The 121,896-nt window shown below is 37.8% G+C and overlaps 17 protein-coding genes and 1 long non-coding RNA gene across 29 annotated transcripts; 13 read left to right on the top strand and 5 right to left on the bottom strand.

The window, feature by feature from the left end:
* Positions 1 to 586: 586 nt before the first annotated feature.
* On the bottom strand, positions 587 to 5,542 carry LOC132159742 (eIF5-mimic protein 2-A). The gene is made up of 12 exons (XM_059569338.1): positions 5,406 to 5,542; positions 4,653 to 4,725; positions 4,387 to 4,563; positions 3,481 to 3,575; positions 3,304 to 3,369; positions 3,048 to 3,183; positions 2,857 to 2,966; positions 2,146 to 2,316; positions 1,869 to 2,015; positions 1,650 to 1,788; positions 1,361 to 1,483; positions 587 to 1,287 (listed from the first exon to the last, which is right to left on the bottom strand). The coding sequence occupies exons 2-12, from the start codon at positions 4,714 to 4,716 to the stop codon at positions 1,256 to 1,258; spliced, it is 1,260 nt and encodes a 419-aa protein (XP_059425321.1). The 5' UTR covers positions 4,717 to 4,725; positions 5,406 to 5,542; the 3' UTR covers positions 587 to 1,255.
* A 1,330-nt stretch (positions 5,543 to 6,872) lies between these two features.
* LOC132159115 (hatching enzyme 1.2-like) lies at positions 6,873 to 7,268 on the top strand. Its single transcript, XM_059568691.1, has 2 exons — positions 6,873 to 6,983; positions 7,081 to 7,268. The coding sequence occupies exons 1-2, from the start codon at positions 6,883 to 6,885 to the stop codon at positions 7,220 to 7,222; spliced, it is 243 nt and encodes an 80-aa protein (XP_059424674.1). The 5' UTR covers positions 6,873 to 6,882; the 3' UTR covers positions 7,223 to 7,268.
* Positions 7,269 to 7,590: 322 nt separating this feature from the next.
* On the top strand, positions 7,591 to 9,506 carry LOC132160194 (hatching enzyme 1.2-like). The gene is made up of 3 exons (XM_059569942.1): positions 7,591 to 7,645; positions 8,753 to 8,870; positions 8,969 to 9,506. Exons 1-3 carry the CDS (start codon positions 7,591 to 7,593, stop codon positions 9,357 to 9,359), a joined length of 564 nt encoding a protein of 187 aa, XP_059425925.1. The 3' UTR covers positions 9,360 to 9,506.
* A 12,270-nt stretch (positions 9,507 to 21,776) lies between these two features.
* LOC132159741 (hatching enzyme 1.2-like) lies at positions 21,777 to 23,150 on the top strand. 2 transcript variants are annotated; one of them, XM_059569336.1, is made up of 5 exons: positions 21,777 to 21,909; positions 21,990 to 22,068; positions 22,191 to 22,331; positions 22,415 to 22,532; positions 22,631 to 23,150. In XM_059569336.1, the coding sequence occupies exons 1-5, from the start codon at positions 21,841 to 21,843 to the stop codon at positions 23,019 to 23,021; spliced, it is 798 nt and encodes a 265-aa protein (XP_059425319.1). In that variant the 5' UTR covers positions 21,777 to 21,840; the 3' UTR covers positions 23,022 to 23,150. The 2 variants fall into 2 exon arrangements, with proteins under 2 accessions (XP_059425319.1, XP_059425320.1); XM_059569337.1 differs by having other exon boundaries at positions 22,191 to 22,335; positions 22,419 to 22,532.
* Positions 23,151 to 25,202: 2,052 nt separating this feature from the next.
* LOC132159739 (hatching enzyme 1.2-like) lies at positions 25,203 to 26,582 on the top strand. Of its 2 annotated transcripts, none has more exons than XM_059569333.1 (5): positions 25,203 to 25,323; positions 25,404 to 25,482; positions 25,605 to 25,745; positions 25,829 to 25,946; positions 26,045 to 26,582. In XM_059569333.1, exons 1-5 carry the CDS (start codon positions 25,255 to 25,257, stop codon positions 26,433 to 26,435), a joined length of 798 nt encoding a protein of 265 aa, XP_059425316.1. In that variant the 5' UTR covers positions 25,203 to 25,254; the 3' UTR covers positions 26,436 to 26,582. The 2 variants fall into 2 exon arrangements, with proteins under 2 accessions (XP_059425316.1, XP_059425317.1); XM_059569334.1 differs by having other exon boundaries at positions 25,605 to 25,749; positions 25,833 to 25,946.
* A 2,025-nt stretch (positions 26,583 to 28,607) lies between these two features.
* Positions 28,608 to 30,000, top strand: LOC132159738 (hatching enzyme 1.2-like). Of its 2 annotated transcripts, none has more exons than XM_059569331.1 (5): positions 28,608 to 28,740; positions 28,821 to 28,899; positions 29,023 to 29,163; positions 29,247 to 29,364; positions 29,463 to 30,000. In XM_059569331.1, exons 1-5 carry the CDS (start codon positions 28,672 to 28,674, stop codon positions 29,851 to 29,853), a joined length of 798 nt encoding a protein of 265 aa, XP_059425314.1. In that variant the 5' UTR covers positions 28,608 to 28,671; the 3' UTR covers positions 29,854 to 30,000. The 2 variants fall into 2 exon arrangements, with proteins under 2 accessions (XP_059425314.1, XP_059425315.1); XM_059569332.1 differs by having other exon boundaries at positions 29,023 to 29,167; positions 29,251 to 29,364.
* A 2,024-nt stretch (positions 30,001 to 32,024) lies between these two features.
* LOC132159737 (hatching enzyme 1.2-like) lies at positions 32,025 to 33,416 on the top strand. 2 transcript variants are annotated; one of them, XM_059569329.1, is made up of 5 exons: positions 32,025 to 32,157; positions 32,238 to 32,316; positions 32,439 to 32,579; positions 32,663 to 32,780; positions 32,879 to 33,416. In XM_059569329.1, exons 1-5 carry the CDS (start codon positions 32,089 to 32,091, stop codon positions 33,267 to 33,269), a joined length of 798 nt encoding a protein of 265 aa, XP_059425312.1. In that variant the 5' UTR covers positions 32,025 to 32,088; the 3' UTR covers positions 33,270 to 33,416. The 2 variants fall into 2 exon arrangements, with proteins under 2 accessions (XP_059425312.1, XP_059425313.1); XM_059569330.1 differs by having other exon boundaries at positions 32,439 to 32,583; positions 32,667 to 32,780.
* Positions 33,417 to 35,440: 2,024 nt separating this feature from the next.
* Positions 35,441 to 36,832, top strand: LOC132159736 (hatching enzyme 1.2-like). Of its 2 annotated transcripts, none has more exons than XM_059569327.1 (5): positions 35,441 to 35,573; positions 35,654 to 35,732; positions 35,855 to 35,995; positions 36,079 to 36,196; positions 36,295 to 36,832. In XM_059569327.1, exons 1-5 carry the CDS (start codon positions 35,505 to 35,507, stop codon positions 36,683 to 36,685), a joined length of 798 nt encoding a protein of 265 aa, XP_059425310.1. In that variant the 5' UTR covers positions 35,441 to 35,504; the 3' UTR covers positions 36,686 to 36,832. The 2 variants fall into 2 exon arrangements, with proteins under 2 accessions (XP_059425310.1, XP_059425311.1); XM_059569328.1 differs by having other exon boundaries at positions 35,855 to 35,999; positions 36,083 to 36,196.
* A 2,025-nt stretch (positions 36,833 to 38,857) lies between these two features.
* Positions 38,858 to 40,249, top strand: LOC132159734 (hatching enzyme 1.2-like). 2 transcript variants are annotated; one of them, XM_059569325.1, is made up of 5 exons: positions 38,858 to 38,990; positions 39,071 to 39,149; positions 39,272 to 39,412; positions 39,496 to 39,613; positions 39,712 to 40,249. In XM_059569325.1, the coding sequence occupies exons 1-5, from the start codon at positions 38,922 to 38,924 to the stop codon at positions 40,100 to 40,102; spliced, it is 798 nt and encodes a 265-aa protein (XP_059425308.1). In that variant the 5' UTR covers positions 38,858 to 38,921; the 3' UTR covers positions 40,103 to 40,249. The 2 variants fall into 2 exon arrangements, with proteins under 2 accessions (XP_059425308.1, XP_059425309.1); XM_059569326.1 differs by having other exon boundaries at positions 39,272 to 39,416; positions 39,500 to 39,613.
* Positions 40,250 to 42,274: 2,025 nt separating this feature from the next.
* On the top strand, positions 42,275 to 43,666 carry LOC132159733 (hatching enzyme 1.2-like). 2 transcript variants are annotated; one of them, XM_059569323.1, is made up of 5 exons: positions 42,275 to 42,407; positions 42,488 to 42,566; positions 42,689 to 42,829; positions 42,913 to 43,030; positions 43,129 to 43,666. In XM_059569323.1, the coding sequence occupies exons 1-5, from the start codon at positions 42,339 to 42,341 to the stop codon at positions 43,517 to 43,519; spliced, it is 798 nt and encodes a 265-aa protein (XP_059425306.1). In that variant the 5' UTR covers positions 42,275 to 42,338; the 3' UTR covers positions 43,520 to 43,666. The 2 variants fall into 2 exon arrangements, with proteins under 2 accessions (XP_059425306.1, XP_059425307.1); XM_059569324.1 differs by having other exon boundaries at positions 42,689 to 42,833; positions 42,917 to 43,030.
* A 2,017-nt stretch (positions 43,667 to 45,683) lies between these two features.
* Positions 45,684 to 47,075, top strand: LOC132159732 (hatching enzyme 1.2-like). Of its 2 annotated transcripts, none has more exons than XM_059569321.1 (5): positions 45,684 to 45,816; positions 45,897 to 45,975; positions 46,098 to 46,238; positions 46,322 to 46,439; positions 46,538 to 47,075. In XM_059569321.1, the coding sequence occupies exons 1-5, from the start codon at positions 45,748 to 45,750 to the stop codon at positions 46,926 to 46,928; spliced, it is 798 nt and encodes a 265-aa protein (XP_059425304.1). In that variant the 5' UTR covers positions 45,684 to 45,747; the 3' UTR covers positions 46,929 to 47,075. The 2 variants fall into 2 exon arrangements, with proteins under 2 accessions (XP_059425304.1, XP_059425305.1); XM_059569322.1 differs by having other exon boundaries at positions 46,098 to 46,242; positions 46,326 to 46,439.
* A 2,031-nt stretch (positions 47,076 to 49,106) lies between these two features.
* Positions 49,107 to 50,486, top strand: LOC132159731 (hatching enzyme 1.2-like). 2 transcript variants are annotated; one of them, XM_059569319.1, is made up of 5 exons: positions 49,107 to 49,227; positions 49,308 to 49,386; positions 49,509 to 49,649; positions 49,733 to 49,850; positions 49,949 to 50,486. In XM_059569319.1, exons 1-5 carry the CDS (start codon positions 49,159 to 49,161, stop codon positions 50,337 to 50,339), a joined length of 798 nt encoding a protein of 265 aa, XP_059425302.1. In that variant the 5' UTR covers positions 49,107 to 49,158; the 3' UTR covers positions 50,340 to 50,486. The 2 variants fall into 2 exon arrangements, with proteins under 2 accessions (XP_059425302.1, XP_059425303.1); XM_059569320.1 differs by having other exon boundaries at positions 49,509 to 49,653; positions 49,737 to 49,850.
* Positions 50,487 to 60,862: 10,376 nt separating this feature from the next.
* On the top strand, positions 60,863 to 62,250 carry LOC132159728 (hatching enzyme 1.2-like). Of its 2 annotated transcripts, none has more exons than XM_059569317.1 (5): positions 60,863 to 60,995; positions 61,072 to 61,150; positions 61,273 to 61,413; positions 61,497 to 61,614; positions 61,713 to 62,250. In XM_059569317.1, the coding sequence occupies exons 1-5, from the start codon at positions 60,927 to 60,929 to the stop codon at positions 62,101 to 62,103; spliced, it is 798 nt and encodes a 265-aa protein (XP_059425300.1). In that variant the 5' UTR covers positions 60,863 to 60,926; the 3' UTR covers positions 62,104 to 62,250. The 2 variants fall into 2 exon arrangements, with proteins under 2 accessions (XP_059425300.1, XP_059425301.1); XM_059569318.1 differs by having other exon boundaries at positions 61,273 to 61,417; positions 61,501 to 61,614.
* Positions 62,251 to 65,207: 2,957 nt separating this feature from the next.
* aox5 (aldehyde oxidase 5) lies at positions 65,208 to 81,827 on the top strand. The gene is made up of 35 exons (XM_059569313.1): positions 65,208 to 65,350; positions 66,106 to 66,163; positions 66,436 to 66,532; positions 66,723 to 66,831; positions 67,556 to 67,682; positions 67,774 to 67,835; positions 67,926 to 68,006; positions 68,149 to 68,229; positions 68,315 to 68,456; positions 68,534 to 68,626; positions 68,716 to 68,867; positions 69,065 to 69,158; positions 69,283 to 69,392; positions 69,626 to 69,810; positions 70,051 to 70,213; positions 70,304 to 70,393; positions 70,477 to 70,646; positions 76,397 to 76,523; positions 76,715 to 76,837; positions 76,965 to 77,061; positions 77,165 to 77,289; positions 77,364 to 77,497; positions 77,689 to 77,776; positions 77,861 to 77,947; positions 78,778 to 78,969; positions 79,155 to 79,385; positions 79,514 to 79,609; positions 79,712 to 79,840; positions 79,917 to 79,991; positions 80,091 to 80,143; positions 80,264 to 80,378; positions 80,592 to 80,657; positions 80,766 to 80,954; positions 81,305 to 81,472; positions 81,668 to 81,827. Exons 1-35 carry the CDS (start codon positions 65,237 to 65,239, stop codon positions 81,716 to 81,718), a joined length of 4,074 nt encoding a protein of 1,357 aa, XP_059425296.1. The 5' UTR covers positions 65,208 to 65,236; the 3' UTR covers positions 81,719 to 81,827.
* he1.3 (hatching enzyme 1, tandem duplicate 3) lies at positions 72,549 to 74,316 on the bottom strand. Its single transcript, XM_059569316.1, has 5 exons — positions 73,800 to 74,316; positions 73,634 to 73,709; positions 73,369 to 73,515; positions 73,172 to 73,289; positions 72,549 to 73,060 (listed from the first exon to the last, which is right to left on the bottom strand). Exons 1-5 carry the CDS (start codon positions 73,866 to 73,868, stop codon positions 72,664 to 72,666), a joined length of 807 nt encoding a protein of 268 aa, XP_059425299.1. The 5' UTR covers positions 73,869 to 74,316; the 3' UTR covers positions 72,549 to 72,663.
* Positions 74,750 to 76,162, bottom strand: LOC132159726 (hatching enzyme 1.2-like). Of its 2 annotated transcripts, XM_059569315.1 has the most exons (5): positions 76,018 to 76,162; positions 75,858 to 75,936; positions 75,595 to 75,735; positions 75,394 to 75,511; positions 74,750 to 75,306 (listed from the first exon to the last, which is right to left on the bottom strand). In XM_059569315.1, the coding sequence occupies exons 1-5, from the start codon at positions 76,084 to 76,086 to the stop codon at positions 74,916 to 74,918; spliced, it is 798 nt and encodes a 265-aa protein (XP_059425298.1). In that variant the 5' UTR covers positions 76,087 to 76,162; the 3' UTR covers positions 74,750 to 74,915. The 2 variants fall into 2 exon arrangements, with proteins under 2 accessions (XP_059425298.1, XP_059425297.1); XM_059569314.1 differs by having other exon boundaries at positions 75,858 to 76,101.
* On the bottom strand, positions 79,478 to 81,293 carry LOC132159729 (uncharacterized). The gene is made up of 2 exons (XR_009437900.1): positions 81,047 to 81,293; positions 79,478 to 80,941 (listed from the first exon to the last, which is right to left on the bottom strand). It is a non-coding gene; the product is annotated as an uncharacterized LOC132159729 (long non-coding RNA).
* A 36,850-nt stretch (positions 81,828 to 118,677) lies between the features above and the next one.
* On the bottom strand, positions 118,678 to 120,857 carry LOC132159723 (ADP-ribosylation factor-like protein 4C). Its single transcript, XM_059569312.1, has one exon. It carries the CDS (start codon positions 120,277 to 120,279, stop codon positions 119,701 to 119,703), a length of 579 nt encoding a protein of 192 aa, XP_059425295.1. The 5' UTR covers positions 120,280 to 120,857; the 3' UTR covers positions 118,678 to 119,700.
* Positions 120,858 to 121,896: the final 1,039 nt, after the last annotated feature.

The following is a 121,896-nucleotide window of genomic DNA, read 5'->3' as shown; positions in this document are numbered from 1 at the left end:
TCTGCTATGTGAATGTTAAAGGTAGAATTTGTGTGTAAGTGTCAACATGTACCAACAGTTGTCCATATCCAAAATGTTTACCTGCATGTCTTGCACAAATCAAAATTTCAGCTTACAGGCATGTCTGACTTTGGAAGTACCACAATGTACAGGAAATATTGCAATATGACAAGGCTTTTAGTAAGTTGTAAATATTTGCACGTTTTAATATAAAAAATTTAAAAGGTCAAAATACATTATATCATCAATATCTTTAAAGCATTTTGATCACAAGCCTGTCATATTCTAATACTTGAATTGTCCGCTCTTCTAAAAGTGGTCTTTTGCACATGCCAAACATCAGACAAATGAATTAAGCTATTTAATCAAGTATTTTTTGTACAAGAAAAATGTCTGTACTCATTACTTTCAAACCATTAAATCATTTTTGAAAAATGTTCTACAAGTATTTCGGCTTTGGATTTGAGGTGCCCCCTACTGGAAGTTACAGAATGCATGCACATTTTAAAATGGTGGACAAATCTGATTTTGCAATTGTATAAAAATATAAAACACACATTAGATAAAACAAGAACCGCACAAAGCATATACTTCTAGGTCTTTATTTCTTTAAAAAAAAAAAGTCAATTAGTTATTCAGATTAAAGAAATCGGTGACATAAGATGGAGATACATCATAGAAGAGGTTGGGAGTCATTTAAGGGTCTTTACTGGGTGTTCAGCAAATTAGTTTTTAGCACTGTACGGTTTCATAGGCAGGGAACATAACGCTGACAGATGTTATGGGAGAAGGACTTAACCCTTTGGCAATAACATCACAATGAGACAAGGTGACCGTTTTTCCCCTCTGTAGACACTGATCATGACAGTGCATGGAGGCATCAATACCATATAGAAAAGAGCTTCTTAAAAGCAAACAAGGCAGCCTGATCTAACTCAATGGAATGTCACTTCATAAAGGAATCATAATTTAAGATGTCCAAACTGTCAACACTTAAAAGTTCCTTGAGTGAGTAAATAATTACAATGGTTGACCACAACATTTGTGCTATTTTAAGTGTAAACCTTAATATTAGAAAAATCTGTTAAAATTAACCATTTGTTATAAAGCCCTTAAATGACATCTAAATGTTATGGTTTGAAAACAGGGAGGTAGAATAAAAAATAAAAAAAAGCCAAAAAAAAAAAAAAAAAGGGCAAAAGAAAGTTAGAAAGACAAGCACTTCTGTATCAAAATATTATGCTGACATGGTGTTTTAGTCTCCCTCCTCTTCCTCAGATTCAGACTCTGAAAGAAAAAAGAAAAAAATTTCAGACACTTTATCTGAAAGTTTCGAAGAAAAAGAAACAAACATGCTTACCCTCCTCGGCGTTCTTCAGCCACTCTACAAACTTCTTCATCTGCTCAAGGAAGACGCTCTTTCCTTTGGCCATGTGGGCTTCTGTGTACCACTTCAAAATGACCTCCTCGCTCAGAACATCAGCTACAGGCAAGACAAAAATACATCTTTAAATCACTTCAAAGCACTTTAACCAGACGTAACCTCTGTATAGCATTGCACAGGCCAATTAACATTTTTGCACAAAAACTACCACAATGAACCAACCTTAGGCGCATAGTTTAGAAAAGATCAGCTGTTGAAGACACACCTTTGTAAAGGAGCACCACAATCTTCTGGAAGGCCTTCATGAAGTGGATGTTGTCATAGCAGTACTCCTGAATCTTCAGCAGGAGGGTGAGCTCAGACAGGCCCTGGGAGGTGAAGGCCTTCAGCAGTGGGCTGTATTGCTGCAAAGAGAGTTAGAAGAATTACTACCACTAACTTAAGTACTGCAGATCAATAAACCTTTCAGAAGCACCATAGAGACCTTCAAGAGTTTGATGGCTTGCTCTGTGACGAGCTCCTCCTTTTTATTCCACTCGACGGAGCTCATGACACTGGTCCACACAATGCCGATCATCGTCTGCTCCGAGATGCTCGTTTTCTTCATCTCTTCACGAACATAGGCAATGATCTGGAAAAAAGACAAATCGGTCAAATACAGGCACAATAAACCTCCAAAGCCAAAATACAGATAGAAATCATTTTAGTTTTAAATGTGCCCAATTTTAAATCGTCCCATCCAGAAAAAGGCAGAAACTGACGTCTTTGAGGGTCTCGCCGCGGGACATCTGCTCTTGCAGTTCTTTCTGAAGTTCTTTGCGTGCTCCAATGGACTGCTGGTTGCGAGCGAAGTCCGAGAGCTCTTTCAGCCCAGCGTCGGTGAAATATTTTGAGAAGTGTTCGCAGCTCCGCTTGTTGGCAGGGAACAGCTCCTGTTTTGGGCAAAAGAGGAACAGGTTACATCAACATGAGCAAGAAAAAAAAAAAAACTAATTATGAGAGTAGTTCAACAGTTGAGGCTGCAAACAGAATAGTAAAAATTACACATTAATTTTAGTTTATTCTTGTGTAATGTGCTTTTGCCAGTTTTAACTTCATTTTTAAGATTAGCTTTAGTAATTTTAGTACTTCAACTTACCCTATTTTTCACACGCCCTCCCCAATAAGGTTTTATTTCAGCTTTACGGTTAACATTAGGTAAAATTTACATGGAACTCTTAACTTAATTTATATATTTTATCACCAAATGATAGTTATTAATACATTGTTTACATATTTAATAATGAGGTTTCATTGTTTTAATTACATTACTTTTTTCTCTCTTCATTTAAATACAACTCAAGTATTAGTCATGCCCTAACATTTTACCATTTATATACACATTTGTACATAACTTGTATTACTCTATATTTTGGATGCTTTGGGGAATTTAAGTGCTTCAACTCAAACTGAGGCTGCAGTACAAGATTTACCATCAGCCTGTTGTCCATGCCAACTTTACGCAAGCTAGCAGCAACGGAGTTGATGTCTTTTTCGCTGATCCAAGATTTGAACAGTTTCACAGCGAAGGCGGCAGACACCCCTGTAAAAAAACCCAGACAACAAATCAGTTACAACTTCTTCATGCTGCTAGTCTTCAGTCATTAAACAGATCTGTCATTACCTTCCTTGACCAAGTTCTCATTAAAGAGGCTGCTCAGGATGGAAGCTGATATATTGCCATTGGCCAGCAGGATCCCGGTAAGCATGGCCAATTTATTCCTCTCGGACTCGGTGAACCCTTTTAAAAACAGCAGCAGCTGTTAAAAAAAAAAAAAAAAAAAAAAGTGATGACACCATGGGACTTTCCAAATGCACTACGACAGACTTTGTTTGACTAACATATACGCTGTAATCCTTAGTTCAACAATTTTGCTTACCTTCTTGATCTCCTCTTCAAACCCTTTCTCCAGGTACTTGTAACGCCTGATCAGCTTGTTAAAAACCTAAGACACAAGGTGAACATGTCGAGACTTGTAAATAGTTAGCCAGTGAGTACAAATGGAACCAGTCACGGTGATATTAATCCAGAACAAGCTCCAAAACGAGACTAATACCTGAGCGTAAGCCTGCATGGTCTCCAAATCTTCACTTGCCGTGAAGAGGCAGTACTCCGTACGGGTCAGGTCATCAGATAGAGTCCCCCCTGGTGCTATATGAAAAGAAAAAATTAATTGTGATTTTTATACAAACATATACACACACATTATATGCGTGTAATATATATATATCTATATATTATTTGAGGTGTACTTCTATTTATATTAAATATTTTCTAATAGTGTGTGAATATACTTTATTTTACTAGGTTTTTTTATATGAATGCATATGTATGTGTGTGTGTGTGTATATATATATATATATATATATATAATATACACACACATAAGTAATCTATAAATTGTAGATTTTTATAAGTATATTTATAGCATAAGTATAAATTTTGCACTACTAACTGATCTCTGCTTCATTACAGTTTGCACATTTTGTCGCAAATGTTGATCTGCCTTCAAAACAGCTGGTAAAAGAGTCATGTGATAACGTGCGTCATCACTACGCCACACTCTTTACTACATTAGTCCTGGCTTTTGTTCACACAGCGCTCATTCCGGGACTGAACCCGGCAATGTTACTAGATCCCCAACCCAGGACCAATCCCGAATCAATCCCGGGATGTTTTTGGGTTCACACAGAAGGCAATCGATCCGGCAATGTTCCGGGACCAACATGCAAGTGTGAAAGGGGCATAAGATGTGAAAAAATAGTAAAAAAAAAAAAAAAACCAATACAATTAAGTTCTAGACGCACATTTTATGTATAAATATTAGCAAACACACATAATTTTTGAAATACTTAAGCATTAAGCAAAATAAAATTAAAGAAACTAATACAATTGTAGATATATACACATTTATATAATTTAGAATAAAACAATTAATACCAATCCACTGACAGGTGCTTACCCAGCATCCCTCCAGCCACCAGGATGTCGAAGAGTGTCTCAGCATACCGGCGGTAGTCGAGCTTGGCGCCAGAGGCATCGAGGAACTTTGCGACCGCTTCCAAATCTGTGCCAGTTTGGTTCAAGCCTTGAACAATACTTTCTTGAAACTGAGTAGGGTCAAATCTCTCCTTTTCATCTGCGGGGAAACAAGGGGAAAGTTTCAAATGGGAGGCACCGCTTTCAAACATTGCTATGATAAAAAGTTCCTTAGTCTACTAAACATACCTCTTTTCCTAGTTTTAAAACGCTGGCCGGTAAGCGTTGGCTTTTGCTGCTTTTGATTATTCATAAAAGACACCTGTGAAAACAATGAAAAATGTTAGTGAATATGATCCATATCATTGAGGAGCACAAAGAAACCACATTTCGATGTGGCAGGACATTTCCAAACACAAAGCCATCTATAGGTTTCAGAAAAACAAAACAAAAAATTTAGACATCTTAAAAACTTCATAAATGACCTAAATATGTAATGAACTGTTTCAACTGCGGATCAATTTGAACATGGCAATTAAAAAGTCAGATTGCATCACGAGCAAATTTATCATGACACGAATCTATGCTTAAATATGGATATACATTGCTGTATAAAAGCCTATAAACTGAATTCAAACATAATTTTAGAGGTCTGGACTGCAACTCACGAACTGGTCTCGCGCTAAAGCTATCCGGCTAAAATGAGGCCTAATGTCAACCGGTCCAAATCGGTTTAAAAAGAAAGAAAGAAAAAATAATAAAATCACAATTTAATAGTATTTCAGGTTCAAACGGCAAAGAGTATATAAATAAAAAAGGACAAAAAATTGTATTGTTTTTATTAAATTTCCATCAGGTTGCGAGCTCCGCCATCGTGATTTAAACAGCTGATCACAAACGTGAGCCTAAGAACGGCCATCCTTTAAAAACACGGTTTTACAACAACTCCAGACACAGCGGTTTACCCTTATTATACGTATATAAAATATATGGAGGGCTTACCGAAATTAATGCAGATAAAAAACGGCTTTTTGAACCCAAGAACAAAGCAAGACAATAGCAGATCCGAACCCAACACGCGAAACCCTCCCGGATGGCAAGAGGCTGCTGCGCTTGCGCGGAAGAAGAACATGACGAAAAACAAATGGATCTGTCCATTATAGGGAAGTCAGGGAGTTAGGGGGGTGGCATGTTGATAAAATAGCGTAAATTATACCGTTTAAACTTAATTTAAATTACTTTTATATATTAAATATATTATAAAATATGCGTAGAGTATATCATTTGCTCGTGTTATTACTTGTTTGGAAGTGTACAAAAAACAGATCCCCCTCTCTGCTGACAGTGATTCGTAAGAGCGATTCTGGTCATACCATTGCAATGAGAGGTGTGCTTTCTTTATCGCCAAAGGGCAAGCCATAAAAGCAAGTTCAGTACTGTGGTGGGGTCAATTCGCAAACAAACATTTTTTTTTTTTTTTTTTTGAGTTTTCTCGTAATTTATATTTTGGAGTATATTTTCTTTGCTTAACATGATACAGGCAGGATTTCACACTGAAACACTTTGTTCCGTATTTCATGTCCGTTTTTTAAGTTAGCTATGTATAAGTGGGACCTGTTTTTTTTTTTTTTTGCAAAATAAACACCTTTATGATGTAATACTACCAGCTCACTAATAAAAAACCCACAAACAATATAAAATTAAGTTAAAAAAGTTGTTGTTAAAGCAGTAGAGAGCATTTCTGGTTTTGGGAAACAGATCTCCTTCAATCAAGATTTCAGAAGATCCTGTATTTAAAGAGAAACATACTGTTGAAATAACTGAACATATTTAAACATCTTGATCACATTTATTTATTGCATATTGTTTTACATATTTATTTTTATATTTTTATGTCACTTGTCACCCTGTCTGTGCACTGGAAGTTTCTTTCACTAAGACAAATCCCCTGTGTGCGTTTAAGCACAGTTGGCAATACATTCTGAAGTTTACATGGATTTTAAGTTCATCGAAACAATGTAGTACAGGGATGTTTTTGTATATGGAAGTGTCACCATATACAGTCTTCCCAGAATTATCATTAAAAATTGTACTTATGCAATCATAGTTGGCTCTAGCAATTTCATAGTAAGACCTTTGTTGCATGGAATACCTTTTAAAGACACCCTCACTCATACTATACCACAAGAATAAATAAATAAATGAACACATGCAACTGTCAACTTGAACAATAATATTTTTTTACAATACCAACTCTTTCTCCACCAGACTTTTGTGAAACTATAGTATTATTTAGACATATCTCCGATCTAGAGCAGTCAAGTACAACGGACAGTAATTGAAAGTCTACCCGAAGAAACAGATCTTTCAAATCACTATATTGTCAGAGTATTTAGTTTAGATCAACAAAAATCTGAACTGATCATTTAAAGAACAACAAGATTCAAAAATGAGAAATTATGACAGTTATGACAGATCAATGAATGTGTACACTATGTTCACCTTTCACTCCAAAACCTGCATCCGCTTTGTGGCCAGATCAACTCAGGCCGACTACATCAGTATTGAGAACAAAGATGGGTGAGAACAATCATACAATATCAGCAGGACTCTGTTTTACAACACAACTTTAAATCAGGTTGATATTGTATAACGTCTCTTGTTTCTCTCCTGTCAGGTGCTACTCATCTCTTGGCAGAACTGGTGGCCAGCAGGTGGTCTCCTTCAACACGGCATTGTTCAGCATGAGCTCAATCATGTCCTGGGCTTCTACCACGAGCAAACCAGGAGCAGTTGTGACCAGTACGTCAAGATCATAAATGCTAAATTTTCTCATGACAGCCAGATTCATATTAAAGAGGACAAGATTTTGATTACAGTCTGTTTCTCACATAAACAATAAAAATTGATTCAGAAGACTTTGAGTAACACACATTTCCCGCCTGAAGTCATTCCTATCTTTTAACGATCTTGAGATAGTAACCCATGCCTTTATTACATCACGGCTGGATTATTGCAATTCCCTCTACTTTGGCCTCCCACGTCTGCAGTTAGTACAAAACGCAGCAGCGCGTCTTTTAACTGGCACTAGGAGGCGCGAGCACCCCATTTTGGCATCTTTGCATTGGCTCCCAGTTCCTTTTTAGTATTCAGTTTAAAGTTTTATTGATTGTTTTTAAGGCACTTAATGGGCTCGCCCCAACCTATATCACCGACCTTGTACAACCATACTCAGTTCAAAGGTCACTGAGATCCTCAAATAAAGGGCTCCTGCTTGTGCCGCGCTCACGGCTTAAAAAGAGGGGTGATAGAGCCTTTGCAGTTGGTGCCCCACGTTTGTGGAACCAGCTCCCCCAGGATATTAGATCTGGCCCCTCCATTGCTGCATTCAAATCCAGGTTAAAAACTCATTTTTATCCCTAACCTGGTACTTCTGTTTGTTTTTTGTATTTCTGTGTTGTGTGACCTGATATTGAAGGCTTATTTTTATTAATGTTTTATATAATTATGATTATTGAATCTATGTGTTTATATTTTTATTGTCTTTTTAGCTATTCATTGTACAGCACTTTGGTCAGTTTTGTGCTGTGTGTAAATGTGCTTTATAAATTAAAATTACTTACTTACTTGCCTGAATCACATATTGATTACTTAAATTAGCTTTTTGAGCTGGACAATGATAATCACTATCCACTCTTTTCTCATGTTTCACAGATTTTGGAAAGACCTGACGATGAGAAATGACAGCGTTTCGAGCCAACTGTTACTTTATGCAATTATAAAAAATATATAGATAGATAGATAGTATCACTTAATATTAATTCATATATAGGCAACTTGAAGCCATATTTGCATGCATACATTTTAGCTCTTAATCTTTGCAACTCAAAAGTATAGAGAAGATAACAGAATAATGCAGGCCTACTATGCAAAAGTTAGTCATCTTTTTCTCATCGTTCATTATTTTACAAATAATTTTATAAATTATTATTTATAACAATTATTTATAGGCTTTTAATTCGATAAAAGCCTTATTTTAGGTTTCTGTTATAGTTTTACTGGTAGATACCAGATAGATATAGTAAACAGTAAACACAAGTACATTATGTGTACATTTTCATTATTAAACATTGTGTTGGAGAGAAGTCGTCTTCCATCACTGTTTTTATTATGTTCTTATTGCTCTTATGCATTTTATAATATTTACATAGGGCTTGCTGGTTGATGGCAGGGTCTTAAAGGAAGGATAAATTAGAAGGGGAACACTAATTTTAGCTAAATTTATGGAAATGTTTGTGAAAATTTATGTTAAATTTTTTTTAAAAATCTGTTGTCCTATTTGTTTGCAGCCAGTTATGACTTATCATTGATTGCGAAAGCCATGTCCACCTTTCACTCCAAAACCTGCATCCGCTTTGTGGCCAGATCAACTCAGGCCGACTACATCAGTATTGAGAACAAAGATGGGTGAGGACAATCATAAAGCATTAACAAGAAACATTTATCAGTCCTTATTTATATAAATAAATAAATAATTATCCTCTTTACTTCTTCTATCCTCTCAGGTGCTACTCTTCTCTTGGCAGAACTGGTGGTCAGCAGGTGGTCTCCTTCAACAGGCAAGGCTGTGTGTATAACGGCATCGTTCAGCATGAGCTTAATCATGCTCTGGGCTTTTACCACGAGCAAACCAGGAGCGATCGTGACCAGTACGTCAAGATCAACTGGCAGAACATCTCTCCTGATATGGCCTACAACTTCCAGAAACAAAACAGCAACAACCAAAACACTCCATACGACTACACTTCCATCATGCACTATGAAAGAACAGCCTTCTCCATCCAGCCTGGGCTGGAAACCATCACACCCATTCCTGATAGAACAGTGCAAATTGAACAGAGGCAGGGAATGTCCAACATCGACATCCTGAGGATCAACAAGCTGTATGGATGTTGAAGATATCACATTTCATACAACCAATGCACAATATCAGGATAGTTAATATATAGATGAAAATTGGTGTAAGGTTATGTTTTTGTCTTTTGATAGTGTTGAATTATTAAAATGTGTGTTGGGAAAAATGAAGCTAAACTGCAAGACAAACTCATATTTTCTTTATAATTCAATGTCAAGTTTGAGAAAATGCTTGACTATTATATATTATAAAAGGAGGGCCAATTACTGCTTAATACCTGGAATATAAGAGCACTCAACTCTCCGTTTTATTTTCGCAGTTGATATTCCCTATTCCCAGTCAGGGAATCTGTCCCTTAAAAACTTCATCACGATATTAATAAAATTGCTGACATACAGTTTAAAATTAACCTTCTGTGAATTGCGTAAATGACATTCCTTTCATGATGCATGATATATCGTTTATAATGTGCGATGAATATCACAGTAAACGTTTGTGGTTGTTTGATTGTCCTACTACTTAAAAGTGTTAATATTTTCATAGTGGAAAATTAAACACTATCAGGGCTTTTAAAATCATATATGCTATTTGTCACTCATAAGCTGTTGCATCAACGCTACTCGCGTCTCAATCACCAAATTATTAAATTAAATTATATTTAAAAATAAGATATTTTTGCTAATGGAGAGGTACAGTTAGGTCCAAATATATATTTTGACACAGGAACAATTTTTATTTTCTTAGCTGTTGACTGAAACCTATTCAAGTTACAGTTACAGTTTTATAATGAATACTGGGTTAAAGTCGGTGCCCTTCTCTGAACATTTTACTTACACAATGCTCCAGCAAAGCCAACAGTATTGTGAATGACCCCACCCATCCTTCCCCAACAGTCTCTTCCATCTCCTATCATCAGGAAGACTTTGATACAGCATCAGAGCCTGCTCCGCCAGACTCCTCAACAGTTTCTTCCCCCAGGCTTTAAGAGACCTGAACTTAAATCACCCCACAATCCTCTTAAACCTCATACAAACCCCTCCCTCCCCATTATAAGCATGACCATATTACTGTGCACCTTCTGGTGTCGTCTTCTTTTGTTTCAGATCACTATCATAACCTCTATCACTAACATAACCTCATAACCAAGCTACAGTATAGACGTCCGACAGGCACATTTACACAATAACCACTGTTTGCTTTTGAAGACATTACTAAGTGTCATAATTGTCTATGTTTTTCTAAACTGATGGTTCCATTAGGTTACTGTTAAAGCACTTGTATGTTCAATTAAATTTGGAGCAAGAACCCCCATAAGGAACCATACCGCCAAAGATAAATTGTGTTCAATAAACTCAAGTAACTTGCCAAAGTGTTCCTGTCTGAACTATTGTTCTAGTTGCTTTACCTAGTGTGGCAGGGGGGGTGTGGTTTAGCGAAGTCTGCAGCGGGAGAGAGAATCAGGAGACAAGCGGTAAGTGAGTGGTTTGGGGAGAAATTATCATCACCTGTTTTTTGGAGTCGGCGGAGGCGTGTGGCTGGCCCCGCGAGCAGTGGCCGGTGCGCCTCATTCCCCTGCTCTCCGGCGAAGCCCAGGTGGCCGCGCAACAACTTCCGGTGGCGAACCTCCTGGTCTTCAACGACCTAAAGAGGGCCATCATCCAGCGGGTCGGCCAGTTGCCCGAGCAACATCGTCAGCGCTTCCGGTCCCTGGACTTGGGCGAAGCCGGTCGGCCCTTTGCGATGGCCCAACAGCTCCGGGACTCCTGCCGCAAGTGGCTACTGGCCGAGGGGGCTGACGTGGAGCATTTCATTGACCTGGTGGTGCTGGAGCAGTTCGTCGCTCGGCTGCCCAAGAAGACGGCCAAATGGGGGAGCAGTGCCACCGCCCCACGTCGCTGGACTCGGCCATCCATCTGGCGGAGGACCACCTGGTGGCGTGCCCAGGGGTCGGCGAACCCCTGCCCTCTAACTCTTTCTCTCCTTCTCTCTCTTCCCCCTCTCTCTCTCACCCTGTCCCTCTCCCTAGGTCCTGTCCAGCCGGCCCTCGTCGTGTCTGGCCCCGGAGGGGACAGTGCTTCCGTTTCTCCACTCTCTCCGCGCCAATTCTCCAATCCACTCCCTGCCACTGGGGCGGCGGGTAGGTCAGGGCTGGCCTGTTGGCGTTGCAGGGACCCGGAGCATTTCGTGGACAGGTGTCCAGTGATGGAAGTGGGGACGATGATCCAGGTCCCGGACATCCCACAGGTCACCCCCGGTCAGGCTGGCGAGTACCAAATAGCTGTGAGTATCAAGGGGGGTACATATCCGGCCTTGGTGGATTCAGGATGCAACCAAACCTCAATCCATCAAAGCCTGATTCAACCGGGGGCATTGGATACAAGCCGCGTGGTTAAGGTGCGGTGCGTACATGGGGATGTGGTGGAGTATCCGGTCGTCCCAATTATTATTCAATTCCGTGGACAAAAGCATAGTGTAGAGGTGGCGGTTAGTCCCCACCTCCGGCATCCGATAATTTTGGGAACGAATTGGCCCGTGTTTATGGTTTTATTGGGGTCGTTATGTGCGGATGCCTCTTGGGGAAGTAAGGCACAGATGGAGACCGCGCAAGTACAGGTGGGAGAAACTGAGCCGGGACCGCTGGGGTCTGCTTCAGGGGAACCGAACGAAATCGGGAGACTGATTCTCTCCGAGCGTGATTACTTTCCTCTGGAGCAGTCTCAGGATGAGACATTAAAGCATGCATTTCACCAGGTCCGCTCCATCGATGGCCAGCCTCTCCAACCTGCCCTCCCGCTCACCTATCCGTATTTTGCCATTTTAAAAGACCGGTTGTATCGAGTGACCCAAGACGCTCGGACAAAAGTGAATACAACCCAATTGTTAATTCTGAAGAGCCGCAGGGAAATGCTTTTCCAAGCGGCTCATTCTAACCCTATGGCGGGCCATTTGGGACAGGCAGCAACACTAAATCGCCTCATGACCCGTTTCTTTTTACCGGGCATTCATGACAATCTTGTCCGGAATGTCAGTTGGTGAACCCACCGGCCGCCCCAAAAGTGCCTTTGCGCCCTCTTCCCTTAATGCAGGTCCCCTTCGAGAGAATTGGTATGGACCTCATCGGGCCATTAGAGCGATCGGCACGAGGACATCGCTTTGCAATGGTCATAGTTGATTATGTAACACGATATCCTGAAGTGGTGGCCCTCCGCAACATTTCCGCTAAAAGTGTTGTGGATGCCCTGTTTCATCTTGTGTCCCGAGTGGGGGTTCCAAAAGAAATCCTCTCCGATCAGGGCGCGGCGTTTATGTCACGTACGCTACGCGAACTGTACGGATTGTTGGGCATTAAATCGATTCGATCTAGCCTCTATCACCAACAAACCGACGGCCTGGTCTAACGATTTAATCGCACTCTTAAATCCATGATCCGTAAGTTCGTTCAGGAAGACGCCAAAAATTGGGATAGGTGGCTAGAGCCTTTGTTATTTGCTGTGCGAGAGGTCCCACAAGCCTCCACGGGGCTTTCCCCCTTCGAGCTTCTCTATGGATGCCAGCCCTGGGGGGTGCTCGACGTTCTGAGAGAAACTTGGGAGGAGGGACCGTCTCTGGGCAAAAACGAAATTCAGTATGTGCTGGACTTGAGAACAAAACTCCACACATTGGGGCGGCTATCAATGGAGAATTTGTTACAAGCCCAGGACCGCCAGAGCCAGCTGTATAACAGGGGAACTAGGTTACGCAAATTTGCACCGGGAGAGAAAGTACTTGTATTACTCCCCACGTCGAGCTCTAAATTAATGGCTAAGTGGCAGGGGCCATTTGAGGTCGCACGACATGTCGGAGATCTCGATTATGAGGTAATGCGGACCGATAGGAACGGGATCCGTCAGATCTACCACCTCAACCTTATTAAAAAATGGAATGAGGCAGAATCAGTGATGTTGGCAATGGTGATTGGGGGGGGGGGATGATCTCGGACCAGAGGCGAATATTAAACCACAATCCCTCGCCCTGGCTCCAGGTGGAGATCACCTCTCGCCGTCCCAACTCACTGATTTAACAAAATTACAGGCAGAGTTTGCCGACGTCTTCTCGCCCCTACCGGGCCGTACTAACCTGATTCAGCACCATATCGAGACCGAGCCGGGCGTGGTAGTTCGCAGCCGGCCGTATTGCTTACCGGAGCACAAGAAAAAAGTAGTTCAGGCTGAATTAGGCGCTATGCTTGACATGGGGGTAATAGAAGAATCCAACAGTAACTGGGCGAGCCCGATAGTTTTAGTTCCGAAAACGGACAGCTCAGTCCGGTTCTGTGTGGATTATCGCAAGGTGAATGCTGTGTCGCAATTCGACACATATCCAATGCCGCGGGTTGATGAGTTGCTTTATTCGGCTAGGCACGGCTCGTTTTTATTCGACATTGGACTTAACAAAGGGCTATTGGCAGATCCCCTTGTCTCCATTATCCAGAGAAAAGACAGCTTTCACAACGCCGTTTGGATTACACCAATTTGTTACCATTCCGTTTGGCTTGTTCGGGGCACCTGCTACCTTTCAGAGCCTCATGGATAAGATTCTGCGGCCCCAAGCTGCATATGCGGCTGCATACCTGGATGATATCATTATATATAGTAATGATTGGCAGCGGCATATGCAGCATCTGAGGGCTGTCCTGAGGTCGCTCACGGCCAACCCAAAGAAGTGTGCGATTGGGCGTGTGGAAGTAAGGTATCTGGGCTTCCACTGGGGGCATGGACAGGTGCGTGCCCAAATTGATAAGACAGCCGCTACTGCCCCATCCCAAGACCAAAAAGGAGGTAAGGCAGTTCTTGGGGCTGGTGGGATATTATAGACGGTTTATTCCTAATTATTCGGACCTCACCAGCCCTTTGACTGACCTTACTAAAAAGGAGGTGCCAGATACGGTCCAGTGGACAGAGCCGTGTCAGCAGGCCTTTACCAAGGTCAAGGCTGCTCTGTGTGGCGGGCCGTTGTTACACTCTCCTGATTTTTCTCTCCCTTTTCTGTTGCAGAGAGACGCGTCGGACAGGGGGCTGGGGGCAGTCCTGTCCCAGGAGATAGAGGGGGAGGAACGGCCGGTGCTGTACATTAGCCAGAAGCTCTTGAAGAGAGAGGCTAAGTACAGCACCATAGAGAAAGAGTGCCTTGCCATCAGATGGGCCGTCCTCACCCTCCGCTATTATCTCCTGGGACGGAAGTTCACCCTCTGTTCGGACCATGCTCCGCTGCAGTGGCTCCACCGCATGAAGGATACCAACGCGCGGATCACTCGTTGGTATCTAGCTCTGCAGCCTTTTAAGTTCAAGGTGGTCCACAGGCCGGTTGTTCAGATGGCGGTGGCCGACTTCCTCTCCAGAAACGGGGATGGCTCCCCGGCCTGAGTCGGGCGGTGGGGGTATATATCTATCAAACTTACAGGAGACGAGCTGTAAGTGAGTGGTTTGGGCAGAAATTATCATCACCTGTTTCTTGTTCCAGTAATTGGCGTGGAGAGAGTATAAAACGCCAGGAGAGTCGGAAGCAAGCTAGAGAGAGACGGACTGCTGACGCGAACTGGAAACCGAAACTAGAAAGAGTAAACCGAAAGGGTTGTGCCAACGTGTCAGAATAGAAGTCACCATTTGGTGTTTGTGAAGTTTAATTTTATATTTGTTAAATAAATACGTCAGCAGTCCAGCCGACCCCTTTGTCCTCTTCCTTTCCTCCAACGAACTTGCTACACCTTGCTATTCCATGTTTCTGTTTTGTCTCTAGTATTGTTCTGCGTTTATCACTAACCCAATGATAGCTGCTTTACTGAGCCTAGTTTCTAGTTCTAGTTTAGTCTAGCCATTTCTTGTTGCCTTGTTTGTTGTTTCCTTATTACTGCCTGAGTATCTTGGATTAACCCTTGTCTCTGGGCTCAGATTTTTTTGTACCTCGTCTGGACTATTGCTCATGTTTCTGGATTACCCCTCTTGTTAAGTCCTCTGAATTCTGCTCGCCGACCGATGACCTACGCCAGCCCTTGAAATATTCTCTGTCTTGTTTTATACATATCTGTTTGCTAAAGCTCGACCCTGCCTGTGTATGACCATGTCTATGAATAAAACTTTGCATATGGATCTATCGGGCGCCGTTTGTAAAGCTGCTCATGCTGAAAATAACAGCAACATTTTGTCACATTTAGCTTCAAACAATGTAAAAAAAAACGGTATGAATTTTTTGACGGTCACTTTTTAGCACATTTACAACAATATTTGTCAACTTAGAGATATTTTAAATAGTTAAATATAAATATTAAATGTTAAACCTAAATGTTAAATGTTAAATCTAAATCTAAATATAAAATCTAAATGTTAAATATAAATATAAATGTTAAATATAAATGTTAAATATAAATGTTAAATATAAATCTAAATGTTAAATATAAATGTTAAATATAAATGTTAAATCTAAATCTAAATGTTAAATCTAAATGTTAAATCTAAATTTAAATCTAAATGTTGAATCTAAATGTTAAATCTAAATCTAAATGTTGAATCTAAATGTTTCGGTTGAAACTAAATATTTAGCTAATATGCAAATTCAAAATGCCGGAAGTGCCAAAATAAAAGCTCGATGAGGTCAGTGTGTGTTTATAGCATTGTGTTCAATAAGGAACAAATAAAAATCATCTCATCCGAGGAAATTGACTCTTGGACATGGATTATCTTGATAATGACTACCGTATTTTCCGGACTATAAATCGCACTTTTTTCATAGTTTGGCTGGTTCTGCGACTTATAAACATTAATTTGACATGAACCAAGAGAAAACATGACCGTCTACAGCCACGAGAGGGCGCTCTATGCTGCTCAATGCTCCTTTAGTTTTTATATTTTTAACTCCACTAAAGTTATTTTTTTATATATAGAATTAGAAAACCCCAAATCGTTATCTCTATAATAATTTTTTCAATTATTTTATGTGATTTTTTTTTCTTGTATAGGATCTCATATGATGAACACGCTACATTTGTATTTACTGTTTTATGGCGTTATGATTGTTATTGTTAAATACGACCGTCTTACCCTGATCTTTTATGTTAGAAGTTTGGCAATAATAATAAAAAGAGGTACAGGTGCACTACCACTTCACTGCATCACTAACTCCACAGTCCAGTACAGTTTCTCTCAGCGACTCGTCGAACAGCTGCTCAAAGATCTCACCTTTGGAGAAGACTGATGATTTTATACTCTAAACATGTAAGTATTACTACTCAAAAATGAAGATTGCCCCATAATGAACTGCATCCTTTGCCCACACCAACACTTACATGCAATAATAATGATAAATGCCAATCAATAATTATATACATTTTTTTCCTTAAAATTACATTTTAGTAAAAGAAGCAAAATGTATTTTCTGTCGTGACATAGCTATACATGAATATACACTAATGCAGTTGATGTGAATGCATCAGTTTGCGGTCAAGCAATTAATACACGAATAGATAAAATATTTATATTTTATTTACTGACAACAAGAAACATGTTTAAATGATTAAAAGAATGTATAAATGTTAGCATCACAATAAATGCATACATGTACAAGTCAACAACACATGAAACAAAGCTTCATTCAAACTTACTGTTCTAACAATCATGTATTTACAGATGCTGAACCCCACATCTTACTATCATCTCAACACAGCTGTTCTGATTCTGCTGCTGCACTGTGCTTCACAGTCTCACTCTTCTCAACGGGGATGTCGTTGAGCAACAGGATGAGGAAGACCATGATGTCGGCTCTCTCAACCACACAACCTTGAAGCGAGAGCAGAAGAACATGTGCAGGACAATCTGACTGCTGCTGTGTCTGCTCCAAACAATCGTGTGCCTGCTCTCCACGAGAACCACTACCTTTAAAACATTTACACAGAGTTTACAAGTACATGCATTAATTTATTATTTTTGTAGTGGGCTAAACCACTGAACTGTTTCAAAACCATCAGTATGTCTGTGAGCACGGCTCTTTTCTCCAGGTGGATCAGAGGATTGTAGGCCCCTGTAATAAGAGCACTGTCAATGACTTCAGATAAAAGCTCCATCACAATTTGTGATGATGCTTTTTGAAGCTTCTGAAAGTCAGCCTTCATTGTATAAACAGAAACCAGCAGAACAAACTTTACCAAAATCAAATCCTCTGTGTCTTTTGGTCTTTCTCTAGATGCTCTCGCTGCTCTGGGGCCACCGATGAGGAAGAGACCACAGCAGCATCTGGTCCTGATGAGAGCTGGAGTGATGGAGCATCTCATCCATATCTCTGGACCATTTCCAGATGCTGCAGTGGACTTCTCCATCCTCAGTGCACACACCAGTCTGCAGACATTTTCATAACCTACACAAATACACACACACACACACACACACACACACACACACACAATACAAAAAGTCATTATTCTTTTGTTTCAGGTATTTCCTTTTTCCCCCTTTCCTTGCAGCAAATGCACAGAAATCAACAATAAGAAAAGTGCTGTTATAACTCTTTGAAATTAAACTAATTAAAATGTTTCATTTATTTTTGTAGTGTACTTACACAAATCCTTTGATGGCAGCATTTCTTCATCAGTCACTCTACAGCAGATAAACATAATCTGTTCCTGTAACATCCAGACAAGAGTCAGTCTCTTCTGTGATTTATCTGTGATATACTGCATCTGCATGTTGAGTTAGTAAATGATGTAACTCGCTTTTTATCCAACACAAATGTTCCTAAAATTATCAATATTGCAAATGGACAAATAAAATAGATAACCTGTGTTTAGTTACTGTATGTAGATTTGTTTGATTACATGACTTACACTCATCTAAAGCAGTGTTGACAACAATGAGTGAACTCAGATGCCTGTTTCATGTCTGTTAAATGTGCTCACCTGCAATACTTATCAAAGACTATCTGTCAGATGATAGACATTTATTAATAGTCTTCAAGATGTAACGTTATATATGGTTTATGTAAATCCACTTTTGACTTTATTCGTTATAAAACGTGTTTATACAGCACAATCACAAATATGCTGTATTATGTAAGTGACAAACAGGGTTTAGATTAAGCCAGGATCAGACCATGGCTCAATTAGTTTTGCCTGTGAAACCGGAGGATAGCGTCTTTACACCTTTTGCTTATATGTTGCTGACTTTACACCTTAGATGTAATAGATTATTAACTCCAAAATCAATACCACTGTATGAAAATAACTTGTACTCTTAAATTTAAATAATTATTTCGTGAAAAAATATAATCTCACCATTGTAACTCACAGCAAGCCGTCATATTCGTCTTCTTCCCAGTTTAACGGCGGTTGGCATCCAGCTTATTGGCCAATACCGCCCTCTTCTGTTCCACAGTGTGGATCAGATGTTTTCCTACTAAACGTACACATCACTCACATTGTTCCCTAACATTAAAATCTACATACACTAGCGTACTCTTCAAATACAGTTTCTCCAAACGTGTTTATTGTTTAAGGTAGTCATTATCAAAATAATCCATGTCCAAGAGTCAATTTCCTCGGATGAGATGATTTTTATTGGTTCCTTATTGAACACAATGCTATAAACACACACTGACCTCATTGAGCTTTTATTTTGGCACTTCCGGCATTTTGAATTTGCATATTAGCTAAATATTTAGTTTCAACCGAAACATTTAGATTCAACATTTAGATTTAGATTTAACATTTAGATTCAACATTTAGATTTAAATTTAGATTTAACATTTAGATTTAGATTTAGATTTAAGATTTAGATTTAACATTTAGATTTAACATTTATATTTAACATTTATATTTATATTTAACATTTAGATTTTATATTTAGATTTAACATTTAGGTTTAACATTTAATATTTATATTTAACTATTTAAAATATCTCTAAGTTGACAAATATTGTTGTAAATGTGCTAAAAAGTGACCGTCAAAACATTTAGATTTAGCATTTAGATTTAACATTTAGATTTAACATTTATATTTAACATTTAGATTTAACATTTAGGTTTAAATTTATATTTAACATTTAGATTTAACATTTAGATTTTATATTTACATTTAAATTTAGATTTAACATTTAGCATTTAGATTTAACATTTAACATTTAGGTGTAACATTTAATATTTAACTATTTAAAATGTCTCTAAGTTGACAAATATTGTTGTAAATGTGCTAAAAAGTGACTGTGAAAAATTCATACCAGTTTTTTAAACATTGTTTGAAGCTAAAGGTGACAAAATGTTGCTGTTATTTTCAGCATGAGCAGCTTTACAAACGGCGCCCGATATGGATCTGTACGTCTCACGTTTCGTTCACCCGGTTACAGAAAAAGTCTACAGATGTCTACGGAGGAAAACATAGTGGATGATCGGAAGATCCTCTCCACGGTAAAGAAAAAACATTTCACAACATCCAACCAAGAAAAGAACCATCTCCAGGGGGTAGACGTGTCACTGTCAAAGTATACAATCAAGAGAAGACTTCACGAGAGCAAACACAGAGGGTACACCACGAAGTGCAAACAAGGCCAGTATAGCTGCACTAGTCTAATGAAATGAGCCACACTTCATACAGATGTCCTTTTTGCTGTTTATTTGTCTCTCTGTTTCTGTCTCTGTCTCTTTTCAGCAGACACCGTGAAAACTACAAGAAATAAAGCATATAATGGTCAAAATATGCATTTAGTCAAGTCTTTTCTACTCTCTCATGTAAATGTCTGCTGATACGAAAATGAAGACATGCGACAATCCGAATCCAATTACATCGCTCTTTACACATAACATTGTTTACATAAACTGATATAAAACAACATTATATAGAAAATAAAACAGATTTAAAGATTATTTACCGTGTGCGCCCTCTTAGACCATGCAGATAAAGGTTACTCATTCCAGGCTCTGAATACCATTATCATTTCTCTGCATCCATGTTTCTTCAACTCATAATGCAGCGGTCCCGCGTTCAACTCAACCTGGTCATATGACCTGTTATGCTTCAATATTAACTCTTTCTTAAAGAACCCATGACATTAAACATTTTAAGGGAGCACATTCTCTACTTTTAAACAATAAATGAACTCAAATTGATGAGAATTTTTAAACAAACATAAATAATGCACATATCTTTGAAAAGCATGTCTTTTGGCAGTTACAGCCAGATTAAAACTTATCAATGTAGCTAATATCATAATAGGCACATTAAAAGCATTTTTTGTTGTTGCATAATAAAAATATTATATTATCTGGACTACAATGCAAATATAACATCTGCAGTACAAAGCAAAATACACAACTTCTGTCAAATAAAATTTTAAAATCAATTCAATTCAAGTTTATGTGTATAGTGATTTTTACGTTACAAATTGCTGCAAAGAAACTTTACAGAAAAATAGTTTCTACATTATTTAGTAGTAGCTTACCATTGGTGACTCAGTTTATGTACATATGGTAGAAATGTACAGAAAAATAAATTAAAGACGTAATCAAACAGACGATGAACATTAGTAATAGCAATTATTGTATGATGCAATCAAACATTTAGCAAAATTTGGTAGTTCTGTATGTTGTTTCAGGCTTGGCATCATCTGAGGTCCTCTGAGGGGTTGGCATCATCTTTTCTCAGGTGCTCTGGATCCAGACTAAAGCTTGTGTAAATCCTAGCTAGAAATACAGAGATCATTAGCATAGCTGCTGTTCCAACAAAGTAAAATTCATTTGTTTAACCCAAGCTGAAGAATAATGATGTGTATTTGATAAGATATAACTGCAGTCCAATATTATGCGATGCATTATTTCTAATGCCAAAATCTTTTACTGTTTTGAAAATGTTTAACTGCTACTCCTCTTTGACTGCTAGCTGCATATTGGAATGAGCACTATGCAGTAGCCTTGTCGCAAGTAGTTAAGATACACGCTATTAGCTGTTGTCTTTCTAAGTAGCAAGGTGGTTTCATTGCTACATTTGAAATTCTTGTTGTTTTTAAGAAAGACATTTTACCAATTAATAAGCAGAGTAGCACTGTGAAATAATATTATTAAGTCATTTTTCCTCAAAATACTTTACAATTATACAGTAGTTGTGTCTGTTTTTATCTGTTGGTTATTTAGAAACAGAAGCATTCATCTAAACTAAGGTAATTATTATTATTTTTTTAAGTTATGTAACCACCACTAGTAAACTGTAAGTATATTACCAATGAATCCTCTCCCTGTACACCACTGTTTTTGGCACTTAGTAAAGTCCATTTCAGTGGATTACTTAAACTAACCAGGGTATTTGAACTTATTTTGAAAGGTTTTGGACCAACAGGTGAGGTTTGAGTTTCCTCCCTGAAGGTACACATTTTAGACTCTTGATGCTAAGACCCTACCCATAATCCTCCAGTAGACCTACCTACTCGGGTGAATATAAAGTCTTGACAGAATCACTCACAGACACCAAAGCTCAGCACAAGAGCATCCTGAACATCTCTACACACTGAGACGACATGGACACAAGAGCCTCCCTCTCCATTCTGCTGCTGCTGTTTGGCGTCTCACAGGCGTCTTCTCTCATGGTAAGATCAGGCCTACACTTTCCCTTAAATTATGAATGTTCCTAAAAAAGTAATTTTATCATCTCTGTTTCTGTCTCCAGGAGGAAAGGTTTGAAGGAGTGTTTGTGTCAGAACCTGAACCTCTGGACATCACTACAAGGATTTTGGAGTCCAACAATGGTCAGGCACCTTGTAGATTTCTTATAAATTCATCAATGTGTTTCAGAAAATAGTGGTAAACTGCAGTCGAGATGTATAGATATGTTTTATTATTTCATAAATATGTTTCTCTTTAAATGCAGGATCTTCTGAAGTCTTGATTGAAGGAGATCTTGTGTTTCCCAAAACCAGAAATGCTCTCTACTGCTTTAACAACAACTGTTTCTGGAAGAAAAACTCTAAGAACATAGTGGAGGTCCCTTACATAGTGAGCAGTGAATTCTGTGAGTGAATCTCCTTCATTCATTGAACTTATCTACGATTCATGTAGATCTCATTTTAAGTCTGTTGTCCTTTTTGTTTGCAGCCAGTTATGAGAGATCAGTGATTGCGAATGCCATGTCCACCTTTCACTCCAAAACCTGCATCCGCTTTGTGGCCAGATCAACTCAGGCCGACTACATCAGTATTGAGAACAAAGATGGGTGAGAACAATCATACAGCATTAACAAGAAACATTTATCAGTCCTTATTTATATAAATGAATAAATAATTATCCTCTTTACTTCTTCTATCCTCTCAGGTGCTACTCTTCTCTTGGCAGAACTGGTGGTCAGCAGGTGGTCTCCTTCAACAGGCAAGGCTGTGTGTACAACGGCATCGTTCAGCATGAGCTTAATCATGCCCTGGGCTTTTACCACGAGCAAACCAGGAGCGATCGTGACCAGTACGTCAAGATCAACTGGCAGAACATCTCTCCTGATATGGCCTACAACTTCCAGAAACAAAACACCAACAACCAAAACACTCCATACGACTACACTTCCATCATGCACTATGAAAGAACAGCCTTCTCCATCCAGCCTGGGCTGGAAACCATCACACCCATTCCTGATAGAACAGTGCAAATTGGACAGAGGCAGGGAATGTCCAACATCGACATCCTGAGGATCAACAAGCTGTATGGATGTTGAATATATCACATTTCATACAACCAATGCACATTATCAGGATAGTTAATATGTAGATGAAAATTGGTGTAAGGTTATGTTTTTGTCTTTTGATGGTGTTGAATTACTAAAATGTGTGTTGGGAAAAATAAAAATAAAACCGCAAGACAAACTCATATTTCCTTTATAATTCAATGTCAAGTTTTAGAAAATGCTTGATTGCAGCATTAAAGTGCTGTATTTTTTTAGGAGAAATTAATGTTTTAGCATAAATTCTGTCAGGAAATGCAACGTCATTCATTATAAAAGGAGGCCCAATCACTGCTTGATTCCTGGAGTATATTAGCACTCAACTCTCCATTTAATTTTCACAGTTAATGATGCTGATGTTACGAATGAATATCACAGTAAAGGTTTGTGTTTCTTTTTTATTTTCCTACCATGTGAAAGTGTTAATATTTTCACAGTGGAAAATCTGAAACACTATCAGGGCTTTTAATATCATATCTGCAATCAGTCACTCATAAGCTTTTGCGTCAGCACTCCTTGCATGTCACCAAATTTTCACCAAATCACCAAATTTTATTTTTAGTTCTTTTTACTAATAGAGGCCTACAGTTAGGTCCAAATACATGTTTGAAAGCAGGCACAATTTATATCTTTTTTAGCTGTTGACCAAAACATATTCAAGTTACAGTTACGAGGAAGTCGTGTCCTTGCAATCCAAACATTGCGGGTTCAAGTCTCGGGCCAGCAGGAATTGTAGGTGAATGTAGTTAATGTAGAGCACTCTCTCCCCCTCTTTTGGCAGTTACAGCCAGATTAAATTGTGTCCAAAAAAAAAAAACACCTGGAGTGCTTTGGCAGTGTGAATAAACTCAATCGTGCAATGGCAGAACAGTTTCGAGCAATTTTTTTTTCAGAGGTTAAGGACAATTTATCAATGTAGCTAAAATCATAATAGGCACATTAAAAGCATTTTTTTGTTGTTTGCATAATAAAAATATTATATTATCTGGACTACAATGCAAATATAACATCTGCAGTACAAAGCAAAATACACAACTTCTGTCAAATAAAATTTTAAAATCAATTCAATTCAAGTTTATGTGTATAGTGATTTTTACGTCACAAATTGCTGCAAAGAAACTTTACAGAAAAATAGTTTCTACATTATTTAGTAGTAGCTTACCATTGGTGACTCGGTTTATGTACATACTGTAGAAATGGACAGAAAAATAAATTAAAGACGTAATCAAACAGACGATGAACATTAGTAATAGCAATTATTGTATGATGCAATCAAACATTTAGCAAAATTTGGTAGTTCTGTATGTTGTTTCAGACTTGGCATCATCTGAGGTCCTCTGAGGGGTTGGCATCATCTTTTCTCAGGTGCTCTGGATCCAGACTAAAGCTTGTGTAAATCCTAGCTAGAAATACAGAGATCATTAGCATAGCTGCTGTTCCAACAAAGTAAAAATCATTTGTTTAACCCAAGCTGAAGAATAATGATGTGTATTTGATAAGATATAACTGCAGTCCAATATTATGCGATGCATTATTTCTAATGCCAAAATCTTTTACTGTTTTGAAAATGTTTAACTGCTACTCCTCTTTGACTGCTAGCTGCATATTGGAATGAGCACTATGCAGTAGCCTTGTCGCAAGTAGTTAAGATACACGCTATTAGCTGTTGTCTTTCTAAGTAGCAAGGTGGTTTCATTGCTACATTTGAAATTCTTGTTGTTTTTAAGAAAGACATTTTACCAATTAATAAGCAGAGTAGCACTGTGAAATAATATTAAGTCATTTTTCCTCAAAATACTTTACAATTATACAGTAGTTGTGTCTGTTTTTATCTGTTGGTTATTTAGAAACAGAAGCATTCATCTAAACTAAGGTAATTATTATTATTTTTTTAAGTTATGTAACCACCACTAGTAAACTGTAAGTATATTACCAATGAATCCTCTCCCTGTACACCACTGTTTTTGGCACTTAGTAAAGTCCATTTCAGTGGATTACTTAAACTAACCAGGGTATTTGAACTTATTTTGAAAGGTTTTGGACCAACAGGTGAGGTTTGAGTTTCCTCCCTGAAGGTACACATTTTAGACTCTTGATGCTAAGACCCTACCCATAATCCTCCAGTAGACCTACCTACTCGGGTGAATATAAAGTCTTGACAGAATCACTCACAGACACCAAAGCTCAGCACAAGAGCATCCTGAACATCTCTACACACTGAGACGACATGGACACAAGAGCCTCCCTCTCCATTCTGCTGCTGCTGTTTGGCGTCTCACAGGCGTCTTCTCTCATGGTAAGATCAGGCCTACACTTTCCCTTAAATTATGAATGTTCCTAAAAAAGTAATTTTATCATCTCTGTTTCTGTCTCCAGGAGGAAAGGTTTGAAGGAGTGTTTGTGTCAGAACCTGAACCTCTGGACATCACTACAAGGATTTTGGAGTCCAACAATGGTCAGGCACCTTGTAGATTTCTTATAAATTCATCAATGTGTTTCAGAAAATAGTGGTAAACTGCAGTCGAGATGTATAGATATGTTTTATTATTTCATAAATATGTTTCTCTTTAAATGCAGGATCTTCTGAAGTCTTGATTGAAGGAGATCTTGTGTTTCCCAAAACCAGAAATGCTCTCTACTGCTTTAGCAACAACTGTTTCTGGAAGAAAAACTCTAAGAACATAGTGGAGGTCCCTTACATAGTGAGCAGTGAATTCTGTGAGTGAATCTCCTTCATTCATTGAACATATCTACGATTCATGTAGATCTCATTTTAAGTCTGTTGTCCTTTTTGTTTGCAGCCAGTTATGAGAGATCAGTGATTGCGAACGCCATGTCCACCTTTCACTCCAAAACCTGCATCCGCTTTGTGGCCAGATCAACTCAGGCCGACTACATCAGTATTGAGAACAAAGATGGGTGAGAACAATCATACAGCATTAACAAGAAACATTTATCAGTCCTTATTTATATTAATAAATAAATAATTATCCTCTTTACTTTTTCTATCCTCTCAGGTGCTACTCTTCTCTTGGCAGAACTGGTGGTCAGCAGGTGGTCTCCTTCAACAGGCAAGGCTGTGTGTACAACGGCATCGTTCAGCATGAGCTTAATCATGCCCTGGGCTTTTACCACGAGCAAACCAGGAGCGATCGTGACCAGTACGTCAAGATCAACTGGCAGAACATCTCTCCTGATATGGCCTACAACTTCCAGAAACAAAACACCAACAACCAAAACACTCCATACGACTACACTTCCATCATGCACTATGAAAGAACAGCCTTCTCCATCCAGCCTGGGCTGGAAACCATCACACCCATTCCTGATAGAACAGTGCAAATTGGACAGAGGCAGGGAATGTCCAACATCGACATCCTGAGGATCAACAAGCTGTATGGATGTTGAATATATCACATTTCATACAACCAATGCACAATATCAGGATAGTTAGTATGTAGATGAAAATTGGTGTAAGGTTATGTTTTTGTCTTTTGATGGTGTTGAATTACTAAAATGTGTGTTGGGAAAAATAAAGCTAAACTGCAAGACAAACTCATATTTTCTTTATAATTCAATGTCAAGTTTTAGAAAATGCTTGATTGCAGCATTAAAGTGCTGTATTTTTTTAGGAGAAATTAATGTTTTAGCATAAGTTCTGTCAGGAAATGCAACGTCATTCATTATAAAAGGAGGCCCAATCACTGCTTGATTCCTGGAGTATATTAGCACTCAACTCTCCATTTAATTTTCACAGTTAATGATGCTGATGTTACGAATGAATATCACAGTAAAGGTTTGTGTTTCTTTTTTATTTTCCTACCATGTGAAAGTGTTAATATTTTCACAGTGGAAAATCTGAAACACTATCAGGGCTTTTAATATCATATCTGCTATCAGTCACTCATAAGCTTTTGCGTCAGCACTCCTTGCATGTCACCAAATTTTCACCAAATCACCAAATTTTATTTTTAGTTCTTTTTACTAATAGAGGCCTACAGTTAGGTCCAAATACATGTTTGAAAGCAGGCACAATTTATATCTTTTTTAGCTGTTGACCAAAACATATTCAAGTTACAGTTACGAGGAAGTCGTGGCCTTGCAATCCAAACATTGCGGGTTCAAGTCTCGGGCCAGCAGGAATTGTAGGTGAATGTAGTTAATGTAGAGAACTCTCTCCCCCTCTTTTGGCAGTTACAGCCAGATTAAATTGTGTCCAAAAAAAAAAAAAACACCTGGAGTGCTTTGGCAGTGTGAATAAACTCAATCGTGCAATGGCAGAACAGTTTCGAGCAATTTTTTTTTCAGAGGTTAAGGACAATTTATCAATGTAGCTAAAATCATAATAGGCACATTAAAAGCATTTTTTTGTTGTTGCATAATAAAAATATTATATTATCTGGACTGCAATGCAAATATAACATCTGCAGTACAAAGCAAAATACACAACTTCTGTCAAATAAAATGTTAAAATCAATTCAATTCAAGTTTATGTGTATAGTGATTTTTACGTTACAAATTGCTGCAAAGAAACTTTACAGAAAAATAGTTTCTACATTATTTAGTAGTAGCTTACCATTGGTGACTCAGTTTATGTACATATGGTAGAAATGTACAGAAAAATAAATTAAAGACGTAATGAAACAGACGATGAACATTAGTAATAGCAATTATTGTATGATGCAATCAAACATTTAGCAAAATTTGGTAGTTCTGTATGTTGTTTCAGGCTTGGCATCATCTGAGGTCCTCTGAGGGGTTGGCATCATCTTTTCTCAGGTGCTCTGGATCCAGACTAAAGCTTGTGTAAATCCTAGCTAGAAATACAGAGATCATTAGCATAGCTGCTGTTCCAACAAAGTAAAATTCATTTGTTTAACCCAAGCTGAAGAATAATGATGTGTATTTGATAAGATATAACTGCAGTCCAATATTATGCGATGCATTATTTCTAATGCCAAAATCTTTTACTGTTTTGAAAATGTTTAACTGCTACTCCTCTTTGACTGCTAGCTGCATATTGGAATGAGACCTATGCAGTAGCCTTGTCGCAAGTAGTTAAGATACACGCTATTAGCTGTTGTCTTTCTAAGTAGCAAGGTGGTTTCATTGCTACATTTGAAATTCTTGTTGTTTTTAAGAAAGACATTTTACCAATTAATAAGCAGAGTAGCACTGTGAAATAATATTATTAAGTCATTTTTCCTCAAAATACTTTACAATTATACAGTAGTTGTGTCTGTTTTTATCTGTTGGTTATTTAGAAACAGAAGCATTCATCTAAACTAAGGTAATTATTATTATTTTTTTAAGTTATGTAACCACCACTAGTAAACTGTAAGTATATTACCAATGAATCCTCTCCCTGTACACCACTGTTTTTGGCACTTAGTAAAGTCCATTTCAGTGGATTACTTAAACTAACCAGGGTATTTGAACTTATTTTGAAAGGTTTTGGACCAACAGGTGAGGTCTGAGTTTGCTCCCTGAAGGTACACATTTTAGACTCTTGATGCTAAGACCCTACCCATAATCCTCCAGTAGACCTACCTACTCGGGTGAATATAAAGTCTTGACAGAATCACTCACAGACACCAAAGCTCAGCACAAGAGCATCCTGAACATCTCTACACACTGAGACGACATGGACACAAGAGCCTCCCTCTCCATTCTGCTGCTGCTGTTTGGCGTCTCACAGGCGTCTTCTCTCATGGTAAGATCAGGCCTACACTTTCCCTTAAATTATGAATGTTCCTAAAAAAGTAATTTTATCATCTCTGTTTCTGCCTCCAGGAGGAAAGGTTTGAAGGAGTGTTTGTGTCAGAACCTGAACCTCTGGACATCACTACAAGGATTTTGGAGTCCAACAATGGTCAGGCACCTTGTAGATTTCTTATAAATTCATCAATGTGTTTCAGAAAATAGTGGTAAACTGCAGTTCGAGATGTATAGATATGTTTTATTATTTCATAAATATGTTTCTCTTTAAATGCAGGATCTTCTGAAGTCTTGATTGAAGGAGATCTTGTGTTTCCCAAAACCAGAAATGCTCTCTACTGCTTTAACAACAACTGTTTCTGGAAGAAAAACTCTAAGAACATAGTGGAGGTCCCTTACATAGTGAGCAGTGAATTCTGTGAGTGAATCTCCTTCATTCATTGAACATATCTACGATTCATGTAGATCTCATTTTAAGTCTGTTGTCCTTTTTGTTTGCAGCCAGTTATGAGAGATCAGTGATTGCGAACGCCATGTCCACCTTTCACTCCAAAACCTGCATCCGCTTTGTGGCCAGATCAACTCAGGCCGACTACATCAGTATTGAGAACAAAGATGGGTGAGAACAATCATACAGCATTAACAAGAAACATTTATCAGTCCTTATTTATATAAATAAATAAATAATTATCCTCTTTACTTCTTCTATCCTCTCAGGTGCTACTCTTCTCTTGGCAGAACTGGTGGTCAGCAGGTGGTCTCCTTCAACAGGCAAGGCTGTGTGTACAACGGCATCGTTCAGCATGAGCTTAATCATGCCCTGGGCTTTTACCACGAGCAAACCAGGAGCGATCGTGACCAGTACGTCAAGATCAACTGGCAGAACATCTCTCCTGATATGGCCTACAACTTCCAGAAACAAAACACCAACAACCAAAACACTCCATACGACTACACTTCCATCATGCACTATGAAAGAACAGCCTTCTCCATCCAGCCTGGGCTGGAAACCATCACACCCATTCCTGATAGAACAGTGCAAATTGGACAGAGGCAGGGAATGTCCAACATCGACATCCTGAGGATCAACAAGCTGTATGGATGTTGAATATATCACATTTCATACAACCAATGCACATTATCAGGATAGTTAATATGTAGATGAAAATTGGTGTAAGGTTATGTTTTTGTCTTTTGATGGTGTTGAATTACTAAAATGTGTGTTGGGAAAAATAAAGCTAAACTGCAAGACAAACTCATATTTTCTTTATAATTCAATGTCAAGTTTTAGAAAATGCTTGATTGCAGCATTAAAGTGCTGTATTTTTTTAGGAGAAATTAATGTTTTAGCATAAGTTCTGTCAGGAAATGCAACGTCATTCATTATAAAAGGAGGCCCAATCACTGCTTGATTCCTGGAGTATATTAGCACTCAACTCTCCATTTAATTTTCACAGTTAATGATGCTGATGTTACGAATGAATATCACAGTAAAGGTTTGTGTTTCTTTTTTATTTTCCTACCATGTGAAAGTGTTAATATTTTCACAGTGGAAAATCTGAAACACTATCAGGGCTTTTAATATCATATCTGCAATCAGTCACTCATAAGCTTTTGCGTCAGCACTCCTTGCATGTCACCAAATTTTCACCAAATCACCAAATTTTATTTTTAGTTCTTTTTACTAATAGAGGCCTACAGTTAGGTCCAAATACATGTTTGAAAGCAGGCACAATTTATATCTTTTTTAGCTGTTGACCAAAACATATTCAAGTTACAGTTACGAGGAAGTCGTGTCCTTGCAATCCAAACATTGCGGGTTCAAGTCTCGGGCCAGCAGGAATTGTAGGTGAATGTAGTTAATGTAGAGCACTCTCTCCCCCTCTTTTGGCAGTTATAGCCAGATTAAATTGTGTCCAAAAAAAAAAAACACCTGGAGTGCTTTGGCAGTGTGAATAAACTCAATCGTGCAATGGCAGAACAGTTTCGAGCAATTTTTTTTTCAGAGGTTAAGGACAATTTATCAATGTAGCTAAAATCATAATAGGCACATTAAAAGCATTTTTTTGTTGTTTGCATAATAAAAATATTATATTATCTGGACTACAATGCAAATATAACATCTGCAGTACAAAGCAAAATACACAACTTCTGTCAAATAAAATTTTAAAATCAATTCAATTCAAGTTTATGTGTATAGTGATTTTTACGTCACAAATTGCTGCAAAGAAACTTTACAGAAAAATAGTTTCTACATTATTTAGTAGTAGCTTACCATTGGTGACTCGGTTTATGTACATACTGTAGAAATGGACAGAAAAATAAATTAAAGACGTAATCAAACAGACGATGAACATTAGTAATAGCAATTATTGTATGATGCAATCAAACATTTAACAAAATTTGGTAGTTCTGTATGTTGTTTCAGGCTTGGCATCATCTGAGGTCCTCTGAGGGGTTGGCATCATCTTTTCTCAGGTGCTCTGGATCCAGACTAAAGCTTGTGTAAATCCTAGCTAGAAATACAGAGATCATTAGCATAGCTGCTGTTCCAACAAAGTAAAATTCATTTGTTTAACCCAAGCTGAAGAATAATGATGTGTATTTGATAAGATATAACTGCAGTCCAATATTATGCGATGCATTATTTCTAATGCCAAAATCTTTTACTGTTTTGAAAATGTTTAACTGCTACTCCTCTTTGACTGCTAGCTGCATATTGGAATGAGCACTATGCAGTAGCCTTGTCGCAAGTAGTTAAGATACACGCTATTAGCTGTTGTCTTTCTAAGTAGCAAGGTGGTTTCATTGCTACATTTGAAATTCTTGTTGTTTTTAAGAAAGACATTTTACCAATTAATAAGCAGAGTAGCACTGTGAAATAATATTATTAAGTCATTTTTCCTCAAAATACTTTACAATTATACAGTAGTTGTGTCTGTTTTTATCTGTTGGTTATTTAGAAACAGAAGCATTCATCTAAACTAAGGTAATTATTATTATTTTTTTAAGTTATGTAACCACCACTAGTAAACTGTAAGTATATTACCAATGAATCCTCTCCCTGTACACCACTGTTTTTGGCACTTAGTAAAGTCCATTTCAGTGGATTACTTAAACTAACCAGGGTATTTGAACTTATTTTGAAAGGTTTTGGACCAACAGGTGAGGTTTGAGTTTCCTCCCTGAAGGTACACATTTTAGACTCTTGATGCTAAGACCCTACCCATAATCCTCCAGTAGACCTACCTACTCGGGTGAATATAAAGTCTTGACAGAATCACTCACAGACACCAAAGCTCAGCACAAGAGCATCCTGAACATCTCTACACACTGAGACGACATGGACACAAGAGCCTCCCTCTCCATTCTGCTGCTGCTGTTTGGCGTCTCACAGGCGTCTTCTCTCATGGTAAGATCAGGCCTACACTTTCCCTTAAATTATGAATGTTCCTAAAAAAGTAATTTTATCATCTCTGTTTCTGTCTCCAGGAGGAAAGGTTTGAAGGAGTGTTTGTGTCAGAACCTGAACCTCTGGACATCACTACAAGGATTTTGGAGTCCAACAATGGTCAGGCACCTTGTAGATTTCTTATAAATTCATCAATGTGTTTCAGAAAATAGTGGTAAACTGCAGTCGAGATGTATAGATATGTTTTATTATTTCATAAATATGTTTCTCTTTAAATGCAGGATCTTCTGAAGTCTTGATTGAAGGAGATCTTGTGTTTCCCAAAACCAGAAATGCTCTCTACTGCTTTAACAACAACTGTTTCTGGAAGAAAAACTCTAAGAACATAGTGGAGGTCCCTTACATAGTGAGCAGTGAATTCTGTGAGTGAATCTCCTTCATTCATTGAACATATCTACGATTCATGTAGATCTCATTTTAAGTCTGTTGTCCTTTTTGTTTGCAGCCAGTTATGAGAGATCAGTGATTGCGAACGCCATGTCCACCTTTCACTCCAAAACCTGCATCCGCTTTGTGGCCAGATCAACTCAGGCCGACTACATCAGTATTGAGAACAAAGATGGGTGAGAACAATCATACAGCATTAACAAGAAACATTTATCAGTCCTTATTTATATAAATAAATAAATAATTATCCTCTTTACTTCTTCTATCCTCTCAGGTGCTACTCTTCTCTTGGCAGAACTGGTGGTCAGCAGGTGGTCTCCTTCAACAGGCAAGGCTGTGTGTACAACGGCATCGTTCAGCATGAGCTTAATCATGCCCTGGGCTTTTACCACGAGCAAACCAGGAGCGATCGTGACCAGTACGTCAAGATCAACTGGCAGAACATCTCTCCTGATATGGCCTACAACTTCCAGAAACAAAACACCAACAACCAAAACACTCCATACGACTACACTTCCATCATGCACTATGAAAGAACAGCCTTCTCCATCCAGCCTGGGCTGGAAACCATCACACCCATTCCTGATAGAACAGTGCAAATTGGACAGAGGCAGGGAATGTCCAACATCGACATCCTGAGGATCAACAAGCTGTATGGATGTTGAATATATCACATTTCATACAACCAATGCACATTATCAGGATAGTTAATATGTAGATGAAAATTGGTGTAAGGTTATGTTTTTGTCTTTTGATGGTGTTGAATTACTAAAATGTGTGTTGGGAAAAATAAAGCTAAACTGCAAGACAAACTCATATTTTCTTTATAATTCAATGTCAAGTTTTAGAAAATGCTTGATTGCAGCATTAAAGTGCTGTATTTTTTTAGGAGAAATTAATGTTTTAGCATAAGTTCTGTCAGGAAATGCAACGTCATTCATTATAAAAGGAGGCCCAATCACTGCTTGATTCCTGGAGTATATTAGCACTCAACTCTCCATTTAATTTTCACAGTTAATGATGCTGATGTTACGAATGAATATCACAGTAAAGGTTTGTGTTTCTTTTTTATTTTCCTACCATGTGAAAGTGTTAATATTTTCACAGTGGAAAATCTGAAACACTATCAGGGCTTTTAATATCATATCTGCAATCAGTCACTCATAAGCTTTTGCGTCAGCACTCCTTGCATGTCACCAAATTTTCACCAAATCACCAAATTTTATTTTTAGTTCTTTTTACTAATAGAGGCCTACAGTTAGGTCCAAATACATGTTTGAAAGCAGGCACAATTTATATCTTTTTTAGCTGTTGACCAAAACATATTCAAGTTACAGTTACGAGGAAGTCGTGTCCTTGCAATCCAAACATTGCGGGTTCAAGTCTCGGGCCAGCAGGAATTGTAGGTGAATGTAGTTAATGTAGAGCACTCTCTCCCCCTCTTTTGGCAGTTACAGCCAGATTAAATTGTGTCCAAAAAAAAAAAACACCTGGAGTGCTTTGGCAGTGTGAATAAACTCAATCGTGCAATGGCAGAACAGTTTCGAGCAATTTTTTTTTCAGAGGTTAAGGACAATTTATCAATGTAGCTAAAATCATAATAGGCACATTAAAAGCATTTTTTTGTTGTTTGCATAATAAAAATATTATATTATCTGGACTACAATGCAAATATAACATCTGCAGTACAAAGCAAAATACACAACTTCTGTCAAATAAAATTTTAAAATCAATTCAATTCAAGTTTATGTGTATAGTGATTTTTACGTCACAAATTGCTGCAAAGAAACTTTACAGAAAAATAGTTTCTACATTATTTAGTAGTAGCTTACCATTGGTGACTCGGTTTATGTACATACTGTAGAAATGGACAGAAAAATAAATTAAAGACGTAATCAAACAGACGATGAACATTAGTAATAGCAATTATTGTATGATGCAATCAAACATTTAACAAAATTTGGTAGTTCTGTATGTTGTTTCAGGCTTGGCATCATCTGAGGTCCTCTGAGGGGTTGGCATCATCTTTTCTCAGGTGCTCTGGATCCAGACTAAAGCTTGTGTAAATCCTAGCTAGAAATACAGAGATCATTAGCATAGCTGCTGTTCCAACAAAGTAAAATTCATTTGTTTAACCCAAGCTGAAGAATAATGATGTGTATTTGATAAGATATAACTGCAGTCCAATATTATGCGATGCATTATTTCTAATGCCAAAATCTTTTACTGTTTTGAAAATGTTTAACTGCTACTCCTCTTTGACTGCTAGCTGCATATTGGAATGAGCACTATGCAGTAGCCTTGTCGCAAGTAGTTAAGATACACGCTATTAGCTGTTGTCTTTCTAAGTAGCAAGGTGGTTTCATTGCTACATTTGAAATTCTTGTTGTTTTTAAGAAAGACATTTTACCAATTAATAAGCAGAGTAGCACTGTGAAATAATATTATTAAGTCATTTTTCCTCAAAATACTTTACAATTATACAGTAGTTGTGTCTGTTTTTATCTGTTGGTTATTTAGAAACAGAAGCATTCATCTAAACTAAGGTAATTATTATTATTTTTTTAAGTTATGTAACCACCACTAGTAAACTGTAAGTATATTACCAATGAATCCTCTCCCTGTACACCACTGTTTTTGGCACTTAGTAAAGTCCATTTCAGTGGATTACTTAAACTAACCAGGGTATTTGAACTTATTTTGAAAGGTTTTGGACCAACAGGTGAGGTTTGAGTTTCCTCCCTGAAGGTACACATTTTAGACTCTTGATGCTAAGACCCTACCCATAATCCTCCAGTAGACCTACCTACTCGGGTGAATATAAAGTCTTGACAGAATCACTCACAGACACCAAAGCTCAGCACAAGAGCATCCTGAACATCTCTACACACTGAGACGACATGGACACAAGAGCCTCCCTCTCCATTCTGCTGCTGCTGTTTGGCGTCTCACAGGCGTCTTCTCTCATGGTAAGATCAGGCCTACACTTTCCCTTAAATTATGAATGTTCCTAAAAAAGTAATTTTATCATCTCTGTTTCTGTCTCCAGGAGGAAAGGTTTGAAGGAGTGTTTGTGTCAGAACCTGAACCTCTGGACATCACTACAAGGATTTTGGAGTCCAACAATGGTCAGGCACCTTGTAGATTTCTTATAAATTCATCAATGTGTTTCAGAAAATAGTGGTAAACTGCAGTCGAGATGTATAGATATGTTTTATTATTTCATAAATATGTTTCTCTTTAAATGCAGGATCTTCTGAAGTCTTGATTGAAGGAGATCTTGTGTTTCCCAAAACCAGAAATGCTCTCTACTGCTTTAACAACAACTGTTTCTGGAAGAAAAACTCTAAGAACATAGTGGAGGTCCCTTACATAGTGAGCAGTGAATTCTGTGAGTGAATCTCCTTCATTCATTGAACATATCTACGATTCATGTAGATCTCATTTTAAGTCTGTTGTCCTTTTTGTTTGCAGCCAGTTATGAGAGATCAGTGATTGCGAACGCCATGTCCACCTTTCACTCCAAAACCTGCATCCGCTTTGTGGCCAGATCAACTCAGGCCGACTACATCAGTATTGAGAACAAAGATGGGTGAGAACAATCATACAGCATTAACAAGAAACATTTATCAGTCCTTATTTATATTAATAAATAAATAATTATCCTCTTTACTTTTTCTATCCTCTCAGGTGCTACTCTTCTCTTGGCAGAACTGGTGGTCAGCAGGTGGTCTCCTTCAACAGGCAAGGCTGTGTGTACAACGGCATCGTTCAGCATGAGCTTAATCATGCCCTGGGCTTTTACCACGAGCAAACCAGGAGCGATCGTGACCAGTACGTCAAGATCAACTGGCAGAACATCTCTCCTGATATGGCCTACAACTTCCAGAAACAAAACACCAACAACCAAAACACTCCATACGACTACACTTCCATCATGCACTATGAAAGAACAGCCTTCTCCATCCAGCCTGGGCTGGAAACCATCACACCCATTCCTGATAGAACAGTGCAAATTGGACAGAGGCAGGGAATGTCCAACATCGACATCCTGAGGATCAACAAGCTGTATGGATGTTGAATATATCACATTTCATACAACCAATGCACAATATCAGGATAGTTAGTATGTAGATGAAAATTGGTGTAAGGTTATGTTTTTGTCTTTTGATGGTGTTGAATTACTAAAATGTGTGTTGGGAAAAATAAAGCTAAACTGCAAGACAAACTCATATTTTCTTTATAATTCAATGTCAAGTTTTAGAAAATGCTTGATTGCAGCATTAAAGTGCTGTATTTTTTTAGGAGAAATTAATGTTTTAGCATAAGTTCTGTCAGGAAATGCAACGTCATTCATTATAAAAGGAGGCCCAATCACTGCTTGATTCCTGGAGTATATTAGCACTCAACTCTCCATTTAATTTTCACAGTTAATGATGCTGATGTTACGAATGAATATCACAGTAAAGGTTTGTGTTTCTTTTTTATTTTCCTACCATGTGAAAGTGTTAATATTTTCACAGTGGAAAATCTGAAACACTATCAGGGCTTTTAATATCATATCTGCAATCAGTCACTCATAAGCTTTTGCGTCAGCACTCCTTGCATGTCACCAAATTTTCACCAAATCACCAAATTTTATTTTTAGTTCTTTTTACTAATAGAGGCCTACAGTTAGGTCCAAATACATGTTTGAAAGCAGGCACAATTTATATCTTTTTTAGCTGTTGACCAAAACATATTCAAGTTACAGTTACGAGGAAGTCGTGGCCTTGCAATCCAAACATTGCGGGTTGAAGTCTCGGGCCAGCAGGAATTGTAGGTGAATGTAGTTAATGTAGAGCACTCTCTCCCCCTCTTTTGGCAGTTACAGCCAGATTAAATTGTGTCCAAAAAAAAAAAAAACACCTGGAGTGCTTTGGCAGTGTGAATAAACTCAATCGTGCAATGGCAGAACAGTTTCGAGCAATTTTTTTTTCAGAGGTTAAGGACAATTTATCAATGTAGCTAAAATCATAATAGGCACATTAAAAGCATTTTTTTGTTGTTGCATAATAAAAATATTATATTATCTGGACTGCAATGCAAATATAACATCTGCAGTACAAAGCAAAATACACAACTTCTGTCAAATAAAATGTTAAAATCAATTCAATTCAAGTTTATGTGTATAGTGATTTTTACGTTACAAATTGCTGCAAAGAAACTTTACAGAAAAATAGTTTCTACATTATTTAGTAGTAGCTTACCATTGGTGACTCAGTTTATGTACATATGGTAGAAATGTACAGAAAAATAAATTAAAGACGTAATGAAACAGACGATGAACATTAGTAATAGCAATTATTGTATGATGCAATCAAACATTTAGCAAAATTTGGTAGTTCTGTATGTTGTTTCAGGCTTGGCATCATCTGAGGTCCTCTGAGGGGTTGGCATCATCTTTTCTCAGGTGCTCTGGATCCAGACTAAAGCTTGTGTAAATCCTAGCTAGAAATACAGAGATCATTAGCATAGCTGCTGTTCCAACAAAGTAAAATTCATTTGTTTAACCCAAGCTGAAGAATAATGATGTGTATTTGATAAGATATAACTGCAGTCCAATATTATGCGATGCATTATTTCTAATGCCAAAATCTTTTACTGTTTTGAAAATGTTTAACTGCTACTCCTCTTTGACTGCTAGCTGCATATTGGAATGAGCACTATGCAGTAGCCTTGTCGCAAGTAGTTAAGATACACGCTATTAGCTGTTGTCTTTCTAAGTAGCAAGGTGGTTTCATTGCTACATTTGAAATTCTTGTTGTTTTTAAGAAAGACATTTTACCAATTAATAAGCAGAGTAGCACTGTGAAATAATATTATTAAGTCATTTTTCCTCAAAATACTTTACAATTATACAGTAGTTGTGTCTGTTTTTATCTGTTGGTTATTTAGAAACAGAAGCATTCATCTAAACTAAGGTAATTATTATTATTTTTTTAAGTTATGTAACCACCACTAGTAAACTGTAAGTATATTACCAATGAATCCTCTCCCTGTACACCACTGTTTTTGGCACTTAGTAAAGTCCATTTCAGTGGATTACTTAAACTAACCAGGGTATTTGAACTTATTTTGAAAGGTTTTGGACCAACAGGTGAGGTCTGAGTTTCCTCCCTGAAGGTACACATTTTAGACTCTTGATGCTAAGACCCTACCCATAATCCTCCAGTAGACCTACCTACTCGGGTGAATATAAAGTCTTGACAGAATCACTCACAGACACCAAAGCTCAGCACAAGAGCATCCTGAACATCTCTACACACTGAGACGACATGGACACAAGAGCCTCCCTCTCCATTCTGCTGCTGCTGTTTGGCGTCTCACAGGCGTCTTCTCTCATGGTAAGATCAGGCCTACACTTTCCCTTAAATTATGAATGTTCCTAAAAAAGTAATTTTATCATCTCTGTTTCTGCCTCCAGGAGGAAAGGTTTGAAGGAGTGTTTGTGTCAGAACCTGAACCTCTGGACATCACTACAAGGATTTTGGAGTCCAACAATGGTCAGGCACCTTGTAGATTTCTTATAAATTCATCAATGTGTTTCAGAAAATAGTGGTAAACTGCAGTCGAGATGTATAGATATGTTTTATTATTTCATAAATATGTTTCTCTTTAAATGCAGGATCTTCTGAAGTCTTGATTGAAGGAGATCTTGTGTTTCCCAAAACCAGAAATGCTCTCTACTGCTTTAACAACAACTGTTTCTGGAAGAAAAACTCTAAGAACATAGTGGAGGTCCCTTACATAGTGAGCAGTGAATTCTGTGAGTGAATCTCCTTCATTAATTGAACATATCTACGATTCATGTAGATCTCATTTTAAGTCTGTTGTCCTTTTTGTTTGCAGCCAGTTATGAGAGATCAGTGATTGCGAACGCCATGTCCACCTTTCACTCCAAAACCTGCATCCGCTTTGTGGCCAGATCAACTCAGGCCGACTACATCAGTATTGAGAACAAAGATGGGTGAGAACAATCATACAGCATTAACAAGAAACATTTATCAGTCCTTATTTATATAAATAAATAAATAATTATCCTCTTTACTTCTTCTATCCTCTCAGGTGCTACTCTTCTCTTGGCAGAACTGGTGGTCAGCAGGTGGTCTCCTTCAACAGGCAAGGCTGTGTGTACAACGGCATCGTTCAGCATGAGCTTAATCATGCCCTGGGCTTTTACCATGAGCAAACCAGGAGCGATCGTGACCAGTACGTCAAGATCAACTGGCAGAACATCTCTCCTGATATGGCCTACAACTTCCAGAAACAAAACACCAACAACCAAAACACTCCATACGACTACACTTCCATCATGCACTATGAAAGAACAGCCTTCTCCATCCAGCCTGGGCTGGAAACCATCACACCCATTCCTGATAGAACAGTGCAAATTGGACAGAGGCAGGGAATGTCCAACATCGACATCCTGAGGATCAACAAGCTGTATGGATGTTGAATATATCACATTTCATACAACCAATGCACATTATCAGGATAGTTAATATGTAGATGAAAATTGGTGTAAGGTTATGTTTTTGTCTTTTGATGGTGTTGAATTACTAAAATGTGTGTTGGGAAAAATAAAGCTAAACTGCAAGACAAACTCATATTTTCTTTATAATTCAATGTCAAGTTTTAGAAAATGCTTGATTGCAGCAATAAAGTGCTGTATTTTTTTAGGAGAAATTAATGTTTTAGCATAAGTTCTGTCAGGAAATGCAACGTCATTCATTATAAAAGGAGGCCCAATCACTGCTTGATTCCTGGAGTATATTAGCACTCAACTCTCCATTTAATTTTCACAGTTAATGATGCTGATGTTACGAATGAATATCACAGTAAAGGTTTGTGTTTCTTTTTTATTTTCCTACCATGTGAAAGTGTTAATATTTTCACAGTGGAAAATCTGAAACACTATCAGGGCTTTTAATATCATATCTGCTATCAGTCACTCATAAGCTTTTGCGTCAGCACTCCTTGCATGTCACCAAATTTTCACCAAATCACCAAATTTTATTTTTAATTCTTTTTACTAATAGAGGCGTACAGTTAGGTCCAAATACACGTTTGAAAGCAGGCACAATTTATATCTTTTTTAGCTGTTGACCAAAACATATTCAAGTTACAGTTACGAGGAAGTCGTGGCCTTGCAATCCAAACATTGCGGGTTGAAGTCTCGGGCCAGCAGGAATTGTAGGTGAATGTAGTTAATGTAGAGCACTCTCTCCCCCTCTTTTGGCAGTTACAGCCAGATTAAATTGTGTCCAAAAAAAAAAAAAACACCTGGAGTGCTTTGGCAGTGTGAATAAACTCAATCGTGCAATGGCAGAACAGTTTCGAGCAATTTTTTTTTCAGAGGTTAAGGACAATTTATCAATGTAGCTAAAATCATAATAGGCACATTAAAAGCATTTTTTTGTTGTTGCATAATAAAAATATTATATTATCTGGACTGCAATGCAAATATAACATCTGCAGTACAAAGCAAAATACACAACTTCTGTCAAATAAAATGTTAAAATCAATTCAATTCAAGTTTATGTGTATAGTGATTTTTACGTTACAAATTGCTGCAAAGAAACTTTACAGAAAAATAGTTTCTACATTATTTAGTAGTAGCTTACCATTGGTGACTCAGTTTATGTACATATGGTAGAAATGTACAGAAAAATAAATTAAAGACGTAATGAAACAGACGATGAACATTAGTAATAGCAATTATTGTATGATGCAATCAAACATTTAGCAAAATTTGGTAGTTCTGTATGTTGTTTCAGGCTTGGCATCATCTGAGGTCCTCTGAGGGGTTGGCATCATCTTTTCTCAGGTGCTCTGGATCCAGACTAAAGCTTGTGTAAATCCTAGCTAGAAATACAGAGATCATTAGCATAGCTGCTGTTCCAACAAAGTAAAATTCATTTGTTTAACCCAAGCTGAAGAATAATGATGTGTATTTGATAAGATATAACTGCAGTCCAATATTATGCGATGCATTATTTCTAATGCCAAAATCTTTTACTGTTTTGAAAATGTTTAACTGCTACTCCTCTTTGACTGCTAGCTGCATATTGGAATGAGCACTATGCAGTAGCCTTGTCGCAAGTAGTTAAGATACACGCTATTAGCTGTTGTCTTTCTAAGTAGCAAGGTGGTTTCATTGCTACATTTGAAATTCTTGTTGTTTTTAAGAAAGACATTTTACCAATTAATAAGCAGAGTAGCACTGTGAAATAATATTATTAAGTCATTTTTCCTCAAAATACTTTACAATTATACAGTAGTTGTGTCTGTTTTTATCTGTTGGTTATTTAGAAACAGAAGCATTCATCTAAACTAAGGTAATTATTATTATTTTTTTAAGTTATGTAACCACCACTAGTAAACTGTAAGTATATTACCAATGAATCCTCTCCCTGTACACCACTGTTTTTGGCACTTAGTAAAGTCCATTTCAGTGGATTACTTAAACTAACCAGGGTATTTGAACTTATTTTGAAAGGTTTTGGACCAACAGGTGAGGTCTGAGTTTCCTCCCTGAAGGTACACATTTTAGACTCTTGATGCTAAGACCCTACCCATAATCCTCCAGTAGACCTACCTACTCGGGTGAATATAAAGTCTTGACAGAATCACTCACAGACACCAAAGCTCAGCACAAGAGCATCCTGAACATCTCTACACACTGAGACGACATGGACACAAGAGCCTCCCTCTCCATTCTGCTGCTGCTGTTTGGCGTCTCACAGGCGTCTTCTCTCATGGTAAGATCAGGCCTACACTTTCCCTTAAATTATGAATGTTCCTAAAAAAGTAATTTTATCATCTCTGTTTCTGCCTCCAGGAGGAAAGGTTTGAAGGAGTGTTTGTGTCAGAACCTGAACCTCTGGACATCACTACAAGGATTTTGGAGTCCAACAATGGTCAGGCACCTTGTAGATTTCTTATAAATTCATCAATGTGTTTCAGAAAATAGTGGTAAACTGCAGTCGAGATGTATAGATATGTTTTATTATTTCATAAATATGTTTCTCTTTAAATGCAGGATCTTCTGAAGTCTTGATTGAAGGAGATCTTGTGTTTCCCAAAACCAGAAATGCTCTCTACTGCTTTAACAACAACTGTTTCTGGAAGAAAAACTCTAAGAACATAGTGGAGGTCCCTTACATAGTGAGCAGTGAATTCTGTGAGTGAATCTCCTTCATTAATTGAACATATCTACGATTCATGTAGATCTCATTTTAAGTCTGTTGTCCTTTTTGTTTGCAGCCAGTTATGAGAGATCAGTGATTGCGAACGCCATGTCCACCTTTCACTCCAAAACCTGCATCCGCTTTGTGGCCAGATCAACTCAGGCCGACTACATCAGTATTGAGAACAAAGATGGGTGAGAACAATCATACAGCATTAACAAGAAACATTTATCAGTCCTTATTTATATAAATAAATAAATAATTATCCTCTTTACTTCTTCTATCCTCTCAGGTGCTACTCTTCTCTTGGCAGAACTGGTGGTCAGCAGGTGGTCTCCTTCAACAGGCAAGGCTGTGTGTACAACGGCATCGTTCAGCATGAGCTTAATCATGCCCTGGGCTTTTACCATGAGCAAACCAGGAGCGATCGTGACCAGTACGTCAAGATCAACTGGCAGAACATCTCTCCTGATATGGCCTACAACTTCCAGAAACAAAACACCAACAACCAAAACACTCCATACGACTACACTTCCATCATGCACTATGAAAGAACAGCCTTCTCCATCCAGCCTGGGCTGGAAACCATCACACCCATTCCTGATAGAACAGTGCAAATTGGACAGAGGCAGGGAATGTCCAACATCGACATCCTGAGGATCAACAAGCTGTATGGATGTTGAATATATCACATTTCATACAACCAATGCACATTATCAGGATAGTTAATATGTAGATGAAAATTGGTGTAAGGTTATGTTTTTGTCTTTTGATGGTGTTGAATTACTAAAATGTGTGTTGGGAAAAATAAAGCTAAACTGCAAGACAAACTCATATTTTCTTTATAATTCAATGTCAAGTTTTAGAAAATGCTTGATTGCAGCAATAAAGTGCTGTATTTATTTAGGAGAAATTAATGTTTTAGCATAAGTTCTGTCAGGAAATGCAACGTCATTCATTATAAAAGGAGGCCCAATCACTGCTTGATTCCTGGAGTATATTAGCACTCAACTCTCCATTTAATTTTCACAGTTAATGATGCTGATGTTACGAATGAATATCACAGTAAAGGTTTGTGTTTCTTTTTTATTTTCCTACCATGTGAAAGTGTTAATATTTTCACAGTGGAAAATCTGAAACACTATCAGGGCTTTTAATATCATATCTGCTATCAGTCACTCATAAGCTTTTGCGTCAGCACTCCTTGCATGTCACCAAATTTTCACCAAATCACCAAATTTTATTTTTAATTCTTTTTACTAATAGAGGCGTACAGTTAGGTCCAAATACACGTTTGAAAGCAGGCACAATTTATATCTTTTTTAGCTGTTGACCAAAACATATTCAAGTTACAGTTACGAGGAAGTCGTGTCCTTGCAATCCAAACATTGCGGGTTCAAGTCTCGGGCCAGCAGGAATTGTAGGTGAATGTAGTTAATGTAGAGCACTCTCTCCCCCTCTTTTGGCAGTTACAGCCAGATTAAATTGTGTCAAAAAAAAACACCTGGAGTGCTTTGGCAGTGTGGATAAACTCAATCGTGCAATGGCAGAACAGTTTCGAGCAATTTTTTTTTCAGAGGTTAAGGACAATTTATCAATGTAGCTAAAATCATAATAGGCACATTAAAAGCATTTTTTTGTTGTTGCATAATAAAAATATTATATTATCTGGACTACAATGCAAATATAACATCTGCAGTACAAAGCAAAATACACAACTTCTGTCAAATAAAATTTTAAAATCAATGCAATTCAAGTTTATGTGTATAGTGATTTTTACGTTACAAATTGCTGCAAAGAAACTTTACAGAAAAATAGTTTCTACATTATTTAGTAGTAGCTTACCATTGGTGACTCAGTTTATGTTCATATGGTAGAAATGTACAGAAAAATAAATTAAAGACGTAATCAAACAGACGATGAACATTAGTAATAGCAATTATTGTATGATGCAATCAAACATTTAGCAAAATTTGGTAGTTCTGTATGTTGTTTCAGACTTGGCATCATCTGAGGTCCTCTGAGGGGTTGGCATCATCTTTTCTCAGGTGCTCTGGATCCAGACTAAAGCTTGTGTAAATCCTAGCTAGAAATACAGAGATCATTAGCATAGCTGCTGTTCCAACAAAGTAAAATTCATTTGTTTAACCCAAGCTGAAGAATAATGATGTGTATTTGATAAGATATAACTGCAGTCCAATATTATGCGATGCATTATTTCTAATGCCAAAATCTTTTACTGTTTTGAAAATGTTTAACTGCTACTCCTCTTTGACTGCTAACTGCATATTGGAATGAGACCTATGCAGTAGCCTTGTCGCAAGTAGTTAAGATACACGCTATTAGCTGTTGTCTTTCTAAGTAGCAAGGTGGTTTCATTGCTACATTTGAAATTCTTGTTGTTTTTAAGAAAGACATTTTACCAATTAATATGCAGAGTAGCACTGTGAAATAATATTATTAAGTCATTTTTCCTCAAAATACTTTACAATTATACAGTAGTTGTGTCTGTTTTTATCTGTTGGTTATTTAGAAACAGAAGCATTCATCTAAACTAAGGTAATTATTATTTTTTTTAAGTTATGTAACCACCACTAGTAAACTGTAAGTATATTACCAATGAATCCTCTCCCTGTACACCACTGTTTTTGGCACTTAGTAAAGTCCATTTCAGTGGATTACTTAAACTAACCAGGGTATTTGAACTTATTTTGAAAGGTTTTGGACCAACAGGTGAGGTCTGAGTTTCCTCCCTGAAGGTACACATTTTAGACTCTTGATGCTAAGACCCTACCCATAATCCTCCAGTAGACCTACCTACTCGGGTGAATATAAAGTCTTGACAGAATCACTCACAGACACCAAAGCTCAGCACAAGAGCATCCTGAACATCTCTACACACTGAGACGACATGGACACAAGAGCCTCCCTCTCCATTCTGCTGCTGCTGTTTGGCGTCTCACAGGCGTCTTCTCTCATGGTAAGATCAGGCCTACACTTTCCCTTAAATTATGAATGTTCCTAAAAAAGTAATTTTATCATCTCTGTTTCTGTCGCCAGGAGGAAAGGTTTGAAGGAGTGTTTGTGTCAGAACCTGAACCTCTGGACATCACTACAAGGATTTTGGAGTCCAACAATGGTCAGGCACCTTGTAGATTTCTTATAAATTCATCAATGTGTTTCAGAAAATAGTGGTAAACTGCAGTCGAGATGTATAGATATGTTTTATTATTTCATAAATATGTTTCTCTTTAAATGCAGGATCTTCTGAAGTCTTGATTGAAGGAGATCTTGTGTTTCCCAAAACCAGAAATGCTCTCTACTGCTTTAACAACAACTGTTTCTGGAAGAAAAACTCTAAGAACATAGTGGAGGTCCCTTACATAGTGAGCAGTGAATTCTGTGAGTGAATCTCCTTCATTCATTGAACATATCTACGATTCATGTAGATCTCATTTTAAGTCTGTTGTCCTTTTTGTTTGCAGCCAGTTATGAGAGATCAGTGATTGCGAACGCCATGTCCACCTTTCACTCCAAAACCTGCATCCGCTTTGTGGCCAGATCAACTCAGGCCGACTACATCAGTATTGAGAACAAAGATGGGTGAGAACAATCATACAGCATTAACAAGAAACATTTATCAGTCCTTATTTATATAAATAAATAAATAATTATCCTCTTCACTTCTTCTATCCTCTCAGGTGCTACTCTTCTCTTGGCAGAACTGGTGGTCAGCAGGTGGTCTCCTTCAACAGGCAAGGCTGTGTGTACAACGGCATCGTTCAGCATGAGCTTAATCATGCCCTGGGCTTTTACCACGAGCAAACCAGGAGCGATCGTGACCAGTACGTCAAGATCAACTGGCAGAACATCTCTCCTGATATGGCCTACAACTTCCAGAAACAAAACACCAACAACCAAAACACTCCATACGACTACACTTCCATCATGCACTATGAAAGAACAGCCTTCTCCATCCAGCCTGGGCTGGAAACCATCACACCCATTCCTGATAGAACAGTGCAAATTGGACAGAGGCAGGGAATGTCCAACATCGACATCCTGAGGATCAACAAGCTGTATGGATGTTGAATATATCACATTTCATACAACCAATGCACAATATCAGGATAGTTAGTATGTAGATGAAAATTGGTGTAAGGTTATGTTTTTGTCTTTTGATGGTGTTGAATTACTAAAATGTGTGTTGGGAAAAATAAAGCTAAACTGCAAGACAAACTCATATTTTCTTTATAATTCAATGTCAAGTTTTAGAAAATGCTTGATTGCAGCATTAAAGTGCTGTATTTTTTTAGGAGAAATTAATGTTTTAGCATAAGTTCTGTCAGGAAATGCAACGTCATTCATTATAAAAGGAGGCCCAATCACTGCTTGATTCCTGGAGTATATTAGCACTCAACTCTCCATTTAATTTTCACAGTTAATGATGCTGATGTTACGAATGAATATCACAGTAAAGGTTTGTGTTTCTTTTTTATTTTCCTACCATGTGAAAGTGTTAATATTTTCACAGTGGAAAATCTGAAACACTATCAGGGCTTTTAATATCATATCTGCAATCAGTCACTCATAAGCTTTTGCGTCAGCACTCCTTGCATGTCACCAAATTTTCACCAAATCACCAAATTTTATTTTTAATTCTTTTTACTAATAGAGGCGTACAGTTAGGTCCAAATACACGTTTGAAAGCAGGCACAATTTATATCTTTTTTAGCTGTTGACCAAAACATACTCAAGTTACAGTTACGAGGAAGTCGTGTCCTTGCAATCCAAACATTGCGGGTTCAAGTCTCGGGCCAGCAGGAATTGTAGGTGAATGTAGTTAATGTAGAGCACTCTCTCCCCCTCTTTTGGCAGTTACAGCCAGATTAAATTGTGTCAAAAAAAAAAACACCTGGAGTGCTTTGGCAGTGTGGATAAACTCAATTGTGCAATGCCAGAATAGTTTCGAGCAATTTTTTTTTCAGAGGTTAAGGACAATTTATCAATGTAGCTAAAATCATAATAGGCACATTAAAAGCATTTTTTTGTTGTTGCATAATAAAAATATTATATTATCTGGACTGCAATGCAAATATAACATCTGCAGTACAAAGCAAAATACACAACTTCTGTCAAATAAAATGTTAAAATCAATTCAATTCAAGTTTATGTGTATAGTGATTTTTACGTTACAAATTGCTGCAAAGAAACTTTACAGAAAAATAGTTTCTACATTATTTAGTAGTAGCTTACCATTGGTGACTCAGTTTATGTACATATGGTAGAAATGTACAGAAAAATAAATTAAAGACGTAATGAAACAGACGATGAACATTAGTAATAGCAATTATTGTATGATGCAATCAAACATTTAGCAAAATTTGGTAGTTCTGTATGTTGTTTCAGGCTTGGCATCATCTGAGGTCCTCTGAGGGGTTGGCATCATCTTTTCTCAGGTGCTCTGGATCCAGACTAAAGCTTGTGTAAATCCTAGCTAGAAATACAGAGATCATTAGCATAGCTGCTGTTCCAACAAAGTAAAATTCATTTGTTTAACCCAAGCTGAAGAATAATGATGTGTATTTGATAAGATATAACTGCAGTCCAATATTATGCGATGCATTATTTCTAATGCCAAAATCTTTTACTGTTTTGAAAATGTTTAACTGCTACTCCTCTTTGACTGCTAACTGCATATTGGAATGAGCACTATGCAGTAGCCTTGTCGCAAGTAGTTAAGATACACGCTATTAGCTGTTGTCTTTCTAAGTAGCAAGGTGGTTTCATTGCTACATTTGAAATTCTTGTTGTTTTTAAGAAAGACATTTTACCAATTAATATGCAGAGTAGCACTGTGAAATAATATTATTAAGTCATTTTTCCTCAAAATACTTTACAATTATACAGTAGTTGTGTCTGTTTTTATCTGTTGGTTATTTAGAAACAGAAGCATTCATCTAAACTAAGGTAATTATTATTTTTTTTAAGTTATGTAACCACCACTAGTAAACTGTAAGTATATTACCAATGAATCCTCTCCCTGTACACCACTGTTTTTGGCACTTAGTAAAGTCCATTTCAGTGGATTACTTAAACTAACCAGGGTATTTGAACTTATTTTGAAAGGTTTTGGACCAACAGGTGAGGTCTGAGTTTGCTCCCTGAAGGTACACATTTTAGACTCTTGATGCTAAGACCCTACCCATAATCCTCCAGTAGACCTACCTACTCGGGTGAATATAAAGTCTTGACAGAATCACTCACAGACACCAAAGCTCAGCACAAGAGCATCCTGAACATCTCTACACACTGAGACGACATGGACACAAGAGCCTCCCTCTCCATTCTGCTGCTGCTGTTTGGCGTCTCACAGGCGTCTTCTCTCATGGTAAGATCAGGCCTACACTTTCCCTTAAATTATGAATGTTCCTAAAAAAGTAATTTTATCATCTCTGTTTCTGTCGCCAGGAGGAAAGGTTTGAAGGAGTGTTTGTGTCAGAACCTGAACCTCTGGACATCACTACAAGGATTTTGGAGTCCAACAATGGTCAGGCACCTTGTAGATTTCTTATAAATTCATCAATGTGTTTCAGAAAATAGTGGTAAACTGCAGTCGAGATGTATAGATAGGTTTTATTATTTCATAAATATGTTTCTCTTTAAATGCAGGATCTTCTGAAGTCTTGATTGAAGGAGATCTTGTATTTCCCAAAACCAGAAATGCTCTCTACTGCTTTAACAACAACTGTTTCTGGAAGAAAAACTCTAAGAACATAGTGGAGGTCCCTTACATAGTGAGCAGTGAATTCTGTGAGTGAATCTCCTTCATTCATTGAACATATCTACGATTCATGTAGATCTCATTTTAAGTCTGTTGTCCTTTTTGTTTGCAGCCAGTTATGAGAGATCAGTGATTGCGAACGCCATGTCCACCTTTCACTCCAAAACCTGCATCCGCTTTGTGGCCAGATCAACTCAGGCCGACTACATCAGTATTGAGAACAAAGATGGGTGAGAACAATCATACAGCAGTAACAAGAAACATTTATCAGTCCTTATTTATATAAATGAATAAATAATTATCCTCTTTACTTCTTCTATCCTCTCAGGTGCTACTCTTCTCTTGGCAGAACTGGTGGTCAGCAGGTGGTCTCCTTCAACAGGCAAGGCTGTGTGTACAACGGCATCGTTCAGCATGAGCTTAATCATGCCCTGGGCTTTTACCATGAGCAAACCAGGAGCGATCGTGACCAGTACGTCAAGATCAACTGGCAGAACATCTCTCCTGATATGGCCTACAACTTCCAGAAACAAAACACCAACAACCAAAACACTCCATACGACTACACTTCCATCATGCACTATGAAAGAACAGCCTTCTCCATCCAGCCTGGGCTGGAAACCATCACACCCATTCCTGATAGAACAGTGCAAATTGGACAGAGGCAGGGAATGTCCAATATCGACATCCTGAGGATCAACAAGCTGTATGGATGTTGAATATATCACATTTCATAGAACCAATGCACAATATCAGGATAGTTAATATGTAGATGAAAATTGGTGTAAGGTTATGTTTTTGTCTTTTGATGGTGTTGAATTACTAAAATGTGTGTTGGGAAAAATAAAGCTAAACTGCAAGACAAACTCATATTTTCTTAAGTGAAGTGAAGTGACATTCGGCCAAGTATGGTGACCCATACTCAGAATTTGTGCTCTGCATTTAACCCATCCGAAGTGCACACACACACACTGTGAACACACACCCGGAGCAGTGGGCAGCCATTTTTTATGCTGCAGCACCCAGGGAGCAGTTGGGGGTTCGGTGCCTTGCTCAAGGGCACCTCAGTCGTGGTATTGAGGGTGGTGAGAGAACTGTACATGCACTCCCCCCACCCACAATTCCTGCCAGCCCGGGACTCGAACCCACAACCCTTCGATTGGGAGTCCGATTCTCTAACCACCAGGCCACGACTTCCCCTAAAGACTTCCCCACGACTTCCCCTAAAGAATTATTTTTCTTTATAATTCAATGTCAAGTTTTAGAAAATGCTTGATTGCAGCATTAAAGTGCTGTATTTTTTTAGGAGAAATTAATTTTTTTAGCATAAGTTCTGTCAGGAATGCAACGTAATTCATTATAAAAGGAGGCCCAATCACTGCTTGATTCCTGGAGTATATTAGCACTCAACTCTCCATTTAATTTTCGCAGTTAATAATGTTGATGTTACGAATGAATAGCACAGTAAAGGTTTGAGTTTTTTTTTTTCCTACCATGTGAAAGTGTTAATATTTTCACAGTGGAAAATCTGAAACACTATCAGGGCTTTTACTATCATATCTGCTATCAGTCACTCATAAGCTTTTGCGTCAGCACTCCTTGCATGTCACCAAATTTTCACCAAATCACCAAATTTTATTTTTAGTTCTTTTTACCAATAGAGGCCTACAGTCAGGTCCAAATACATATTTGAAAGCAGGCACAATTTATATATTTTTTAGCTGTTGACCAAAACATATTCAAGTTACAGTTACGAGGAAGTCGTGGCCTTGCAATCCAAACATTGCGGGTTCAAGTCTCGGGCCAGCAGGAATTGTAGGTGAATGTAGTTAATGTAGAGCACTCTCTCCCCCTCTTTTGGCAGTTACAGCCAGATTAGATTTTGTCCAAAAAAAAAAAACACCTGGAGTGCTCTGGCAGTGTGAATAAACGTACTCGGTTACTAGCGTAACCTCGGTTCTCTCTAGAAGATGGAACGAGTACTGCGCCTTAGCTAAGACGCTACGGGAAAAGTCTCTTTTCACGATACACTGAAGCAAAAAATTATCCTTAATTTTGAATTATTGTAAAGCGCATTTGCAGCAGCACACAGCCATAGGCGAGACGGCTCGCTCGCTCATTGGCTGCTCTGAGGCAACTGCATAAGCCTATCGAGCGCAGGCTGATGCAACATCAGACCGATGAGGGCGCTTCACCGCAAAACGGGTGTGGCCTAGCCCTATAAAGGGAGCTCAAAAAGGCTGACTTACCTGATTTATTTCATCGCCGAAGTGAACCAGAGTGAATCGTATGCACGGCAGAGAACGCAGTACTCGTTCCCTTTTCTAGAGAGAACCGAGGTTACGTTAGTAACCGATTACGTTCTCTTACGAGAGTTCTCTCGTACTGCGTCTTAGCTAAGACGCTACGGGAAACCAATGTAAAGCGCCGTGCGTGCAGGGATCACACACCAATAAACCTGGAAGCGACGCCCAGGATTTACAGTGCACAATCACCAGAGGGACTCATAGAGAGTCCTAGAACAGGAGGGGGGGACCCTCCGTCCCATATCTAGCAGCGTCCGTAGATGCAGCAATATGACATCACATAATCAAGGCAAGGCCTGACCAAGTGGTAATGTGGGTCTTACGCAATACTGCCCATATAACAGTCGGCGGCGCATAGCGCTTGCGATCTCAGAGTTCCAATCAGGACCCTGATTCAACTATACCGACAGCAGCTTTGCTTGCAGGGAGGGAACCTCCAGGTTATAGACCCTGATAAATGTAGACGGCGAGGCCCATCCTGCCGCCATACATATATCCTGTAAGGAGATCCCACTAGACCACGCCCACGACGAGGCGACGCCTCTTGTGGAGTGTGCTCTGACGCCCAGTGGGCACTGAAGGCCCCTGGAAGCGTAAGCTAACTCTATAGCGTCAACTATCCATCTGGATAGGCTCTGTCTCGAAACAGCCATTCCCTTGGAACGTCCACTGAACGAGACAAACAGCTGCTCAGTCTGTCTGAAGACAGCGGAGCGAGACACATAAGCTCTTAAAGCCCTAACGGGGCAAAGAAGACTCGAGTCTCCATCCTCTCCTGACACCGACAGGGCAGACAGGGAAATAACCTGAGCCCGAAACGGCGTGTTGAGAGATTTCGGCAAATAACCGTGCCTAGGTTTGAGTACGACCCTTGAGTCATTAGGCCCAAACTCCAAGCACGTCGGGCTCACCGAGAGCGCGTGCAGGTCATCCACACGCTTCACTGAAGCGAGAGCCAACAAGAACACTGTCTTGAATGACAGATATTTGAGGCTAATCGTTTGGAAAGGCTCGAAAGGGGAACCTTTCATGGCCTCCAAAACCGTCGAGAGGTCCCATACAGGGACTGACGGAGGTCTGGGAGGATTCAGCCTCCTAGCTCCTCTAAGGAAGCGGATGACCAAATCGTTCGTTCCTATTGACTGACCGAGCGTTGTCTCAGAAAACGCTGCAATAGCCGCCACGTAAACTTTGAGCGTGGAGGGGGCTCTGCCCTTATCCAACAGCTCCTGTAGGAAGGAGAGAACCTCGGTCACCTCACAACTAAGGAGTGAACGTCCCCGAGCTGTGCACCAGCTGGAGAATACTGACCACTTCGAGGCATATAGCCGTCGAGTCGACGGAGCTCTAGCCTGAGTGATAGTATTTAGCACTCCCACTTAGAGATCAGCGTTCTCTACTGCCAGAATTTCCAGACAGTTGATATGTTGGAGCTTTTCCCGCCAAATAACGGTCTGCCCTCGAACAGCGCTCCCCATCCCGAAGTGGAGGCGTCCGTCGACACCATTTTCACTTTTGAGGAAGTCCCCAGGCTTACACCTGATTGGTACCAGTCGTTCGCTGTCCAGGGTTTCAAGGCTGTAACACAGCTCTGATTGACCTTGAGACGCAACTGACCGGATATCCACGCTCTGCGCGGTACTTTCAGCCAGAACTGACTGACGCTGTTGCGATGAAGCAGCAGGAGGCGGGGTGTGTAGTGCAGACGCAGCCTGCCCAGCAGCAGAAAAGATCCGCGCGAGCAGAGATGACGTCATGCGGCTATCGCCTGTTCCACCGGCTGAAGTGAATGGTAGTTCCTGTTTATAGCATCATCCAGTGTGGAGAATGCTAGTGAGACAGACGAACGAGTTCGCGCTGAATATGGAGCGTTCCAAGCCTTTGCCACCTCTTCGTGAAGCTCAGGAAGGGCATCCCCCGTCAGCGAGCGCGAGCGCTGCATGATCTTCACCCAGGCAGGAGACACAGATGACGTGACGGTCAGTGGGGCTCTGCACGAGGCGCAAGAAGGCATCTTTAAAAAGACGCAGTTCTTTTACGAGTGTGTGTCGCAGGGCGAACACACACAGGATAAAAGGAATTGAAAAGGATATGGGCGCCGGAGAGCGCAGCAGGAACGGCAGTGGAAGGCGGCGTTGGCCAGCAGCTTCAGGAATGGCTCTTCCCGCTGAGATGATTATCAGACGACGCGTTGCCTCTTCTCGTGATCAACGATGCGTGAGCTTCGCTAAAGAGATGAAAAATCAGGTGAGTCAGCCTTTTCGAGCTCCCTTTATAGGGCTAGGCCACACCCGTTTCGGCGGGAAGTGGCATGGAGGGCTGATGTTGCATCAGCCTGCGCTCGATAGGCTTATGCAGTTGGCGCAGAGCAGCCAATGAGCATATTTCAAAATTAAGGATATTTTTTTTGCTTCAGTGTACACTGGCGGTTCTAGGGGGGGGGCAGGGGGGGCCAGTGCCCCCGTGTCACCAAGCTTGGCCCCCCCTCTGGCCCCCCTAAATTTGGAATCGTAAAATCACACCAAACAACTGTGCATTTGATCAGTCGCGGCGCCTTCAATGGGCTACAATGCAGCACGATGTATCACACTAATTCGACCTGATGTGACAGGCGGAACAAATGCGTGTCGCACTTGGTTCCAGTCGGCCGGCCCCATTGGAGCGTTTTAGACGGTTACACGCCAGAAGCTCACTGACTGTTGCGCGCCGCGGCAGGGAAAAAGGGAATACACGTCTACAGAACCGGAGTCATACAACATGAATTACCGCTGAGATTTAAGGTAAGCAAAGCTAGTATCTTTTGTGTAACTGTTATAAAGTAAAACTTCTGGTCAGGTAATGTTGTTGACTGCTTTATTCTGAGCTTACACCGTTCACAGCAACCCTTCTTTTACTCAAACACTGAGCGTATTTTCCAGATTGAAACGTATCACTCTGCCTTCTCTCTTAATTATTTTACAATAGTAATAACACACTGACAGTAACGTTTTTTATCGTCAGTAATGGTAAAGGCGTTGTAAAGATGGAAAGAGGAATTTGTTAGAATCCGAAGTGAACATTTTCTTCAAACATTCCAGAAACAAAGAGGAAAGTTCAAAGTTAGTTTGTTCAGAGAAGAAGAAGAAGACTCTCCAGTCTCCACACACTTTAGTTAACAGAACCCAGATGTAAGTGTGGTGGTTACAAAAGTAGATAAGTAACTGTAAATAAATAAGTAAATAAATAGTAGTAAATAAATATATGATATGTAAGATTTGACGGCAAGAGAATGTATTTCTTAAATGTTTTAGTGGTTATTTCATTGACGATTAATGTTCCCTGCTCCATCGTTTGATTATTTGATTGCTTTTACCTTTTGGGAGTGTTCGCCTGCTTGAGGAGGGGATGCGCGCGCGCTGCTCAAACACAGACTCTGATGATAGAAGCAGCAACACAACACCTCCGTGTCCTGTACTGATATATAAATATATCTCCCCTCATCAGGTATGAATTACATAAAAGCAATAAGAGTATGTGTTTTGACATGTAAGATGTTAAGAAATGTTAATTACATGGTTTAAAGTGTTTAAGTTTACTGTTATCACGGACATGTAAAAGTTCGCTTCTATTCACGTATGTGTGCTGCGTCACGCGTGCTAGTTATACATTTCATGCTAGTGATGGAGACCATGCGGTCTCAGAGAGAAAGCGCAATGTTAGAGTAAGTCCACAAATGAGTTGTAAAAAAAGTTGTAAGTGCCAAATGACTTTGAAAATGAGTGTCTGTACTAAGAATGTATCATAAAGAATAATTCTGGCAAATATGAACACAATTTTACGATATATTCACGTGTAAAATGCTATCTATGTTATCAGTGAATATTTCATAGTACATCTGCTTAATCAGTAGTAAAGGAAAAATACTGTATGTAATTCTGTGTATTGTGATTAGCCTACTCTTGAAGTGATGCACTGTCATTTATTGACATAAGAGTGATTGAACTTTTTTACATTCATTTTATGAAAAAAAAACCAATACAGACTCTGATGATTGAAGCAGCAACAGCTCTGTGTCCTGTATTAATATATAAATATATCTTCCCTCATCAGGCGGTGAGGGTACTACATAAGCACATAGGCTCACTATATCACAACACAAATCCAAGAAAGCCAGCACCTATCATATGTAATATTCATATTCTGGTTTGCTGATGTTGTGTATTCCTCTCATTAGCTTTTTTGTCAATAGTTCAAAATGAGGAGAAAAAGGGACATTGTGTCCTATTTCTGCCCCCAAAAGAAAGATGACAAGGCAAATGTTGAGACCGAGCCAGACAGAGATGCAGAGATGTGTGAGGAGGCTGAGAGAGCCACAGGAAGAGAGCCAGTGAACTTTGGTGAGATTAGCAGTAAGGCCACAGAGCAGGAACAAGAGCAAGATGAAGATCCTAATAGTGAAGACGAGCCTGAGGGAGACATACAAGTAGAGTTTGAGACACAGACAGAGGATCCATGTGCATCCACAAGCACTGGACCATCAGGTTTGTGATGTGGAAAAAGAAAAGCATTTGCATAAAGTGTATGAGAGAGAGAGAGAGAGAGATAAATTAATCAATTACATAATTTAATTTTATGTTTAAATCATCTGTTATATTCACATTTCTTTCCCATAATTTTCTTATTTTCTGATTTACTTGCTTTATTTGTAATTTGTACATTTCCTGATTTAACTTTTATTATTGTACAGTATTTGCAAATTTACAGTCATGCCAATAAAGCTTATTGAAATTTAGAGAGAGAGCAGCATTAGGAAATGTGCACTTTAATCAATGTCCCGAACATTTACACAATACAGAGGGGATACCCTTTTATAATCATGTGTGGATTAGTATAACAAGTTTACCTTTTATTTTGTGTGTATGTGTTGTGTGAGTGTGTGTGTGAGAGAGAGTGTGTGTCTATATAGAATATATATTTACATGTATTGGGTTTGTCTTTCTCCACAGATATCAGCAAATGTAGAGAAGACCCACCGATGCAGCCAAACCTTAAATTGTTCCCAAGAACTTTGATGGGGGACAGAAGGAGGAGCTTCAAGGCAGCCTGGTACCACATCTACCCCTGGCTTGAGTATTCAAAAAACTCAGACTCTGCGTATTGTTACGCATGCAGACATTTTAGCCCTCCTAATAGTCCTGACACAGTCTTTGACTCGCCATCCGGATTCAAAAACTGGAAGAAGGCAACCTATAAAGTGGGGGGTTTTGCAATGCATGCAAGATCTGAGAGGCACAAACAAGCTATGGTTAGCTGGCGGGATTATCAGAAAGCTGCAGCAGCTAATGTAACACTGGTAAAGGTCTTAAATAAGGAACACAACAGACAGATCAGAGAAAACAGGGAATACATAAAAACTATAGGGGAAGTGCTGCTGCTACTTACTGCAACTCAAAACATGGCCCAAAGAGGTCACAATGAGTCTGTAGACTCTGATAACAGAGGTAACTTCATGGCAATTCTAGAGACAATTGGTAACCATGATAAAGCTGTTAAAAAAAGGTTAACATCATTTCATAATGCAAAGTATACAAGCAAAATAATCCAGAATGAGGTTCTAGATTGTTTAGCGGACATGGTTCGAACTGAAATTGCAGAAGAAGTAAAAAGCATTGAAGTCTTCAGCATCATGGCTGACGAAACAAAAGATGTAAAGAAAAAGGAACAGATCTCTCTGGTGCTGAGATATTACTACAATGGAGCTATCCAGGAAAGTTTTCTCCATTTTGAGTCCACAGAGAAGCTGGATGCAGCAAGTCTTAGTGAGAAAATAATCCACATGCTAGAAAGTCATGGCCTAGAGTATAAAAAGAACCTGGTAGGTCAAGCATATGATGGGGCTTCTGTCATGAGTGGTAAGCATTCTGGAGTCCAGGCAAGAATCAAAGAGCAAGCAAAATATGCTTTTTATATCCATTGTAGTGCCCACTGTCTAAACCTCGTTTTAGTAGATACAATCAAAGCTGTCCCGGAGGCCGAGGAGTTTTTCTCTTTACTAGAGAAACTTTACATGTTCACATCTGGATCAGCTGTTCATCCTAAATGGCTAGCTATACAAAGAGAGATGTATGAAGGGGCACCAAGAGAGCTTCAGCGATTAAGTGACACACGTTGGGCATGCCGATTTATAGCTCTACGTAACATTATGGATCGACTGCCTGCCCTCAAGCGGCTCCTGCAAGAGATAGCCCAAGAACATAATGGTGAAAGATCCGTTGAGGCTCGAGGTCTGCTGGCACAGATAGATCTTGAGTTCATAGTGCATCTTGTTACTCTCCGTAAAGTGTTTGGAGAAACAAAACTTCTCTCTGATATGCTACAGGCCTCGACTCTTAATATTTCAAAAGCTGTAGATTTAGTTGAAGCTTTAGTTCAGACATTAAATGATTTCAGGCAGGAATTGTTTTTTGATGATGTTTGGGATGAGGTGTTGAACATTTCTGGACAATGTGATGCAACACAGCCACCGGCAAAACGACAAAAAATGCTAAGCTCTAAACTCGGTGAGCACTGTGTGATGACCACTGTTGGTTAGAGAGAGTCGGAACAAGGTAAAGACGGGTTTCGCACAACCTTCTTCTATCCTATCATTGATCTGATGCTCGGTGAGATTAACAGGCGTTTTTCCAGGACAAACTGTCACATAATGAACAGCATCCAGGCTCTAAACCCTAAAAATGATGCATTTCTAAAAGAGACAGCTCTGTACTCATTTGCTCGATTGTATGATTCAAGTATTGAGGATTTGGGACATGAACTGCATCAGTTTAGCAGGATCTTGGACAGGAAAATGCAGACCGGTATGCAGAGACCCTCCAGTACAGTGGAGCTGGTACAGTTCATTGAGCCATATAGAGAAGTTTTTTTTTGAGCTCTACAGACTCTGCAAAATAGCCGTTGCGATCCCGGTGAGCACTGCTTCTTGTGAGCGGAGTTTTTCTACTTTAAAGCTGGTGAAAACGTACCTCAGATCCACCATGAATGATGACAGGTTAAGCAATCTGGGTGTACTGAGCATTGAGTCAAGGAGGGCAAAGGCTTTAAATCTTGAGTCATTTGTTGATCGTTTTGCTAGAAATCACCAAAACCGCAGAATACAGTTGCTGTAATTTGAATTCCTATATAGGAAAGTAGACTGGGATACAGAGACCATCTAGACTAACCTTATAAAGGCTATAGTGGATGCACTTGTTTTATATCGTTTGTTTTCATTGTCAGTATTGTTACTGAAATAAATACTTTGTTTTATGCTGAAATAGCTATGTTGAAGGCTTGAACACGGCATTGTTGCTGAAGCCAACAAGGATGTTTTGTTTGATTTCCTTGTAAATTATCATTTAAAAAAAAAATCAATAAAGACTTTGACTGCAACTGGAATACTTTGTGTTATTGTATTATTATGTATTATTTTTTTGTATTTATATTTTTTGAACACTTTTGTCAGTGTTGATGTGTCCCTCTGATAACAACCTTGGCCCCAGCCTGGCCCCCCCCAGTAAAATTGGTCTAGAACCGCCACTGTCAGTGTATCGTGAAAAGAGAATTTTCCCGTAGCGTCTTAGCTAAGACGCAGTACTAGACAACTCTTGTAAGAGAACTCAATCGTGCAATGCCAGAACAGTTTCGAGCAATTTTTTTTTCAGAGGTTAAGGACAATTTATCAATGTAGCTAATATCATATTAGGCACATTAAAAGCATTTTTTTGTTGTTGCATAATAAAAATATTATATTATCTGGACTACAATGCAAATATAACATCTGGAGTACAACGCAAAATACACAACTTCTGTCAAATAAAATGTTAAAATCAATTCAATTCAAGTTTATGTGTATAGTGATTTCTACGTTACAAATTGCTGCAAAGAAACTTTACAGAAAAATAGTTTCTACATTATTTAGTAGTAGCTTACCATTGGTGACTCGGTTTATGTACATACTGTAGAAATGGACAGAAAAATAAATTAAAGACGTAATCAAACAGACGATGAACATTAGTAATAGCAATTATTGTATGATGCAATCAAACATTTAGCAAAATTTGGTAGTTCTGTATGTTGTTTCAGACTTGGCATCATCTGAGGTCCTCTGAGGGGTTGGCATCATCTTTTCTCAGGTGCTCTGGATCCAGACTAAAGCTTGTGTAAATCCTAGCTAGAAATACAGAGATCATTAGCATAGCTGCTGTTCCAACAAAGTAAAATTCATTTGTTTAACCCAAGCTGAAGAATAATGATGTGTATTTGATAAGATATAACTGCAGTCCAATATTATGCGATGCATTATTTCTAATGCCAAAATCTTTTACTGTTTTGAAAATGTTTAACTGCTACTCCTCTTTGACTGCTAGCTGCATATTGGAATGAGCACTATGCAGTAGCCTTGTCGCAAGTAGTTAAGATACACGCTATTAGCTGTTGTCTTTCTAAGTAGCAAGGTGGTTTCATTGCTACATTTGAAATTCTTGTTGTTTTTAAGAAAGACATTTTACCAATTAAAATGAAGAGTAGCATGGTGAAATAATATTATTAAGTCATTTTTCCTCAAAATACTTTAGTTGTGTCTGTTTTTATCTGTTGGTTATTTAGAAACAGAAGCAATCATCTAAACTAAGGTAATTATTATTTTTTTTAAGTTATGTAACCACCACTAGTTAACTGTAAGTATATTACCAATGAATCCTCTCCCTGTACACCACTGTTTTTGGCACTTAGTAAAGTCCATTTCAGTGGATTACTTAAACTAACCAGGGTATTTGAACTTATTTCGAAAAGTTTTGGACCAACAGGTGAGGTCTGAGTTTCCTCCCTGAAGGTACACATTTTAGACTCTTGATGCTAAGACCCTACCCATAATCCTCCAGTAGACCTACCTACTCGGGTGAATATAAAGTCTTGACAGAATCGCTCACAGACACCAAAACTCAGCACAAGAGCATCCTGAACATCTCTACACACTGAGACGACATGGACACAAGAGCCTCCCTCTCCATTCTGCTGCTGCTGTTTGGCGTCTCACAGGCGTCTTCTCTCATGGTAAGATCAGGCCTAGACTTTCCCTTAAATTAGGAATGTTCCTAAAAAAGTTTATCATCTCTGTTTCTGTCTCCAGGAGGAAAGGTTTGAAGGAGTGTTTGTGTCAGAACCTGAACCTCTGGACATCACTACAAGGATTTTGGAGTCCAACAATGGTCAGGCACCTTGTAGATTTCTTATAAATTCATCAATGTGTTTCAGAAAATAGTGGTAAATTGCAGTCGAGATGTATAGTTATGTTTTATTATTTCATAAATATGTTTCTCTTTAAATGCAGGATCTTCTGAAGTCTTGATTGAAGGAGATCTTGTGTTTCCCAAAACCAGAAATGCTCTCTACTGCTTTAACAACAACTGTTTCTGGAAGAAAAACTCTAAAAACATAGTGGAGGTCCCTTACATAGTGAGCAGTGAATTCTGTGAGTGAATCTCCTTCATTAATTGAACATATCTACGATTCATGTAGATCTCATTTTAAGTCTGTTGTCCTTTTTGTTTGCAGCCAGTTATGAGAGATCAGTGATTGCGAACGCCATGTCCACCTTTCACTCCAAAACCTGCATCCGCTTTGTGGCCAGATCAACTCAGGCCGACTACATCAGTATTGAGAACAAAGATGGGTGAGAACAATCATACAGCATTCACAAGAAACATTTATCAGTCCTTATTTATATAAATAAATAAATAATTATCCTCTTTACTTCTTCTATCCTCTCAGGTGCTACTCTTCTCTTGGCAGAACTGGTGGTCAGCAGGTGGTCTCCTTCAACAGGCAAGGCTGTGTGTATAACGGCATCGTTCAGCATGAGCTTAATCATGCCCTGGGCTTTTACCATGAGCAAACCAGGAGCGATCGTGACCAGTACGTCAAGATCAACTGGCAGAACATCTCTCCTGATATGGCCTACAACTTCCAGAAACAAAACACCAACAACCAAAACACTCCATACGACTACACTTCCATCATGCACTATGAAAGAACAGCCTTCTCCATCCAGCCTGGGCTGGAAACCATCACACCCATTCCTGATAGAACAGTGCAAATTGGACAGAGGCAGGGAATGTCCAACATCGACATCCTGAGGATCAACAAGCTGTATGGATGTTGAATATATCACATTTCATACAACCAATGCACATTATCAGGATAGTTAATATGTAGATGAAAATTGGTGTAAGGTTATGTTTTTGTATTTTGATGGTGTTGAATTACTAAAATGTGTGTTGGGAAAAATAAAGCTAAACTGCAAGACAAACTCATATTTTCTTTATAATTCAATGTCAAATTTTAGAAAATGCTTGATTGCAGCATTAAAGTGCTGTATTTTTTTAGGAGAAATTAATGTTTTAGCATAAGTTCTGTCAGGAATGCAACATCATTCATTATAAAAGGAGGCCCAATCACTGCTTGATTCCTGGAGTATATTAGCACTCAACTCTCCGTTTAATTTTCACAGCTGATGATGCTGATGTTTCATATTCTCAGTCAGGGAATCTGTCCCTTAAAAACTGTGATCATGACCAGTATGTCAAGATCAACTAGGAGAATATCTCTCCTGATATGGCCTACAATTTATTCTAAGATTATGAGAGCAGCACTAGACGAAATGACTGGCAACATGGGCACTATTTTCTCTAATACATTAGAAGCTGTTGCCCCATCAAATTGAAAAAGGTTAGAGAAAAACGTACTGTGCCATGGTATAACAGTAATACTCTCTCAAAAAAGAAACTCGTAGTCTTGAATGCAAATGGAGAAAAACTAACTTGGAAGTTTTTAGAATTGCATGGAAAAACAGTATGTCCAGCTATAGACAGGCTCTAAAAACTGCTAGGGCAGAGCATATCCACAAACTCATAGAAAATAACCAAAACAATCCAAGCTTTTTATTTAACACAGTGGCTAAATTAACAAATTACCAGACGCCACCTGATTCAAATATTCCATAAACGTTTAATAGAAATGACTTTATGAATTTCTTCACTGATAAAATAGATAACATAAGAAATACAATATCCAAATGTAGATTCTACAGCGTCTAACACTTCAGTTTCATCCATCGCACCCAAAGATAAACTGCAGTGCTTTACAAATATAGGACAGGAAGAGCTAAATAAACTTATCACTGTATAAACCAACAACATGTTTATTAGATCCTGTACCCACTAAATTACTGAAAGAGCTGTTACCTGTAGCCGAAGAACCGCTTCTCAATACTATTAACTCGTCGTTATCTCTAGGTCACGTCCCAAGCTGGCGGTTATTAAGCCTCTTATTAAGAAACCCAAATTAGATCCTAGTGAACTGGCAAATTATAGGCCTATTTAAAATCTTCCATTTATGTCTAAAAGAAATAGCACAGAAACTGCACTATTTATTTATTTATGCATTTAGCAGACGCTTTTATCCAAAGCGACTTACAATGCATTCAGGCTCTCAATTTGTACCTATCATGTTTTCCCGGGGAATCAACCCCCAAACTTGCTCTAACAATTGAGCTACAGGAACACAAAATTAAAATTACAAATGACCTGCTTCTCGCGTCAGATCAAGGCTGCATCTCATTGCTAGTTTTACTTGATCTTAGTACTGCGCTCGACACCATAGATCATGACATACTCATAGATCGATTAAAAAACTATACAGGTATTCAAGGCAAGGCTCTAAGATGGTCCGACCTGTCCGATCGCTACCATTTCGTTTACTTAAATGGGGTGTCATCTCATTTATCACCAGTAAAATATGGAGTGCCACAAGGATCCGTCCTAGGTCCCCTTCTACTTTCAATAAACATGTTGCCCCTTGGTAATATTATTAGAAAATACGGAATTAGCTTCCACTGTTATGCTGATGATACTCAGCTATATATCTCAACGAGACCAGATTCAACTTCTAAATTATCTAAGCTAACAGAGTGTGTTAAAAATGTAAAAGATTGGATGGCCAATAATTTTCTCCTATTAAATTCGGATAAGACAGAGATATTAATTATTGGACCAAAAAACAGTACGCAGAATCTTGTAGATTACAATCTGCAACTAGACTGATGTACAGTTACTACCTCTACAGTCAAAAATCTGGGTGTTATATTAGACAGCAACTTGTCTTTTGAAAATCATATTTCCCAAGTTACAAAAACTGCATTCTTCCATCTTAGAAACATTACCAAGCTACGAAACATGTTATCTGTTTCTGATGCAGAAAAGCTAGTTCATGCATTCATGACCTCTAGACTGGACTATTGTAACGCACTTCTGGGTGGTTGTCCTGCTTCTTTAATAAACAAGCTATAGGTAGTCCAAAATGCAGCAGCTAGAGTCCTTACCGGGTCAAGAAAATATGATTATATTACGCCAATTTTACAGTCTCTGCACTGGCTACCTATTAAGTTCCGTATCAGTTACAAATTATCATTACAAACCTATAAGGCCCTAAATGGTTTAGCTCCTGCGTACCTAACTAGCCTTATACCACGTTATCCATCACGCTCCCTATGGTCACAAAACGCTGGACTTTTGGAAGTTCCTAGGATAGCAAAGTCCACTAAAGGAGGTAGAGCTTTTTCACATTTGGCTCCCAAACTCTGGAATAGCCTTCCTGATAATGTTCGGGGTTCAGACTCACTCTCTCTTAAATCTAGATTAAAAACGCATCTCTTTCGCCAAGCATTCGAATAATGTATCTCTTAAATTGTGAGTGTAGTTACATCTGATCAAATGCGCATTCTTATTCTTTAGCTTGGGTTAAACTAATTAATTTTACTTTGTTGGACCAGCAGCTATGCTAATGATGTCTCTATTTGTTTTTTTATGTTTTGCCACAGGATTTACCACATTTGCCACATTTACAAGTGTGACTGCATCATATAATAATTGCTGTTAATAATGTTCATCGTCTGGCTGACTACGTCTTGTATTAATTTTTCTGAAAAATCCTGTCATATGTGCACAAACTGACAGTCACCACTTATAATCTACTACTAAATATTGTAGACATGTAATTTTCTGTAAAGTTGCTTTGTAAGGATTTGTATTGTAAAAAGCGCTATACAAATAAAATTGAATTGAATTGAATTGAGAGCAGGAAGTGAAATGAGTGATTGAAGGATAATTAAATATATAACATTGGAGGAAAAGGCCAATGCATGCATGTCTTCTTTACGCATTCCTGTATTTTAACCATGAAAGGCCAAGCAAAGCCTGTAACATGTGATGCGAGTCAGTCAGTTGCTCATTCAGTTGATGGTCAGTAAACCAGGAGCATCTCCAGTAACAGAGCACTGCGATCCTTCTCAACTCATCATGTCATCTGTATCTGTGAACAGTGAGCTTGTCTTCTACATTAATGGGAAGAAGGTATGTTTATATTACATATATATATATATATATTTTTTTTTTTTTTTTATGTGTGATTTGTCTTATCTGAAAATGGTAAAGTCCTGACTTTTGTCTTAATAGTTTTTTTTTTTTTGGCTCATAATATTATTAGTATATTACTATAGCTTTAATATTGATTTAATTCATAAATAAAAGTATACAATATTAAATTAGTTTTTCACTTAATTTGCTAATATCGTGAAAGAAGGAAAGCTGTTATTTAGATGTTATTATAATTACATCTACTGAGATAAATATCAAAATGTTCAAAGTGTCAGTTCATATAATCCTTTTTTTTCATCATTTACATTATTTACCTCATGTTATTCCAAACCTGTATAAGTTTCTTTCTTATGTTTTACACAAAAGAAGATATTGTGAAGAACCAAACAATTGTTGTTCCCCATTGACTTCCATGGTAGGGAAAGAAATACTAGGGACCAACAACTGTTTGAGGATGAAATGGCATGACTAAACATGCATGTCAGAATCATGGCACATGACAGTCAGCTGGATGCAGTATGATACCATGAAAATGATTTTCTACGCTTTAGACAGTCCATCATGTGTTTCTCCCTCCCACACACATAACATACATATCTGTCACACATGTGATATATAGGTTGGTCTCCAAAATCCAATCATGTCACGTGGCACACACTGAATGATGTTTGGCTTGATAGTTATTGCAAAATTTGAGCACAGTTGTCAGTTTTTGTTGTTTTTATGTAAAGATAGTGGAGAAGAATGCTGATCCAGAAGAGATGTTACTGGCTTACCTGCGAAGGAAAGGTATGGTAATTTCCATGTGACAATGCTCTCAAAAGGTGAAGTTACGTATATTTATTATACTTAAATTGAATATATTTATAATATTTACTTAAATGTGTTTAAGTTATGCAGAGAAAATTATATTTCAATGCATTTGTATTCCCAGAGAAACTTTGCATTTTGCGTTTGCGTTTTTTTTTTTTTTTTTTTTCATCACCCTACTTCCTTAAAGGCTCAGTATTTTGCACATCTTACAGGAAGAAATTTATAAAATGTGTTGTTTTTGTGTTCAGTGGGTCTGACAGGCACAAAGTATGGCTGTGGTGGAGGTGGATGTGGGGCCTGTACTGTTATGGTGTCCAGATATGACCCTATCCAGGAGACTGTGCTGTATCTTTCACTAATATAACAAAACTAACAGCATAAAATCTTGATGTGATGAAAAAACAAAGCAATGTTTGTTACCTGTGTTTTTCTGCATCAAACCATACAGATGTTGCTACACATCTCTAGATGTAACTCTCTTAAATGAAAAAGTCATCAATAAATGTGGTTTTATAATCTTTAACGCGTGCTTCAGTCACTGGTCGGTAAATGCATGTCTACAGCCCATTTGTTCTCTGCATGGTGCAGCGGTGGTGACCGTCGAAGGCATTGGAAGCACCAAGACTAAACTACATCCTGTTCAGGTACCTGATTCTCCTTCACAAACAAACTATAAATCATCTTTCAAAACAAGTATTTTCAGAGGTGGATGAAGTACACAAGTCAAGTACTTCAGTAAAAGTACAGATACCCTAATGCAATATTACTCCAGTAAAAGTATGAAGTACTCCCTTTCCATTTCACTCAAGTAAAAAAAAGTACTTTATTTTTAATTAAGCGTACTTCAATATTAAAAGTGATAGTAGCGCCAATTATTTCCTGTTCTTGGCTCATTTTGAGTAAGACTTGTGAATTCTATGAATTGTAAACTGGAGACTCGCTTTGATCGGATCATTTGAATCAGTGAGTTGTTGACTCAAGAACAGCTGCAGTGTGCTCAATAAAATTAGCAAATGATTCGTTCAGTGTGATTGCGAATCCATTTAACAGGCTTTTTGAAAAGTATCAGCTCCTTTACAAATCAAACACCGTCTTGTAGTGTGTGATGATTTCTCCAGTTCAAAATAACAAGGAACAATGTGTCTTTATGAAATGTGTTAGAGAAAAAAGTGTGATATTATGCTTAGGAATGTAGAGAAGTAAATTTAAAAATTTCCCAAAATAAAAATACTCCAGTAAAGTTCAGATACTTGAAAGTTGTACTTAAGTAATAGAGTAAAAATACTTAGTTACTGCTCACCACTGGATATGTTGAATGGGTAATCCAGAACACACCATTTACCTGTAGATACTTTTGTTGTTCATCAGGAGCGTATAGCAAAGGCTCATGGGTCTCAGTGTGGGTTTTGTACTCCTGGGATGGTGATGTCCATGTACACATTACTTAGAAATAACCCACAGCCCACCATGGAGGACATTCGAGAGACACTAGGAGGTTTTTAATAGAATTATCATTATCATTTTTAGAATTATGAATTCAAGCACAGAAAACGGGAATTTAAACATTCTGTTTTCTTTCTTCTAAGGGAACCTATGCCGTTGTACTGGATATCGACCAATAATTGATGGATTTAAAACATTCTGCAATGTAAGTACTGTTAACTCTTTGAAAAAGAAAACAATATCTACAAATCAAACAATTATGTGCTCTATAGTGACTTGATTCATATTTTTACAGACTCCGATATCTTGCCAAAATGGTGACGGAAATGGAAAATGTTGCATGGAAAACAGCAATTCTCACAACAATGAATCTATTGTAAGATAATATTTACACTTTAAAATCTTATAATTTCTTAAACATCATCACTAATTACAATAGTAATCTCATTATTGTTATAAAAAGACAGAGATTGGTGAATCTAGGTTATTAACTCTTCTACGACTGGTATTATTGGTAGATATCTGGAGAACTTTTCAGCATGGATAATGTCTTACCCCTTGACCCAACTCAGGATTTGATCTTTCCCCCAGAGTTACTGGTGAGCAAACTGTGTGTCCTTGTGTTAGCTAATAGAAATGTGAACATTTCAAACCACTATTTAATTTTTTCATTATATCCAACAGATTATTGGAAAGAAAAAAGATGGACGACTTTCCTTCCAGGGTGAAAAGGTCAGGTGGATTTCCCCAGCAGATCTGAAAGATTTAATCAAGCTGAAATCTGAATACCCCAACGCACCTCTATTGGTTGGGAACACAACCATAGGTTGGTTTCAAGAATTGCATCCATCCATTCATCCATCCATCCATCCAACCAACCAACCTGTTTCTGTTCTTATACAGGGCCAAAGATGAATCTGAAGGGAACTGTCCATCCTTTGGTGATCTATGGTGGAAGTATTCCAGAACTTCGAACTATCAAATGGAGAAACAATGGTAAATCATGGATAAATTGCCATTTCATATGCTTAGTTAGCAAATATTGAAGCTCAAAGTAAAATCAACAACAACATTCTTTTATTAAGGTGTAACTATAGGGGCAGGATGCAGTTTGTCTGTTTTGAAGGATGTTCTTCTGCAAGGAATCGAGGAACTCGGGCCAGAGAAAAGTAGGGTTTACCAGGCCCTCATTCAAACATTACAGAGTTTGGCCAGCAAACAGATACGCAACATGGCTGTGAGTAGCAAAAGAAAAAAAAAATACTTTGATGAATTAAATGGCTGAAATATTTATACACAAAAATGATATTAAGTTGGTAGCTAATGAAGTATTGCTAAATTACCATTTCATACAAGCCCAAAAGTAATTTTGATGACAAATTTGTGTTTAATTGCTTGTCTAAATTACATCTTTGTTTATGTTGGAAATTCAAGACCATTGGTGGAAATATCCTGAGTGCTAACCCCAAATATGACTTGAGCAGCATACTAGCAGCGGCAGAATGCACACTATACATTGTTTCTAATGGTAATGCCATTATATTTGTAAAAAATTTCCTATTACTGCCTTTTTGCAAAATTTCTCAGTTTACAATATATTTGACATGGAAAGTTATATTAGAATTACATTTTTCCATTGGGCTTTAATACAGATGGTGCTCGAGAGATTTGTTTAAGTGAAGAGTTTTTCACAGACTTTGGTAAAACAGCTCTACGACCAGATGAAATTCTGCTGGCTATTGACATTCCTCACTCAAGACCGGTACGTTCATCAAAATGGAGGATGCAGACTAAAGTTAATACTAGAACTAAAGCATATATAACAAAACTATTCAAGATTCAACAAACACACTTACCCTAAAAGACTATTAGTCATTGCTAATTCCATCTACTGAATTTTTTAACCACAAATTCATTTTTACAATACAAATACAATATGAATTTCAGTTTCCATTCTAAAAAAAAAAGCAAATCGCTTATCCCTTTGCTTTACAGTGGGAGTTTGTGTCAGCATTTCGCCAGGCACAACGCAGAGAGTTCGCCTTCTCCATAGTGAATTCTGGCATGAAGGTGGCATTCAGACATCACTCAAATGTAGTGGAAAACCTAGACATTTTTTATGGAGGTGTGGGACCAACTCTGGTAAAAGCCAGACTCACCTGTAAAGAGCTTATAGGAAGGTACAGCCATCTGAAGGTCTCCATAACTCACATTCAAAATCTTGTAAATGAGAGAACAGACTGTACACTATAATACTAAAGGTAACAAATACATTGCTTAGAAAAAGAAAAGCCAACAATTAACCATTAAATTAACAAAATAAAAAACAAAGAAAATCGGGTAAATACCGCTACTTGTATTATTTTGTGTTGCTAAATTGCATACATCACAGTCATTGAACACTGATTTTTGCTTTGCAGTAAATGGGATGAGAAACTTCTGGTAGAGGGAACGCAATTCTTAGAAGAAGAAATTTGTATACCCCCTACTGCCCCTGGTGGAAAGGAAGAGTATCGCAAGGCTCTAGTACTCAGCTTCTTTTTCAAGTTTTACATGCAAGTGCTGCTGGAGCTCCAACAGAAGGTATGATTATGACAATTATTAGTTTAAAAGCAGAACAATTTACTTAATACCAACTTAAATTGTTTTCTTTTTCTTATGTTGTCGCTTAAGGAGGTTGGCATGAATGATTTGCCATTAGAGTATCTCAGCGCATTAAAAACCTTCAAAAATGAGGTGCCACAAGGAAACCATTCTTTCCAGGTAGGCAGACCTGACTTAAAACAAAGCTTGCATTTTCATATTAAGTGTGATTAACAACATTCTCATTACCAATGAAATTATAGCTTGTACCAGAGACTCAATCTTCTAATGACCCGGTGGGACGTCCCAAAGTACACCAGGCTGCCCTTCAGCAGGCTACAGGAGAAGCTATATATTACGATGACATTCCATCTGTTAAAGGAGAACTTTTTGTTTCCATGGTTACCAGCACCAGGCCTCATGCAAAGATCATGTAAGTGGAAATATATTAGTTCATTATTCATGGAATAGCATATTTAAACAACAAATATGTGATCCTTTTGTTTCATTTTATTTTTTTCAACCCTATCAAACATTCCCAAAATTGAAAAACCATCACTAGACAAGGAATCCGCTTTTTCATCAACAGACCCATGCTACATGTTTAATTATTCCTCTTCTTCTTGTAAATTTTGCATCCCTACAGCTTGTTGATCCTCAGGATGTCAGTGTTGGACATTCCCTGCGTCTGTCTGATTTCCACAGTCCCATCATCGTTTTTTCATAGTGCATGATGGAAGTGTAGTCGTATGGAGTGTTTTGGTTGTTGGTGTTTTGCTGTTGTTTGATGTTCTCCCAGTTGATCTTGATGTACTGGTCACGAACACTCCTGGTTTGCTTGTGGTAGAAGCCCTTTGAAGGAACTCACCTTGCCACAATTTCTGCCAAGAGAAGAGTAGCACCTGAGAAGAGAGAAGAAACATATATAAATATAAACATTGTTTTGGACTAAGGTTGGTTAAATGTTTATGATTTATAAAATTGTACTCCCTCATCTTTGTTCTCAATACTGATATAGTCAGCCTGAGTTGATCTGGCCACAAAGCGGATGCAGGTTTTGGCGTTTGCAATCACTGGTCTGTCATAATAGGCTGCAAACAAAAATGACAACAACTTTAAAATGACATTACCATGAATCATATAGATTGCTTAATGATTTAAGGAGATTAACTCACACAACTAACTAAATACACTGCTCACTATGTAAGGGACCTCTGTTGCTTTCTGCATTTCCAACGCAGTCTAAAGTACCGGGAAGATTAGACAAATGGTCTGGTGACGTAGGTCTGCATATGTGTCTCAATACAAGGTACAAAAATTTTGGACGTGCATTCTCCGTTGTTCAGACTTTGCACATTCGACTCAGGAGTGTGATATCCGCGACGACGTAAATCCGGTAATTTTGCAAACAGCAGCGTACTTGAAAACATCAATCAGCTAGCCTTGGCTTCTGCAATTTTCCTCACTGTATACTTACAATAAAACGAAATAGGATATCAAATACCACTGCCTCCTTTTGTTTTCATTTAACCATAATAATAGCCGCAGAAATGTACTTAGTTCAGGGAAATGTATATATATACAGCCATTACAATGAAATGAAATATTATATCAATTGCTTCTTTTTATTTAAATTTTAACATATAGATAAATTGAATACAGGCCAAAGATTACCTGTTAGATTTACCCTAAACTAAATATATTTTATGTTTAACCACTAAAGAGACATCAGATCCAGCGGCGAATGTCAGAAGGACTAGCCAAGTAGAGACTGCTCTAGGCGGATACATGATCACTGAGCTCCCGCTGATCGCGTGGAGCTGATCGTCTTCGAAATCAGCGAAACACATTTTTAAATAGGGGCTGTTTTTATAAATTAACCGCAGATTTGAGTTTTAAACAACTACATTCTTGACTGAAATACTTTTACAATTAAATTTCATGACACAATAACAGTAATATTTTGAAAAAAATCTGAATAAATGGTGGTTGAAATCACAATGCTACGTGAACTCAACCAATCAGCATGTTTAGCGCCCAAGTCCCGCCCCCAAAAGTTCCGGAACTTTGAAAAAGTACTACCTTGCCAGCAGGGACTTTGTACGTTTTGTTCTAGTTAGTAAAGATGTGATTATGTTTGTCTGCTGAGGATTTTCTCAGTCAAAACCCTCTAGTTTTGTAATTTTCAGTAAATATATTGATACTTTGCAGATATCACTGCTATAATCTTACATTATTGTTGAATTACGGCATCTAAGTGACTTCAAATTTACACTATTTCGACTTTTTCTATATATAAATTTTTTTTTATAAGAAATTAAGGCTCATATTTCATCTTGAAGTTTTATTTGCTTTATCCCCCCAACATCATTTAGGAAAAACCATGAAAGACATAGACCATCACCATTTACATTAATAATCTGTGGATGGGTAAACCGTATTCAATTATCTCAAACAACACATCTATAAAGCTTGTTGATCCTAAGGATGTCAAGGTTAGACATATCCTGCCTCTGTCCGATTGCCACAGTTGCATTAGGAATGGGAGTGATGGTGTCCTTTCCAGCTTGGGTGGTGAAGGCTGTTCTTCCATAGTGCATGATGGAGCTGTAGTCATATGTGGTGTTTTGATTGTTGGTGTTCTGTATTTGGAAGTTGCTTGCCTTATCAGTTGGGACATACTCCCAGTTGATCTTAACATACTTGTCACGATCGCTCCTAGTGTGCTCATGGTAAAAGCCCAGAGCATGATTGAGCTCATGCTGAATGATGCCGTGATACACACAGCCTTGCCTGTTGAAGGAGACCACCTGTTTGCCACCAATTCTACCAAGATAAGAGTAGCACCTAAGAGAAAATAGAATCAATATATTATCACTCTGTGTTAAAAAGCTACACATTGTGAAAGAGTTTCTGCTAGGCCAGTTAAATGTTTTTGTGTAGTATAATTGTCCTCACCCATCTTTGTTCTCAATACTGATGTAATCAGTTTGATTTAATCTGGGTATGAAGCGAATGCAAGTCTTGTTGTGAAAGGTAGACATGGCATTCTTAATAATTGAGATGTCAATAGAGGCTGCAAACAAAATAAAACAAACAAAAAAAATTATACAAATTAAATGCATATGCTTAATGACTGAAAGTGATTCACTTACAGTATTCACTGCTCAGTATGTAAGGGACCTCCACTAGGTTGCTAGAGTTTTTCTTCCAAAAACAGTTGTTGTTGTTGTTGAGGCAGTAGAGAGCATTTTTGATTTTGGGAAACACCAGATCTCCTTCAAGAAGGTGTTCGGAAGATCCTGAAGTAAAAAAAAAAATTTTTTAATGAAAGAACTCAATATTTGCACATTCTAACACATTTTAGATATACTGCCCAATTTTGTGGAACCCTTCAGAGGAATCTACTAGATGCCTGACCTTTGTTGGTCTCCAGAAACTTTGAAGTGATGTCAACATTTCCAGGTATTGGTTGGAATGCAGGAGGGCCAGGCTTCTGATTATGAAAAAAGGAAAGTTGAACTGTATATTACTCTTACAATGAAAGTTTATCTCAGTGCATTGAGAGACTAGACTAGAATCTTACCCTGACAGGATTCGCCAAGGAAATGCCAACCAACAGTAGCAGAATGTAGTGGGAGGCTCTTGGTTCCATGTCGTCTGTGTGTAGAGATGTTCAGAATGCTCCTGAGCTGAAATTTGGTGACTGCATGGTTGAATCTGAACTTTATATTAACCTATGTAGGTGGGTCAACCAGGCATTGAACCTCAGTCTAACGGAAGGATTGTCTGAATTTACGTGTTAATCCAAAAACTTGCACAACCAGAGAAAGCACATATTGTTTCACTAATCCACTGAAATTAACAAATTTAATTTTTAAACTGTAAGAACAGACCCAAAACTGTGGTAAACAGGGTGTGTAGTCAAAACTCTCTCGAGACAGATTTACAATAAATGAATACATCATGTGCGTCATCTTGAGTTGAGGAGTAGATGTCATAATTCAGCTCATCATCATTTGGTATTTACTACCACCTAAATGTACCCAATATTCCTTTAGTCTTCCAGCTAACACTAACCCTAGCCCTTTCTTGGCAAATGTTTACAAGTCTCCAAGTTACTTTAGGAAAAGGTTAAGGTTACTTTCCTTTTTTATTTCCTTTTAATTTTTTTAAAGACAAATACAAGTTGATGTAGTATGCATGAGTGTGATGGGTATGTCATAATACTTTTAAAATTAAAATAAATCTGAGTGATTTAGTGAATCCAGTTGTACTTGTTATTTGCGACAAAATGAGAGAATTTGGGTGTTGACCAAGAGTAAAAGAGGATTTGCTCTGTCCTGGAGCTTAAATCTGTGTCTTCCATAAGCTTTGTTTTGTTATGACAGTTAGCACACACCTTTTCATTCTAGCATATGTCAATGCTACCCCACTATGCCGGAAGACAAAATAAAAGCTAAGCAAACATGTGTCTTCTGATAATTTATGACATCAGACATTTGATTTTAAGAAAAAAATTAATACAAAAATGACTGCATGTTAAATTTGTTATTAACTTGATTTGTCCTTACTCAGCCACACATGACAGAAGTTACACACCAACAAAAGACAAATACCATCACATCATTCGATTTTCCATTGACGGGAACGAGTACTACATTAAATTATCTGACATACCACATGCATTTAAAACTCATCCTCAGCATCCATAAAGCTTGTTGATCCTCAGGATGTCGATGTTGGACATTCCCTGCCTCTGTCCAATTTGCACTGTTCTATCAGGAATGGGTGTGATGGTTTCCAGCCCAGGCTGGATGGAGAAGGCGGTTTTTCCATAGTGCATGATGGAGCCGTAGTCGTATGGAGTGTTTTGGTTGTTGGTATTTTGTTTCTGGAAGTTGTAGGCCATATCAGGAGAGATGTTCTGCCAGTTGATCTTGACGTACTGGTCACGATCGCTCCTGGTTTGCTCATGGTAAAAGCCCAGGGCATGATTGAGCTCATGCTGAACGATGCCTTGATACACACAGCCTTGCCTGTTGAAGGAGACCACCTGCTGACCACCAGTTCTGCCAAGAGAAGAGTAGCACCTGAGAGGAGAGTAATAAGAGATGTTAGAAAATATCAATCTGATTTAAAGTTGGTAAACATAATCCAAAAGGTATGACTGTTCTCACCCATCTTTGTTCTCAATACTGATGTAGTCGGCCTGAGTTGATCTGGCCACAAAGCGGATGCAGGTTTTGGAGTGAAAGGTGGACATGGCGTTCGCAATCACTGATCTCTCATAACTCGCTGCAAACAAAAAGGACAACAGATTTAAAATTAGATCTACATGAATCGTAGATTTGTTCAATGAATGAAGGAGATTCACTCACAGAATTCACTGCTCACTATGTAAGGGACCTCCACTATGTTCTTAGAGTTTTTCTTCCAGAAACAGTTGTTGTTAAAGCAGTAGAGAGCATTTCTGGTTTTGGGAAACACAAGATCTCCTTCAATCAAGACTTCAGAAGATCCTGCATTTAAAGAGAAACATATTTATGAAATAATAAAACATATCTATACATCTCGACTGCAGTTTAACACTATTTTCTGAAACACATTGATGAATTTATAAGAAATCTACAAGGTGCCTGACCATTGTTGGACTCCAAAATCCTTGTAGTGATGTCCAGAGTTTCAGGTTCTGACACAAACACTCCTTCAAACCTTTCCTCCTGGAGGCAGAAACAGAGATGATAAAATGACTTATTTGAGGAACATTCATAATTTAAGGCAAAGTCTAGACCTGATCTTACCATGAGAGAAGACGCCTGTGAGATGCCAAAAAGCAGCAGCAGAATGGAGAGGGAGGCTCTTGTGTCCATGTCGTCTCAGTGTGTAGAGATGTTCAGGATGCTCTTGTGCTGAGCTTTGGTGTCTTTGTGCTGTCAGACCTGGACTTTATATTCACCTGAGTAGGTGGGTCTACTGGTGGATTATGGATAGGGTCTTAGTGTCCAGAGACTAATGTGTTTAACCAAAGGGAGTACACACTCCGTTAAGTCTAAAGCCTTGCAAAATAAAGGGAGGTACTCCAGCTTGTTTATCTAATTCATAGAATATATGGGCTGGACAATTTTTAATTTCTTTGACAATCCAAATCTCATTGTCTCAACTTTATTATCTTTACATAAGCTCTATAGATGCATCGGTGGCTCTAGCCATGCCTGGAGTGGTCACCTTCATCTCTGCCAAAGATGTTCCTGGTCAGAATCAAAGACTCTGGTTCAACAACCCAGAGGAGCTTTTTGCTGAAGAGGAGGTACCACAATAAATATTATCTGCTTTAAAGAAACATCGGAATACTAAATGATTTATATTTTCTAAATGATTATATTTTTCAAGCCTTACTATACTGTACATTAGTAGTTGTTACTACTTCTAAGTCAAGAATGCTTATTTTGCATTTCAGGTACATTGCAATGTTGTGTCTTGTCGGTTTGCCCTTTGCAGGTCATTTGTGTAGGGCAGATTATTGGTGCCATCGTGGCTGAAACCAGAGAACAAGCCAAACGAGCAGCCGAGCAGGTGGTCATATCATACGAGGACATCCAACCTGTTTTTTTCACTATAGAGGTATTTGTAAATCATATGCGGAAAATAATTTATAATGGAGTGCTAATCAAAAGACGAGGAGCAGCAGGTTTATCTAATTCTACTAATCACATCAAGGTTTTTTTTTTCTTTTTTTTTTTTTTTTAAGGAGGCCATAGAACACCAGTCATTTTTTGATCCCAAGAGAAAACTGGAAAGAGGAAAAGTGGAAGAAGGGTTTGAGAAAGCAGACCACATACTACAGGGTTTGTACAATTAAATCGGAATCTAATTTGAATCTCTCCATACAAAATACTTTTTTAAACTAGTATTTGAATTTTTTATACAATGCACATTATCATTTCACAGGTGAGCTGTATATGGGTGGTCAGGAACATTTCTACATGGAAACTCAGGGACTGGTTGCAATTCCTAAGCAAGAGGCAGGTGAACTGGAGCTTTATGTTGCCAGTCAGCATGCAGCTTATACTCAGGTCTGTATTGCTCCATTGACATAAACTGATGAGTTTATTTCTCAATTGTTGGACTAATTTCCTATTTTTAACAGGAAGTGGTGGGCATCACTCTCGGAATTGACTCCAATAAGATCACGTGTCATGTGAAGAGGCTAGGAGGTGGATTTGGGGGTAAAGTCATGAAGATTGCATCATTATCCGCCATCGCTGCTACAGCTGCTTACAAGTATGGCAATATGAGACTTGTATCTTTTATAGAAGGACTCTTATTTATTTGCTTGTGTATTTTCCTTTATTGCTTATCTTAAATGCTGTTTACTTGTTTCTGTGGCATGCAAAGATAGTATACTATGAAAGGTTTTTTTTACACAATGCTAAAGCTAAGTACACTGTCTGTACACTCAAATTTAACCACAGGACTGGCCGTGCTGTGCGATGTGTACTAGAACGTGAAGATGACATGCTAATCACCAGTGGCAGGTCTCCTTTCTTGGGAAAGTACAAGGTAATGTGTTACTATTGGTAACAGTATTTTGTCTGGATAAATGTGCAACAAAACAACAGCTTATGTTCTGCCTTTTTCCTACAGGTTGGATATTTGAATGATGGAACAATCCTGGCTGCTGATATCACATACTACAGTAATGGAGGATGCACTCTTGATGAATCCTCTTTTGTATGTTGGTTTTCAAGACTTAAACCAGAAAAAATGAAATGTTTTAAATTTATAAATTACCAATCCCTGGAACTTTGAGCTAGGTTACCTTAAAGGGCGCCTATTATGCCCCTTTATACAAGGTGTATTATTGGTTTTGGGTGTCCCGAGAATGTGTCAGTGAAATTTTAGCACAAAATACCCACAGATCTTTTATTATAAAATCTGGAATTTGCCTTTTTTGAGGCGATTCTAAAAACAGAGCTCCTTCTGTGTTTATGACTTTAAATGCAAATTAACTGCATATGAAAGTGAAAGTGAAAGTGAAAAGTGAAAGTGAAGTGACATTCAGCCAAGTATGGTGACCCATACTCAGAATTTGTGCTCTGCATTTAACCCATCCGAAATGCACACACACACAGCAGTGAACACACACACACACTGTGAGCACACACCCGGAGCAGTGGGCAGCCATTTATGCTGCGGCGCCCGGGGAGCAGTTGGGGGTTCGATGCCTTGCTCAAGGGCACCTAAGTCGTGGTATTGAAGGTGGAGAGAGAACTGTACATGCACTCCCCCCACCCACAATTCCTGCCAGCCCGGGACTCGAACTCACAACCTTTCGATTGGGAGTCCGACTCTCTAACCATTAGGCCACGACTTCCCACACAGTCTCCAGAAGAGGGTATCCTGCATATGTCTCTCTGCTTTGCATACCTACTATAATAAACAGCCAGTAGAAGCAACATAACAGAGCGAGAGAAGCAGTGCTCAGCCATACATATCGGAAGCCTTCACAATAGGTCAGTCTCTAAGTCACATACATTGTATCTTTTGTAATTTACTTCCAGATCATGGAGAAAGCTCTCCTTCACATGGATAATGGCTACAAGATTCCAAATCTACGAGGACGTGGACTGGTGTGCAAGACTTACTTACCATCATATACAGCCTTCCGAGGCTTTGGCGGACCTCAAGGGTTAACCATCATTGAGAGCGTGTTACATGAGGTGGCTGCCAGGTGTGGCTTACCTGCACACCAGGTGGGATTAAATACTTAAAGTTGATTAAATGGTATTCAAACAGTCTTAATGGGTTAAGATTTTAACTGGCAAACAAAAAAATTTATGTTAAAAAACCTACAACTGTAGTCCGATCATGATAAAACTGGAGTTTTCATTTGAACTCTCTAAATACACAATCTAAAATATATAAATCTATTGTACAGGTGAGAGACATTAACATGTACAAGGACGAGAAATGCTACACCCACCACAAGCAGCTCTTTTCTCCTTGTGACATGGTACGGTGCTGGAATGAGTGTCTTGAGAAATCTGACTATACCCATCGATGCCTGTCCATCAAGCAGTTTAATGCTCACAACCACTGGAAGAAGAGAGGGATCTCCATTGTCCCACAGAAATTTGGAATTGGATTCTCCAAAGGTTTCTACAACCAGGTGGGTGAAAACGTGCAAGACAGCACATAAAATGGTGCACTATCACTTTAAAGCTTTTCACTATTTATTTGTCAATACTATTACAAAGAATATCCAATATTGGACCATTTATTTGGAATTCATTACAGGGAGCAGCATTGGTAAACGTCTACAAAGATGGATCGGTTCTGATCTCACATGGAGGAACCGAGATGGGTCAAGGTATCAACACCAAAGCCATACAGGTGCGATGAGTCTCAGTGTTGAACAATGGATTCAAATACAAATATTACATGAAATATGCCACTTAGAGATTGGTAATGTCAACCTTCACATTCAAATTGCAGATTGCAAGTCGCATTCTGAAGGTTCCAATGTCTTCGATCCACATCAAGGAGACCTGCACAGGAAATGTGCCCAATGCTGCGCCATCTGCTGCATCCTTTGGCACGGATGCTGTCGGGATGGCAGTCAAGGTATAGGAACAGTAACTGATATAGTATTTATACAAATGTCTTTTTCACGACTGAGATTGTACTATTTTGCATTAAGGATGGTTGTGAGAAACTGATGAGACGTCTGGAGCCACTCATTAAGAAACATCCCCAATTCACCTGGCAACAACTGGTTAGTAAGATTGACATGCAAGTACTCAACTGTATAATACAAACTTAATTACTGATGGACAGCCAAATTAAAATCACTTAATTGTTGTTATGTTTCCAGGTTGTGGAAGCATATTGCCAGAAGATCAGTTTGTCAGCAACAGGTTTCTTTATGTATGTCTTTAACCTTGTACTAGCGTAAAGAAAAATATTGAGTTATCTGGGATTAGATACTGTTAAAGTGTCTTAATAATAAATAAATATTCAATTTTATAAACAATTTGCTTATACCAGGGGCCCCCATACCAGTGTTGACTGGGAAAAGAGTGAAGGCAACGCGTACTACTACTTTACTTTCGGGGCCTGTTGCTCAGAGGTGGAAATTGACTGCTTGACAGGAGATCACAAGGTGCTTGTCTTGTCTTTTTTTTTTTTTTTTTTATATTCATAAATATTAATATGATTTGGCTATGGAACTTAGATATCATATCAGTAAAGATTCATGAGCAGTTATTGACGTGTGTCTATGGCTTGGATTCATAAAGCTGCAATTTTTCTGATTGTGTGCAAGTTTACACTTTGAATATTACAATTTTGTGGACTGTGAAATTATATTTTACAGAACATTAGAACTGACATCGTGATGGATGTTGGCCGGAGCATAAACCCTGCTCTGGATGTTGGACAGGTATTTAAGATATGTTATTATTGTACCTCAGATAAAAACAGTTTAGTTAATTAGGGTATAAATCAGTGACCATAAACTACAGATATTGATAAATGTGTGCGTTTACAGGTGGAGGGAGGTTTTGTCCAGGGAATTGGGCTCTATACTATAGAGGAGTTGCAGTTTTCTCCTGAGGGTGTGTTGTTGACCAGGGGACCCTCTCGGTATAAAATCCCAGCTCTGTGTGACATCCCTCCTCAGCTTAACGTCCACCTGCTGAGAAACGCAGACAATCCTCACGCCATCTACTCATCAAAGGTAAGACAAAAAACCCTGAATATCAACACAAGTTCAAACAAAATCAAAGCTGTTTAAGTAAAAATAAATAGCAAATAACTAGCCATATTTACCTTTCAGTGATAACTGCAGACATAACAATTACCAAATTTGCGTCTAGGCTTCTATGATAAAAAAAAAAAAAAAAAAAACTCTTCAGGTCAGGCAGGTTAACAGCAGACTTCAATCATTTGAGCACATTAAACAATGTTTGCAACCTTTACTTCTTCAGTAATATTACATTCTGAATAAAACAGGATATTTATGCACAGTGGGATTTTATTATTTGTTGAAATATTGGTTATAAAGGGATTTTTTAATTTTTTTTATAGGGGATCGGGGAGCCTCCTGTGTTTTTCGGCTGCACTTTGTTCTTCGCCATTAAAGAAGCAATTGCAGCCGCAAGGAGAGAGAGAGGCCTGAGTGAGAGTTTTCCTTTCTCTTCTCCTGCTACTGCAGAAAAGATACGTATGGCCTGTGAAGACTGCTTTACCAAGATGGTCAGTGAACATTGTTTATACAGTAAATGCATATTCATAATTAAAAAAAATCTACATTTTTGTTTTTAATATATTATAATACACTATAATACATTTAATAGATTTCATTTGTCATTATTACTAGCTCCTATGAATAAATGTACGATTTTATAATTTACTTTTTTCTCTCTCTCTCTCTCTCTCTCTCTCAAACAGAATTCACCAGACAGGAAAGTAAAAACCAAACCTTGGGCCATCAACGTGTGAAGAAAAACATTTGTAATGCCTCATTTAAACAAGCTGTCACTTCCTTTTCATTGAGACTTTGAGCTCATAAACTGGATATCAGGCTTCCTTAATATTTTTATTATGCAGTTAATGTTAATAACTTTCTTAGTCAATAGTAGGATGTAGATTTATTTAATTCACATTTATTATAATAACTGTTAAAGCAAACCCTAAGTGTCACGTGAACCGATTTATGTGAGATTAAAATAAAAATTTTAATAATAAGCTTGAATAACAATAAATAGTTCTTGAGATATGATTGCATGCATGTTTTTTTGTTTTGTTTTTGTTTTAGTAGATCATAGTTAATAATAGTTGAATGTTAAATCAGGTGGCTTTGTGTTTAGATATAACAAAATGTCTTGTGATTTGATAGGGGCTTTAAATCAGAACAAAACATAATAACAGGATTATGATGATGTTGTCATATGTTCAGAGCCCATGGCTGAGCTGGTTCAGAGGCTGAAATACTATGTGCAACCTACCAAAAACAAAACGTTATTAATATTTCAATATCACAGTCAAATAACTTTTTTTTTTTTTTACCATATTTAAATTGACTAGGTATTAGTTTAATCTAGATTTAGACTCAAAAAGCACAAATGGGTTACTGTAACTCTCACACCATCTTTGTGTGTGGCACAAGCCAGACATGCCCGCTCTTGGGATGCAGGGCTGAAACGGGTCAGTTAAAACTGCTCTATTTGGGCTGCAGTCACAGCGTTTTTAATAGCAAAGAATACAGAACTGTCCAGAGACATTGTCAGCTGTCTGATCCCCTGAAACAAGAGGATCAGCTTTAGTTTGCAGTGATGTTACATCTAGAACAGATCTGGAAAATCACTAAAACGTTTGTATGAAATAACAAAACTTGGTTGCAGTATTATGTTTAAATGCACTTAAGTCATAAAGTGAACCACAATAATTCCACAAAATCGAAATAAATGCACACAGAAGTGAACTCAATCTCACTGCAGCCCATTTATAAATCCTTAGGAACTTTCGGGATAACTAAGTACACAACTGCATGAAATATATCACACTGTGTAAGTAGTTTTTGGACATTTTAATACAAACATCTTACATAATGTGTTTTAATAGTTTGTCCACTTTACCCAGTTCTGCCATGCTCCTTTGGGATTCTTCTTTCTGACTGGTTTCTAGTCTGTTGTAGAGTATTTGGCAGGCATCCTGTAAAAGTATGATTTCAATCGAAAAACAGATATTAAAGCTTAAAAAAGTTTTATAGTGCATTTTATGATTTCTTCAAATTTGCCTCCTGTGGATCATAGAACCTTCAAGGTCATCAAATCATGTTGTCCATATTATCCGGTGTTTCAAAATCTGGTGTTCGGCATCTTCACAGCCATTCCATTAGCGTCAGCACTAAAGGACGCAACAGACTTGCATTTATTTGGGACGCATTGTGTGCTGGTCTCAGAGATGTGGATAAGAGAAGCAGGAATATTCAGCTCTCGACTCGCCACCTTTGAGAAAACAGCTGAGATCAGCCCAAAAACTATGAAATGGTTGCAGATAAGTGCACAAAGCTGGAAACGGTACCTGTTTGACTTTAGTGTGTACACCTTGGCCCATTTTCGTTCTGCTGTGGCTCATAGCACAGCCCCATCCTTATAAAAATGCAAAGGAGCGGCAGCCTTCGGTGTAAACACACATAAATGCCAACAGATCATTTGTAGTTCATTTAAATTAATATAAAAGACACTGTGGCATGGTTTAGGAGAATGTAACCTGGTTGAGGAAGACTTCAGCAAACCCAATGATATATTTGATGGGTATAATGGCGATTCCTCTCTTTTTGAGCTAGTTCTGCATAAACGTACATTTTAAACCTGACCATAAGATGGCGCCAGACGCCAATGCGTAATTAACGCATCTGACCACAAGATGGAGGCAGAAGCAAGAACAATAACAACCACCAAACCCAGCTCTACATAAAGTTATATTTATTCAGAATAATCCATATATTAAACACAAAGAGTAATGTTTCATTGTTTCCACTTTTTAAGTTAAAGAAATCACATTTTAAACTACGAAATCATAGGCTATTCACAGCAGTTTCCCCTCAAGACTACAGACTTTTTCACTGTTAATGAGCCGAAGACACACACACACACACACACACATACAGGAACCCTGCTGTGACCCCCTGTGAAGTGTGATCAGGGAACCCCTACAGAGATTATCACACTTTAATACCCTACACAGTCAGAAATCTCTCCCAACAGGCATTTAGGATTAACTAACACACTAACACAAATGCAAAAACGCACACATGCAGTTATGCGTGAGATATGGCACTGACAAAATCATGTCAATAAACACAACTTCTCACACACACAAAGGTGTTAAATTCTAAATTATATTACTCAAGTACATGCAGTTTAAGACACGCCTATTAAATGCCTCTACTGAGTGGTCCACACCCTTATATGTTTTTTTTTGTAATGTTTATATATATATATATATATATATATATATTTTTTTTTTTTTTTTTTTTTTTTTTTTTTTTTTCACCAAGGCTGCATTTACCAGATTTTTTGGATACTTTTAAACATTTCAAAATGTATTCCTGTGATCATTACTCCAGTCTTCAATGTCACATGATCCTTCAGAAATCAATCTAATATGCTGATTTTCTTAATATTTCTGTGGAAATATATATATATATATATATATATATATATATATAATATATATTATATTGTATATATACATTTGAGGAACAGTGGCAAAGGTTAAGCTAGACTCAAGGTTACACATTGCTAATCATTGTAATGGAATGTTTACTTTCACTCAACATGACCATGAGTCTTCGATTTCTTGACAATCATGGCTAATGGTTCACTTCAGTAACTTTACTGTTACTAGCTGGGATCTTTAGCCACGGCACTACAACACCTAGCTAGCCTTGCTAAAATATGTCTCTGAATCATTGTCAGAAGTAGCAAGTACATTGTTCACAAGCATTACATTGGCTAAGTGGTTTTTTGAAGTAGAATAACTCTCACAGAATCAAGCTAAGTAGCCACATAGCATGACAAAACTGTTTTAAAGAGCCATTACACAGCATCGATTCAGTTTTAAGAGCAGCTGTTAAACAGATCTACCAAGCTGTCCGTTAGAAATATATATATTTTTTAATAAAAAAATTTAAAAAAATGTTCAAAAAAGTGCCATATTTGTGTACAAACATCTGATTAGCATCTTTAAAAGAACAGATTCAGATACATTTGTTTCATAAACCACTAAAACATCTGCTGATAGTCACAGTGGGAAACGTTTTAGCAACCTATTACAGCTAACCAAGGAACAACAAAGCTACTTTTTTAAGTAGCTATCTTACATAACTCTGCCATTTTATTTGCTGCTTATGTTAAATTTAAGGAGGTTTGTAATACATGGAGAAAGCTCTCCATTAGTATTTCCATTATTCGAATATGCCATCTTTGCTAATGGCAACAGAACCTATTTAGGCGACAAATAAACTGTAAAAGCCGTGTGATCAATCCTTCTGAAGCCACAGGGAATCACAACAACACTGAATGATTGATGGAATCGAGCACTGGTAAAATATCTACTTTTAATATAATGAAATATCTGTGGTTACATATGTAGTAGGCAAAAATATTTTGTCAGAATTCTTGACTAATTTTAAATGTCTGTCAGTGGAGAAAGATGCTAATCATGCTAAAGCTAACCAGCACATCACTGGCTGGCCTACAGGGCCACATTTATGAAACGTACTGAACAAACAGAATGAACGCATATGTCATCCATAAGTCTATTAGTTGGTATATTGTTATGATAAGTTAGATGCTTAAACAGTTTTACAAACTATTTAAGCAGTTTTTTTTTTTTAAGTCTGTGTGTGATTCATGAATAAGCCCTTCTGGATGTACTGTATAATGCAAAAAGTAAATAAATAAATCATATATTCTTTTAGTTAAGAATTTAAATTTATGCTGCAGCCATTCAAGCATATTTGTTTTCCTATTCAGACACCTATGGAGAGGTTTACGTTTCTCATTATTCCCACAATATTTTGTCACCGCCTTGATGTTTTTGTATGTGTGGAGCGCTAAACATGTTCATATACTGTTCCTCCTTTATTTCTTTTGTTTCTCTCCCTTCCATCCCCCTTTTTATGAACAGAAAGACACACATCTGCTTTCCATCACACCTTTACAGCCATGACATGGCTCTCTTGTATTCCTTTCATCTCTGTCCAGTTTTTTCACTCACTGTCTTACCTTTTGGTCTGTATTCATCATATTTTCTGTACTCTTTTTCTGGTTTTCATGAAGCCAGTCCCTTCTGTAACTGTCGCCCTGGATCTGTTAACTGAGATTAAGTGAGTGTGTTTTCTTTGTGTGTGTATGCGTGTGTGTGTGAGTGTTTACTCAGGTCTTATAATCACAGACTAAAGCAGTGGAGATGCTGACAGAAGAAAACTCATGTTTGGCTAGTCACAGTCTAGCACAAGACAGCACAGTTACATTGGATCCTGTCAAATACAGTCTTTTGATATGTGGTTTGGTCATATGGTTTTTTATATTAAATTTTTTTTTTGCATCGAATGTGCTGTACCATATACCATTCTTTGACCAAACAAGCTTGATTGTTTGAGCCAATTTAGCTTTTTCCAGCCTAGTTGGGAGGTCAAACAGTTTGCAGTTTGTTGGTGCTGCTTGTGTTGCATAAATTGCACAGTTTAACTTTACTTATACATGTTTTCACCACATTTAGAACCACATGCTTCAGTCCGTTATTATCCAAGATGCAGCTGCCTATTAGTCATGATGGAGAGAAACAAAGAGCGTCCTGTTTATAGGCTGATCAATTCGACATGCAGGCGATTTGCTTTGCCGAAACATCCAACAAGTGTTGTTTAAAATAGACTCATAAATGCACATCCATGCATACACACATTTACATTTACGCACACAGTAACCCATTTTGAATACATTTTTATTCAATAAATTATTATTTTTATAAATTAATTGTTTTTATTTTTTTTGCTGTTTATCTTGTTTATATTACACAGTTAAATTACCTAGTTCATACTACTTTTTATTAAATTTTAGTTGTTCTGGTATATCATGTTAAACAAAAATAGAAACAAGAAATGTTACATAAAATTACGTTTTTAATATTTTTATTTTACATTATTAATTGTTTTTAATGATTTTAGTAAATACAATAACCCTGATATATGTAAGCATTATTCAAATGTAAATATTATCAAATTCATCTTTTCTATGCTTGGTGACAGTAAATGCTTTTGTGTGATGCTACCTCCACATCAGTAGGTGGCAGTATGTAGTTCAAGACGTTCAGTACAACAAAATGTTTCTAAATACTTCTAACTTTATTAGCCTGCAATAATATTTATTTTCCCATTATCCTAGTAAAATACAAAATAGATTTTAACATGCAGTCTGCTAAAATTTTGCTAGTTTTTAATCATTGTTAACATCATTGCTATGGGGTTTAGCACATTGCTAAGACTGCGTTTTTTAAATAATGTTCTGGGTAGTTACTAAGCTTTTCAGCTCATCCCCATCTGATTTTTCGGCTGTTTTATCAAATACCAGGTGAAAATTGTAAGTGTAATCGCTAGGGGGGCAGGGTTCGCTAGGTCCATTAATTATTTCTAAAGAAAATGAAAATGTATAAAAGGCTCCATTACCTTGCATCTTACGTTATGGCCCCGTAGAAGCAAATTTTGTAAAAATAGGTTAACGATTGCGTCATAACCTGCGACTCTCTGTCGCACAGTAGAGAAATAACCATATGGACCGAAGGAGAAGCTCGCAGGCAATCTTTTACTGTCTATGAGGCCAGCGGAGGGACGTGGAGGCATAAAGTCAAGGGAGGAGCCCAAAAAGAGTCAATAAAAGCAACGGGACAAAATTGTTCAACAACGTTTTGAGGAATTGGAAATAATTAGGTTTGAGTCAAGTATAAAGGATTCACTACATATGAATTTGTTCATTTATCCACGAACTTTAAATAATTTATCTACTTCATTAAATAATAAAGTATGGGTAACGGGGTATCTATATTAATGGGGGATGGGGAAATTATCATGAAATTATACATGCAATGGAAGAAAAAAAAACGTCTCAATGCATTAACTTAATATGATGTACTGGCGTTAAATTTTAAAATAAATACTATTCAAAATGACAAAATAATTACCATATTTTCGGACTATAAGTCGCACTTTTTTTCATAGTTTGGCTGGTCCTGCAACTTATAGTCAGGTGCGACTTATCAAAATTAATTTGACATGAACCAATAGAAATGAACCAATAGAAAACATTACCGTCTACAGCCGCGAGAGGGCGCTCTATGCTGCTCAGTGCTCCTGTAGTATACCACGGAAAACATAGAGCGCCCTCTCGCGGCTGTAGACGGTAATGTTTTCTCTTGGTTCTTGGTTCTAAACAAATGCGACTTATAGTCCAGTGCGACTTATATATGTTTTTTTTTTCTTGTCATGACGTATTTTTGGACTGATGCGACTTATACTTGGGTGCGACTTATAGTCCGAAAAATACGGTAATCAGAATACTTACCCAAATTTGCTCCTGTTCATGCTCGCCGTCTCTGCAAGATTCAGTGGGTGATTCAGATTTCTCTTGGCACAGCTATAGACCCCTTAATCGCCTACGTCACTGTGATGTCACCGCTCTAGCTGGAGGCAAAACATAAGGCAGAACTCATAGCAGGTGCGCTAAAAGTTTGAGGTTTTGACTTTAAAATGTCTTCTCGTTGTGTTTTCGGCTGCCAGAATATAAGGAATGGAACTTTTGTTTCAAAACTAAAGTTTTACCGGATCCCGACAGACATTCCTTCACAGAAATCAAGAAGACAATTGTGTTTGAATGCAATACGGCATACAGACTGGACAGAGATAATCATAAATAATGCTCGTGTTTGCAGTGCACACTTCATATCAAGTTAAATAATCTATGCATATGAACTGGTGTGTTGGTTTTATCTAGTAAATCAGCAAGTTTCTGTTTTATAGGTGAAAAGTCGCCAACCTTCAGCGCACTAGCTAGTTTAAATGTTAAACAAACATACAGTGATAGATGTGTGTGCCATCCTTTAAATGGTCTCTTGAAATAATACACATTGCTAATCATAGTTAGCCCAGCGATAGGTTACATTAGAAAATAAGCCTTGACAAAATTCCCCAAACCACCCAAAAGTAATTCATATGGCCGTATGACATACGGGTCAGATAGCCTGCTTCCATCCGCGAGAGTTAAAAAAAAAAAAAAAGCTGTCATGGTCCCGCAGAGTCAGTGACTGTACATATTCGGACAGTTCCTAACCTTTTTCTGCATCCATGTTTAATAAATCCCTCCTAAAACTTTGCTTGTCAACATTGCGTCCGCGCCTCTTTTTTCCTCCAGCTAAGCCCCGCCCACCCGGAGACGTTGCAATGTTTACAAACTTTTAAGGGGTCTATTAGAAGACTTACAATTGTCAGACAGGTTTTTCACGTGACATCGATGTCATCAAGCTCAGTTTGAGTCTGCGCAGTACGCTCCACCCCCAGGAAGTGCGTGCTTCTAATTGACTTCACTTGTCTCCGTTGAATCCATTTCTTTTATTGTCTATGGTAATCGCTAGTAATAGCAAGCCTCTCTTCAAAAACTTGATGATCTTCATAGCCCAAATGTTTTTGACAAGTCAAAACAAAGTTTAATACATCAGTTTAAGGGTTTATTCAGATCTCTAACCTAAGTATTATTAACAACAGTGATGCTTAACTTACAAAACACCAATTAAAAGACGTTAGCATTGCTACACCTGTCTTTGTCAGAAATGTTTAGTCACATGAAGGGCACCAAACAGAGCTTGTTTACTTCAGGAAGCAAATGAGGCCTTTTGGCCATTTTTAGCAGTGCAGCAAACAGCAAGCTCGGGACCCTCCTAAGGGAGCTAACATTTGCAGTAGCCTTTAAAAGATCCCGCAGAGAGAGGTTTCTCTTTAGCTAATGAAAGAGAGGATCGCCAGTCACTTAGCTTTCATTACTTCCTGGGAGAATAATGCACTTCAATGTTACATAAATGTCCTCAGGTGCGCCTTTGAGGCATCAAACGTCACTTTTATCAGGAAAAAGGCTGAATAGTATTTCATGTCCTTTTCTAGAAGGAAGTGTTCTCATGCATGATTTTATGGCTTGTGAAGAGAAACCCACATGTGTTTTAGTGCAGTTAGGCTGATGTCTTGATATCAACTGTGGTGTTTAAAGGCCTTGTTGTGCTGGTAAATGAAATTGTGTTTGTTGGTGTCTGGATAAAGTGGTTTTAAATGGTTCCTGAAAAATTTTCACTTCTGTTTTCTGACAAATATATACAAAATTTTTTTAAGCAAGAAAAAAAAAACTTCTTCCAATGGGTTTATAATGTCAATTTATAATGACAATCAGATTGTATTTGTTTCATAAGGAAATACAGCATGTTAAATGGTAATGTCGCATGTTGCCTCAATGCTATCTTTGTTAACACATTTGAATCAAAAGTTATTTCATACTGTTGACCTTTTAACCACTAAAACACAGATGCACACTGAAAATAATTTAGCTCTCTTTCTTGCATTTATTTAGGTCAGAATGAGGAAGCAAATAGAGTATATAAGCTTGTTACGAGCTGCCCTGAAGAAGTGTTTACATTTGAAACCCCAGAGTGCAGCTCTACTTGGGAACCCAATGTATGTTCTTTCTGACAGACTCGTTAATCTATATAGCCGCTCGATACAGCTCAGAAATAGGTCAAATCTCAGACTATGGTTTTATATGAGTGTGTAATGTGTGTGTGTGCAAGTGTGTTAAAACTGGTAATGTTGTATCTGCATCTCGTTTAAACTATTATAAAGATAAGAATCATATGGCTTGAGCTGACTGTAATTTTATGGATAATATTTTGCTCTGTTGCTCAAGACACCCCATTGTGTGAGCCATGTGCTCTCTTTAAGATTCTAGACTGTGACTTATGCATGGTGTGATATAAAGAGCCTGACATGTGTTTGGAACTAGCAGCAGCTAGCTAGAACTTGGAGTAAACTGTAGTTTGTAGTTTTATAAAATCTATACATATAGTTTTCATATAAGATAAAATATCTTGAAATGTTTGAACTACAGTAACAATATATGTCAAAATAACTGCAATTTAATATTATTTTTGGCAAGGATTTGCAGCCCTATACATATACTGTATGAACTATGTTTGTTATGAAACATTAAAATTAAAAGACTTATTAAAAAGATTAAATATTTAAACTGTTAAAATGCCATGTGACCATTAACTAACATCAGAGAATCATGAACATGCAGATGTGTCATTACATTACTAATATTAATACTCAGGGGGTATTTCAAGGCAATATTTTATATATCCCATACTGGAATCTAAACATATGAAATATATAAATACATGGTAAATATGTTGTAGATATTTTGTAAACAGTGCTTAATTAAATATAATATATATATATATATATATATATATATTAGGGGTGTAACGGTTCACAAAATTCACGGTTCGGTTCGATACAATACACTGGTGTCACGGTTCGGTTCGGTACGGTTCGGTACGTTTTAGATACAGCAAAAAGAAAAAATTGGCAGATAAATTCCTTGATTTTTAAAAAATGTTTTATTTATTAAAACTAACAAAGTATGTTTTTTTTTTTTTTTTTACATTAAAAAATGATGGAGCTATTCTTTACCCATCTTCTATGGTGTTTTCTTAGCAGCATATTGTATAAAACAAAAACAGCTCCTTATTAAAAAAAAATGAAAATGTTATATTAGTTATGAACAAATACAAAGATGTAACTTTTTATATGGAACTCTATAACTCTTTATGAAATGGGCTCGTGAAGGAATATTGTAACGGGGCTCAATTACATTAAGCATGTTCTTAAAACCTAGGCGCTTGCTCACTCAGTACGCGCTGAAGGCTCGTTGCAAAATGGCTAATGCGTTTAACAGACCAGAAATAGAAGATCCTCCAATAACCAACAGGTCTGGTGTTTGGGTACACTTTGGATTCCCTGTAAGCTATAATGGTGATGATAGAATGAATGGTAAATAGTAAGGTCTCATATCCGCGGCTATAACGTAAATGTAGCCTACCAAACGCCGTGGTGATGTCTTTTGCCCTGTTTGAATCCGTTGGAAATGTCTGTCTAAATTCTGCGGGGATAGTTTTCATGCGTGTATGTTTCTCCTTTTTTCCATCTTTTCCCAGATACTGACACGCTAAGGTGATGTCGGCGTAAATGAGTTGACATGTTTCAAGTGTTTTTTTTTTTGTTTTTTTTTTATTCCCGCTGGTGTAGGCTACCCTAGATGGGACATATCGTTGTTTTTTTATCCACCACTCTCTTGCCATCACCATTATAGCTTACAGGGAATCCAAAGTGCACCCAAACACCAGACCTGTTGGTTATTGGAGGATCTTCTATTTCTGGTCTGTTAAACGCATTGGCCATTTTGCAACGAGCCTTCAGCGTGTATTACTGAGTGAGCGCGCGCCTGACTGAGTAGCCTAACATAAACATATAAGTTGGTGTTTTTTTCTTCTTCGGGGGTGTCAGGGGCGTTGCCTGTTACGTCGTTTGGGTTATTGGGCTACCTTGTTGAACGCATATCATTATATTTCACAATTTTTTTTATTTTCCAAATATAATTAATTAGTCCAACGAACCGTTCGGTCCATAATGTGTACCGTGTACAGAACCGAAAGCCTCGTACCGAACGGTTCAATACGAATACGCTTATCGTTACACCCCTTATATATATATTTATATAACACATATAATATTTATATACCAAAATGTATTTCAGGGACAATACAATTTATTTTCACTTACATTTATGCTAAATGCAAATGTGGAGGGAATAGCTTACTAGTCAAAAAATGTCAATAGTACTAGTCAAAAATTAGAATTATTTGTTGTAATGTACTTACAATAAATTATTTGGAACATTGTAAATTGCAGTATGTTGCTTGATAATTTTTACTAAAATGTTTTTTTTTTTTCACAACAAACATTATATATATATATATATATATTTTTTTTTTTTGGACATGAATGCATTCTCTTGAATTGAAATATATGGAGGGCAAAATGTATTTTGAATGCTTTATTTATATACATATATATATATATATATATATATATATATATATATATATATATATATAATTAAAAAATATATTCAAAAATAAAAAAATAAAATGTTCAAAAATATATATTAGTAGCTAATAACTTTTTTTGAAATATATAAAAACTCACTTCAGCAAAATTACTTTGGGGCCTATGTATTTTGAAACATATTTAAAATACATTTTGAAATATATGGATGGGGCTTGGCTGAAAAAAAAAATCAAGTTCTTCAAATCATTAACCCTTAAGCAACAAAAGAGAAAAAAAATGGACAGGATAAAGAGCACCCTTGATTTGCAGGAAGTCATTTTATAATTAAGATCATACATTTGGAAAATATAGTGGCCCTCTTCTGCTGCGTATGTGTGGTTTAAATATGTCTGAGAGGCCAGACCGCTGTTGAAGCAACAGTGTTTTAAAGATCAAACGCTATAAGCACACACAGAGCCCAATAGTCCACGATCAAAGAGCAGTGCACCCCAGTCGACATCGTAAACACACACATGCGAGCGCTCAAAATCTTACATTCATACTGAGATGCTCTGGATCTTGTGATTGTGATAAAACACTTCACTAATGAAATATTCGCAAGTGCTTTGATGCATAATTCTATTGTTCTGCCTCTTTTGTAAATTTTACAAGCTTCTCCAAACACACGGTTACATCAGGGCATATATACAGTAAATGATGCACAGGATTTTAAATACTTCTGAAGACATGTTCCGGGTTCAAAACAAGTTATTTATGAATATTTATGAAGGTTCCAAAAGGGGGTTTTCACAGCATTGTTATGGAAAATCCATTTTGGTTCTCAAAAGAACCTTGTGTACAGGGTGAAGGACATTTTAATAATCCTAACAAAATAAAATAAAAAGAACCATTCTCCACTTTAAAGAACCGTTTGTGGAAAGCATGGAAGTTAAAATAGTTTTTTAGTTAAAAATGTGAAGTTAAAAGAACAATTGAAGTTTGTTGGATTTTTGTCCACATTATCCACCAAGTGAAATTGTAGTTTGATAAAGTAGGAATTAAAAAGTAAAATCATACATTTTACTTGTTTTTATAGACTGCAAGATTATTTACATTTATTTTGTATGCTAATATTCAGTATACAGAACTTAAAACTTGTTTTGAAACCAAAACATAATTGCCCCTCTTTAAGAAATCAATGTCACATGCAATTTTTCTGTATGGACCTAAAAGTGAACAGTCCGTGTCGACTTTCTTTGACTTCAAATAAGTAGTTATGAATCACCTGACTGACTGTCACTTTCAGAGACAAGTTCCTGGAAGAGGGGTCCCAGTTTGCCTCAAGGTCAAGACCCATTCTCGTTAAACATTATCGTCTACGTTTGATTTAGGATTAAGTGGTGCCATTCCATTTGGAGCTTGTCTATTTGGGGACAAACAGTATTGTCTAGTATGTCCTTGAATCATGATAATGAAAAGTATGACTTTATTTTCTGAAGAAAATATTTTGAGAGCATTAAAATTAAAATGTGATAGCAGAGTAAAACAAATGTTTTGGTAAGGTTATGGAATGTGTCGAAATCAGCAAATGCACAAGAACCTGGAGTCCATAATCTGCTGGTTTCCACCAAAACGTCTGAAATCTAAATTAACTTTTTCAGTCTAGCGGTCTGATAAAATATACTCAAATAAACATTGTCATTCTCACGGTTGGCGAAACAATTCTGACCCTAAATCAACTTCGTCTCGGTCTTAAGTTGAGGGCTTTAAAGTTCCAGACAGTGTTGTAAATATTTAACAAGTGTTAACCTAACAACCTATTAACTTTGAGTGTAACCTAACCTGAAGCAAGCTAAACTAAAGTTAGTCTCTTTTTATCCAAAGTAATTTACAAACAATGACCTTTGTGTTTAATGTTGTTAGAAAACTTTTATAGCCTTTGAATAAGTTAGCTTCTTAGTGAGAAGTATTTTCTATAAGGTTTTACCTTTGCTTGTAGTACATTTATCTTTCTGCATATTGTCTGTAGAAGTATGTTTTTATACCACTTTTAAAAAAATATTCTGTCCATGTTATATGATACATGACATATGATACTTTTTAATAGGTTTTTTTTTTTTGTTTTGTTTTTTTGCAGCTGTTAGCTTGTGGTACTTTTGATGTATGAGAAGCCTTTGTTGGCCATGTGATGTTTTTGTTTGACCTCATCAAACCCTTCAGATCAGCGTTTAATTCATTCAATATGAATGCAGCCATCTATTAATCAAAAGATGTTTGCATTTGCATTCACGCACCGATGTAACTCTTTGATCCTCAGCTCCAGGTGTTACTGGTGTTTACAAAGCCAAGGAGGGTGAGCAGTTTGTGGTAAAAGGTGAAAAGAGGTCATCTGCCAAACATTTACAGCCCAGATTAACTGTTTATAGAGATAAGGTATTTTAAAGAAAGGCAGCCACGATTTGATTTAGCGAACACAGACCAGCTGTTTTCTAGATTCTGCTGTTTGTTTCAACCAGTGATGTTCTTATCCTGGAAAAAGTTGAAAAGTCTCATTCTTAAAGGTGCAGTGTAATATTTAGGATGATCTATTGACAGAAATGCTAAATAATATACACAACTATGTTTTCAGAGGAGTAGAAAGACCTTACATAATGAACCGTTATGTTTGTATTACCTCAGAATGATTCATTTATATCTACACACACTGCGCATCCCATTACACGGAAGTCGCTATTTTGCACCGCCATATTGCTACAGTAGCCCTAAATGGACAAACTGCTCTACAGAGCGTGCTTTGTCACTATGTTGTTCTTGCGAATAAAACACTGACACAATGAGGAACGAGTAACAATAATATTCCCAATAACAATATAATTCCTTAATTTAACTTTGTAAAGAAACCTTATTGCTTGACTGGCTATTCTCTGCTGTCTCAGATAACAACATCTTTCATAATTTGCAACCTCACCGATAATGCCGCAAAAATTTACACACTGCACCTTTAATGTAGGATGCAAATAAAATTTACAGTTACAGACTAAATTGTTGATCCAGGAAGTGGTATTTGTCTGTGCAAGTTTTGGAGGTATTTATGGAAGCGATTTACTGGATTCATGCTTTGATAATTGTACTGAATATTATCCAGATGTAGTTTTTGATAAATATGTGATTTTCTCAATTTTTTGCTTAGAATTATGCATTTTATGAAACCTTCCTATATTCAAGTGTTGATAAAAAAGAATGCTTTAAGCTAGAATAAAACAGATTTTTTTGTTTAAAAGTAGAGGCTCTGATCTTTATTTTGGTACATATTCAAATATCCATACATCCATACAGGGGGATTATCGAGATGTTTTTATCAGCTGTTTGGACTGATGGTACCCATTCACAGCAGAAGATCCATTGATGAGCCAGTTATGTAATGCTACATTTCTCCAAATCTGTTCTGTTAATGAAACGATCTCATTTACATCATGGATGGCCTGAGGGTGATCAGATTTTCAGCCTATTAAATTTTTTTAATGAAGTATTGCTGTAGGATTAGGTTTTTAAAGAAATATAATTTGATTAGTAATTGGAGTTGTACAAACTATTAAACTGAGCAATATTTTGTGAACATGCTGCTTGTTTTAAATTGGTCATTAAACGCCAATTGACTGTGGCCTATTTTGGCAGTTTGTCAATGGTGACAGTTACTGAATGCATTAGAGTTTCGGAAAGGAGAAACTCACAAAGTGCTGATGCATGAAAAATTGCCTCTTTAAGCCTAAGGCTGTGACACTTGCCAATATTCTGACCTTTAACATGTATGTGTGTTTGGTGGTTCCTCTAAAAATGTTCACACGCATGCAAGCTCACTGCTGAACTGGGTGTTCAATTCTATTCAATTGAATTCAAGTTTATTTTTAATAGCGCTTTTTAAAATACAAATCATTTCAGAGCAGCTTTACAGAAAATTAAGTTTCTCTAATATATATTAAGTAGTAGCTTATCAGTGGTGGTCAATAGCCAGACAGAGATAGTAGAGATCTCTTTTGCATATCTGACACTGTAACATTGATCAGAAGTATTTCGAATGAGTTAAACGTGCATCCAGTTTTCTGAGTACCATTGAGAATATCCCTATATGTTGTTGCAACACCGCCGCCACGACCAGTTTGACGAGGCTTATGCTTATAACAGTAGCTGGAGTTCTTGGCACTGGTAGCTGACTGAACTCAGTTGCCTAGCAACCAGGTGGCTCATTGAATGAAGGATTGTGTGTGTGTGTCTGTACAAGAGTACAGAGTTAGCACTATATCCCCCAAGCATGCTTCACAATCAACGTCTTTTTGACCAATCACAGCTCTGCAATTGACATCTGTCGATTAACCACATAGTCCATCAATGCGAATGATGCTCTCAGCAGATCTACTTCTAATCCACATCCTCCATTGCTTTGCAAAGCTTGTTACTCATGTATGTTGGCTTTAGCGTTCAGAAGAAGTTCAGAAGCACTTATAAATGGTGTACATTGCTAGTGAATGTTTATATATATAACTAAGAAATGCCAAAGGCACTAAAAATATTTTTTGAAGTTGTAAATAAATCATTGATTTATGATCGATGAGTAATACCATTTAATTTTTTTACTTTCATTTTCATTTAATGTGTTTATTTGTAATTGTGAAATTTCTTAACAAGTTCTGAGTGAAAACTGTTTCTACACCAGATCTGTTTCTGTATAACAAATTTTCTCAAAGACTTAAAAAAGACTTTTTTCTTGTTATGGCAAATGATGGTTCATCATTGTGACATAAACTTAAGACCATTAGTTATTTAAAAACATTGTTGAGACCTTGTCCATACCGAAAAGTCCCACCAAATCTAGGAAGCATCAAAACAGTGAAGAAAAATGTGTTGTGTCTTTAAAAGAAGACCACTGTTCTGGTTTTCTTTGTCTTTCGTGGTGTCATTCTCTCTACAGTTTAAAGCATCTTAGTATGGCAAAATGAAGCAACTCTCCTTTCACTCCCAGTCTCTCAGTCATCTGCTCTCCTCCCTCAGGAGGATGAAAGATCTGAGTCTCTACTTCACCCTAATGCGACTTCACACCAGGAAACTCTGCAGCTCCCACCCCCTCAAAGCAGCCAAATGATATGCTTGGCTTTTACAACTAGATCAACAGCCTGTCTTGATGTCTGTCATTATAAGCACCGTAAATTCTTCAAAAACAGCAAGAGCAGGGCAGGACATGTTTACTGTAGATGTTTCTAGTCTGTCTCAAACAGAAGATTTGACCTTGCAGAGATGCTTTTTTTAACTTATATTGCATCTTTCCAACCTTAGGAGACACCTCAACATGTTCACGTACTAAGCACTGATGTATTTCGAAGCATCAGAATTGCTTTTGATTTAGTTGCCTTTGTGTTAGCATTGGCTTACTGAACGCTATGATTTTGTTTTGTGTGTCTTTCTGGGAAAATTACAAGCTATGTTCCCCCTCTAATCTATTCAGTGCCACCTTAGAAAGAGTCTAGCTACTAATCAGGATATGACCCATCTTGGGATTCTGTCATCTCTGATTTTCTAGTTTGAAGACAACAGATGGGATATATGATGTAGCTAACATTTCCAGAGCGTAATAGAGGGTGAGGATGTCTGTTTTTGTTGAATAATACATCAACTATGTGTTGCATTCTCAGTGTTGCCACTGCTACTGTCCTAATTAGTACATTTAGCCACTGTATTAAATAGTGAAATGGATGCAGTCACTGTACTAATTAGTAAAATTGTATAGCCACTTTACTAAATATTCAAATCGTAGTATCCACCGTACTAAATAGTAAAATGAAGTAGCCACTGTAGTAATTTGTTCCCTTGTTTTAGTTCAATTGTAGTCATATTGCACTTGTTCCCTTGTTTTAGACCAATCTTTGCCTTGTTGTACTTATTTGTTTCCTCGCTTTAGTAAATGCGTAGTCACTGTACTAACTTGTTTCCAAGTTTTAGTTAAAACATGCCCAGATTGTACTAACCCTTGTGAAAAAGAAGTGCACTTAAGTATATTTTTATAAAGTGTACTTATTGCGGAAATAATATACTTTAAAAGAACACACATAAATGCAAATTAAATATGTTATTTTTAATTAATTTCAAATGTATTACATTTTAAAGTCATATTAAATGCAGTAAGTTGAACTTTTGAGTGATTTTTTTGAACAACTGTGGGACTTAAGTGGCACTTTTTAATACATCTTTATATGTACAATTATATGTACCTAATTGCTTATAGTGTCTTTAAAATATGCTTTAAGTGTACTATTAATGTATTTACATGCAATTAATGTGAACTAAAATACACTTTTATGTCAGTTAACAAAAGTGTGAATTAAATGTAATGTTTTTTGACCACATAAATGCATATTATTTGTAATTAATTTCAAATATATTACAATTTAAAATTACATTAATTGCAATTAGTTTAACTTTTGAGTGATATTCTTTAACCACTTAAGTGGGACTTTAGTATATTTTATATGTGATTTGAAATATGGTTAATCTGTACTTCTGAATAAGCAATTAATGTGAGCTAAAATATACTTCAATGTCATATATCTCTGGCAATGAAGTTGAAATTTAGTACATTAAATAATAATAATAATAATAACCTCTTAATAACCTCTTAATAACCTAGTTACAATCAGAGCAAAAACACAAAACCCTCTACATTTACTGACAAATCAATGCTTTTTGCCGATGCACAAGAAAAACCCAACACTATACAGTTACAACACTTCAACTCTCTTATTAGAAAAAGCTAATGCTAATTTAACCATCATGGAAAACATCATTCTGCAAGATGTGTAAACCTGTTTCCTCATTGGGGATCTAAAAATTTCCACAAGGTCAAAATTTACTGGTATTACTATACTTGTGGAGTCATTTGGTCCATATAACATATAGGATTACTAACAAACAAATGACACACATTTGATACAAAAAAATAACCTATCCATGTCCAACAAATGAGACCTTATTGTAAAACATTACCAAAGTGGGTTACTTGTACCCCTGGTTTCACAGACAAGGCTTAAGACCAGACCAAGACTAAAATGTAATTCTGAGCTGTTTCAACTGATAGAAACTTGCACTGACTGATCTTTAAAAATACCAGTGCCTTTTTTTGTCTCAAGATGCACACCAGTAATGTTTTTTCTAAGGCATGTCAAGGAAAATGATTTAAATGTCCTTGAACTATGATCCTGGCTTAATCTAAGCCCTGTCTGTTAAACCAGGCCATTAGTTCTCAAACCTTTACTAGCACCAACATTAAACAGGACTGAAAACTTTCTTCTAAAATCTTACTCCAGCATTAGTGAATGCAAGTTTGACTAAATAAATTAATTAATAAAAAAAAGAACTCCAAATGAACTTGCTGAGATGTGCACTCTGTCAATGTCCCAGAAGCTCTACATTGGCACTAAACTTCACATGTCATGAAGCTGCTCACCATCTCTCCACAGTCTGTGTGAACGGAAAAATTATCCAAAGAGGCAGGAAAGTCCGAAAAAAATCCTTAAGGAAAGAAAGAAGAACAATTGTTATAAAACATATCCAGCCATTATAAATGGTTCAGTTGAGTGAAAGCAATTGACACAGTTGCAGTCTAAAGTTTACATACACCTTGCAGTATCAGCAAAATGTTAATAATTTAAGCAACTCAATGTGTATAAAGGTAGAATAAATGTAAATTTATAATAAATACATATTTACTATATTAAAACCATGGTTAATTTCCGTAAGGGTTATGGCTAGTTAGTAAAAACTCTTATTAATATGTAGCTTAGAAACTGTAGAGCTTGGTTAAATAGTGTATAAATCCAATTTTGTTGAATAACAGCGCTTATCGCTGGGTGACAAGCACTTGTAATATGCGAAGAACTTTTAGAAAATTACATCTAATCAATATAATTAATAATATTTTTAAACCTAATTATTTTGAAACGTATCCTTGTAATTCTCTAGCTTTAAAGGCTATCTCTCCCTGTGCACACATCCTGAATGCATACAAACCTATTGATGAAATGGATGGAGTAGATTAAGCTCTGAGCATGGGAAAAAGAGAGCGCTTTGCCAGCAGTTATCTGGCAGGGCTGCGATTAAAATGATTTCATGGTGGAAAATAAAGACATGCACACACAGGTTTATGGTGAAATAATACTGTGATGCCATAGGTTCACTCTTCTGTTTCCTAGCTTTTAGCAATACACATTGTGCTGCAGGGAACACATTCAACACGAATGCATCCCGTGCAGACGGAGGAGATATTTCTTTTCTCTCTCGCTAGCACTATAACCTTAGGGCTTCATTAGGAAGAAATGCCAGTGTACTCTGATTAGCACACTAGGTTTAGTACAGCTACCAGTAATTCGATTCACCTCACACCAGTCAGAACATGAAAACTGTGAGCACAGACATTCTTTTTTCAGCGATGTTTGAATTTAGCAACAAGTAGTTCCTGCCTTTTCACTGAAATTAACTAGAACTCAAGTCAGTCTTTCTGTAGAAACACACACACACACAGAGACTATATTTAGAAAGCTAGCATGATGCTTATTGCACAATGCACACTGTATACTTAATACCATTAAAAATACAGCATTTGAAACAGTATGAAACAAAAACTAATTGGTCATTTAATTTGACAAAAAGCACCCATTTTGATAATAAATACTGTTATTTTGCATTATTTTGTGTAAAAAATGTCCAATGTTTTAATCAAAAGGTCAAGAAAAGGAGATTGTGGCCTATATTATTTCCAGTTTATTTATTAAAATTAATTGGGGGTCAAAGGAAGTGCACTGCATTGTATGATATATTATGATTATTGATTATATTATTGTTGTTTTCCCGTTCATCTTTGCTATATGTTTAATCTAAAAGTGTATTTTATCTAACTGCATTGGCAGATTTTTTCACTTGTTTGGACTTAATAACTTAACAATCTGCCAGTAAAACAAAATGAACACAAGACAAATACACTCAGATTAAAGATACAATCTATGAAAACAAGTCTTATTATCATATGCAGTTTTGGTTCTTAAGTGAATGGTTTCTGTTTCAAGGACTTACCAATTATAAATACCCGTTATGAACCAAAATACCCATTATGAACATAATCTCGTGACGTGCCATTTTAAACTGCCAAAAAATATATATTGTGTCATTGTTTCCTGTTTAATGCAGATCTCTTACTATTGTGACCCCAGGCAGCTTTCCAAAAGCCAATTTGCAACTCTTTACAAAACAACACTGGCAAAAGAAACCAGTGTCACATTAGTTTAGGTAAAACTATCAGCAATTGTCACGATTATTAGATGGAGTGCCCATGAACTTAATTAGAGGGCACTCCACTCAGGACCATTCCACCCATCAACCACCAGATGTCACTTGGACACTAGCACCTCTCATACTGTTGCACCACACCCGAACTACATTACCCATGAGTCACTGCATCACAATCACCCTGCCACACCTGCACCTCATTCATCAGCCAATTTCCTTGCCACACCTGCACCTCATTTACACACACACATAAAAGCAGCACACTCACTCTCACTCAATGCGAAGTCTTGTTTAGCCAGTCTGACATTTCCGAGCGTTTTTCCCTGTGTTTGTTATTCCTGTGTTTTGACCTTTGGACTGTGTATTCCGACTCTGATTCTCTGCTGCCTGTCCCGATCTCTGCTTGTTTTTGGTTACGATTCTGGTTATCCCTGACACACCTGACGCCATTCCTGATCTCTGCCTGTATTACCATTCTGTGGAATAAATGCTGCATATGGATCCGAACGCCTCCGACTCCTTGTTACAGAAGACTTCGCCTTACCAGGATCCAGCAGCCCGGTATCCCCTTGACACTGAGGTACCGGTTCCTGTTTCAATGTCAGCATATCACCAATCCAGCCTAACCACAGATCCAGTTGACCTGCTGTTAGATCTTAAGCAAGGAGATCGATCTATTGAGGACTATGTTCGACAGTTCTGTGAATTGGTTTATCGAGTTCCTCTAGACGATGAAGTCTGGTTTAAGGATTTATTCCGTTTTGGACTCAATGAACCAGTAAAATCATGGTTGCCTAGAGGGGAGTTTAATTGCAGCTTAAGGGACACAATGGACTATGCACTCTTGTTATGTGGTTCTCCTTTCACGGTGGGAGAGGCAGAGGACTTTAAAGCCCCAAAACCGCTGCACAAGATGGCCGCCAGCCCAGCGCCGCTGCACAAGATGGCCGCCAGCCCAGCGCCGCTGCACAAGATGGCCGCCAGCCCAGCGCCGCTGCACAAGATGGCCGCCTCAGTTGAATTTCCAGAGTCAAGTCAGGTCCCCGTCGACTTTCCAGAGTCAGGTCAAGTCTCCACTGACCGTCCAGAACAAGGTCAGGACACCATTAACACCCAAGAGTCAAGTGAAACAACAGTTAAACCTTATGAGTCAAGTCCGGTCTCTGTTGATTTCCCAGAGTCTAATCAGGTCACTGTTGACCATCCAGAGTCAGGTCAAGTCTTCGCTGGCCTTCCAGAGTCGAGTCAGTTGACCGTTGAACTCTCCAGAGTCGAGTCAGTTGACCGTTGAACTCTCCAGAGTCGAGTCAGTTGACCGTTGAACTCTCCAGAGTCGAGTCAATGAGCTCTCATTCATTCCGGTCTGGGCTACGGAGACCATCCACCAACTCTCTGTCTGTCCTGTCATGGCCACGGAGGTCCTCCATGAACTAACCGCCTGCCCTGTAATGGCCAAGGAGGCCAGCTACCATCTCATCACGGCCACGGAGGCCGCTATTAACCTGTCAATGTTCTCTGTTTCAGTCCCACCTGAGCAGACTTGCGGTCCGGTGCCATCGACTCCACTGTGGTGGTCCTCTGCTTTGCCCTGGTGGGCTTCTGTCCCGTCTGCTCGGCTGTGGTGATTTTCTGCTCCGCCCTGGTGGGCTTCTGTCCCGTCTGCTCGGCTATGGTGGTCCTCTGCACCGCCCTGGTGGACTTCTATCCCGTCTGCTCGGCTGTGGTGGTCCTCTGCACCGCCCTGGTGGGCTTCTGTCCCGTCTTCTCGGCTGTGGTGGTCCTCTGCTCGGCCCTGGTGGGCTTCTGTCCCGTCTTCTCGGCTGTGGTGGTCCTCTACTCCTCCCTGGTGGGCTCCAGCTCCACCTGCTCCACTCTGGTGGGCTGCCACGCCACCTGCTCTGCCCCAGTCCACTGCACTTCCACATGGACCTGGCCCTCCATCCCTCCCCCTGTTCTGCCTCCGCTCCACCGCCCTCCTAGATTGTTTTGAGCGTCTGGAAGCCGCTCCTTTGGGGGTGGGCTATGTCACGATTATTAGATGGAGTGCCCATGAACTTCATTAGAGGGCACTCCACTCAGGACCATTCCACCCATCAACCACCAGGTGTCACTTGGACACTAGCACCTCTCATACTGTTGCACCACACCCGAACTACATTACCCATGAGTCACTGCATCACAATCACCCTGCCACACCTGCACCTCATTCATCAGCCAATTTCCTTGCCACACCTGCACCTCATTTACACACACACATAAAAGCAGCACACTCACTCTCACTCAATGCGAAGTCTTGTTTAGCCAGTCTGACATTTCCGAGCGTTTTTCCCTGTGTTTGTTATTCCTGTGTTTTGACCTTTGGACTGTGTATTCCGACTCTGATTCTCTGCTGCCTGTCCCGAGTCAGTTGACCGTTGGCCTTCCAGAGTCGAGTCAGTTGACCGTTGAACTCTCCAGAGTCGAGTCAGGTTCCAGTGAACTCTCCAGAGTCGAGTCAATGAGCTCTCATTCATTCCGGTCTGGGCTACGGAGACCATCCACCAACTCTCTGTCTGTCCTGTCATGGCCACGGAGGTCCTCCATGAACTAACCGCCTGCCCTGTAATGGCCAAGGAGGCCAGCTACCATCTCATCACGGCCACGGAGGCCGCTATTAACCTGTCAATGTTCTCTGTTTCAGTCCCACCTGAGCAGACTTGCGGTCCGGTGCCATCGACTCCACTGTGGTGGTCCTCTGCTTCGGCTGCTTCTGCTCGGCTGTGGTGGTTCTCTGCTCCGCCCTGGTGGGCTTCTGTCCCGTCTGCTCGGCTGTGGTGGTCCTCTGCACCGCCCTGGTGGGCTTCTGTCCCATCTGCTCGGCTGTGGTGGTCCTCTGCACCGCCCTGGTGGGCTTCTGTCCCGTCTTCTCGGCTGTGGTGGTCCTCTGCTCGGCCCTGGTGGGCTTCTGTCCCATCTTCTCGGCTGTGGTGGTCCTCTACTCCCCCCTGATTCTCTGCTGCCTGTCCCGATCTCTGCTTGTTTTTGGTTACGATTCTGGTTATCCCTGACACACCTGACGCCATTCCTGATCTCTGCCTGTATTACCATTCTGTGGAATAAATGCTGCATATGGATCCGAACGCCTCCGACTCCTTGTTACAGCAATCAGATTCTTTGTAATAAACATTAAAGGGATATTTCTTGCCAATAAATAGCATTTTGCTCCAAAACAGCATTTTAGATTTTGCGCAACAAGATCGATCCACTGGTCAGTCAGATTATGCCATCCCATCGTGCAAAGTCACATGAGTGCACATAATGCGCATGGAGTAATTTATTCGGCAAATGCATTTCCATCTCCCATTATTCACATTAACTCTTTTTCGCACAAGTCAAAACCCTTGTCAAAAACCTCAAGCGAGTGAAAAATGTTTTTGTTACTTAATTTTTTCTTTTAGTTTTTTTTTTTTTTTTTTTACATTTGTTATTTCCATCACTTGGTTCTGATGTGATACTTCAAAATAAAACAGGGTGATGGAAACTTTTAAGTTAAAAAGAAGTGGAAAAAATCTCTTTCAAAATATTTTTATTTCAAATACAATCTATAAAAACAAATGTTAAAATGTTATATAATGTTGATTCTCATATAAATATATCTTGTAAGGATTTTAGATATTTTAACTGGAAATCAAGACAAAATCAAGCGGCAACCTCCCGCTCTCTCTCGTGTAAAAACATGTTTACAGCCTCGTGAAAAAAAATATTTTGGTCTATATAGCTATAGCATGACAACTGTGAGGGGGGTGAATTTTTTTATAATCCATCCGTTTCAATTATATTAAGCGTTAAAGTTCTGCATAATTAAGGGCATGGCCACTTGAGTGACAGGTGGATTGCCGCTGCTGTCATCGCCGTCGCGCTAGGTGGGCGTGGCTTCAGCCACCTTTTTGCCTATTGTTGATTACCTCAGAGTGACACGCGGTGATGCGCTGCCAAAATGGCGACAGCCCGCTCCGCCCACTTTTGGTTTCAAAAACTCTCTTCGGAAACCTATGAGTGACGTCACGGACACTACGTCCATGTTTTTATTCAGTCTACGGACAAAATACTTAATCCTTTAAGGAATAAGGTTTTAGAGGCGTGTTTAGCCATGTGCTTCTTAGAGAAATTAACTTACATATAGCATATGCACGGGATAACTTTATGGCTAAAATTTTAATCTGTTCCTTACTGGCAACAAGAAAGCTTTTTCCAAAATTCCGTCTTTTAATTATGGTAACTCTGACATGAACAAAGCATTAGCAAATTGAGATTGAAGTCAAACGATGAATCAAAATTTCATTGAATTTCTTCATATTTTATTACAAAAAAATTTGGACCAAGAAATATCAACTGAGATGAAGACAGCTTGTGATTTCTTGCCTCAAATAATCCACTTTGAAAAAATTAGACCATCTGTCGAATGAAATCCAGCCCCACACGGAAAGACAGACCCTCTTTGCCTTTCTGATCTCTGCTGGATTGCTTGTCTTTTTAATATTTTCTCAACCAGACATCAAGTCTTGGCCAGAGAGGGCTCTGGACTCTAACCGGTCCTGCTGAGTTTCAAAAGAACCTCCAGTCGAGTCCCATAACTCTGTCTTCTCTGATTAGCTAATTGGTGATCAAAACTGTATTTGGTAGGCTGAACTGCATGGATTTGCAGTTTAATCTCACTACCAGAACCGGTCAGTTAGCATGTGGAGATAAACATGCTTCGATGCTAACAGGTAGAGCTTTCCGTGACTGGCTAAGTGATGCCTGATTTCAGAAGTAGAGCACCAACTTAAACTGGTAATGTTTTTCAGTGATATGCCACTGTCTGAAAGTGTTTTTCTGAGATTTCGCTTCTTGTCAGAGTAACTTAAATTCTTGCAGAGTTCAGTTCAGTTAAAACTTTTATTTTCTGGCATCTCAATGCAGAGATCGCTTCTTCAGAAACTCCACTGAATTCTGTCAGCATCAGCACGCCAAATCTCATCTCTTCCCTGTTGTTGGCCTCTTTCCCGGGTCTCGTATCAGAAATAATTGACAGGGATAGAGAGACAGAGATAGCAAGAAAGAAAATGAGGTAAACAAGGGGAAAACAGGGTTCCATGGTAATTGACATGTCTAAGTTTTGCGATCTGCTGGTTGTTTCCGTTAGGTGTGATTTGTCATGGTGGGAGATGCGGTAGCATCTGTGAATGTGCCAAAAGGAAGGAACAGATGCCATGAGCAATAGCTTTTTAGCAGGGTTGTGTTTTTTTTTGTTTTTTGTTTTTTGCCAAAGAATAGAGAAGCTTGACACCATTTTCTTAATTTTGTACCTACAGACCAGGTATAAATCATTGAACTTCCTCATTGAATCCATATCAACCGTTTGCTCACTGCCAACGATCTTGGGGGTAATGTTAAAGTGTTGTTAAAAAAGTCGCATTATATTACTATTTTACTTTTTGGAAGCTACAAGTGAAATGGTGTTACCTTTTGAATATGCAGTATATCATGATGCCAGAGGTAGTATATGAAATTTCTTTAAATACAAACTTTCTTAAATCTCCAATTGAACATCAAGGTGCAACACAACAAAACTAGATTGTTTTAGAAGTGTAAAAGCCAATTGGTGAATAAATGCTTAAAAATTACTGTGTAACATAATAATAACATAACAATAATTTTTCAGATTTTAATATGGCAATGTAATTCCTTCATATTATATGCCTTAAATTGGCACATGAATGTTCCTGCTTAAGTAAGTATGTACAATATTTTATTGTAGAGTGGGCCTTATTTATGAAACATGAGCAGAAATAATTTGATTAAATATCTCAGAATTACTAATATTAACAGTTCTGGATTGCACTCCATGGGGAAATAAATTACTAATGGTTTTGCATATTGCAATTTCTTTACAGCAAAAGTCCGGTTAAAATGTCTTAAAATCCATCAAAATCTCTCATTTACTGTTGCTTCTTAGGTAAATTTCTTATTTTGAGGATTTTTAGTTATTTAATTTGAAAACAAAACAAAAAATAATTACTAAAAATGTATTTGAGTAAAAACAAAAAACAATTTTTTTTTTTTTTTTTAATCTTTAGACTAGGCTTGAGTTGAAGCATGTTTCACTGTTGATTTTTGAGAGTTTACTTGATTTCTCTTGGTCACATGAACCATTGCCCTTCTACATTCCAGACATTGATACAGTCTCTCCTGACCTCATCTAGGATAGTCTATAACGTACCATTGACACACACACACAGACACACACACATTCCAAACAGATGATCGACTGTTCCATCATTCAATGAAAGACGTATTGTCTCGCTTTATTAGCTCAAATCCCTATAAATGTGTGATCCACCTGGTGCTGTCCATACCTCATAAAACGGAACATTAAAACACACTGAGAGTTAATATACAGACATGTGAGGTTAAGAGAGCTGGCTTAGATCTTTTCTTTGACACCACAGATTCAAAGAATGGTCCTTCCTCCTTTTTTGAATCTGTGGTCTGTTGGTCTGGCTATGATCTAACAAAATGCTTCTTTTCAGGCTAAGTCAATGGTTTTCTCTAACAGAGATGCCATAAATTCCTGATTGGTTCTCTTCCATTTCATAAATGCAATTTTAGTCTTCTTAATTTTAGTAGTACTTTCCCCCGTTTTATCCTTGATTCTACGATCCAAGAACACTGATTTGAGAGGTGAGGATAGGGAGAGTGATGTTTGCAAGCCTTGCTACTACTTGTGTTGTCGTTTCAACAATAGACGGTTTAACCTGTGGACCTTTATTGACTCTTCACAAACGCCCTGGTGCATATTTAATAAAAAAAAGGCCAGGAGCTTACTCAGAATCTAAGCTCCAATGTTACTTGCTAGCTGTATGAAATTTACAGTAGTCAAGTAATGGATTTTGTGTCATCAGGAAAAAAGTATTAGAAGAATTAAGGAAAGAATGTAATATAGTAATGAGTAATTAGTAATGTAACAAAGATTACAAGGTTCATTGCATTATTCTGTTTGAGATTCTCTAGGAACTTTCACAATTGCTATGTTAACATGCACCCAAATTATCAGTTTGTAATCGGATTGACAGCTCAATCGGACTGAAAAACGTTCATATAAACACCTTAATCGATCCGATTGAGCTCGATCCGAATGAAATTTCGATCGGATTGAACCACGAAACTGAAAGGAATGCGCATGTGCAATGACGCAGAAATAACGTAATGACGTATGACGCACGGAACAAGCGGCTCTTCCTTTTGAATAAAGTGTTGTATAAATGCGTGTCCTGTCATTATAAAACTCTCCTTTCACTCGGCAACTGTGAAGTGAGCAGGACAACCTTGTTTTAGAGACTCATCCACAGGCAACCCGTTTTGGGCACGGGGAGGGACTTTTTTTTTTATCATGATAAATATGAGCAGCAGATAGTGGTTATTATATGCAAACAGTTAGAAACTCTATATTATCTATGTCACTTTCACTTTTCACTTTCACTATTTGAGCAGTGTGCACGTCAAAAAAATCTATTCCGATTTGTAGCTTGTGACATATAAATCCGCACGTCAACCCAATCACTTTATTTAGCATTCCTGTAAACACTACAATCAGATTCATCAATCGTAATGAATTCAGTCCGATTGAACCACAAAGTGTGCATGTAAACGTAGCCAGTGACAGCGATCAAGATGCAGAGACTACCAAAAGGAATGCACTTGGATACTGCAGTCAAGGAATGCCTCATAGAAACTAAAGCCCCTTTCACACTGCAATTCCGGCAAATACACAAGTAATGTGTCCCGGAAGTTGTTCCAGGGTCGTTAGATTTTGCACTTTCACTGTGCCAGTGATTACCCGGAATATGTGCGTGCTTTCACACACAACCCGTAAAAGTCCCCTAACAAAACGTGACATCAGGGCGTGACGTGTAATGTAGGAGTCGAAAACGTTAGGCAAGTTATACTTTCACTTAAGCTAGTGAACAATCTCAGCGTCAGTGCGGAAAGTGAGGAACTAACTGATCTCTGCTTCATTACAGTTTGCACATATTTTTTGACACGAACGTTGATCTTCCTTCAAAACACCTGGTAAAAGGACTGCGCGATAACATGCGTCATCACTACGACACGGCATTAGATCTGGCTTTTGTTCACACAGCGCTCGTTCCGGGACTAAACTCGGGCAATTTGCCGGGTTCGACGTGCAGTGTGAAAGGGGCTTAAGAGTATTCTGTTGCTTGGTCCAAATCCAAGTTTGACTCCACACCTCTCCACTTGTACCAGTTAGTCCAAGTAACTTTCACACTTTGCAAACCAAACTGGAGAACACTTGAACAGTATTCTAGATCTCTCAAGTGTAGTATGGTTTATAAAATACCATTGTTCCACACCAAAAGTTATTGAGTGAAAGTCACCTTAAAAGATATTAGGGCTCTATCCTGTTTCGTATCAATCCTATAAGATCACTGCTGGTCACACTGTACAACATAGGTCTAATCAACTTGGGTACAACATGCATGTAGACTGTACGATGATGACACCTATTGACTCGTAGGCTACAACTCACGTTTCTATAGAAGAATAAAACATCATTAGCATGCACTAGTGGTAAACAAAAAGAGCATAATGAATCACACGTTGACAGTTGTAGTTTTATGTGTGCTGAAAATAAGTGGGAGCGGAGAAAGTGGTAGAAATAAGAGCTTGAGGTAAGCAGTTCTATATATTAGGTTTTCATGTCGCATTTTTACTGGTTGGTCAGTAAATGTGGGTCGTAACTGCAAACACACTGTGCGATGAACATGCTGAACTTCTATCAGGCTATCTTTGATCGCAAGACTGTGACAACGGCCATCTTTGAAACTCTCTCGCAAACCTGTGGTTAATTATTGTCCAGAATAAGATGGACCAGACTTCAGACAAAGTACAATGACTCATGTTGGTGGATAAAGCAAGTGAAATGCCCCACAGAAAATGGCACACAGATTTATAGAAAGCTGTAAACTCTTCCATTTCCAGGTTCTGGTTAGAACAAACTCCTTTAGTTAAGAAAACACTTTAATAACATTATCCATCATGATACCCTTTCAAGAAAAATTTAGGTTTTACTTAACGTAAGGGTTTTGTTGCACTTTACCGAAGATGCCCGGAGAGAAAGTTTTGCTTTGCTTGCAAGAGTCTACCATGTTGTCGGCTTTCCCAGAATCAGTTGTTGAGTGAATGAGATGGCACGTTTCCAGACTACAGCTAAAGATTCCTTTCTCCTTCAAGCTGAGGGTTTCTCAACAACTTCCAAGAAGATCAATGTAACTCACCAGGCTAATACTGACCTAGTACCTGGAAAGAGCAGTGATATGTGTTTGACAGGAAGTATAGTAAAGTAAATGCACTGTTTTATGTCATTACTTAATTTCAAACTCAATGACCTTCAGAAATTAGGTGTTTACCATAGTTTAACGTGCATATATGTATGTGCTTAACAGTTTTATTGCATGCTTTTAAAAGTATGTGTTTAGTCTGTGAATATGGTCACCACATGGGTGCTGGTAGGAGAGCCAAACCTTTTCAGACACTCAGCCAGGAACTTACAGCAACGAACCCACATCAGAAACAACAGCTGCACGTCCCCAACATTTTTTCTGGCATTTACCACCAAAGAGGGTCCTGAGCATTAAGATGAAAAACACACAACTACAAATTGAGACAGGAGGAATATGTTTACAGATTGTTGACATTATGAAATGCTTTTGGCTTTGATGGTGATGTACTGGACAAATTATGCATTGGAGGCTGGCAGGGTTTAGTGTGTCTTATCCACCTTCTTTGGCTAGTACTGCAACATCTCCTTAATTTGTTGCTGCCTTAAAAGGTGTGATTTTGTGATAAAGAGTGGTTGATTATCTATGCATACATAATCAAACATTCAAAGGATAAAGCTGCCCCTTTTCCCAAATGGGTAGGAATGGCTCACAACCCTACATAAGATAAGCGGTTTCAAGAATGAATGGATGGGTAAGAATGAGATATCCCAAATATGAGATGAAATGGTGATCAAAAGAAGATTTGTAACATGGCATCTCACCCATCACAGCAGGCAAATGATTAATTTGCTCTCCTAATTAAAGTGATAATGAAATACACTGCAAAGCTTCAGTATTCAGATGAGGCTCTTGTTCTGACGCAAATAAAACATGTTTCTGCAGAAACACACACTCAAAACTACCAAGAGAGAACGACTGAGTTGGGAGACACATGTGGAGCCACAGACCTGGGAAGGAGGGATTAACCCATCTCTGAACTCTCCATGTTGTCTGAACACGCTCTTACAAGCACTCGTGCGAAGGAGCAGGGGAGTAAAATGGTGCGTGAAATTAAGAAAAGGGTGGATTTAAATTTGACTTGGAGCTGTAAATGACAGCGCATCCTGAGCACGCTTGAAATACATGTTTTGTACATTGGATTGTGTACCAAATAAATTAGCAAAAAAACTGTGGCATTGAGAGTAACGTATTACAAGTAACGTGAGCTATGTATACATATTACTTTTCCCAAGTAGCTAGTTAAGCAACTCATTACTTTTAAATTTGCAAGAAAGTAAGCAACCTAAGTTACTTCTTCTTTTTTTTCACTGAAAGCTCTACTGTTGAGAGAAACTGGGAGTGAGGTCCAAAGGCAAATGCAGTTACTTCAGGCTTATTCTGAGGCTTATTCATTTCACTGTAAAAGGACCTTCACAGTTGCCAAAAATATAACTTTTTTGTTATTAAAAACAAAAACACAAACCCAGCTCGGGTAGTGCAAAACTAACATAATGTATTACTTTCCATTCCATTGCTTTCCATTAAAAGTAGCTAAGTAATGCATTTAGTTACAGTTTATAGAGTAATGCAATATTGCAATGCATTACTTTTAAAAATAATGTTCTTCAACAGTAACATTCTCATTCTTGGCCAGTATCATAGTTTGGGATGTTAGCCTTTAACAAGAGATAATATGGAGTTGTTTGTCTACAAATTGTAGAAATTCTTTCACACATTGCTATTGAGAACAAATGTCAGTGACCTTGTGGGACAGCAGTAAACTGCAGCCTGTCACAAGTATGTTACGTAACGAAGAGCTTTTAGTTTAATGGCCTGTCTCAGTAATAGGGTTGACCGAGACCCTTTAGGGCACTAAAAAACAATATGTAATATTTTTTTCTATGTCTTCCATCTCTCTCTCTCTCTGATCAACTGCCTGTATACACATTGGAAACAGTTTTTTTGAATTTGGTTTCTGATACTGGATTGTTGGCATAGTGTGACATGAGTGTCATATGACCTCATCGCCAATCAAAGCCTTTTGATATGACTTTTTCAGCACAAAGGCCCGAGGCACAGCACAGTGTGCCATAAAAACAAAACACAAATCCCCTGGAAGCTCAGCACTGACAACAAAACATGAAAGCTCCATTGTATTTTTAAGACAGCCCTGATGTTAGCATATATGGCACATTCCCATAGACTTAATCCAGACGGTATGATTTAAATGGCCCGAATGCAAAAACACCCACACAGGATGAGAAGATAAACATAAGAGAGAGAGACTTGATGGCACTGAACTACTAAGCAGGATTAATCAGTTCTCAACAATATGCAGTAAACAAACACGGCGGCAAAGCAGCATCTTCCATATCCATGAGCGCAGAAATGAATGATGCATTGGATGAAAGAGGAAGACCGAAAAAGATGACAGGAAGGTGTGTGGTGGGGTGGGGGGGGATTGAAGAAGTTGTGAGAAAGTAGGGCACAAGAACAGAACGGAGTGATAGATTTCTGTTTGGGTGGAAGATATTGGTTTCTGCGTGATAACAAAAGTAGAAGAAAAGGCAGAGAGGCAAAAAGACAATCTGTTGGGATTATGAAAAGTGCATGTATTATATTGTGGGCTAATATTTTACTCCCATGTTCAGTGTGGCCTTGGTTACATCAACAAAAATGAGTTTTTCGAAAAGTCTACGTTTTTATGAAAGATTATGAAAACTTTCCCATGCAATTATTTGTTTTAAAGATTCTAACATTTTACACTATTTATTTATTGTCACGGAGTCCTTGTTGTATGTCGTATGCGTGATACTTCCCTGAGTCTGCTCTGTATGTATGTTCGTGTTATGTTATTGGATATTCTGGTTTTGACCTTGCCTGGACTGTTTACCTCTTTTGGATTGCCCCTCAATAAACCTCGTACCTGCATTTAGATCTCTCCCTTGTTTCTTTTATCACCGTACGTGACACTTTGTGAATAGGTTTTAAGAGAAAACTCTTTGCTAAAAACTTTTACTGCTATTTAGGAGAACTCTTAGTGGTAAGATAAAATGTTTTGTGAATTCGGGCCACGGTGTGTAAATAATAAATGACAATGATAATGTAAAAATAAATAAATAATAATAATAATAATATACAATAGTTTAGTTTTTTTCCCCCTTGATCAGTTTATTTTAAGAAATAAGGTCAATATTGTTTATTATGTTTGTTTTTAGACAAAGTTGGATAATTTATTTCATTTATTTATTTTTTTAGCAACAACTAAGACAGGATCTGCGGCTCACCAAAGAACAATATTCATGGATGCCCCATTTACTGAAGGCTATTCTACTAGCAGGTCCCATTGAAGTTAATTTGACCAGTGAACCATCAGTTTTCCCATGCGACCCACTGTAGTGTGTGTCTCTAGAGGGCTTTACCCCATTTCTTATCTGTTCTGCTACCGTAGACGTCTCCACTTATTTCAATCTATTTAGCTGCAGAATGACGAGTCTAAAAGTGGGTGAGCGGACAAAGAAAGACAATGCTTGGACGAGAAGAGAACAAGGAGTTACAAAGAGATTAAAAGAGGAAAGCAACGAGCAGTAAAAACAGGTGTCATACAAAAAGACAGCAATCACGAGAAGGCATGTCACGACAGGTAACGAACTCCCAAATATTTCAGTCACAAAGACTGAAAAGCTGCTTCTCCAGGTGTGTTTTGAAAGCTTTATGGATTCACACAGAAAACCGGGATAGAGGCGTACAGCAAACTGGGTTTAATAATAGACAAATCCTTCAATATGACCCAAATAAATATTCTTTTTTTCTTTCTTTCAAACACACAATTGCCATTTTCCCTGCTCCTTCATGGCCATTTTGAGTCTTACTCTTACGAGTTCAAAATAGGACTTTCTGTGCTCCATAAAAACATACAATTTGCATGCGATTACTCAAACAACTCATTACGGACAGTAAAACAAAACACTGGCTGCATGTTCAGAGTAACAAATGACATTTTAATAACTTGTTTGTATGAGGAGAAAGTTCAAATAGCAATAAATCCTTCAGCTCAACAATGTGATTGTATATATAAACGTGCGTAGTATATAATTAAAGAAAGTGGGAACAATAAAATGTATTTCAGTCTGTCTGGCATGTAAAATAAATATTTAATTCTTTCAACACAGAATAATACAATATAATTGCATATTATATATTTATTTTTAATTGCAAATGTTATCTTTTTTTTACTTGGTATTTTTATTGTATTTTTTATTTTATTAGAATACATTTTATATATTTTTTTATCGTTATTTTATTTTGATTTGTATTCTTTTATTTAGTGTTATTTCATCTTACTTATTTGTATTAAGCAGCCATAACTGAAAGCCACATTTAAATTGTATTTATTTTAACTTTCAATTTTAATTGTTTAATCTTAATTGCATTAATACTTATTGATATTTTTAATATATTTAATTTAATTAAAAAAAATTCATTGCATTTGCAGCCATGAAAGCCACATTCAACCATAATCAATGCAATAAAATATTTGCAAACAATGTCACATATACACATACATATAATTTATGTCAGGAGATCCCATATTTATTATGATTTTATTTTAATAGTAGCTATTATGCTCTGAACTAAGGTTACCATAGTAAAAAATACATCAAAATAATGTTTTATACCTATCATTGTTTATTATTATTTTTATTTCTCTTCCAGTTGCTGGCAACAATCTTGACGTGAGTCTTGTCTGAGTGTTGTTTACTGATAATATCGCATAGTATCCTTGGGAACAGAGATTTCCTTATCTGCATTTCCATAAATAAAATTATGAGTAATCCATGCCTTTATGCATGATAAGACAACAAAATATGACTAATTCACAGTAAGTTCACTGAAAAAAAAAAAAAAAAAACAAATCATGCATTGGGACACTCTGGACTGTCCAACACTAACCACTCAATCGTCTCTGAGCGTCCCATTTCTTTTGCAGGATTTCCAGTGGGTGCCACATTAATTATTAGGGTCTATTTATAGGACCCCATTACCTGCTCCAAAAAAAGCCTGTCATTCCCAAAGCATGGAGTTTTTTAAAGGTGGATTCTGAGATGAATTATCTGCATCATCTTTTGTGTGACCTCGGTGGGTTTTTGGATTATTCAGAGCCAGACTTTCATCCTTTGATGTACCTTTCCAGAATTTCGCACGTAAGGCCATGGGTTTATTTAGATGATGTGTAATTAATGTGGCTGAAATTAGGTCGCACACTTACTGTGATTGTCAAAGAGATGAGGCAGTATACAGACATAGCAGCTATATTGGTTTATGGGTCAATGACAAATGAGGATGATCAAAAGACAAAATAAAAGTCTAGTTCATGATCATCTTGTATTAAGGTTGGTTTTATACACTGAAAATAATTTTGCACAAAGTTTATTATATTTACTATATTATTCTTTCATTGAAAGAAATTTCTTATGTTTTTCAAGGCTAATTATATGATCATAAATACAGCGAAATTGGCAGTATTGCGAATATTAGTACAACTGATACATTGATGTTATTAAAATGAAAAACATTGATGTTATTAAAATTAAAAACATCATTAAACTGAAAAATTCAATTTTAAATATTGTAAAAAAAAAAGCGAAAAAAAAAACCATGATATTCTACTATTAAAAAAGTAATACTTTATTCAGCAATGATGCATTGAATCGATCAAAAGTGACTGTAAAGATATTAGGACATTTATAACGTTACAAATAGATTTATATTTGAAAAGAAAAAGTATGTTATTATATATAATTTTTTTTTGCTTTTATTAGAACCATTATTAATAGCTGAGCACCCTTTTTTTTTTTGTAAGTGTAAGTCATTTATAAAAAACAGCACCACAGAGTAGCATGACATCTTGCAATCAAAATGGTCTTTAAAACTTTTTAAAAATCAAGCATATTCTCATTAAAACCACAGTACAGCCTTGTACAAGTACATTTTTGTTTCCATGTGGACACATCTGTTTATGCCCACCCAGCAGGTGTTGTGTAGCGCCCCAGTCACACCCCCATCAGAGGGATTTCTCCGGCCTACTGTGGCTTATTCTAATTACAAAATGGGTGAATTCTCCTATTAATATCCATTTGAAATCTCGCTGAGCACTGAAAAGTCATTATCCTGCTGCCGAGAGTGTGCCACGCTCAAACGCAAGCACGTGTGGGCCTCGGCCAGTCTGGAGTTAAATCAAAGGGATTTACATCGTCCAGTGCTGTGAAATCATGTAGATCTGACAGCTCAGAAAATTAACGGTGATTGCTGTTGTACCAAACGGCAACTTTAATTACAGAAAACAGGCTCGCCGCCCGTGATAATGCTGAATGCGGACTTTTCTGAAGTGTTTAGGTCAGGTTGCACACCAACAAAATGCTACACGTGTTGTGTATATTTCAGGAGAAATTATTTTGAATATTTTTGGCATCATGTGCATAAATAGTCTTCATTTCACTACATGGTTTCATAATACAGCAACCTCTGAGTGTAGTTCAAGGTAGCATTTATATAAAAAACAAATGTATCTTGTTAAGCCATGGGAAAAAATAAATAAGTAAAAAAGGTAATTTGCAACATTTTTACTTCACAATTCAGACTTTTTCTCCCTCGCAATTCTAAAAAAAAAAAAAAAAAAAAAAAAAAAAAAGAAATACTAGAAATACACTCTGAAACTTTTGTGACTTGACAAAAATGTGGCTTTTTTTCAGAATTCTGATTTTTCATCTCGGAATTATGGCTTTAAAAAAAAAAAAAAATTCTGAGTTTCCATCTCGCAATTTATACTTCTTTTTTTTCTTCTCAGAAATCTAAGTTTAGAGCTCGTAATTTTTACTTTTTTTCATTGAATTTTGAGTTTATGTATCGCAGTTCTGCCTCTTTTTTTCTCAGAATTGTGAGAAAGTCCAAAATATGAGATAAAAAAAAAAAAGAAATCTCTGCATTACTGTTTTATTATCCTATGGTGGAGACAAGCTTCCATGGGTTATGGTCGAGGCCTGTCGGGCACTGAATTTTAAAAAGAAAAACAGAATTTTATGATTAAATGCACTGCTAATTAAGCAAGAAGAGCATAAGAATGTACAAAATAATCATTTTAATCATTTAAATTCACATACAGGTGCTTGTGGGCATTCAGTTTAAGGAATGATTTCATAACAAAAGTAATCTTCATACAGGGTTTCTTAAAAGCACAGGCGATTACGATTATTATCGATATTTATGGAGTTAATTTCAAGCAGCAACATGGGTCCGGCCCATTTTTTTTTCTCTTACTTTAATGCATTTTAAATTATTGACTAGTTCTCCGTTTTTTTTTTTTTTGTTTTTTTTTTGCTATTTACGTTTTTGGTTCTATATGTAAGCATATTATTTAAGCACTTTTTTATCCAGAGTAACACTTAATAGTAACTTTCAAGAATAACTTCAATAAGAAACATGCTTAAAGTGTGTAATTTCTGCGCAACAAGCAGCACCAAAACCGAATGCAGAAATAATGATTGTTTTCCGTAGCAATTACGCCATTGGTTGAGGCAAAGTTGCTATGTTGCAAAACAAGCAATTATTACTTTAATTTACTCTTTATCATTTATTTCGTCTTTTTATTTAAGCTACCTTTTTGAACAGATCAAGAGTTCGAGTAGAATCAAACATTAATATTTATGAATGTTTCAGACACTATAAATGTACATTGATTAATGATCTGTTGAGCATTTTGATATTCTTGAAAGTTACTGTAAAGTGTTACCAAATCCTGCCCACCAAGGCAAAACCCATCATGTCTTTAATGGCAACATTTAGTTCACCCAAAAATTGCAATTCTGTCATCATCCAATCACCTTCATGTCATCCCAAACCTGTACAAATTTCCTTTTACTACAATACACAAAAAGAGGATTTTATTGTATTTTTTTTCATGATTTTGTTCAGTGAAAGTCAGTGGTGTTCAAATAGTTTTGGACCCCATTGACCTTCATTGTATGGACAAAAACAGAAGAAGGTGAGGCACACAGGTTTGAAACAACATGAGATTAGTAAATGATGACAGAGTTGTCATTTTTGGGTGAACTATCCCTTTAAAGTCTCTACAAATCTGTAATTGTCTATCGTTTCTTCTTCTGTTTAAGCGATTTCCTTCGTTTGACGATCATCTCATATAGTTTGTCCATCCCTTCATGGAGACCCTCGCCAATGATGGCGCAGGCCGGCTGGACGTGGTACGTGGTGGAGGGACTCAGTTCATGGAGGGCCAGGTGTTTCTCGATCTCGGTGACCATCAGGGATTTAGGGAGGTCCTGCTTATTGGCGATCACCAGCAGAGGAGTTCCTTGATTCTCCGCGAATTTGGTGACTTTATGCAGCTCCGTCTTGGCTTCCTCAAGTCGGTCGACATCTACGGAGTCCACCACGTAAATAATACCGTCCGTACAGCGGCTGTAGGATTTCCACAAGGGTCTTAACTTCTCCTGGCCACCGACGTCCCAGAAGTGACAGCTGATGCCTTTGGCGGTGCCATTGCTGAGTCTGATCTTCTCAGTGTTGAAGCCAATGGTTGGAACGGTGTTGACGAATTCGTTGAACTTTAACCGATACAGTACAGTGGTTTTACCGGCCGAATCCAATCCCAGCATCACAATGTGCAGGGACTGGAATGCAGCAATGTTGGAGAAACCGTTCCCCATTTTATGATGAATGTATAACAATTAATAAATCACATAGCAACCTTGAATCTACAAGCATCTGAAGACCAGCTTGAGGCTTCCAGGCTCCCGATTCATTGGTTATTTAGCTTTCAAATTCGATGACTTGGAGACTGAAGGAAAATCCACCAGGTTAAGATCCCGTAAAGCGATCCAAAAAACATGCACAGGAGAGGCACCTCAATGTGTCAATGATCCATACTTATCTACGCGAAACCATACAGGCATTCTTGATCTCCATTACACATCAACCCAGGCAGGTATGCATGGTCGGTCTGGGAAGGGCGTTGGGTTCTCCTCCGGTTTTCAGATGATATGTTGTGCTGCAGACTGCAGACCACCGTTTGTCTCCTCTGTATGTTTTACGAAGAGCCCGATCAGATTTCTTCCCCACGCAGCATAAATCAGAGACAGTAAGGTCAAGGAGCGAGGCGTTTCCTCAGTGGTGATAAAAACAAGCCGTCAGTGAGAGTAGATGGAGGTTTCCCCGCTGTGCTCTGCCTCAAACTGAAGCGCTGCTGCTGCTGCTGTCTGTGCGTGTGCATGAGGAATACAAATCTGTGTGAACTCCTCCCACACAGGGAAGCAGAAGCATGGAGACACCAGTTCATAAACTCACTTCACAACACCTCATGCAAAGCCACCGCAAGTACATCATGAGACTAAAAAAACTAAAACAACAACAAACTTAAATGCTTAAGCTTTTATATATTTAAACTAATATTAAAAGATATATATGTATTTTTATATGAAAGTGAAAAGTGAAAGTCGTGACATTTGCCATTTAGCAGATGCATTTATCCAAAGCGACTTACAAATGAGGACAATGGAAGCAATCAAAATCAACAAGAGAGCAATGATATATAAGTGCTATAACAAGTCTCAGTTAGGTTAACACAGTACACGTAGCATGGGCTTTTAAATAATATAATAAATAAAAAGAAAACAGATAGAATAGAAAAAAATAGAGCAAGCTAGTGTTAGGTCTTTTTTATAATTGTATAATAAATTAAAAGAAAATAGAATACAAAAAGATTAGAAAGGTAGTTAGAATTTATTTTTTATTTTTTTAGATTAGAATATAATAGTGTAGAATAGTGAGTGCTAAAATTTAAAAGTAACATTCATTAAAATCTTTTAATGAGTATTATGGTGAGACATTTTAACCCATTAGACTCAAAACATTGTTTATGAGTCTGCTGACACCTAGTGTAAAAATACATTTATAGCAACCTCTTTCCAGTCCTGATGGTTAATGGTAAAACGAACTTGGCTTGCTGTCCTTATTGGAGGCTCGAACCAGAGGGTTTGCTTGAGCTCCAAGTTCAACCTCCTCATTGTGGTACTACACTGAGGGAGAATAACAGAAACAGAGGATGAGATGAGGAGGTGCAGGAAGCTGGAATGATTTATGTTGGGACGGTGCAATGAGTGCAGCTTACATAGGCTCCCGAACCTACATTTGTGTGTGTGTGTGTGTGTGTGTGTGTGTGTGTGTGTGTGTGTGTGTGTGTGTGTGTGTGTGTTACATATAGCTACTGTTGTACAGTTGTCAGCAGATCACTAAAAACCAGTCATGATCCAGGAAGTAGTTAAAGA

This window comes from Carassius carassius, chromosome 16 (genome assembly GCF_963082965.1).
Source record: "Carassius carassius chromosome 16, fCarCar2.1, whole genome shotgun sequence".
Taxonomy (NCBI): Eukaryota; Metazoa; Chordata; class Actinopteri; order Cypriniformes; family Cyprinidae; genus Carassius; species Carassius carassius.
Note: the sequence above shows the minus strand (reverse complement) of the source record. Positions and strands in the feature narration are given on the sequence as shown.

Bases quoted from the DNA above. Each gene is read 5' to 3' on its own strand.
- aox5 (XM_059569313.1), top strand. From the start codon at position 65,237: ATGGTCAGTAAACCAGGAGCATCTCCAGTAACAGAGCACTGCGATCCT. The intron at 76,838-76,964 runs GTATTTGTAAAT...TTTTTTTTTAAG, and splicing joins CTGTTTTTTTCACTATAGAG to GAGGCCATAGAACACCAGTC. The intron at 81,473-81,667 runs GTCAGTGAACAT...TCTCTCAAACAG, and splicing joins AAGACTGCTTTACCAAGATG to AATTCACCAGACAGGAAAGT.
- LOC132159728 (XM_059569317.1), top strand. From the start codon at position 60,927: ATGGACACAAGAGCCTCCCTCTCCATTCTGCTGCTGCTGTTTGGCGTC. The intron at 61,151-61,272 runs GTCAGGCACCTT...CTTTAAATGCAG, and splicing joins GATTTTGGAGTCCAACAATG to GATCTTCTGAAGTCTTGATT. The intron at 61,414-61,496 runs GTGAGTGAATCT...TTTTGTTTGCAG, and splicing joins CATAGTGAGCAGTGAATTCT to CCAGTTATGAGAGATCAGTG.
- LOC132159737 (XM_059569329.1), top strand. From the start codon at position 32,089: ATGGACACAAGAGCCTCCCTCTCCATTCTGCTGCTGCTGTTTGGCGTC. The intron at 32,317-32,438 runs GTCAGGCACCTT...CTTTAAATGCAG, and splicing joins GATTTTGGAGTCCAACAATG to GATCTTCTGAAGTCTTGATT. The intron at 32,580-32,662 runs GTGAGTGAATCT...TTTTGTTTGCAG, and splicing joins CATAGTGAGCAGTGAATTCT to CCAGTTATGAGAGATCAGTG.
- LOC132159739 (XM_059569333.1), top strand. From the start codon at position 25,255: ATGGACACAAGAGCCTCCCTCTCCATTCTGCTGCTGCTGTTTGGCGTC. The intron at 25,746-25,828 runs GTGAGTGAATCT...TTTTGTTTGCAG, and splicing joins CATAGTGAGCAGTGAATTCT to CCAGTTATGAGAGATCAGTG. The intron at 25,947-26,044 runs GTGAGAACAATC...CTATCCTCTCAG, and splicing joins AGTATTGAGAACAAAGATGG to GTGCTACTCTTCTCTTGGCA.
- LOC132159733 (XM_059569323.1), top strand. From the start codon at position 42,339: ATGGACACAAGAGCCTCCCTCTCCATTCTGCTGCTGCTGTTTGGCGTC. The intron at 42,567-42,688 runs GTCAGGCACCTT...CTTTAAATGCAG, and splicing joins GATTTTGGAGTCCAACAATG to GATCTTCTGAAGTCTTGATT. The intron at 43,031-43,128 runs GTGAGAACAATC...CTATCCTCTCAG, and splicing joins AGTATTGAGAACAAAGATGG to GTGCTACTCTTCTCTTGGCA.
- he1.3 (XM_059569316.1), bottom strand. From the start codon at position 73,868: ATGGAACCAAGAGCCTCCCACTACATTCTGCTACTGTTGGTTGGCATT. The intron at 73,516-73,633 runs GTCAGGCATCTA...TTTTTACTTCAG, and splicing joins GTTTCTGGAGACCAACAAAG to GATCTTCCGAACACCTTCTT. The intron at 73,290-73,368 runs GTAAGTGAATCA...TTTTGTTTGCAG, and splicing joins CATACTGAGCAGTGAATACT to CCTCTATTGACATCTCAATT.
- LOC132159732 (XM_059569321.1), top strand. From the start codon at position 45,748: ATGGACACAAGAGCCTCCCTCTCCATTCTGCTGCTGCTGTTTGGCGTC. The intron at 46,239-46,321 runs GTGAGTGAATCT...TTTTGTTTGCAG, and splicing joins CATAGTGAGCAGTGAATTCT to CCAGTTATGAGAGATCAGTG. The intron at 46,440-46,537 runs GTGAGAACAATC...CTATCCTCTCAG, and splicing joins AGTATTGAGAACAAAGATGG to GTGCTACTCTTCTCTTGGCA.
- LOC132159723 (XM_059569312.1), bottom strand. From the start codon at position 120,279: ATGGGGAACGGTTTCTCCAACATTGCTGCATTCCAGTCCCTGCACATT.
- LOC132159736 (XM_059569327.1), top strand. From the start codon at position 35,505: ATGGACACAAGAGCCTCCCTCTCCATTCTGCTGCTGCTGTTTGGCGTC. The intron at 35,733-35,854 runs GTCAGGCACCTT...CTTTAAATGCAG, and splicing joins GATTTTGGAGTCCAACAATG to GATCTTCTGAAGTCTTGATT. The intron at 35,996-36,078 runs GTGAGTGAATCT...TTTTGTTTGCAG, and splicing joins CATAGTGAGCAGTGAATTCT to CCAGTTATGAGAGATCAGTG.
- LOC132160194 (XM_059569942.1), top strand. From the start codon at position 7,591: ATGGGCTCGCCCCAACCTATATCACCGACCTTGTACAACCATACTCAG. The intron at 7,646-8,752 runs GTCACTGAGATC...ATTTGTTTGCAG, and splicing joins CAACCATACTCAGTTCAAAG to CCAGTTATGACTTATCATTG. The intron at 8,871-8,968 runs GTGAGGACAATC...CTATCCTCTCAG, and splicing joins AGTATTGAGAACAAAGATGG to GTGCTACTCTTCTCTTGGCA.
- LOC132159115 (XM_059568691.1), top strand. From the start codon at position 6,883: ATGAATGTGTACACTATGTTCACCTTTCACTCCAAAACCTGCATCCGC. The intron at 6,984-7,080 runs GTGAGAACAATC...CTCTCCTGTCAG, and splicing joins AGTATTGAGAACAAAGATGG to GTGCTACTCATCTCTTGGCA.
- LOC132159726 (XM_059569314.1), bottom strand. From the start codon at position 76,086: ATGGACACAAGAGCCTCCCTCTCCATTCTGCTGCTGCTTTTTGGCATC. The intron at 75,736-75,857 runs GTCAGGCACCTT...CTTTAAATGCAG, and splicing joins GATTTTGGAGTCCAACAATG to GATCTTCTGAAGTCTTGATT. The intron at 75,307-75,393 runs GTGAGAACAGTC...CTCTCCTCTCAG, and splicing joins AGTATTGAGAACAAAGATGG to GTGCTACTCTTCTCTTGGCA.
- LOC132159734 (XM_059569325.1), top strand. From the start codon at position 38,922: ATGGACACAAGAGCCTCCCTCTCCATTCTGCTGCTGCTGTTTGGCGTC. The intron at 38,991-39,070 runs GTAAGATCAGGC...TTCTGCCTCCAG, and splicing joins CACAGGCGTCTTCTCTCATG to GAGGAAAGGTTTGAAGGAGT. The intron at 39,413-39,495 runs GTGAGTGAATCT...TTTTGTTTGCAG, and splicing joins CATAGTGAGCAGTGAATTCT to CCAGTTATGAGAGATCAGTG.
- LOC132159741 (XM_059569336.1), top strand. From the start codon at position 21,841: ATGGACACAAGAGCCTCCCTCTCCATTCTGCTGCTGCTGTTTGGCGTC. The intron at 22,332-22,414 runs GTGAGTGAATCT...TTTTGTTTGCAG, and splicing joins CATAGTGAGCAGTGAATTCT to CCAGTTATGAGAGATCAGTG. The intron at 22,533-22,630 runs GTGAGAACAATC...CTATCCTCTCAG, and splicing joins AGTATTGAGAACAAAGATGG to GTGCTACTCTTCTCTTGGCA.
- LOC132159738 (XM_059569331.1), top strand. From the start codon at position 28,672: ATGGACACAAGAGCCTCCCTCTCCATTCTGCTGCTGCTGTTTGGCGTC. The intron at 28,900-29,022 runs GTCAGGCACCTT...CTTTAAATGCAG, and splicing joins GATTTTGGAGTCCAACAATG to GATCTTCTGAAGTCTTGATT. The intron at 29,365-29,462 runs GTGAGAACAATC...CTATCCTCTCAG, and splicing joins AGTATTGAGAACAAAGATGG to GTGCTACTCTTCTCTTGGCA.
- LOC132159742 (XM_059569338.1), bottom strand. From the start codon at position 4,716: ATGAATAATCAAAAGCAGCAAAAGCCAACGCTTACCGGCCAGCGTTTT. The intron at 3,370-3,480 runs GTATTAGTCTCG...CTTGTGTCTTAG, and splicing joins CCATGCAGGCTTACGCTCAG to GTTTTTAACAAGCTGATCAG. The intron at 2,317-2,856 runs GTAAATCTTGTA...TGCCCAAAACAG, and splicing joins GCATGGACAACAGGCTGATG to GAGCTGTTCCCTGCCAACAA.
- LOC132159731 (XM_059569319.1), top strand. From the start codon at position 49,159: ATGGACACAAGAGCCTCCCTCTCCATTCTGCTGCTGCTGTTTGGCGTC. The intron at 49,228-49,307 runs GTAAGATCAGGC...TTCTGTCGCCAG, and splicing joins CACAGGCGTCTTCTCTCATG to GAGGAAAGGTTTGAAGGAGT. The intron at 49,851-49,948 runs GTGAGAACAATC...CTATCCTCTCAG, and splicing joins AGTATTGAGAACAAAGATGG to GTGCTACTCTTCTCTTGGCA.